The sequence below is a fragment of the Zophobas morio genome, unplaced genomic scaffold, assembly GCF_036711695.1.
Source record: "Zophobas morio isolate AGI-343-1 ecotype UQ-CSIRO unplaced genomic scaffold, CSIRO_AGI_Zmor_V1 ptg000002l, whole genome shotgun sequence".
NCBI classification, from domain to species: domain Eukaryota; kingdom Metazoa; phylum Arthropoda; class Insecta; order Coleoptera; family Tenebrionidae; genus Zophobas; species Zophobas morio.
Genome location: NW_026972107.1, coordinates 18,739,537 through 18,882,394, shown reverse-complemented (window position 1 = coordinate 18,882,394; position 142,858 = coordinate 18,739,537). Strand labels below are relative to the sequence as shown.

The following is a 142,858-nucleotide window of genomic DNA, read 5'->3' as shown; positions in this document are numbered from 1 at the left end:
AGTTTAGAAGGCTTCTCTACACCAGTAGAGTACGCAATAAAGTCACCGAAGACCCACAATTCTCATATTTTTTACCATTTGCCTTAAAATGTACTTAAAAAAAATATTATATTTGTAACCATTTGAATCTTACGAATTTAAAAATGGCATCCGATTACCTAATTTTGCACGATAAAAAAATTTTAAACGATCAAGAAGTCGAAGCTTTGGACTTTTCTTATTAACTCTTTGAGTTTTCATTTTAGAAGACATAAAATGTACAAAACAAGTCAAATTAACTAGTTTTTTAATTTTAAACTATTAATTAGGGGATCAGGGGGAAATGAGTCATTTGGATACTGTGTCGGGTAATTGTGTTGACAAAATCGTAGACGCACACTGTTTGTTTTTTAATGTGACGAAGCTTACTAGCAAGACATGACCCGGTTAAGCTGATGAGATCAGACACAATTTGCTTTCCTAGATTTATTTTTAACAATTTTTGATAACAAAAATCTAAAAGCTTTGGATTTTGTAGAATGTATTTTTGCTACGCTGATGTAATATACTTACCTTGAATGATACATTTGCATTTTTGAGGTGAATTATCACTAATGAATAAGTTTACTAGCCTACGAAATTTTCTTCACAATAATTCCAATTGAATGAATGAAATAATCTTTATTTCAAGTAAATTTTTACATGATTTTTTTAACTGAAGGCGATTTCCTCGTGTTTTTCTTATGTACCCTACCAGTATAAGGTCAAAAATATGTTTCGAGAAAACTCAAGTATTATTAATTTTAATTTGGGTTTTGAATTTAAAATGTGAGAGGCACTTTCTTTGAAAAGTTCGACAATATTTTCAATTTGGTATACAATATGTATGTATGTTTACTACTCAAAAAATTGTTTAGGTTTCATCAGCATTTCAAGAGCAAACAGAAGTTGCAACTTTTGGTTCTTATGAAGGTGTCAATACATTGTCAGAATGTAATATCTTTTATGGAAATTTCGGAACTTCGGTTTTCACCACTGTTTTCGGCTTCTTCAACACAACCTGGTTCTTAAGATTTATAGAATCTTGTAGCCGAAAACAGATATTGATGTTTAAACATACGTGATGAAAAATGTTACCAAAATTTTAAAAATAAGATTATGATAAACTGTTTTGAGACACCAAATGTTGCTCAAGAACAATTTAACATGACGTACCATGTTTGTGTACGAAGCATATTGACAACACGCTTCCTGAGAAAGTAATTACGGAGCAACATTTCCGTCAAATGAAACGGAATTAATATCTTTCACAAATAACAAGAAAATGGTGAATGAGGTGATTGTATCAAGATAATGTTACACAGAAGGAACGGTATTTTTGAACATCTGCTGTGTATGTACATATTTGTTGAGGGATTATTAACCACATCTGTGTAAAAATAAAACTAAAAAAATCAACTGCTGTTTGTTTTTTCAGTAATGCAAATTTTGCAATTTAATGACCTTGCAAACAAACTTTTTTTGTTTCGCTAGTCAAAAAGTAAACTGAAAGCCTAAAAAATTGTAGTAATTTTAGACATTCTAGGTAGTTCTAAATTTGGTTTTTGAGAAAATATCGCACACACATAAATATATATCTCAGTTTTTTTAAACCATTCAACAATGAACTAACTTTTGTCCAATTCAGTCAAAACAACATGATCACACGATGAATCACCTTTTAAAAATTAAAACTCATTTCACAGTTTATGATAATTTATTAAAAAATGTTCCGTCAATCTTTAGTTGTAAAAATATTATTGTTCATCTAGACCTGCCGCTGGTTTAGTTCATAAATTAACTAACCAATATATATGCAGGTTTTTTCACCTCATCTAATTCGCCAAAATTAACTCGGAACTACTATTTATAGAAAATAAATTTTACTGAAGAATTTAAAAAACAAAAAAACATCGTGAAACACTTCCAGTTTCACTGAGAATAGAAACAACTTTTATAATAAATGGAACTACTTTTTTACAACGCTTTTTTGGAAAGATCATTGTTTATTCAGTACCAATATTTGCATTACGTGATGAGAAACTCTGATGTCACGTTAACTAGCTACTCGTGAACAAAAAAATATAACGTCAACCATATTCGAGTAATTACGATTATTTAGCCAATGTTAAATTTTTTTAACTGGAAATTACTCGAGAAACAAAAGCTGTCTTCCGTTCCGGTGCAACTGGAAATGTTACTTTCAGTTTTATGATGTCCCTGAGCAGATATAATTTTGGAGATTTTTTATCGTATAATTTATTTCCTCTGCAGCAGTAGTTTCGATATAAAATTGACCGCTGAAATACCATGACTTAAAAAAAAAACGTAATTTATTACGTTGTATTCCTTACTTAGAACTCCTCCACTCGTTCACACTATTAAAATTTCAGCGAAAACTTATTTCGGACGATGGCCGATATCGTGATCTCAGAGGGATACGCCGCCGTGGGCTACGAGTACATAAACGTGGATGATTGTTGGTTAGAAAAAGAACGCAATAATTACGGCCAATTAGTCCCAGACCGCCAAAGATTCCCTCGAGGAATGAAATCACTCTCCGACTATGTAAGTCTTTCATGTGCGTTGCTTACCTAATTTAATTTACTCACGTCAGGTGCACTCAAAAGGCCTCAAGTTTGGTATTTATGAAGACTACGGGAATTACACTTGCGCCGGATATCCAGGAGTTTTGGGATACTTGAGGACCGACGCCCAGACTTTTGCCTCTTGGGACGTGGATTACATTAAGTTAGACGGGTGCTATGCGCATCCGAGCGAAATGGACAGAGGGTATCCCGAATTCGGGTACTACTTAAATCAAACGGGAAGAGCCATGATCTATTCCTGCAGTTGGCCCGTGTATCAAATTTACGCAGGAATGCAACCTAACTTCTCAGCCATAATAGAACATTGCAATTTGTGGAGGAATTTTGACGATATTCAAGATTCTTGGGCCAGTGTTGAAAGTATTATCGATTATTATGGGAACAATCAAGACGTGATTGTTGCTAATGCTGGACCGGGGCATTGGAATGATCCTGATATGGTAAGTTAACTTTTTCGTACCAGTTTTATGTAAGCCAATCATTAGATTTCGTGATTAGTGCAGTGATAATTAACTATAACGGTACTTGTAGGTAGTACCATTTTTAACACTTAATTATAGCTTATTACAAATCCTAGCAGATAATTCCTGCCTAGAAGGAACTGTAAAGATTTTTCCTAAAAGTACTGTTGTCATCGAGGCTATGTCTTCATGGATTTCGTGATTTTGTTTCACCGTTATTGTACAAAAACAATCATTGTGCTAGAATAATTCAGTACAGACGTGATCAACGTAATCTGCGTCTGGTGAAAACGACACAAAAAAGATCATTTTACTAACGAGATTAGAAACAAAACTTCATGTTTTTTGCATAAATCCGGTTCCTAGTCAGCTTAAGTAATATTTAGAAAGTTATTCAAATCAGTAGGTACTTGCACTAATGATGATAGATTTTCAGAATATACATGACTTTTCCATTTTCTAGAAGTAAATATATCAATGAATTTTTCCACAGGAACTTGAGAATTGAAACAGAATGTGACAATGTATTTAGTTCTGGTTTATTGCGCCATCAAACTCTTACGTTAAGAAATTTATTTATAAATTCAAAAACGCTCATTCCAAGCCATCCGTATCGTCTTTCATCACATGGTATTTTTGTGGCCACCAAAAATCCAAAGTATTTGTTTGTAATTTATCTAGTTGTCAAACCAAGGCCGTTTTTTAAGATTGTAAATTCCCAAATCGCACTTGCCATTTTAACTAACCATTCGCCGTTGATGTGAATTCCTTTTTTCGCACCATTTCCACTCCAATAAAACGCCGACCTCGCCTGATCCTGTCTAATTGCTCTGGCATTTAACAACTTACAAGAAGTGGATACGCGGATTATATAATTGTATCAAAATTTCACTACATAACGCTTAGCAGATTTCACTTCCGATAATTGAGCACAGTTTGATGGGGAGCTTTCAAGTACAATAATAACAGTGATAGTAATAGTTATAGTAAACAAAGCACACAATAATGAATACGATTACATAATAGTAGACATGTTTATGAAAAGGTGCGTGATGACCTTTAACTATTTTGGCTTCGTCATTTTTGGGTTTTGGCAAGGTGTATCGTACCAGACACAATAGTGAAAGTCTTTCCTGACTCGTCGACCACAACTTAAACAATAATTAATTACCACAACTGTGTAAATGTCAATGAATTGGTTGGTTGCGCGAAAAGCGTGCCGAACGTTTGACAAAACGTTGTTAACAGGAGATTATGTGCTACAGTTGTTAAAATAGACTCATTACCACGCACAATTTAGTTCAAATGGAAAAATGAAAGTGTTGCTATAAAACACGCATTCCCATGTTCTGTAACAAAGCGAGAAAGTAATCTCATAACTGGACAAGATAAGAAAAACAAGCCCTAGTTGTAGATACATGTAAGTACCTCGTTATCTGCATGTCTGTCGCTCCAAATTTTCAGATGGGCGGAACAAGGAACATAAACGGGATAAATGGGGAAATTAAGTTATTTATGGGTTGTAATTGTCGAAATTGCAGCATGACGTATTCCTTTGAACAAATAGAAGACAATCGGTTTCCTGTTGCTTTTGAAATTTCATCAAAGCGGATAGCAAAAAACCAGTATTTATCTATTGAATCAGTGGGAAAATTCCCGATGTCAGTGTATAGCCGGTTTGGAGATACGGAAGAACGTTTTTATAAAAGACACCGAAATGATTTCTACTAGTCTGAAAATAGAATAAATGGGTGAACCTACATCATGAATAAATTTTCCTACTTGATGTCTGTTACACTTTCTCTAGTTCCCTCATATTTATTATTGCTGCTAAATTTAAATTTCAGTTAAACTGTGTGAACACAAGACGAAAACGAAACGAATAACTGTAGTAATATGACGTTAGGAGCCAGTCCGGTCATGTTTTAATCGTGCGGTTTACAACATTTACCATAATCTGGTTCAAATAACGGACGACATACCTAATTCAGTGGCCAAAACTGTTCGGAATTTAATTGCAAAAATGTGTGCGAAGTTTAAAGAAGTTTGAAAAAATGTCTTTGAAAATATTTTAGACATGTTACTTTTACTTTTTCGTCGAGGTAAACGATCTACTCTCGTAAAAAACAACTTGCTTAATTTAAATTTTCTACTGCTAATTGTGAAAACAACTTTTTTGGTCCCTAATTAATACTTTCGAAAATTGCTTTATCTTAATTATTGATTTATTTCATGTTTCATTGAAAAATGTGACTGGGAATATTGACAAGAATTTTTATTGAGTACTGTACACATCACAAGGAGCGATAATCATTTTTTAAGTGTACTGTACTCAGCTAATGATATGCCGCTCACACAGGAACATAATATGTAAACTTCCTTTTAAAGTGATATTAAATTATCGTGAATTTAAAAAGGAGGAATGTGGTGATTAAATGCTTTAATAATAATACAAGAATTACAGAATAACTGTAATTTATCAGTTTATCGCTATTAAAGAAGCCTCCTATTAAACAACACATTGAACAATCCTTTCAACTACGAAGAAAACTCACATTGGATAGATTTCTTTAGTATTACCACCTTATCTAAATACCTAATTTTATATTATTTGTTGACACGTTTGAGAAACGAATAATTTCTAAAACTACTATATCGATTAGTCTGAAATTTTAGTAAGACACTACAGTGATCCAGAGATCTGGAATTTTAATTAAAATTTACTTATTCATCCTTTCCAAAAATTGACGACCTCGTCGCAAAAACATTAAATAAATTTTTACTGACAGGTTCCTTTTAAAATGCAATTTTACTTGTGTATCAGCGTTTTTTTTTTTTAATTAATTACTATTTAAATCGTTATTTGTATCTCATCCATTATTCCAAAAGTTGCTGACCTAAATTACTTGCAATTCTAGAAGCCCATGTGATTACTGTCCATATTAAAACTAAATGTGTTTATTCCCACTACCACTTAAAAAAAATCAAAATAAAACTTAAAAGTTTTGCCTTGAAAGGAAATATGTATACTTATCTATAGTGAACCAAGAGCTATAAGGTTATATAGCCATCATAAAAGTAGTTGACCGCAAATAAATACCCCCTTTGTGTGGTTCGCACTCAGCTTACCGGTTGGCAATAAATCATCTTCTAAACATTTCTTGCTCATATTTAACAGGGCCGGCTTTCAAAGCGAGTGGTTATTTCGGAACCCTCAGCGGCTGCAGGTAGTAAAGAAATAGTGGAGTGGTGGATTTTCATATTTAGTGAAAGCCGCCCCTGAACGAAACCACAAGAGCCGGTCGAGCTGCAATGGACACGTTATTTACGACCCTAAAACCTTTTCTATTGTAAACAACTTAACTTCGACACAATGGGATGATTTTATGATGGCCATATAACCTTATAACTCTTGGTTCACTATACATCGGTTTATTTTTCTACAAGCGACCGCTAGTGGGACCATTTCTAGACGTCTCATTCCAAGTTTTTTTTTTGGTGACATACAGCTCTAAAATACGAAAATGCGCGTTTCTGGTTTGTTAGAAATATTTTTAGAGATTCTAGGAGATTTAATTTTAATTTAATTTTTGTGCCGAGATCTCTGCGATGAATTTGTTAACACAATTATTTTTGTGTACAAATCTAGTTAATTCACGTCAAAATTTATGTTAGCAAGTTTGACAATTTTTGTAACTTTTGTTAATGGAACTATTTAAATTTTAAATTACATTAGTGAATTTAATTTTTCACATCAGAACTTTGTTTTACTCAATGCTGTACTCGAAAAAATAAGACAGCTATTTGCGAGCCTGTTTTTTTTTCCAAACACACCATAAACCCAAATACGTTTCTTTTTATCTTAAATTTAAATCCTTCGTCGTAAAATAAGGTAGTTTTTTTGTAAATCATTGAAACATACAACTGAAAAAATCGATCTTTTTTTTTTAAAGACATTTACCGTTTGAACTGCGTCGATGGCCACATGTTGTGAGATAAATTTATCAAACATGTGTCTGTCGAAGCAGTTTAATTTTTTTAACTGATCCAAATTTCAAGTCCTAACAGTTCTTAGCACCATTATTGGCGGCAATTTATCACTTTATAACTGTTTCTTTACTAAAACAGTATCAGTAATCAATTCATAGTAATCTATACAAATTTTTAAAAACTTTGAAATTTACAAAATAACTAAGAAATTCCACCAAAACAGCTCCTACTTTTCGTACCCTGTTGTATTTTTAGTGACGTTAAGTATAAACTTACTAATCCTCGCCAATAAATTAATGACGTGGTTTCAAAGAAAAAAAAAACGTAGTAAACTATATTTCAAATGCATATCGTTAACCCTACTTGTGACCCAAGATTTCACTGTTACTTTAACTTCGCCTGCTAGCCATACCTCAAAAAATTAACATTTTGTTGTGTCTGTCTGTATTTAGATATATTTCGTAAAATTATTCCTTAAATGTACATTTAAGGAATAATTTTACGAAATATATCTAAATACAGACAGACACAACAAAATGTTTTGAGAAAATATGAAATCAATTATGTTGACGATGAATCGTTGTTAAATTACATAACATCAATTGTACCGAATCGTTAAGTTTGAAGCACGCCCAATCTGCTTCAGAGACGAAGAAAATTCCCTGCAAATAACTTAACACGTTTGTTCATGCAAAATATACGGTATGGTAATTTTAAAAACTGCAACTTTCAAGTAGGTGTGTTATTAAATAATCAGCTTGTACGTCATTTTTTAGTTGGTAAATTTTTAATAACAATGCTGGTCAGTGTGACTACAATGCGTTGCTTCGCCGACAGATAATATTGAATTTTACATCTTATTATTAAGCGGTAACAATGAGTTCTGTGTGTAACCAACCGTATCAAATTGATACTTACAACAAGCGGACTATTGTTTTTTACAATTTGTAAAATATAATAAGCTGTTATCTTTATGCGTAAAAATTACATAACATTACTCAGTAATATTTTTAATTGTTTAAAGGCGTATCTCAGGATTGATCTTATTTCGGAAAGAAAACATCCTTAGTCGTAGCAGTTTTATTATTTAATGACTCTTAATTTTGCTGAGGCGGCAAATGTGAGATTTACGATTGCATCACGATTAAATCTGTCCGTGGTAGATTTTGTAGCTGCCATTTTTAGCAACTTTGCGTAGTTTTTAACATTTGACAATAGTTCACAGAAATCGGATTTTGAGCTCAAGGTTTTCGCAAAGCTGCATTTTTTTACCATAATTAGGTTATTATATCACTTAATTAAGTACAACCAGAACTCGTGTAGCCAGTAATATTAACCTTCAGAAAGTCAAACATCCTGATTTAATACATAAAGTGGAAAATAATTCATGTACGTAACAAATCATTTGATTTAATTACATAATTAAATGTGTTTATTATTCGTATAATTTATATAAGAATGGTGCTGCAGATTTTTTTTATTTGTCATTTTTGAACACGATGCAAATGAGTTAGATGCTGGATTTTGAAGTACGAATGACACTAAATGAATAAAAAAACCAGAAATGCTTAAAGCATTCACTTTTTATTGTTGACAAACTAGCGTTTTGTCTGCAAAATACAAGGCTTTCATAAATGTTTGTACATCTAGTGACCTGTGAAATTTACAAATGGTGTAAATTTGCCACTTCGTAGTAATAGTAGACACTTTTTAAGTTTTAAATAATGTCATGTGTCAGAATAATTATGACATTTGAACTTTCGTTGCCATTATATAATTACACACTCCGAAAGAAGCGGAACAAATCCATACCCACTGGATTGTGCCACAGAACAAGACTATAAAATATGACTAATTAAAGTCATCGGTAGCTGTACCTACATATTTCTTTCATTACCTATCTGATGTTTCAGTACTTCAGAGTATGATAAGTACCTAACTGTACTTAAAATTTACAGTTTTGAGTTGTTTTAAATTAAATCTTGATCAATGTACAGGTTCTAAAGGACATTAAACAACATTTTTATGCTAAGAAATAAAAAATACAAATGTCACTTCATGAAAATAAATCCGATACTTGGATAAGACTGGGAGGGGCAACATTCTACGGTTTTGAGGGAAGGGAAGCACGGCAAATATTATTTCGTACGCTAGTTCTTTTAACTTAAAAAATGAAATTTCATGAATAGGTACTATTTTTCGAAATAGTACTATAGCTCATTCGTTTTCTGCAAAAATTTCGAAATATAATGAAATCGTAAAAAATTAAAGCGAATATTAAAAAAATATGTATGTAGGGGAGACCGGGGCTAGTTGGCGCACTTTTTACTTTAGATCTTTTATTTCCGTTTTGAAACCGTTTATGGAAGGTTTATCAGTGTTAGAAGAAAGGTGGAAGATCCAGCAACATTTAGACACTGCTAAACCACGTCTACATTTATGTAAAAATTTGTTTTGATTTTTTTTAAAACGCCTTGCAATTGCGCCAAATTACCCCATTGTCGGGGCAAGTAGGCGCATGTTAAGAGGCATGTTGGCATATGACTAAATTGATAGATAATTAAGTCACAGAAAATTTATTAATAGATAAAACAAAAACCAAGGTTTATTCTTTGGTAAAAAAAGCAAAAACAGCAAAACACAAAATTTTTTCTAATTTACTGACTGAAAATGTCAATCTTCGTCAGATGTGCAATTATGGCACACATAATGATTATCACCATCGGTGCACTTTTCATGAGCCCACATATGGCATTCAGTACACTGGATCCATTTCTCTTTTGAAGCGCTGTTAGAAAACCTATCTAAACATACAAGACAGAAAGTATCTTCTTCATCGGAATCAGTTTCCTCGTCAGCAACTATATGCTTCTTAGTGTTAACGCTTTTCATTTTTTGTTTTTTTTGAAAGACATTTCTCTTTATTCCTTTTTCTTTGGCTCCACTATTGTTTTTTTTCCTTTTGTTTTTCTGCTCTTCTTCTAATGTGTCTTTAATTGGCGTATCTGTTAATATGGCTGTTACTCGTCTTTTTCTGCTAGTACTTTTTAGCTTTTCTGGTGCTGCTTTTGGTAGCGGTCGTATATTTTCTGGTGTAGGAGGTGGGGGGGGTATTCGATGGAGATCTGCGAGATGAGGGACCAGGTTGTGGCTCGCTAAAGTTTATTTCAGTTGGATCTTCTTCAATGGTCACGTTAGCTGGAACATCTTGAACATTTTCTGGGTTCGGTCTGTCTGTGACATATCCAGGCATATACTCTTCATCTTGAAACACATGCGCATTATATGGAAAAATTCCTGTTACTGCAAATCCGGCTTTTATGTTAGCAGGAGAAGCAGCAAGAGGCAAACAAGAGTTTACAATTTCAGGAATGTCATAAATAGTCATCGTATGGCCAGGGTGATTGGTCATCCATGCATCGCAAGAAGAATTCACATATTTCTTTAACGGCCCATAAACACTTCTGTCTAATGGTTGTAGTTTATGGCTACAGTGAGGTGGAAAGGATAAAACCGTGACTCCATTTTCTTTGCAATAATTTATGGCATCTATGGACAGATGTGAGTCGTGGTTATCCAGTATAAGCAGGGAAGGCCTTTCCCTAGATGTTTTTGAATGTTTAACAAAATGTTTAACAAAAGCAAAAAAATGTTCGGCGTTCATCCAGCCTGACGGATTTGCACTTCCTGCACTGCTTGGTGGTGCATTTCTTAAAAAGTGATCTCTAAAGTGTACTCGAGGGAAAATAAAAAAAGGTGGAATAGAATTTCCCGTAGCGGAAACTGCTAAAGCCAATGTCACTAACGTTCCTCGTTCAGCCGAGACAATCTTTCCAATTTGTTTATACCCACGCCGGCCAATCACTCTGTCCGGTTTTTGCACAGTCGTTATTCCCGTCTCGTCCATGTTCCATATATCCCCGGACTCAAGCTTAAGACGATCTAGCACTGTCTTTAAATTTTCGAAAAATCGGTTAACATTTGTTCTATTAAAATTTGAAGCTCTTGCCAAGCTGGTAGCCTCTGGTTTTCTTATGCTAAGCTCCACATTTCTTTTCAAATACCCGGAGAGCCAGTCTTCTCCTGCTAATTTATTTGTTTTCCAAGATTCAGGTATTTTTATTTTTAACGCAGTTGCATATTGGAAGGCAAACTGTCGAACTTCTTTTGGAGTGAGTCCATAATAAATATCCGACGCTTTTTGCAAGTATTTTTTCAAGTTATTTTCTTGTTCTAAACTGAACACCTGTAGAAGCAGAAGAGTGGGTAGGTATGTATGTATGTATATGCCTACCTAGGTGTTTAAAAAATTTCTTACCTGTCTAACTTTTTTATAACCAGGCTGAAGAACGTGACCTAGTGTGGCTTGTTTGCAGTACCTTGTTAATGTTCTAGGAGGAATATCAAAGTCTTTTGCTACACTTCTAATTGATCGTTTCTCATTTTTGATTATTTTTACGGCTTGTGCTACAATATCCGGTGGAACATTTGCTCGTTGTGTCTTTCTTTTGTAGTTACGCATGTCTGCCAATCAAAGATGTTCACTTCAACAAGGTTTTTTAAACCTGACTATGTTTTAAACCTCCTGGGGTAACTTGGCTCAATGAGTCAACTAGCCCCTTAATGACTTAGCCAACTAATCCATGGAGTATTTACTACATTGAAGACTAATTTACAGCAACAATTGAAAAATTATTGCATACTGTATCAATGTATCACATTGAGAACACTTTGAACTACTTACCTGATTAAAATTATTTAAACAAATACCGTTAGATCTTAAAATTTAGCAACTTTTCTAAGGAAGACGAAATTTACTCACTGACTACAAACACAAAGAAGTTGCTGTGTTTTCTAACTTACCGACTCTACGATGCTATAGAGTTTTATACAGTTGGAAGCAGATGTCAGCATGACACAGTGCAATTTTAAAAGAATTCTGTTACGATGTTTTTTAATTATTGCCACCGAGTCAACTTACCCCTGTAGCCAACTAGCCCCGGTCTCCCCTACTTTTTTCTTTAAAAAACTGGTGACGTCATTTTTGTATACTTTCATTTATACTTACATACTTCACATCTATGATTTGATGCTAAGATTTCTATTAATTTCAACTATTTGAATTAAAATTTTCGGGGGTGTAATGTTGTAATAAATACATAGAAATAAGTCCTTATTCTTTTAATTCACGTGTTTTTCAAAAATTTCATTAAAAACAATATACCAAAATCTGGTGGTGCCTATATAATTTAGAAGAACCCTCAATATAAATTTTCCTAGAGGTAAATCGGAAATTTATTCTATTACAGGGCGTACTTAAAAAATACCATATGTGCTAGGAGAAATATATTTTCCAAAATATTATATTAATATAACATAGTATTATATTCGATTAATATCAAGAAAAGAGTAATGAGGTAACTACAAGGCGAGTAATTAAGAATATTTTTCTAATTACATATTATATCAGAATGTCATCCTTTTTAGTTTTTAAAAATTAAGTTATAAATCGTGTTAAACTTTAAACTGAATACCACGACAAAAAGTAGTGAATTGCCGACTGAGATTTTGTCTATCTTCTTAGAATGTTATAAACAATATTCTGTGTTATTACAGCTTTACAGTTTGCTTCAGTAGGGAAAAAGCACTACCTACATATCTGATCACGTAACATATTATTATTGTTTAACATTACAAAATTCCCACACACTCAAAGTACTAATGATCTTTACAGTGTTACCGTAAAATAGATATCTCTTTGTTACTGAATGTACAGCTTTTAACACTACACGCTAGAAGACAATCTATTTAATTTAAAATGCAAATGTTTTAACGCTTTAACTCATCAAGATAATGCATTGTATAAGTTCTATTTTGAAATTCCTTCTTCGCTAATAATGTAACACGTTATCACACATGAACATGAAGTGCGAACCGAAATAAATTTCATACCTACATTTGCATATTCTCGCTTTCTGATTTCGTGCCTATATACAATAACTTGAACATATTTCGAAACCGTCTCGAATGTAAAATTAACTTTAAGTCCATTCATTGTCAACATACACATTTGAGACGCAAATCATAAACGGTTACATAATGTGTAGATCAATAGTTGTTATTGCAATCAATTTTCATTTTTTATTTTTTCAAGTTGATCATCGGGAACTTCGGTTTAAGTTATGAACAAAGCAAGACACAAATGGCCATCTGGGCCATTCTAGCCGCACCTCTCCTTATGTCAGTGGACTTGAGATCAATCAGGCCAGAGTACAAAGCTATCTTGCAAAATAAGAAAATAATAGCAGTCGACCAAGATCCGTTGGGCATTCAAGGAAGGCGTATATACAAGGTGAACAACAAACCAATTAATTCCGCTGTCTAACTGTAAATCATTTCGAAATACGGTTTTCAGCATAAAGGCATCGAAATTTGGTCGCGGCCGATCACGCCACTATATCAGAACTACTTTTCGTATGCTATAGCGTTCTTGAACAGGAGAACCGATGGAACGCCTTCAGATGTTGCAGTCACACTCAAAGAATTGGGTCTGACATCTCCTACCGGATACCGAGTGGAGGTAAGTGCAATATAAACAAGGTTAAGAATGTTTACTTGGTGTTTTTTGCATTCTTAGTAACACTGCAAACTTTGTTTATGCTAATAAGGCAGTGAGAATACTTAAGGTTACAAAAAACAATAGTTGTGACATCCAGCATACGAAACAAATACATAAGCTTCAGGGGTCAACTGCCACAAAGGTGAACTGTTTTTGTGAGCAAAAATCGGTGTCATAAGCCATGTTATGTAAAGTGTTAACCATACACTACTGATTAAGCGAGAAAGTTGACAGCAATTTCCTGCAATTATGCTGCAATTACAGTAAAAATGTGTTTTTCAGGATTTGTATGAAGACGTAGACTACGGAGTTTTGTCGCCACAAACCAAGATCAAAGTGAAAGTCAACCCATCAGGTACTTATTGTTAAAAACCCGTTTGCCATTTAAAATCACTTAATATTTCTAGGTGTCGTAATTTTGCGGGCAGATGTACAATCTGACTATAAGCGAAGAGTTCCATATTTCACCACGCAGCGAACAGTTTACAACCCACTCAACCAAGTGTTTAGAATACGAAGCAACGGATTTTAACCAATTTAATGTAAATACGACAATTTAAATTATATTTTAGGTACTGTAGGTACAGGTTTTTTATTATGCATTTTTTTTAATTTAATTTAAAAATAAAATGTAAAAAACGAATACATTTCGTTAGTCTAAAGTGTAGTAATATTTATTGTAGCCTATAGTCACAGTCACTGCTAAACCTCTTAGATTCTTTCGTAGTCTTGAACATGTTAAGCATCCCTTGATTTCTTCACCTGAAAAAGAAAACTGTAATGTACTGGACGTTAGTAAAAAGTGTGATAGATATCAACCACCATGTTTGCAATCAGTCTTTCAAGACAATGTGTTTTTTAAGAAGGATTTTGAAATCTACTTTCAAGACCGTTCCGACAGACAATGAGTTAGCGTAATTACACCTTAAGAACCAATTTAATGGTGGTTTACATTTTCTAAAATACTCGAAGTGTTATTATTGACAGGGCATGAATTTTACATTTAACGAATTGCTTTTGACTTTTTAGTACGCCGAAAGACTTCGTAACCTTTCGTTCCATCTTTTATAATAGGAAAGTACAAACAGTGCGGTTAACATTTCACAAAAGATATTAAATGTCAAGTATTATTATACGTTCTAATATACCAAAATTGCTTTAACAAAGGCTAAATATGGTATTATTGTTTCTAAAAGCTAAAATTGAAAGGAACCATTTCATAAGAAGTCATTATTTTATGCTAGGTTTGCATGACAGGCTACAATACTAGATGTATGAACCACTTACACGGGGCCGTGTGAAAGATTTACACAAAAAGAAAATTACGTGGTATATTACTACAAAAAACACCCTACATGTATGTATATTAAAAGAGTTTTATACAGCCCGTAACTGTATCCTTTGTTTTATTAATTTACAAGTGTAAGAATATTGGTGATGACAACACAGCCACGATTTCATGACTGCTGTTAAGAAAAAGTTTTTCCATTAACCACAAAATCAGAAGAAACGATTTATATTTCTATTAAAACTTGAAGCCATGCACTTCTGTTTCCCTAACTTGTCGTTTACTCTAAAAGTCAATTGGACTATAATTGCATTTTCCTAAAAGGTAAGTGTCTTACAGGTATAACCTGTTTCCTTTATGATGATGTAATAATTGTTAAGTTTAAGTCAGTAACTTTGACTTAAATTTTATTTAAAAAATATGTATGTATATATATATAGAAGAAACATATCTCAGAACGACAACATAAAACGAAAAAGTCAGCTTTCTGGCATTTGAAACAATATTTTGCTTATTGTTAGTTATGAAATATTTGTACTTAGTACGTTTTCATACTTTTAACCGTATATATAAGAGAAAAGCGATTCTCACACTTTAAAACTTTTCGTTTCAAAATATGCACCCAGTATTAGTAGATCGGCAGTGTTGGTAAATACAGCTGTAAGAGTCCAACGTTTATTGCTCCTGTGAGATGGAGAATTCCAAACAAATATTGGAATAAGGCTTTTTATCTGCATATATTTCGCTTCATTTTAAAATCGGAAAAGAAAAAAATCAGAATGCTAACAATAGCAATTGATCTCCTTATCGACATTATGCTGCACTTCAATTTAAATAGCAATGATGCAAAATAAACTCATCCTTAGAACCAAGCCTTTGAAATCGATTGAAGCAAAAACGTGTAAACTCCTTTTTCTATAAGTTATTTTTAAAGTAGACCAAATGTTAGGAGTGGCTAACTCAAAATAATGACCTTTTTTTAAAATGTTTTTTCACGTTTAACTGTTTTTTTTATCAATTTCACAAAATTAATTATCCACTTTATTTAACAGCATTATTATAGATTTCATACTACTTATCCACTTAAAACCATGACTTCCTTTAGTGTTATTAAAGAATTGAAACGTCCGAGAAAAATTTGTTCACTGCGCCAATACTTCGTGATAATTATATAAAAGTCAATTTCATCCATAAACGGGAACAGTAGTACGAAGATTTAGTCACGTAGAACCTTTCTATTCCCGTAAGCCACGTTTTTTTTTTGTAATAATTACACGTCGCACCCTTTCAAATTTGAAATTATTAAAACTTTACGTTCATGGCAACTCCTGACTATTTCGAAAACATACAATGTCTGTATTTGCAGTGTTCGTTGTATCTTCTCTTTTCCATCCGTGAGGTTATATCTCTTTGTACATTTCTAATTAACAATTAATATCAAATGTTACTTTCCGTGATCGGAATCTGTACTTTGCAAAAGATTTATTTTACACTAATTTTTGCTTTCCTTCCAAAGAAAAATGTTTGGTCGCCTAAATTAAAAAAAAATAGGTTATTCAAACTTATATAATAATAATAATGATGATGATGATTTAACGGCGAAATCTGTTATAATTTTATTAAAAAAAAAAGAAAAGAAATCTTCTAATTCGGTATAGGATCAATTGCATAAAGATAAAATTTGAAGCGTATACTTTAATAAAGAAAGGAACATTTCTATGTTTTATTTCGGCACATATACACTCTAAGTCATATTAAGAAGCGAATTTTTCAAGTTTTATTTACCTAGTTATCATAACAACAGCCACTTAGAATTTTATTGCTAATTTGAAATGATAATTTTTGTTTGGCAAAAGTAATTAGTTTATAAGCAAAAAACAGCCATGGTCATATTCTTTGTTATTCAAATTTAATGTTAGAAGCAATTTTGCGTCTTGTAAATATTTTTCTAAATAAATTAAGGATTCAGAGTTCCGAGTATACGAAACTAAAGAATACACTGGGTTTAGTTTTTTAACATGGGATTTTATATATAAAAACAGAAGTTTGAAAATATTGGCTTCCCTAATTACACTAATTTACAAATTTTAGTCAAATTTGTCCCCAGAAACGATAATCAAATTTCTTCATGTTTTTGACCTCCTGAATACATAATTCATTAAACAAAAAATTTCATCACGTCTAGTTTCCGAGAAAAAAATTATTGGTCGAAAGTTGTTTCGACAGAACTTCCCTCGCTCCTGAAGTACAACGAAACATATCCAGCATTTTCGAATGGGCGTCCGTCATCGTTTCTCTATAATAGTGAACTTTTCTACCTGCGATGGGTACCTGTCCCTGTTTAGATTAGCGCCTAATAATAACCAGTTCACTAAAGTTTATGTTTCCATGTTTGAGATTTAAAAAAATTAATTTAAAAATCACCTCCTTCTGAAGTGTGCATGTTACGCTACTGATTGACAGTCCGTTGTCAGATTCTGATGACTCACCATGTTGAACTTAAAATAATCCATCTCCAATAACCTTTATACATCGAAAGAGTGCCGGGATCCGTAAACGGGACTTCCAATTGCAATGCACACTCCACCCCCACTGAGCAAACGGCCACGCTTGCGTGCCACGTATTGATTATGTTTATCGTATGAATGATGTTTAAACAATAACAATTATAATAATAAAAATAAAAAAAAAACAAGTGTGGGAATATAATATTTTATGCAATTCAAGTTCCATTTATTGGAGAAAATTTTGAAGGGATGTCATCACGTTGGTGGGGATAATTAAAGACATTTTGGTTAACGTTTTACAATCTACATGATAACTTTAAAACATCTTCAAGATTTCAACCCATTCGATTTTGCAGTTCCTGAATAAATCAATAAAATAAATTCACGCATTTATTAATTTTTTGAGACACCCCGTATAAGCAAATCTAAAAAATATTAATGGAATGGTAAATCACAAGTGTACACTCATCATATTTTGGACATTTTAGATAGGATTTATTCGGCAAAATTTTGAGATGACATCAATTTTTTAGGGAGGATGAGCAAATACATTTTGATTAAAAATTTCACATGCTTATCATAACTGTAAACCATGTGCAAGATTTCAAAGCACTCAGTTTTGCAGATATAAAATTAAATTGCAAAACGTTGTTTCATAATTTTGATTTGTTTTCCAAAAATCTGGACGTTTCAGGGTTTTATACAATTTAAAATCCATTTACTATATACAATTTTGAAGTTACATCATCACATTATTGGTGGGGATGATTAGACAAATTTTGGTCAGCGTTTTACCATCTACATATTCCTAATATAAATACAAAATTTGACAACAATCGGCCCAGTACTTTCGGAGATTGTCTGTCTAATAAAAACCGGGACGGCAGACAGACGGAAACAGGAGACCTATTTCTTGGTACTGTAAGGGTCATGAAAGGTCGAGAAAACGTAAAAGTAGAGTCGGTCGACGGACTCGCTTACGCTCGGGAAATAAAAAGGTACAGCTACTGTACTAGCACTGATTTTTTTCTTTAATTATGTTGGATATTTTAATTCTCTACAATTTTCGTGTTTAATGTTTGTTTTTCTCTAAAATAATAATTAGCGGAGCCAAGATTTTCAAATTTCTATTTTTACATGTAAAATCCCTATACTCAAAAAACGATTCTATACCCAGTATGTTGGTGGTAGTATCCAATACCAAATAATTTACCTCCTGCAGTTACAGAAACCTGTATATGTTAAAGAAGTTAACGTTGACTTATTAAGCTATTTTATGCATAAAAATAATAAACGTCACGTTTTAAGAAATTTTAAGAATCAAAACTCCAGTTTTTAAGACACTGATGAAGCAATACGCGAAAGATACTTACCAGTTTTCATTTCAATAGGCTCCCGCAGATAAAAAACAGTCTGCTGCCAGTGTGTCTTAGGAGCTTGTGGTCCAGTAGAAAATTGAACACTAGTTGGTAAATCAAAAAATGTATCAAAATAGCCAACTACGGCCGTCAACAACCCGTCTTTGGTTGCTTTTAGTATAAAATCAGAGCTAAAGTCACATGTAGTAACAGTGCAAGTTTTCAAATCAACCTCGCTAAGAACTACTGGATTTGTGATTATGCTTGTTTCGGGTACTGTTTCTATAAATGCTTCAGTAAGTACTTCTCTTTTCATACATTTCATTGAAAAACCATAAACATCATCCCAAAAATTAATCAGTTTGTTATAGCGTTCTAAAATGGGATAGTTGTGTTATAATTAATTATAAAGTAAAAAAGTAAGTACCTGTGTCTGCGCAACCAACCAAATACAGAACACATTTGTTTGGTAAGATTAATCCTCCAGGACTTAAATAATGGTCCCTTGCATAGACAAAACTATCTAACATGCCTTCAAAGAGTAAGAAATATCCCATCCATTCAGACACAATTATATCAACTTTTTCTACAGGTAAATTTGTGTCTTCAATTCTACCCTTTATTAAATGGATTGTCTCATAATAATTATTCTCTCTGAAATAAGAAAACGTTAACATATAAAAGTAAATCTAAAACATACAAGAACCTTGTAATATCCATTGCTTTATATACAACTTCTGATTGATCAATTCCATAAATTTTGGAAGCCCCAGCTTTAGCTGAGAACATAGAAAGTATACCTGTGCCACAACCCACATCTAAAATAATTTTCCCTTTAAATAAATCTTCATTTTTGAGTATAGCATCCCTGTAACTTTCAGTTCTCACTGTATCCTAAAATGGTGGAACTAACATTTTGTTACATTATTAATTAAATCTACATACATTCAACATATCATGATGGATAGCAAAATGTGAATATGAATTGAAATAGTCACTATCACAGCCCAGAGGTAGATGACCCACAATTGAAGGTAATGAATTTTTTATTGCTGCATCCCCACCTTCTACTATAGTTCTGGTCACTTCTTTCATTTTCCCAATATCTTTTATAGCATTTTCTAACAAACTTTCTTTGTGCTTTAACTAAAAAACCGCATTTATATTAAGAAATTGTCAAATATTTTGAAATATGTACTTGTAAAGTTAATTCTTGGATTTGTCGTTGCAAATCTGAAAAATTCAGATTACTGATAGGGGTCTTGCCGTCAATAGCGTAATGTGGGGTAGATGGAGCACTTCCCAAATCATCAAAATCTAAACAAAATTGTGATAGATGCACAAACACCATTAAAAATTAATCAAAATCATACCATACATCAACCAAGATTCCATGTCTCCAGTCTTCAGATAGGCATCATCATCCCACAAAGCAACAGACGACTCTGTTAAAATTTTAGGATCTGGTTTTTGCATTCGAATATAATTGATCATCTTAATGTACGAATAACAATCCATATTATATTTATTTTTCAGTTCGAGGAGATCAAAGTTGTGCTCAGTTCGGCAGTGATCTAAGGCTACGGCTATAGTAAGAAACTGCAGAGGACAAAAAAGACATGTGGTTTGCTCTCCCGTGACTTCCATCTCATCCCATTCATCAGAATCTTCATTGTCGTTATAGCCATGAGGAGGTGCGAGATTATCTTCTAAAGGTGGTACTGTTTTGAGCTAAGTTGGTCACTGACCTGCATCATAATACTTACGGTCGTCGTCATCCATGTTTTTCTCTTTGTTAAAAATGCTTCAACTTCGTTTACAAACAAAAACACGTGCTATTTTAGAAAATTAGGTTATAACTTCGCATTAGATACTTTTACTATAAATTTCTCACAACTATTTATCACAATTTGTTCATCTTAGATCAGTCTACGAAAATAATGCTTTAAACTGTTTTTAATGATTGTAAATTGAAATTATTGATTAAATCGGCGAAGAGCAAACCACAACTGCGCCTTCTTTGACAGTTGACATCACGTTGACATCAAACTGGAACCAAATATCCCAGAAACGTTTCGAGGTTATGTCTCAAACACGTGTTTAGAAGTAAACAAATTTCTCTCAAAAAATTATTTGAAGGAGTTTCAAACAATTCCCACGTCAAATGGCACGCCAGGGTATGTATGACAAAAACTTTAATTTATATTTTAAAATTAACAATTCCACATGCCTGTACAGTTCGTAAGACGATTTACGTACCTCAACTGTCCACTAAGGAAAAATTAAAATTAATAAAAAAAGATAAGAAACAGAAACTTAAGCAAAAACGAGCACGTTTGATTGTGCGTAATTTACCATTTGAAGCAAATGAAGAAACTTTGAGAAAGCACTTTGAAAAATTTGGAGAATTAGAAGATGTGAAAATCCTGAAGAAGGAAGACGGCAAGTTAGTAGGTTGCGGTTTTATTCAGTATAAGCTGGTTCAGAAAGCAGCCAAGGCCCGGCATCATTTAAATGGCAAGCCATTCATGGGTCGTACAATAAATGTTGATTTTGCTTTAAGTAGGGAAAAGTTTGAAAATGCACAAAAAGTTAAAATTAAACAAGAAAATAAGGTAAAAATTAAAGAGGAGTTAGTTTATGCTGATGAGATCCAAGAAGCTGTGATTGAAATTAAAAGTAAAAGTGAAGATATTAAAGGTGACAAAGGTGAAGAAGACACAGAAATATCTGATGAAGAGGGTGAGTCTGAAGACAAGGATATTGAAGAATCAGACGAGGAGGAGGAAGAAGAAGAAAGCAGTGATGAACCTTCTGTAAAGAAACCTAAATTTGAATCAAATGATGTGGTTGAAGGAAGAACTGTGTTTATTAAAAATGTACCATTTTCAGCTACAAATGATGATTTAAAAGAATGTATGAAACAGTTTGGGCCAATTTATTATGCTCTTATTTGTGTTGACAAGTTTACAGAACATTCAAAGGGCACTGCTTTTGTCAAGTTTTGTAATGCAGAAGATGCTGAAAAAGCATTAACTGCTGGAACTGAGTTAACTTTATTAGGGAACGTTTTAGACTGCCAGCGTTCATTAGCAGGGAATGAAGTAAGAGAAAAAACTTCAGCTAAAAAACAAGATAAGACTGTTACAAAGGATTCGCGCAATCTTTACTTAGTCAAAGAAGGAGGTAAGTAATTTATCAAATAAATATTAGAATTATGCTAACAAATATTATTTTAGTGATTTTGGTTGGTAGTCAAGCAGCAGAAAAGGTATCAGCTAGTGACATGGCAAAACGTTTACAGTTAGAACAGTACAAAACTCAAATGTTGAGAAACTTGAACATGTTTGTGTCACGAGAACGCTTAATAGTTCATAATTTACCAGCGAGTTGGGATGACAATAAATTAAGAGATCTAATTAAAAATAATAGTCCAAAAAATTCCTTTATTAAAGAGGCGCGAGTAATGAGGGATATGAGAACCGTGGATGCCTCTGGAGTTGGTAAATCAAAAGAATTTGGTTTTGTAACATTCGCAAAGCATGAAGACGCGATTGCAACGTTAAGAGCTCTCAATAATAATCCATACATATTTTCTGCACATAGAAGGCCTATTGTTGCCTTTTCTATAGAAAACCGAGCAATGGTAAAAGCCAAACAAAAGCGCTTGGAAAAGTCGAGATTGAATAATCCTAAATGTAAAAATTTTGATATAAATGTGAAAAAAACACATGATGAAAAGAAACAGAAAAGGTAGAATGTTAACAAAACTACAATCTACTGGACGTCAGAATCAGAACCTCTGATCATTCTGTGCTGTGTGGGTACCGTGCGCAATACAGTTATAATTGAAACGATCATAGCGCAAGCCCTGTTGCCGTTAAGTACCTTGATCATAGTTGCCACATCACCAACAAATTTTTTTTATCGCATCCCGAGTCCCAGAATGACAGGTATCTTTACGAACTTTTATGATAAATTGATGTAAAACTGAAGATACTAGGGAGTACAACTTTTTTTTTTCATTTTTGTTCACATCAAGGCCTCAGCTGTTGTTTATCAAAAATAATTATATCTCATAAAATTATAACTAATTGATTTATATGTCCATCGGTACGCGTTGTATAGACTGTATTAAAATTAATTAAATTTATTTACTTTTTGTTAATCATTTCATCACTGAAATTTTTGTTTTCAATAATTGAGGTTTCACCTAATCACATAGAGAAGCATTTAAAGTGTACGGATATAATAGGACTACAACAAAAAAAATGCAAGGGATTGTGCAAATTGCACGGACAATGTAAAATATATTTAAAGTTTAAAGCACTTAACCAACGAGAAAAAATGGCCTACCAGCAGTAATAACAAGCTTTCTTCCGATATTTAAACAAGCACTTGAAATTGCTTGTTTATACATCGGAAGAATGTCACGTGAGAAATTTGATTTGATATGAATGAGTTTCGCCTCAAAACAGGGCACTAATATTTTTGATTTTGAGCCACAGTTGAACAGAATATTTATTTTAACTTATAGGGGTTCTTAAAAAATAAAATTCGCAAAATCAAATTTTATAACTTTTCAAAAAAGCCCCTGAAGTACAATAATAAAACATATTGTACTTCAGGGGCGAGAGAATAATAACGAGAGAGGGGAAAAAATAGATAATAAAATTCCTTCAGTTAACTTATTAATCACAAAAATGTTTTTTATTATATCTTGTTTATCTTATTTACGAAATAAGAATTTTAATTAAAGATAGAAACATTGTTAAAATGCAGACCCTAGAGCACGTATTAATGTGGAAACAAAAATTATATTATCAAGAATCGACAAATTGTGTAAAATTTAATTCCATACGAGTTCATCCTGACACACTATACCAGATTGGCGTTTAAATAAAGAAAAGAAAAACATGTGTTAAAGAAGCAATAATAGATGAAGTAAAATAAAAAGAATTCGATAATATTTATTATGACAGAAATTCTTGTTCAATATTCTTATTCAGTTATCAATTCTTGTATACATGAAAAGAAATGGATCACTTAGAAATTTTAAAAACCTAAGATCTACGTCATTCTAAAAATAGAGGTTAAAATGAGGCTGTATTGTTGCCGCGCAGCAAAGGCCTCTTGCACCCCACCGGCCAGTCGTTTCGTCGACCGGTGAAAAAAAAAACAGCGAACTGTATTTTACATCTAGGTAGTTTAATGAAATATTTAAAACAGACTGAGAACAGAATCAAACACTAAATAATATATAATTTAAATATTCTTGGGAAAAAAATTGAAAAAAAAGTCATTTGAAAAAATTTTTCAACATGCGCACATTAGGAAAAGAGTGCATAAAAATAAAATAAAATACTTACAAAATATTTTATGTAACAAGACGTCAAAAAAAAATTATAAAATAAAAATAAGACAAAATTACCGATTAAAATAGCCTTCGTGAAACATAAAAAAAATGTTAAAAAAAACAACACCCAATTTAAATTTATAATGCAAAATTCTAACCTTTAGGCTTCTTCTTCTGCTACAATTTAGCGAATTCCCTCATCTTCATTTACGAACCCACTGCAACAAAAAACAGATGAAATTTTTGTGTAAACAAAGAAAAATGCTATAGAAGTTAATGTCAGCTTTATACATAAGTACTTATTTTTAATAATGGTACAATTCGACATTACACAGGTTTAATAAGTAGATAAGATTTAAAAATACTAATCAGAAAAAGTTTTGAAATCAAAATATAAATTCTAAGCAAAATTTTACATTTATGTCACGCGATTCTTGGTGAAGATGAACAGATAAAAATCTATTTAACAGACTCAAAATACACCCAAAAAAAGAGCTTCCGAGAATATTGCCTAAAAATTCGCTAACAAACAAATAGACGGAAACGGAAACTCGATATTTTCACTCCATAAACTAATTGAAACAAACATATTATTTATTAGGTCGTTAAGTAACTATTTGTACAATACAGCTACTTTTCCCTTAACATCCGTATTTTTATATCAATTTAGAATTAAAAAAAAAAACAAGAAATAACGCACAATACATTGAATAGTAGACCGATATATATAAGGCCTAATAGCAATTACCCTTTAAATCCTGATTTCCTTTCCTTCTGTGCCGATCCTTGGAGATTCCTTCCTCATGGGAACATCACAACACTCAACTTTCACTTTAAGTCCGAAGCCAAATTATTTTTAACAAAAATAAACCACTTAAACTAATGTACACACGGCATACGCCTTCAACAAAGTTAAAACCGACTGCGACTGAACTCCTTTGATGCGTAACACGAAAAATGAACAAAAAATTCTCGCCGATATCATATCAGACATTTTTTTGCCGAGTTTTTATTCACCGATGCATCGCACAGTGAATGAATCTTAATTAAAATACTGCAACATAATATAATTTTTGGCGCTGTGTGGATGAATAAGAAATTACGAATTTTACCTACAATTTGCCAAAAATAAATTAGAAAACTCGATTTAAATACGTCCTTTGAAAATATTTTATTTTTCGACAGTTAATAACACACAACAAAGAATTCAAATTGTTTCACCATTTGTGCCAAAATACTCATGTAAAATAGATTCATGCGGGGTGTTCCAACGGTCAAAGGGCGGAAAATTAAACACTCTAGGAAAAATTCTTCAAGGCAATCTGATGGAGTATTAATTTAAAAGTATTTTCAAATACATAGAGTGTTCGGTGTCACTTATACAAAAAAGCTGTATGTTTACTTTCGGAGCGTAAACGATAAATACAAATGACTCCAATTATTATGAGTATTGCCGTTGTAAAATCTCCAGTCGCTTTTGAAGCTGTACCCTGTATAAAGCTGTGATAACCCAAACTTCCCGCCTTAAAAATTGACCTTGAAACAGTTTGAAAGGCCCGCGAAAAATTCAAAAATTCAAAGTTTGGCCTTGGCTGTGATCGTCTAACAAATGAGAACCTACGTTGTGTGTTTTTTTTTTGTTTTTAAAAAAATGGCGGGAAGAAGTTCTTTCATACAAGTGCATACACGGTCGAGAGCGCAAGGAATAATAGACAAATTTAGGTTGGTCAAAAGCCTTCCTAAGGAGGAAAAAGAAACGAAGAACGACAGACGCTCGAATTGCCCTTCTGGCGAGTCCGCAGGGCCAAGGTGTCATCGGTCTTCGCTCCCCAAAACCCCCTGGGGTTTTATTCACCGACATATTACATGTCAAACACCTTAAGATATGTGAAAGAAAACACTCGCGAATTGACAGACATACACATATGAAAACCGAACAAACACAAGACCTACACATATGTAAGTTGGATGGCAGAACCCGAATCATTATGAGAGTGTGGCGATCGAACAAAACATAGAACAAAATATATCAATTTCATTTACGAGCACAGCAAAATACCCAGAGGGGGCGTTGTAGCGCAAGTAGAGGTTGGGACTCCTGATCGTCACTGTTCTCCCTCACGACGGTGATTCTATCTACACCAACGCCTGCTCACACGCATCTCTCCATTACGAACGTGCCCTGCGAAACGAGGCGGTTACGATCGCAGATCCGTAGTGGGGTCCCGGCTATGGACAGAAGCCGACAGCGTTAAAAACCCGCGATCGCCCCCTGAAGCTATACAACACCCGCGGACTTGTGCAGGTGACGCGATTAATCCCGTCAGTTTGAGAAGGAGTCGCGCGCCCCACGTACACTACGAGTTATGTGTTATTTACCTTAATTTCATTTAAATGTTCAATCTCTATGACTCTAATATTAAATTACAACCGAACAAGTGTTAAAGTTTCAACCAAGAGCAATAAACAACTTTTAAATTCGCCATACACTCTTTCGAAAATTCAACAACAAATAATTCTTAATTGAGATTAAATTTGGACATCAGATAATTTGCAGGACAGAGACATTCATCAACAAAATATTTATAAAATCAAAACTTAGCAAAGATTTATAAAAACAAGATCTGGTGTGAAATAAGCTTGTACAAATTAAATATCATGTTAGGTCAGAACTGCAGAGCATGGAAATTTACGTTCACTTCAAATTATACAGCAAAGAAAATTACTGAAGCTAAAATTATGAGACAAAGACAAATTGCATGAGGTGAAAGATTGTAAAGTTAACAGATTTACCTGTGATTAATATTAATTCGTGTCCAGTCAAGTTATTGGTTAAAATTCAAAACGTGAAATTATTTAGCTGCATTGTGGGCCATTATTACACATACATTTCCCCAAACAAAACACATAAACAAACATGGCAGACAAGCGCAGTTGCAAAATGGCGTTGGACGAATTCGTCATTCCAAATAATAGGCGTCGAAAATATGCGATGCAAAAATACGATGAATCCTGTGGCGTTGTATAAACGATGTGCTAAATCCAAAGAATAAAGGCACGTCCCCCCATGACCCACAATGTTGTTATTTTGTTCAATAGATTCAGTTAAAACATGTGCTCGATTAAAAGAAACAAATGGACGCTTCAAAATGGCCGCTGCCTGAACAAAGAACGGTGAGAATAACAACTCGTTTGCCGCCATCCAAAATACAGATTTCACAAATATAGCTAAATAAAGCATGGCCCGAACTAGAAATCACTTCCTGTAAAGCCCTACTGCGATGGATTTTAAATGAAAGATAAAAAAACGAGATTAGTGGAAAAAAGCGCACGCGTCGCTGAGTCACGAGGTCAGAAGCACCGGCGGGGCTTGAAACTCGCCGCGAAACAGGTCCCAGTCGAAAACGTGTTCAAAACATACCTCTCCAAAGATGCGAAGATTTCGACACGGCTTACCGCCAAAAGGAACGCAAAAACCTCGTCGTAAGAACGATGAGAAATCAGGAACACCCAATGGCTCAACGGGGGCTGCTAGGTTTTCCAATGGAACAGATCAACACTGGAAACGCAAAAACAACAGCAAAAGGCACAGAATAACTCACAGATAAAAATACAACCTGTTGCTCGAAGCGCTCGAAGGAAGTCGACCGTTTGTTCGAAGCGATCAGAGGCATAGAAAACCCTACAACCCTAGTGAGGGTTTTCTATGATCAGAGGGAAGTGGTCGATTTTACACGAGACAAAACCACCCTAACATTTGCGCATGCCTCTCTTTCTTGGTGTGGTTGATTGCCAACCTTCTCTTCTTCTTCTTACCAACCGTTTCTTGTGCGCGCGAAATTCATTTGAAATTTAAAAATTCGAATTGGATCCTTACAAAGCTGATAATCAAAATTAGTCGCTACCCTTGTACCTATTTATCCTGGACCGTATTTGTTCTCAGGGATTTGTTCTCTTGTTCTCTAGTAAATGCATTCCTAATGCGTAATAGTTTTATTGCAGATTGCGGTCGAAAGTACTAAATACTCGTCGTAAAATAATTTATCTTTGGTCGTACAATACCATATTTTGATTTTGATCGTATTGATTTTTTTTTTTTTGTATGTGATGTGGGGTTTCGTCCACATTTTGCTCCACCAATCAAGTGAAAACATTGTAATATTTGTCCGCACTGAAATTTAAGTTGGCAACAATGAATCTTTTAAAGCAAGCTGCACATTCGATTGGTGGATTTCGTGGCTCCAAATTTAAAATGTGGGAAATTGTGCCCAGATACTCCGTCTACAGTTAACATTTAACATTCACAGTGTGACTCTTCTGACTTATACTTTTGAATTAATTAATTTTAACTACTTGTTTTTATTTATTACAGTGAATGTCATTAACAGACGGACATCTACATTTGACATCTTGCAACATTTTGAGGTTATGTGCTATGTTTCATTGATCTTGGTTTCATTGGCTATGTTTGCAACACGTGTGTAAAAATAAACAAATTTCTCTTATAAAAATTACTTGAAGGTGTTTAAACTTGTAGCACACATATTTCAATTCCCACACAAATGGCGCGCCAAGGTATGTATAACAAAAACTGTATAAAATTAACTATATCACATCACTTAACAGTTCGTAAGAAAATCAATGAACCCCAGCTGTCCACTAAGGAAAAATTAAAGTTAATCAAGAAAGAAAAGAAACAAAAACTTAAACAGAAACGAGCACGTTTGATTGTGCGTAATTTACCATTTGAAGCAACTGAGGAAACATTGAGGGAACACTTTGAAAAGTTTGGAGAGTTAGAAGATGTGAAAATCCTGAAGAAGGAAGACGGCAAGTTAGTAGGTTGCGGTTTTATTCAGTATAAGCTGGTTCAGAAAGCAGCCAAGGCCCGGCATCATTTACACGGCAAGCCATTCTTGGATCGTGAAATAAATGTTGATTTTGCTTTGGGCAAAGACAAGTTTAAAAATAAACAAAACGTTAAAATTAAACAAGAAGATGAGGTTAAAATTAAAGAGGAGCCAGTTGATCCTCCTGAGATCCAAGAAACTGTGGATGAAATAAAAAATGAAAGTGAAGGAAATGAAGACATTAAAGCTGATAAAACTGAAGAGAACACAGTAATATCTGATGAAGAAAATGAGTCTGAAGAAGGTGAGGATATTGAAGAGTCAGATCAAGAAGAAGTACAGGAAGAAGAAGAAGACATTGATGAACCACCAGTAAAGAAACCCAAATTTGAATCAAATGATGTGGTTGAAGGCAGAACTGTGTTTATAAAAAATGTACCCTTTTCAGCCACAAATGATGATTTAAAAGAATGTATGAAACAGTTTGGGCCCATTTATTATGCACTTATTTGCGTTGACAAGTTTACAGAGCATTCAAAGGGCACTGCCTTTGTTAAATTTTGTAATGTAGAAGATGCTGAAAAAGCATTAGCTGCTGGAACTGAGTTAACTTTGTTAGGGAACATCCTAGACTGTCAACGGGCATTGGCAAGGAATGAAGTAAGGGAAAAAAATTCAGCTAAAAAACAAGATAAGACTGTTATAAAAGATTCGCGCAATCTTTACTTAGTCAAAGAAGGAGGTAAGTAATTATCAAATAGGTATTAGAATTATGCTAACAAAAATTATTTTAGTGATTTTGGCGGGTAGTAAAGCAGCAGAAGGTGTGTCAGCTAGTGATATGGCAAAACGTTTACAGTTAGAACAATACAAAACTCAGATGTTGAGGAATTTGAACATGTTTGTGTCACAAGAACGCTTAGTAGTTCATAATTTACCAGCAAGTTGGGATGACAATAAATTAAGAGATTTAATTAAAAATAATAGTCCAAAAAATTCGTTTATCAAAGAGGCGCGAATAATGAGAGACATGAGAAACATGGATGCCTCTGGAGTTGGCAAATCAAAGGAATTTGGTTTTGTAACATTTGCAAGACATGAAGACGCAATTGCAGCATTGAGAAGTCTTAATAATAATCCAAAAATATTTTCTGCACACAGAAGGCCTATTGTTGCCTTTTCTATAGAAAACCGATCAATGCTTAAAGCTAAACAAAAACGCTTGGAAAAGTCGAGATTGAAGAATCCAAAATGTAAAGATTTCGATCCAAATGTAAAAAAGACAGATGAAGAAAAGAAACGGAAAAGGGAGAACACTGCAAACCTTGAAGAAGAAAGAAACTTTGTTGGTGTTGCTGCTAAACCGGGCGTGCAGAAAATGAGGAGTAGATATAATTTAAAAACGCAAGCGAAGCTACACCACGAAAATCTGAAAAAAGAAAAGAAAAAGAACAAATTTGCTAAGAAGACATTAAAAGAGAAAAAACAAGATTTCACCAAACAGCCAAAACAAAAAATGAATAATAAGAAAGAAGCTAACGACCAATTTGCCAAGTTAGTTTCAAGTTATAAGAAAAAACTTTTAACGGTTGTACCAGAGGTCAAGAAGACGAAATGGTACAATTAAATTTTGTGTTATTTTTTGTGTAAATAATGACTTCGTAGTAAATATATTTTTTTTTATTTAATTTTGTATATGTTCGATGCACGTCTAACTAAAACTGGGAATATGTGAATTCCTACCCCAACATGTCCCCTCGTACGCCGCTAATGACGTGACGTCAACGAGAATGTAGATTATAATTAGGTCGCTGCACTTATAAGTGGCGCTGCAGTCGGCGGCCACGTAAGATTGACAGTAATGACAACTAGAAATTGTGCTGAAAAGAAATTGTCCAATTTTGTTAAAACTATTAATCCAAGTACCGATATTCTTCGATGAAGCTAAAGTAAGTATTATAGAGAATAATTATTTATAGTTGACGGCATTTTTTACATTTTGTTTTGTCTAAAATTTGCGATTTTAAGCGAAATTTAGGTTCAAAGGTTGATTGGCTGTTTTAATTCAATTCGTGACAAGAAACATCCAGAAATTCTCAAAGAAACTTCCAGAAATTGGTGCGCCGTTTTAACCTACTTTTTTTAGCAAGGTATTAGTCGATCCAGTTGTGATACTTACCTTGACACTGTTCTGAATCTTGGAAATTTATTAATAATTAAAGGAACATTAGCGTTTTTTATTATTTGTAGAAATGATGATTACGCTTGAAGTAGCTTAAAATTTAAAAGTTTATTGATTTGTTCTAGATATTGAACACAACAAAAATGGCACAACAAAATTTGCCTAATGGAATGCCACCTCAGATGGTCAATTCAAGACCGCCCTTCAACACCAATATGGAAAAGCCCCCTCTTCAGTTCAATGGAATTCATTCTTCTCACTCGTCCCGTGATTCTTCGCCATCGACTCGGCCTGGACAGCAAGTGCCACCTTCACAGCTGCCTCCCATGCGTTCGACCATTCCGCCGTCACAACTGCCACCTTCCAGGTCTCCAACAAATTTAATAAATCAAAAAATGGGCCAGCTTAACGTTAGCAATTCAAATTCGAGATTTAACACCTCGACGCCAAATCAGACATTACAAAATCCAAGTGGACTAGTCAGTGCTTTTTCTCCAATAAATGTACCAAAAACTGATAACAGTGCGGGAAATCAAGTGTTTAGGCAACAGTTGCAACAACCGCCGCCGCCACAGCAACCACAAGGTAATCACAGCCCATATAACTCTCAAGGGCAAAATAGGACTCTGATAAACCATGGGGTGCCGCCTTACAACCACCAAATTCCCCAGAATCAAGTTTTGCCAAACAGCCAACAAACGCCTCACGTTAATTACAATCCGCCTTTTCAGCCTCAAACCTATCAGAGGCCGTTAGTTAACAATCACAACCAAGCACCGCCGCATTTTCAGACCATGTCTCAACCCAAACTGGTCCAAAACAATAACCCCGTTGCGCAAGGAGGGTTCAACTATAATGCGGCCCCCAACATGAATATGCCGCCACCTCCTCAAACCCAATTCAAGACCAACTTGCACTCTAACCGCTACCCTCAATCCCAACCCCAACAGCCGCAACCCAATATGAACCCTCCTCAGTTCTATCAGCAACCCCAACAACAACAGCACAGCGTGACTCAGCACGGCTTCAATAAAATGTGGGGCCAGGACCATGTAGATCTCTTGCAAACCCCAAATATTTTGCCCCGAGAAAAAGTCACGCCACCCAAGGTATACCTAGGTAACGAAGTCCTCGACTCGGCAAATTGCAGTCCTGAGGTGTTTCGTTGTACGATGACGAAAATCCCCGAATCGAACTCATTGTTGCAAAAGTCCCGTTTGCCGCTGGGCATTCTGATTCATCCATTCAAAGACCTGACTCATCTCCCGGTTATACAATGCAACGTGATCGTCAGATGTCGCGCCTGTCGCACTTACATTAACCCCTTCGTGTTTTTCGTTGATTCGAAACGCTGGAAATGCAATCTCTGCTATCGCGTCAACGAATTGCCAGAAGAGTTCCAGTTTGATCCAGTTAGCAAAACCTACGGGGATCCGTCGAGAAGACCCGAAATCAAGTCGAGCACAATCGAGTATATTGCTCCTGCTGAGTACATGCTGCGTCCGCCGCAACCTGCTGTCTATCTCTTTTTGTTTGACATTTCGCGTTTGGCAGTCGAAAGTGGGTACTTGCAGAGCGCTTGTGCCGTGCTTTTGGAAGAACTGAAGAGTTTGCCGGGAGATGCGCGCACGCAAGTGGGCATAGTCGCTTATGATTCTGCGTTGCACTTTTTCGCTTTGGGCGAAGGGTTGAGTCAACCTCATGAGATGACTGTGTTGGAAATAGACGATGTGTTTTTACCTTGTCCGGATAACCTTTTGGTAAATTTGAAGGATCGTGCGGACTTGCTTACGGACTTACTTACCCAACTTCCCACTAGATTTAACAATACTTATGATAATAGTTCGGCTCTTGGACCTGCGTTACAAGCGGCTCATAAAATGATGGCGGCTACAGGAGGGCGAGTGACCGTATTTCAAGCTTCTTTACCGAATGTTGGTCCCGGTGCGTTGACCGCTAGAGAGGACCCAAGTCAGAGAGCATCGACAGAAGTGACTCACTTAAACCCGGCCAACGATTTCTACAAACGACTAGCTTTGGAGTGCAGTGGTCAGCAAATCGCTGTGGACCTTTTCGTCGTCAATTCTCAGTATATGGACATGGCCACTATTAGTGGAATCAGTCGATTTAGTGGCGGGTGCATAAACCATTTCCCGCTGTTCAAAGCTTCCAGAGTTTTACAGAACGAAAGGTTCGAAAGATGTTTCCGGCGATATCTTACTAGGAAAATAGGATTTGAGGCTGTGATGAGGATTCGCTGCACTCGTGGCTTATCCATACATACCTTCCACGGCAATTTCTTTGTGAGGTCAACAGATTTATTGTCGCTACCTAACGTTAGCCCTGATGCTGGATTTGGCATGCAAGTGTCCATAGACGAAAGCTTATCAGATGTCCAGTCTGTTTGTTTCCAAGCTGCTTTATTGTACACCTCCAGCAAAGGCGAGAGGAGGATAAGAGTACACACGCTGTGCCTACCGATATGTGCTACCCTTACCGACGTGATCCATTCGGCCGATCAACAGTGCATTGTGGGATTGTTGGCAAAGATGGCGGTGGACCGTTCGATGCAATCTAGTCTTTCCGATGCCAGGGAAGCTTTCATTAATGTGGCCATAGACATTCTATCTAGTTACAAGTTATCCCTTAACATGGGCAACGGTTCTAGCTCGCTGAATGCCCCTCAGTGTTTGCAATTGCTGCCTTTGTACATATCGGCCTTACTGAAATCGACTGCGTTCCGGACGGGTACCAGCACTCGGTTGGATGACAGAGTTAAGGCCATGATCGACATGAAAACCAAACCTTTGAGCCAGTTGATTCAGATTATCTATCCGAATTTGTACCCCGTTCATAATTTGGAAGAGCAGCCGATTATTTTAAATTCGGAAGAAGAGCCAATCCCGCAACCGCCGCACATGCAGCTGACCGCCAGATGTCTGGATTCGAAGGGGGCGTTCCTCATGGACACCGGGGAGCATATGATTATGCTAGTGTGTCCAGGTGTTTCGACTGTTTTCTTGAACGAAGCTTTAGGCGTGAGAGATTACGTGTCGATCACAGACGAGATGTACGAGTTGCCCGTGTTAGATAACCTACATAACCAAAGACTGCATCAGTTTATAAATTATTTGAACGATGAGAAACCCTTCGTGGCAACGTTGCATGTTATTAGAGACAATAGTCCAATTAGGATAGAATTTTTCGAAAGATTAATCGAAGATAGGTTAGAGAATGCACTGAGTTATCACGAGTTTATGCAACACTTGAAAACGCAAATCAAGTGAAGGTAGAAGAGGGTGTTAAATATTTTTTATAATAAAATATAGGTAATGCAAAATTATTGCTCAATGGGACAGTGGATTTAAGCGTACTCTATAATCGCGTTCAAGGTTTATGCGGTGCGGTTTTAATGTTATTTTTAAGGTTGATTTTACTGTTTTGATATTTATATATTGTGATATGTACCTATCTCTTATCGATGCAGTTAGCAATATTTTTGCATTAATCCAATGCTTCTTTATATTATTTTTATGTCGTCAAAACTCACTGACTTTCGTGTTACATGATTGTTTATATCCATATTTACAGTTCTATTTTGATGTGTAATGTAAAAATTCATTAGTCCTTAGTTGCAAGTTATTTTACGCGTTTATCTTGTCCTATTGGTATCTATGAAATTGTCTGTTAATAAAAATATAAGTTATAAAAATAAATATGTATATAATGTAATAGCCGGTTTTATTTTAATTAATAATCCTTATCTTAAATGCAAATACCACAAGACAAACATAGTAAACAACTTGTTTTCCAAATTATATATCTGTGTGAGTAAATTATAGTTGTGAAGTCACTTAAATAGTTGAATGACAAGCTTCAAGCGTACAATCATATTTATTGAACAACCAAACATTACATGGCGATTTTTGTCAAGTGAATAGTTAAGTGATAATGAAATAGTAGCCTTGTACACACATTTCATCTTATCTTTGTGCTGATTAATTGTACCAGTTCTTCATTCTTCTGATCTTTCGCCAGATCGAGCGCACTTTTTTGCTCTACATTCTTAATATCCAGGTCAATCTCTAATGTTAACAGAAAGTCCACAATTTCTACAAATCCATTTACAACAGCTTCATGTAATGCACTATTTCCTTCATGATTGACAGCATTTAATGATGCTCCGTGTAAACATAACACCTTAACAACATCCAAATAACCTTTAGAAGCAGCTCCAATCAGTGGCGTGTTACCTGCAACAATATGATATCTTTCACTCAAAGGGTGATTTCCACTATCATCTCTAATAACACCAATATTAAGAATAGCTGGATCTACGATTGAACCGTGTTGTAGTAATTCTTCAACAATAGAAGCGTGGCCTCCAATGGCCGCTATATATATAGGTAACACAAATTCAGCGCTAGCACTATTTACATTCGCATTGTGTTTTAACAATTCTTTAACGCAGTCTAAGTTTCCTTCTTCGGTACATTCATGCAGTGCCGTCCATCCACCAGGTGCACGATAATTAACATCTGCGGCGTGTTGAATGAGGGTTTGAAGAATTGCTACGTTTCCCACAGCTGAGAACAGTGGCGTTTCACCCTCGTCGTTGACGGCATTAACCGAAGCACCTGCATTTATGAGATCTAAAGCGACAATTTCAGAATTTGAGTAAGCAGCGTTATGTAAGGAAGTCCAATCAAAATTATTCTTCGCGTGAACATCAGCGTCGTTACTTAAGAGCAATTTTACTAAGTCGTTGTTATTTGATCTAGCTGCGTTTAATAGAGGAGTTTCTTTGATCGAATCGACAGCATTCACATTAGCACCGTGATTGAGCAAAATCTGTGCTGTCTCCAAGTCACCAAGTCGACAGGAGAGGTGAAGAGGAGTTTCTTTGTGTTTGTTGGTGCAGTTCGGATTAGCTTTGTGAGTTAACAAAATGTTCACGATCTTGGTTTTTAACGCAGAAACCGCTTGTAACAAGGGCGGAGTTTCTAAATCAGTCTTGTCACTAACGTTAATATCACAGCTGTATTTAATGAGCTCGTGAATGCATTCAAGAGATTCTTGGTCGATTGCGTAATGCAAAACGAATCCCAAGTTCACATCCGATCCACTATCCATTAATAAATTAAACATTCGTACGTCATTTTTCGCCGCAGCTATAGATAAAGGAGTTCGTTGGTATTTATCTAAAGCATTCACGGATATTCCTTTTTTAATCAATAAATGAGACATGTCGTAAAAACCGTTGTAAACAGCGTGATGCAAAAGTGTCCAGCCAATCAGATCTACCACTTCCAGACAGCCAACGTCGCTTACACTTTCGATTTCTTCCAAATTGTTTGACCTGACTGAACTCAACAGGTTATTTTGTGGCCCTAAAACAAAACACACTTGACGATGTGCAAAAATAGAGAATGGATTACTTACAATCATTTATTTTTTTTGTGACGCAAGAATTTTCGGCGTTTTCAGTTTTAGCACCAAACTGTGCAAGAAGCTCACACACTTCCTTATGCCCGTTTGTTGCAGCCAAAGAAATCGGCGTTAGTCCATCAGTAATGGCTTCGCGTTCAATAAGATATGGAACGTTGTTATTAATATACGGCAGATCTATAACAGGAATATCAATAAATGATCCGTTTTCTAGCAATAGTTTGACAATCTCGAGGTGTCCATTGTATGCTGCTAAATGTAGCGGAATTATATTTTCAGCATTAACTGAATTCACATCTGCCTTCCATTGCAATAGTTCTTCTACGTACTCTAAATAACCTTCTGCAGCCGCAAAGTGTAAAGGCGTCCATCCACCTTTGGCAGGAATATTTGGGTTAGCGCCATTTTGCAAGAGGACTTTCGCACATTCAATGTATTCAATTTGCCTGTAAAACGAGACGTTGTAAAGCGGCGTCTCTTGGTATATATTCTGGGAGTTTACATTCACGCCGTGTTTAATTAATTCTAATAGCGATTCTGGATGTTCCGCGCTGTGTAAATACGTATAACCCTCTTCGTCTGGAATACTTGCTGAAGCTCCTTTTTTTAAAAGAAGTTTTACGAGGTCTGGCCGGTTTTCCTTTCGGATCAAACATATTGAAAGGGGAGTCAACCCGAATTTATCTTGGATGTCAGTATTGCATCCAACATCGATTAGAAAAGAAATTAAATCGATATTGCCACTATCGCAGGCCCAGTGGAGTGCCGTTTCTTTATCTTTATCAACAACGTGAACGTCAGCTCCATGTTCAGTTAAAACTTTTACGATTTCTAGGTCACCGTTACTCGCTGCGATCAACAAAGGGTAAGTATTTTCTTTTTCCAAATTAGTTAAAGCTCCGTTTTTGACTAAATAGTTGACAATATGAAAGTGACCTTTTTCAGAAGCGTAATGCAAAGGAAATCCTTGGTTAACGTCGGCTCCCTTACTCACTAGAAACTCCACCAGTTCTAGATTTCCCTTGGAAGCAGCCACTGATAAAGGGGTTCTGTTGCAGTCGTCGAGGATGTTTACATTTGAATCTTGGGCCAGTAATTCTTTAATGGAATTTAGGTCCTCTCGTTCTGTCATGCAATGCAAAGGGGACCAGCCAATTTCTTTCATAATTTCTATGAAAGCATTTTTTTCTAAAAAGTATGTGTGTTAATTAATATGCAAGCGATAAGCAGTATTACCTACCCTCGATACACTCGCCCATTGTGAATTTTAACAATTTATATTCACCTAATATTTCAAAAAATTGCACAACCTTTTTTTTATAATATTTTTAATATTTATTTTTTCGTTCTAAAGATGTGAGGCTGTTTTGTTTTTGTTTCAATAAAATAATATTAATTTAATACCGGGAATTTATTTTATGTGAAACCGCATTCGTGTCTTCGCGCTAACCCACATGACGACAGACTGTTCGGACGTCGAAAGTACAAACTCGTGTGAGTCACCAATTCACAATCCCGATAATGATTATTCTCAAGGTGAATCTAGTTCCCTACTGAATTAAAATAGAATGCACATCTCCCTGATTATTTTATAATAGCGCTTATTCCGAATTACAAGTGACACATTTTTCAAAAACTAACTAACCAACAAGGTCACAATTAAATCATTTGAATTCTCTCTAGCAAGGTCCAGCGCTGTCTGGCCTTTTTTGTTCTTAGCGACAACGTCAGCATCTTGTGATAATAAAAACTCAACTATATTTTCAAATCCACCTAAAACGGCCTCATGCAAAGCGGTATTTCCTTCGACGTTAGCAACATCTAAATCTGCTCCATAAGAATGCAATAACCTGACGACCTCCAAGTGACCTTTCGATGCAGCTCCAATTACAGGTGTGTTACCCGGCACTATGTGGTGACTCTTGTTCATAGGAAACATAATATGCTCGATCCTTATCACACCAATATCAAGAATGAGCGGATCTACAAACGCTCCATGTTTTAGCAACTCTTCAACAATGGCACAGCGTCCGTTAATGCTTGCCAAATATATAGGAAGAACGTTTTCCGCACTTCCTAAATTAACGTTGATATTTTTGTCTAGGAGTAGCTTAACGCATTCCAAGCTCCCATAGAAGGCACTTTCGTGTAAGATAGACCAGCCTCCGAATGCATTAAAGCGCACATCCGCGTTATAATCGAGAAGAATTTTCATCACTTTTGGATTTGAAGCCGCTAGGTATAGAGGAGATTCGACGTTGTCGTTGTAGTAGTTGACATCCGCACCTGCTTTTAGTAATTCTAGTGTACTTTTGTCTTTAGATGACGCTCGATGTAACGGAGTCCAAAGTGAATTGTCTTTCCAGTGAATGTCGCCTCCATTTTCTATCAGGATTTTGAGAAGTTCGTGACTGGAATTTGGGGCAGCACATATGAGTGGTATATCTTGGCAGTTATCTACCGCATTTATGGCAGCTCCGTGTTCCAGTAGCAACCGAACTGACTCGATATCATCAAACTGACAAGCATTATGAAGTGCGGTTTGTTCGTGTTTGCTTACATCGTTTACGTCCGCTTTATGTTCTAATAATATTTTAACAATCTTTGATTTATGTTGTGATGGGGCTTCAACTAACACGGACGATTCAAATAATGACTTATTTTTAATGTTTATGTCGCAGTTGTACTTAATAAGTTGTAAAAGTGATTCTACTGCGTTTTGATCCATGCCGTAGTGTAAAGCAAGCCCTAAATTTACGTCAGCGCCGTTATCTACAAGTAATTTTATAGTTTGAACGTCATTTAGTGCGGCAGCGAGTGATAAAGGAGTGCGTTCATAATTATCTAAGACATTAACAGGTGCGCCCTTCTTAACAAGCTCTGAAGAAATATCGTAACAACCGCTCCAAACGTAATGGTGAAGAGGGGTCCAACCTATCAGATTTGTAACAGCAGTTAACCTGGGATCATTCGGGTTTAACTTTTTTATTGTTTCAAGATCCTGGAACCCTAAAAACCAAAACGTGTTATTGTTAAAGCAAAGGAAAGTGACGTAGTAGTTACAATCAGGGGTGTTCTCGAAATTGTTTGTTTGAGACACAGAATACTTTTGTAAAAGTTGGACAATGTGGTCATGTTCAGACAACTCAGCCATCGTGCGTGGGGTACTTCCTTTACTTATGTTATACCTCCGCGAGCAACAGTTAACGTCTACTAAATCTATAACAGGAACGTCAATAAGAGAACCGTGTTCTAACAATTTTTCCACAATTTCAGAGTGACCATTTTGAATTGCTAGATGTAAAGGAATGACATTCTGGGCATTAGCTGCATTAACACAAGCCTTTCGTTTCAAGAGTTCTTTAACTAATTCCAGGTCGTTGTTGTCCACTGCAAGATGAAGGACACTACCACCTCCACTTGCGCGAATGTTTGGGTCAGCGTTATTTTCTAAAAGAACTTTTGCACACTCTGTGCGCTCCATTTCAGCAGCACAAAACAAAGGAGTTTCGTCTCTAATATCTCTAACATTAATATCAGCGCCATATTTAATCAATTCAAGTGTGGATACAGGATGACCTGAACTGTGCAAGACTCCAGTGTTTTGAACCTCTGGCATATTTACAGAGGCTCCTTTTGCTAATAAAAGTTTCACTAATTCAGGATTATTTTCTCTATGTATCAAACAAATGGAAAGAGGAGTTGTATCATATTTATCTTGTGCGTCAATATTACATCCAGAGTCGATGAGTAATGCGATAAGATCGAGATTTTCGCTAAGGCAGGCATGGTGAAGTGCTGTACTATTTGTTTCATCTGTTACCCCAGTGTCAGCTCCATTTTCAATTAAAACTTTTGCTACCTCAAAACGACCGTTAGTGGCGGCTATGATTAGCGGGTAATTATTGTCCTTTGCTAAGTTTACGTCCGCTCCATTTTTAATTAAGTATCGAACTATTTCTAAGTGCCCTTTTTCGGTTGCGTAGTGAAGGGGAAACCCATTATTGATTTCAGTACCTGCATCCAACAACCATTTTGTAAGTTCAATATTCCCTTTTGCAGCGGCTAGTGACAGAGGGGTGCGGCTAAATCGGTCACAATCATTAACATTATAACCCATGTCTACAACCACTTGTGCCCAGTGTAAGTTTTGCTTTTCAACTGCACAGTGTAAATTGTTCCACCCTACAGAGCGCGCCATTTGGTCAATATATTGTGAATCTTGAAATGAACAAAACACACTTATTATAAGTTTAATTCGTGTTTTTTTTTAATTACCTTTCATGTTGTATCATTAACCACAAAATACACCGCTACACCGAGTGATTAACACTGTGCTCTAACCTCCCTTTGTTCCAAAAACATGGAGAATGAATCATCAGCTCTTATCCATTTATCCCCACCACCTACTGTTCCACTGACCTATCACCATGATAGAGTGTTTAGATTTTTTACATATTTAGGAACGCAGCGATTGTGAGTTATTCTGATAATAGCAATACCCCGTTATCTTTAAATATTTTACTTAGTAAAAGTATAGACACATATATTATATAAACACAAAATCGGGTCTTTACGAAAGGTTTATTGTGTAACAATATCGAACATTAATTTCTTAAAACCATTAAGAAATAAATAAATAACATTACCTTCAGAAATAAATATGTCAAAATTGAACTTAACTGGTGTTATTTTATTATAAATAAATGCTAAAAATCAAATGATTGATCACGCCGATCCGTTCAAACAATAATTCTGAAGCCTTTTCCTGATTTCGTCGGGTAACTGTGTGCGCGATACTTCAACTTCAGCCCTTGAAGTGACTTCTCTCAATTTAACAACCCCCTTTTGAATTTCCGATTCTCCCAAAATAACAGCTAAAGGAATACTATACTCTTCACAGTGTTGCAACTGCGCAAGCAGTTTGGGGTTCTTCTTGTACGAGTGTTCAACCTGAGAGAAACGTCTAGTAACATTTCCAAAATTTTAACTAATTCACTCACCTTGAATCCTTCATCCCACAACTGTCGACAAAGTTTCATTCTCTCTTCCACGAGATTCTTCTGGGCTGTGGCCACATACACTTGAATATCCGTCGTCCGAATTTTTGTGTTGGTGGCTGCATATTTCGCTTCAAGGACAGCAAAAATGCGCTCGACACCAATTGAGACACCAACGCAAGGAACCTGTTTGTGCTTTGAATCAAACATGCCAACGAGATTATCGTATCGGCCACCTCCTGCTATGGATCCGACTGAAGATTCGGGGTCGCCGCTAGCATCACCTGTTGGAAATAAATGAAAATTGTGTGATTCGGTATATTTAACTATTCACCTCCAACTAAAACCGCTTCGTAAATTATTCCTGTGTAGTAGTCCAACCCTCTTGCTAAACTTAAATCAAAGGAAACCTTGTCGGAGGTTCCGTAGATGTCGCAGTAGTGTAAAATGAGCTTCATTGCTTCCAAACCTTCAACAGCTGATTTACTTTTGGTTAATCGTTCATCTTTGAGTAGTTTTTCGACGAGTTCTTCTTTTCCGTTTAATTGAACGTATTCCCCAATCTGGTCAGCGACACTTTCAGACAAACCTTTTTCTTCCACCATCTCTCTCTTTACTTCCTCCCAAGGTGACTGTCAATTGATTAATTCAGTTAATTAAGAGAGCATTTTAAATGAAAGTGCTGAATTTGAAACTTTCTATACAAACCTTATCTAATTTGTCTACGGCTGAACATATTGACCTAAATTTATCTTTTGGTACACCACAAGCTTCGAATAAACCGTCCAAGAGCAATCTGTGGTTTAATTTGATCACGAACTGATCCATCCCCAAGATTTCTAAAATTTCGTACACGATTTTAACGCATTCGGCGTCGGGTATCATCGCATCGTAAGCTCCCGCTATATCGAAGTCCTAGAATAAAAATTGTCAATTTCGTGGAAGAAATATGGGTTGAAGAACGTACACATTGGTAAAACTCACGGTAACGCCCTCTAGCTATCGAAGGGTTGTCCCTTCGGTAAACTTTAGCGATGTGGTAACGTTTTATATTGGTAATTTTATTCATTGCTAGATACCTAGCGAAAGGAACAGTTAAGTCATAGCGCAACGAAAGGATTTCGCCACCTTGATCTTTCAAATCGTAAATTAGTTTCGAATCCTCTCCATATTTTCCAGTTAATACTTCCTGATAAAGCAAAAGTAAAATCAGTACAACTGAAATTACAAAACGCCAAGAGTGTTCCGGTGTTAGTCACCGAACTAATGAATCGAATTGTGAAAGTGTCGTATTTTTGGCTATTTACATAATAAAAATTGTACAAGCGCAATAATGTAATGCAATTTACATAAATAAAATGACATAACATGTAAGAGGAACTAAAAATGTCTTGAACTGAAATTACGAGACATGACACACCTCCACAATCAAGGTCATCTGGTTAAGTTATTTGATATTGTCCTATTATACTTACTTTCAACTCAAAAATTGGAGTGTCTATTGTTTCAGCTCCGTGTTTCTTGAATACTGATATAATTTTGTTGAGAACGGAGCTTCGGACGGCCATCTGCTCCGGAGAAAAATCTCTCGTTCCCTTTGGTGTTTTGAGGGTGAACTTTTGAGAACCTGCTTGCGGGCTTTCATCCTCGTTAAGTTTGGCTTTAAGCTCTAATAACTTAGCAACTTCCTCCGCGATCTAAAAATTGTGTACTTACTTATAGCGACGGATTGCATGAGTGTTAAATGCTGAACTAGTTAAATTAATGATTATGTTCGTGTTTTAGAACAAAATTTATTGCTCTGTTTCTTGATTACATAAATGAGAAAATCGACTGTTCGGTTCAATTGCAGCAATTTTTATCTGAAAGATTTCGCAAGCAAGGTCAGGGGGGGAACATTAACTCAGTGCAACGTAAAGTTCCACTTTTTCAACAAAATGTGTTACTGTTCAGCATTTAATGGCAAAAATGTTCGTGATTATCATCGCGGGTCGAGGTCAACTGCATGCAAATTTTTCTATGGAAAAAAGAAATTAAAAATGCGAGTTGGGAAAGTTTCAACATTGGACTATCTAGTGTCTCCAAGCCGATATAAAGTAAAATAAAAATCACTGACCTGTGGTTTTCCACTTAATGTTGCGGAAGACGTGCTTAAAAATTGGGTAAACCCCACAGGCCGTGACAAGCGCCAAATAGTGCGCAACATGGTTGGAGCCAAATTTTCAGCACTTCAAAGAGAAAACTAAGCAATTACCTGCACATCCAGATAAAGAGCGATTAAATTTTTCAATTGACTATAATGGGGGGTGGGAAATTTTCGTTTTTCGTCACCGGAAAAACTCTTTATGTGATTGTACCATCGCCCGAGGTGATTGAATTTTTTTAAATTGACTTTACTGCCTGAAATTGCTTTAAATAATTCTTCGTCTCCTGTTGTAGATGCGTATCCACAAACATAACTGCGACTTGAGAAAAACTCATTTAAGAATTGGCAGTGTTTTTCAGTTACGTTTGCTTGGAAAGGTGAAAATCCGTTCTGACCCTGAAGGAATTCAAACCTTTCAGAATGCGAGGCCTATTGGTAATCGTATCGTGTATTATAATAGGATGTGGAACAAGATCCGGAATAACCTCAATCTCATCGAAACGATTTGAACAAGATTTTCAATTACATAGGAAGAGTTTTAGTTCCCGACACTTATTCCCGCATTTAATGAAGATGATGCAATGTGGGGCTTACCTTTTCTTTACTTTCTTTGGCCGCTTTGTACTTTCTCACAATTTCACCCTGTGCTTTGATTTGTTGTTCCAAGATTTGTTTGTTTGACATTGCACAAAATTCGTAATAATTTACACAAAATAATTTACTTCGGATACGTTACATTAAATCAAGATCAACTTGACAAAACTAGATAACATGTGCTTTGCTACGTCGCGTCACAAATAGTCTGATGAAATAGGACAATTTGACGTTTTTCCGTCGAATACACGAAGCACAAATGTCGAATCGTGTATAGTCGGTAGGTGATTCTTCATTGATTGGTTCTCCGGTCGTATGTAGGGCGCGGTAAAATTTGAATACAGTCATTGAAATCATTTTCATTCATCGAGAATTTAAATACACTTTTGTTTCACGTAATTAATAAGTCTTTATAATAAGTGTTAGCAACGTTGATTGGTCAATAATATAATAATTTAAAAAATTAGCAGCCTGTACCCTACTCAACATGTGACAGCGTGTGTAGGCCGAAGTGTGTTTCATTTAAATTTCAAATGGTGTTTAATGTAGTTGTTAACATGTTTGAATTCCGATTTACCGTTCTAAGAATCATATAAGTTGTGCATGTCTGATGGCATATGAGCTACAGCTGTTTTTCATTGTATACTCAAGAAATCAACACATACGGTTAATAATATTTGTAGTATTTTAATGGCACGGAAGTACAATAAAAACACATTTTTTCAGACTTTTATTATTCTAAATAAATAAACAATGTAGATCTTAATAAAATGGCTGGTTATTCTACATATCTGTGTTTATTACGGTAAATTACACACAACGTACTAAAATATCAAATGTAAGAAGATCTGTGTTAAAATAATTATAATTAGTAAGTTAAGCAACCAACATATTAATCATGGTAAAACGTTGAACATTTAGAGAAAACGGCAGTGTTGAGTACGATCCAAGCCCATCTACACAGTAGTAGTTTAAAGATTATCGATTTAATTTGGACATTTGAGCGTAAGTACCTACTACACATCACGACCTTACTTGAATCTTATTAATTTTTTCTCCACAATTTAAAATAGAAATAAATACATATGATTTAAAATATATACATTTATATGAGTATATTCTCCAACTAGCTCTATCTATAACATTACTTATAAATATGTAATATTAATGTTATATATTATCTCTTACGGTGATATAACACAGATTTCACAAGACAGTAATGTAGCACATGTAAAATTTTGATGAGATTAATGACTGACTTCATTGAACTTAAAGCTAGGATTTTAATAATTACAATGGAATCACATTTTCAACGATTATTATTTGCGTGTTCATAATCTAATTCGAGACCTTGTAAATTTTGCTTACGATTTTTTGCTCTAATTCAAAGTTGTACCGAAAAGTTGGTCATTTACTTAAAAACTAATTACTAAAAATACCGACCTTCCAAAGACAAACTTTACCCAAATTTTGTACGCAATACTTTAAAGTTTGCTGTAAATCTGAGTAAAATTCACTTTAGAAGTCCAACAGGAATAAAAAATAATGAGAACGAAATGTCGTAGGTATGCTTCAAGTCTTTTAGTTGAACGTTCAGTTATTCGGTGGTCCACAAAAATTACAAGCAGTACATCTTATAATAACTATAGAACTATTATGTGGCGGTACAAAAGTGATAAGGAAATAATATTCTGCCTGTGAAAATATAAATGTTGTTTACAGTATTATGGTAACAAATTCTCCCTTCAAACAATTCACATAAATATTCCACCAACATGGTTTGATTTTTTTTTTGTTATATACACACACATATACCAACATCTAACTAGACTACAAATTCAATATTATTAGTAGCGCTCATTTGAAATGTATATAAAAATGTTGGAATTACGTTTTTAAATTTTATAACAGTAATCACGACGCAAAAATATGACAACAGGAGATATTTTCACTTCAGGATTACCAATCAACTATTCTATGTTTACACTAAAACAGTAATCTGTAACATTGATGTATATATTGTTTTGGATGGGTCTGTTCTTTAAGTAGCAAAATGACTACAAATTCATCTAAGTACTTTGGTTTCATTACAAATATGTGCGTGTAACAAGGGTTGGCCCTTGATGAAATGAAATGATAAATTCTTTTTCCGCCGCATAGTATTATATAATGAATGGAATAGTACTGAATGTGAAATATTATGGAAGGTGAACAAAATAGATCTCAAAACTTATGTAATTAATACAACTATAACAGTGAAAAATAAATAAATATATAAAACAAATGCAAAAACAAAATTTGCTAACACAATAAACTATCAAATAAATAAAACAAAAATTTTGCTTACTTTAGATGAGCAAAACCATCAGACTTATACATTGTAAATTTTTAAGGGAGTGTGTTCGTTAGCTGACCCTTAAAAACATAAATGCTACTTCCTTAAGTACGAATTATTCAAGTCTCGCTTTATAACTAGTTTTCCAGATTTCTGCCAGTGTAACAGCTGAATGAAATCTGTGGAAAATGCAGAGCGGCAGAGTGAAGCGCTGGACTATAGCCCAGGCCAAAAACCCATAAAACTTCAACTGCACCGGATTAGCCTTCACTTTTTGCATCTCAAACGTGTAAATAATCCACATGGTAACGTTACAGATGAGCAAAAACGTGACAACCTGTCGTCCAGGTTTAGAGCGGTCGTGTTCCGGAAGGTGAACACGGCGACGCGAAACGTCGGCAATAAAAAGCAACTGTAGAATCACCTTTAACATAAAACAGTCGTTATTATGAGCTACGGCATTCGTTTTTATTCCAATACCTGCAGAACCGAAAGAATTCCGGTAATCATCACTAACAAATTGGATTCGTTGGTGAAAGCGTTCAAATGTCCTGCAATGACACTGAACACCGCATAGATGAACAAGCCGAAAGCTGAGACGCGCAGAAGGATATCATTGAGATCACTTTGTTCTTCTGTTTTAAACTTGAGTGACTGTACCCTGTAATTTAGGCGTGTTGACGTCAGGTGCATTCTTGTTTTGTGAGAAATGAGTGATGAGCGGCAAACAAAAACAAAGCATGGAATGAAGAAGCAAAATCATTAGTTGCGCCATTTTCCCATTGAATATTCCTGACCTAATTAGTGACTCACCTTATAAATCCAATAATAATCGCTATTATGCTGAGCACCATAAGAACACAATGAGACACGTCTGCAAGATAGATGGCGAGAAGTTTAAAGTTCGGATGATGGATGAGCACGAAGAACAATATCAAGCATATGAGCGACCCGACTAGGAGAAGCAAGCCGAAGAACAAGCCTTTGGAGGCTCCGACGCAGTCGACTCTGCCTTGTTGGGCTTGAGCTAGAGCGACGGCCCGTCTAGAAAGCATCACCTCTAAACGATGCTCTAAATCTTCCTGGGTCACGTATCTGTAATGCCGTACGCTAAGTGTTTAATTGTTTGAGTAGTGACGAGTACCTTGGATTCCGTCCAATGTGCTTCCACATGACATAAATAACCGCCGCTCCGATGAGTGAGTATTCAATGATGAAAGGGTATAGATAAGGGGCAGATTCTTGAACTATTGTTCCCATTATATTTACTCGGTCACAGCTCAAAGCGCTCGCGACGGAGCCATTAGTGGTATTTAAAGCTCTGAATGCTTGAGGTATTATGTCATCAATGAATTCTGAACCGTTGATGGCATTCACTGGCTCTTCTGCCACTAAAAATCGAACAAATAAATTTAAACAATCAAACTCTGACGCAAACCCACCATTAACCACACTGTTAGTATCAAAGTTATAAGGACTTCTATAATCAAAGAAATTGCGATGAGTTGTGGATGCAGTACTAGTAGTCGTTGCTAGGGTAGTTGTTATAGCTTTCCAAAGTCTGCTAGCGACTGTGGTAGTAGTAGTGGTGGTAGCAGTAGTAGTAGATGGTGTTGTAGGGATGGTACTAGGAGTGGTGTGAAATAACCGCCACAAAGTTGTTGGTACGATTCTTGTGGGAGTTGTGAACACACCTTCAGAGTTAGTAGAATGTTAGAAGCGTGAAAATATTAGTTTATAGGAAGGATTCATGCAAAAGACACTGAGTGACTTACGTCTAGAGCTGGTGGTAGTTGGCAGCGTGGTAGCTAAACTACGTAACGTAGTCGCAGCAGTGCTAGTTGTTGTTTTAAGTATACTTCTTAACGTCGAAGTGACTAGAGGTGCTGTCGTGACAGTAGCTGCTGTTGTAGTGATAACATCTGGCACTGCAACGTTGCTGCCTAACACCGTATTCGCATTACGCAAGTTGTGCATACGTACACTGTCTGCAATATGTACAAAAGCAATGACTTAGCGATAGATTTAACGTGGAAGACATTTTACCATAGAAAATTAGTATTTCTTGAAAATTTTAAACAAAAAGTAAGGCAACGAGTGTTTATTTACAAGCAAGCAGTTTGTGTAACTGTTACAAATACGAAAAACTTACCTGAAAACTCGATGGTTTGGTTAAATTCGTCTTTGTGGTAGATGGTAATCTCCTTAAGATATTCGAGTACAAGAGTCCTAATCCAGACACAAATGTTTGTGGCAACAACATGCATCAAGCCGAAACGTGCTATGACTTTAAATCGATGAATATTTAACTGCAATTATTAAAAAGTATGTTAGAAACGTATTTCTTTATTTTTTGTGGGAATAAAAAGTTTTCAATAGAAATAGTCACGGAGTTAATGAAAAGTAAGGGTTGAGTTGGCGTTGAGAAAAAATTAGCCACATTTTTAAATATTTTTGTTTGAACTTTAACTTCAAAGATCTAATAAATTTTTTGTCACGTTTATTTTATTTCCAGCTATTATACCGGATGACTATTAGCGTTTGAGATTTTATTGTCAGGTTGGCAACATATTTAATATTTTGTCATGGCACACGTGATGTCACATTCAAATTTTGAGCACCAATTCAGTAGCTCCATCTTCTCATTGCTTTTTAGGCTCGTGTCAGAATGGACAACTGTGAACTGAGATGCTACCAATAATTCAGAATCGTCAACCTAAAAATTTGCTTCAGTAATTAATAGTCACCCGATATTAATTTGGCGTGACAATTTATTTAGTTCTGTGGTGATTAATTTAAGGTTTAAATAAAAAAATTCAAATATCTTTTAAAAAGTGCACTCATAATATTACAAAATGCTGATGTTTGTAAAACAAAAACGGATGAGTACAAATATAAAGACAATAAGGTGATGTCTATTTTCTACTTGACACTCAACACAGTTTTTACCATATTTTGAAATCTTGGTTTGTAAGTAGCACGTTGTTTCGTAAATAATATAATATACTACATTAAAGGATACAAAAGGCTCATTTGTATTACATAACAAGTACAACAAAAATTTATAAAATCTTTGTAAGAAAAGTGCTAAGCGCTATGCCTGGATGACAGCGGAAGATAAATTAATAGAGTTAATATGCATATTTGTTTTTACATTATTTTAACTGAAAAATTAAAGTTTCACAGACGTCTTGGTGTCAAAACTTTCAAAATATAATCATTATCTGCAAATATGTATTTGCTAGTTTCTGACAGAATATTTATATAAGTATATATTGTTACGAAATACACCCTTACGCCGCCCCGGTACGACGCCTATGGCCGTCGATAACTCTCTGGTCTTACGCCGGTGATGATTCATCCTCAATACGACTGAGCGACGGAGCGCTAAAGAAACGCCTGGAAACGGAAGTCGCTAATGGGGATATCGGGGAAGTCTAGTTAAATACGAGTTATTACGAAATAAATTGTTGAGTTTTAACCTACGCCGATTATTCACTGTATAACGTGGGGGTGTACAGATGAACATTTCTTTGAATAATTAAACAATATTTCACCGGAACTATTTCAACAGCAAATGTTAAAATAAATATTCATTTTTTGTAAAATTTATTACTCCTATTAATTATACTGAAAACTAATTTTGACACGTCTATATTGTTACGAAATAAACCCATACGCCGCCCCGGTACGACGCCTATGAGTTCTAGTATGTACGGCGCTGATGACTCATTGTCGGTGACGCCGGCCGGAGAAAAGCCTGGAAGCGGATGTTGCGATGATGTTGATGTTTGGAATGTTTGGTTTCCAAAGCAACACCTAAGTTGAGGATGTCGTGTAATAATTTTAAATTGCGATTTAACACTCTTGTCATGAGCACAAATTTCATCGCTTTATTGCAAAATTTTCAAACTAGAAGTTATAATAATTAATGTAAATTTAATTTAATAAATAAATTTTATCCAATTGTAGAAAAATCAAACTTATATTTGTTGATAATTGTACCATTAACTACTTACTGTTCTAATACCTAATACTTAATTTCGACTTTATTATCATGATCCGGTGTCAAATTATTTTTAAATAATGAATGAAGAGTAGGTATTACTTAAAGGGGCTATTTTTCCTATTTTTTTTTATTTTTAACGTTTTTAATAAATTATACATTTTTTTTAAATACATACATTTGCATTTAAAAAGTACCGGGTGATTTTATTAATGGCTGTGACTTTTATGTCAGGTTGGCACCATATAAAATTTTAAATGGCATACTTGATTCCCTAAATAAAATTTAGGTCACCAAGTTATCTTCTCATCATATTTGTAAGGCGCGTTAGGGGCGCTTCAAAGTTAGCAACTGTGAACTGACATGTTGACATTGCTGCCAATAATTATTCAGAATTACCAACACAAAAATTTGGTTCAGTCATCAATAGTCACCTGGTATTTATCTTCCCAAATCTGGGAAGGGCATCTGTAGATTAACTATGTACATTCATTAGTGTTAACAGTAATAGTAAAAATTTTACTCCAAAATCTCATTTTAACGTCAAACTAAATAAGTTGTCTATTTTTATTTCTAAAGCAAGAAGTTGGAGTATTGGTCATTGGTGCAATAATATTCAACTTTTAAATAGTTCGTAAAAAGAACTTTTGATTTTTCTTATAGAACCTACCCACTACAAAACCCACGTCGTTTTAGTGGAAACAAAATTAAATAGCAAAATGTGTCTACTTGTGTTGTACAATACATAAGTTGTTATTAAGTTTAAAAGTTTCACCACAACTAAGAGGCACTTCTAAGCCATTGGCCATAAAAGCTCTTAGACGTATCGTCGAAGAAACTAAAGTTGAGTGGTCTAGCAGCAACAACGCAATAACCCGACAAACCGCTAAACTCTCCTTTCCGCGACATTAATAAGAAATGAATGTTATGTTCTGGATGGTTGGTGACCAATCCACAGACTCTATTCTGTTTTTTTGTAACACACTGTAAATTCTAAGCTTATCCACAATAAAATAAATTAATATGTATTCTGTGGTGATGATCTACTGTGGGTAAATCGTACAAGTCTTGCTTATCCATACTAAAAATGGCATACAAATGCAAGAAAAAGCAAGCGGTACGATTTAACAAATCAGTACGTTAAACTGTACTGAATATAAACCTTTTAAAAATTCCGCCGATAGTCACCACAGGAATTTTTCGTTGTCATCCAGTCTGTCTTTAAATATCGCTAATTCCATGACATGTAACACAAGTAACTACGAAAATGCGAAAACTTACCCGTGAGTTCATAAAAATAAAGTACATCTGCATAAAAGTGAAGATCATCTGAAGGACAGGATTGACCCCACGCAGAATCATGTAACAAGGAGAAGTGAATGGCACTTCGAAAAACGTCCCAAACTCCAGCCCGTTATAGATCATCGTACCCAGCCCGAATGCTGGAAGCAAATCATTAAGACCATATCCTGCAAACCGTTACCCATCCACTCACCAATAGCACCGATTCGCAGAAAGAAACTGCCGTGACTCTGATCGTTTTGAGTCGTCTTCCGTTTTTTCTTGCATTTGCTGACCGTCCCAGCCTCCACGTCGGTATTGTTCGCCGCCGCAGCAGGAGCGGGAGCTGGAAGGGCGGCAGGTTGTGGTGTTGTGGGTGGTGGGACAGGTACAGCAGGAGCTGTTTGTTCCTGCGAGACAACAGGGGCGTCAGATTGTGCACTGATTTCAGCCACAGGCACCGGCACTGCAGCCAAACCTGCGTCAACCACCCCTTCGGAGTTGCGCCGGTATGTGCTCTACCCCCACAAAACCAAATAAAATAATGAATAAAAGAAAGAAGTGTTGAGGTGCAACATGTTTGTGCGTGTAAGTTTCGATGGGAATTTTATTTTGTTTTATGGTTGATTCGGCGGAAAAAGGATGTGATTTAGACAGTCAACTGATGATGATGGAGAGAGAAAAGCGCATTTATTTGAGAGTCTCGGGGGAAATAAAGAGGAAAATTTACATATTTCATTTTCACTATTGTGAATTGCGGTGAATAATGGAATATTTTGTCTGCTAATTTTTTATAATTTTAGCAACGGCAACCTAATTATCATTTTATAAGGTTTCTGAGGATTATTATATAGTGATTTTGCAACATAGGTATAGACACAGATGAAATAATAATTAAGATTTCTAGATTTGCAGTATCGCAGTGTAGGTATTAGAAAACTGGAATAACATTTTTACTAAAATGCAACTAACCCTGGTAGAATTAGTGGCTTTAGCATGTTTATTTTCACATATTGTTAATTTTGGTACATCGATACTGATTGAAAGAGCCACGACAAATTAAACAACAGCTACAATTTAAAAGATTCTTGAAAGAAGTTTCAAAATGTTTGCATTTATTGTCGCTGTTTTGTAAATTGATGAGAAAATAAAATTCTTTTCACACAAAACGCCTTAAGCTTAATTTTTCGAATAGGGTTTATAAATTGATTAAAAAAAAGGACGATGTGTGTTCTAAAATTTAAATTTAATAATAATTGTACAATTGTTGAATTAAATATAATAATTCTTTAGTACTATTTCGTCTTGAGCATAACTGTAATATATGGAATATATATGGTGTCCGTTTTATATCTGATCATAATTCGTACTGGTCAGTATAGATAAATATTCATAAAATGTTTAAAATATGAAAAAATGTCGTTGAAACATATTCATTTTGATAGTGCTGATGTTATGTTTTATTTATCAGTTCATAAATAGTTTTTTGGATTTACCGAATGTTCTTTCTGGAATAAAAAATAATGCCCTTCTACGATCTAAGTTATGATATATGTTTTTTGTACAAAGTACGAAGCATAGTTATTCTGATTGTTCATCTTTGAATAGATACGTTATTTCTGTCTTTTTAAATGAGAGTATAGATGAATACCAATTTGTTAATTTTTTATTTTAAATGCTTTGCGTTAATACACCATCATTATTATTGTTACCTACTATAATTACGTTCTTAAAAAACAACTCTCCAATTGACACATTTCCTGTGTTTAAAAATAGGAAAAATATATATTTAATACTTATTTGTATATCAAAACCATAAAGAAGAACTTTTTCGGCCGATCTGATGAGAACGAAAAAGTTTTCTTTGGCCGAAAATAATTGATTATTATAAAAAAAAGTAAAATAAAAAATAAATTGGTTGAGATTCGCTGCGATGGTCGACGCGTTATTCTCACTTTCGCGTGAACTGAGCTGATTACTACACCAATTGTGTTATGAGCTGATGATACTAAATTGGCTGAATTGATTATCACAACATAACTAAGAACTATCCCGATTAAACCAGCTTTTATACACAAAATACCACACTGAAATGAGTTTATCCATTTGATGGCTATGGTGTCGCAGGCAGACAAAGGCTTCAAAGTTTATAACACCCCTTTTTTCGACTGGATTTAAAAAATGATTATGGGAGCACCGAAGGAATTGATGACACTTTATTATGTCATCGAAAATGATTCAAAGTCTAAACTATGTTACCTAATATTATAATTATTATAAACCTTCGTGTTTCGTATGTACATTATTGCTTTTTCTTCTTGCATGTGAAAATTTAGACCTATACTTTTCCTCTGTCTTCCCCACATTCTGTGGTGAAAGAGTATCTGCATTTGAAGATATTATTAGCTTTAAGAGGACTTTTTTGAAGGTGGAAAACAGTTATAGTCATTCCAGTTACCCGCGTAAATCGTAAAAGTCGTAAAACGCTAATCATTCAAGCCCTTTGGACTATTTCGACGTCTGACTCCTAGGTCTATAAAAAGACACAAAAATATTGTGATGGGCGTATTTTAGTATCAAAAGTTTTACGACACAAGGGCATTATGGTGAAATAAAGTATAGCTTAGCAAAATCTTACTTAACTAAGAGAAAAGTGAAATAAGAAACGATAAATAAGGCAATGACCAATTTATTATTATTAATCCTGTTTATATTTTCAAAGAGTGTAGCAGTGTCAAAAATTTAAATAGATAACTAACAGTTTATTAAATTTTGATAGTTTGTTTCACTGTGTTTGACTGAAATAACCCACCATGCACTGGTAAACGTCCGAATATCTGATACATAAATTAATTATTTAAATTTTAAACATGCCATTTTTCCGCAACACGGGTTATACTACCGTTTTAACACCCGTCGGAAATGACTTTGCAGTTACACTGCAGTAAAGATTAGATACACAAATAAATTGAGAAAGATGTCAATGTTGTATTCGAAACTTGTCAATTTTATTTTAATTAGTGGACAATTGTTTGGGTAGCAAGCTCCACAATAATACCAAGTTTCTATTCTAAAATTATGTGTTTTATTACGTAACTAAGTAATATTAATTCTTGAATTTCAACATGTTTTTCTTGTTTTATTTTTTGACAACTTATCTACGGACGCCACTGCTTGGGGCTTTATAGTTTGGTTTACGTGATATCCCTACAGTTAAAAACACACTATACTTCGGTAATTATAGCTATAATTTTTACAGACGTCCAAACAGTGATTTGGCACCGACCTTGCATTCACCTGTTTTTGCGTCAGGTATTTTTAATACTGCAACAGCTAAAATTTAATTCGCGTTTTTTTTGTTATGTGAGTCGCTTCAGGCGATTCCGAATTTCTTAAAATGTATATTGTATACATCAGACTAAACCAGCAGCCAATTAGGAGAGATTATTGTCAAAATTTTTGTGAGAGTGCATCCACCGTCTACAAGGCCAACTAAATTTATCGTTAACGGATTAATAGGATTAAAAATATCGAACTATATTCTTGTTTATTTATTATGTCTACTCTGGCCATCCAATTATAATTTTTTTATCGAATATAATTTTATTAAGTTAGTCGTGTGGATTAAAACTACTAGTGTTTTTCTTAACATCAGGATCTTTTGTGGTTTAGGTATTTACATATATCATATAAACAAATTAGATAATATTAAAAGTAATAATTTAAGTTTAATTTTGAACCCTTAATTTTGTCATATTAGCTTCTGTTGTCTCGAATATAACAACGCTGATTTTTACTGTAAATGCTTTATATGCAATATCAATATCAATTCGGTATCTACAAGAGAATTTGGTACAACAGGTTTTAGGATTACTAGATTCAGTAAAATTAGATTAAAATTTTCAGGCTAATAGCACTTCGGCCTAATACATGTATACATAAAGGGAAGACACCATTTCGCGAATTACGGTGCATGAAAAATTATGACATAATAAACCAAGTTTACTACTGCTAAAGTTTCGTTAACCCTCCGGTCTACTTGATTTATTATTTCTCACGTTTGCTTGAGAAAACCGCAACTGTAGAAGCGGCACTTCATTTTATTATTTAGATACTATCCCACTGTGTAAAAACTTTCGTTACGACAAATAACCTGACGGTCATAAATTACAGATACAATTAGAAAGTGTAATGAGGGGTGTTAAACGCAAAAGCCATAACTTAGTATTAATAACTGTGACTATTACACCCTTGACATGTCTTACCTCGCTTACAACTAGTTTAAAATCAGATCGAAGAAATAATAAATCTTAAGAACAGGAGAGTAGGGGTGATTTTACGTTTCGAAAACTTTTGCAACATACGTCATTGTATGATAGTATCAGCTGTTTGCAGAGAATTCATTTAACAAACATTTTCCTTTTTTTTTATTTTAGAAAGTTACTCATAGCTATATTGAAAATTGCGTTTTATGTTCATTTGAATTTTCACTATTATACGACTGATTGTTCTGTAAATTATTTAATTCTGGTGCTTAGGATCGATTTAAAACAGGTATAAATCAACTTCTGACCTTATAGATTAATTCTACTACAGTCATCCGATCATTAAGGAATATTATATCGGAAACTAAATTTAAGCCAGCAGGCTGCCTGACAACATTTACATTTTGTTAATATCATTAAATTATAACTAATAAAAAGTTATTATACCTAACTGTTTGTTCTTTATACTTATTTCATGTTACAGTATTAATTTACTGTTAGACAAATGATAGATTCAGATTATTTGCAAGAATCAAGTGTAACTTTTAGAATTCCTTTGTACTTTCTCCGCGTATATAAAGTATACGGGTTTATCGAACGATCAATATAGTACATTCTACATATCCCATAAATCATACCATAAACAATTTACAAAATAAGTTTATATAGGATCATAAAGTTCGTAGCACCGGAAACAAAAATACTTGTTTTTTGAATAAGACGCGTATAAATGTAACTTGAGCACTTTTTATTGCACACTGAAGCTTACGTTTAGTAGTTGCTACTACACATCATTGAGAGAAAACCCAAATAAACTCCAGTCCAAACCTAAATTAATATACTGGTACTACAAATCTAGTACTTTACCAACAACTATGTAATAATTTTATACCCGAATTTTTCTGCACCTATTAAGAGATTTTTTTAGTGGGAATTATTTTATCTTGGAACGGAAAAACATTTAAAAATTACAATAATCCACATCGAGTAGGTCATCGACGAGTAATAATATTTTTAGTAATTGATGTGAACTTCATTAGTTAAAAAACTATTTAAATCATGTATAATTTCTAATATTACTTTTACTTTATATTTTACAAAGCTATGATTTTTGTTTCAAAATTATGTGTGTACAAATCTGTAGATTTTTAGAAACTGGCATCAATGTGATAGGCGACTATAGCCAACAAAGTCTTACTAAAAGGCAATGAATTAACGGAAGAATGAATGAACGGACCTCTCAAATAAATTGGCTCAAATGCTCACATACTTTTTCGTACTACAATACATAGTAGAATAGAAGGGGGAGCGTAACTAAAAAGATAATTTTATTCTTTCATGCCTTCTAATAAACGACATCATAAAAAGTTCATTTAATGTCTGTTTAACTGCGCGTACAAAGATTTAACCAACTTTTTATGATGTTAGCCTAGGAGTAAGAAGCCAATTGATTGTTTGTAGGAAGAGGGAAGGACAGTTAACTAGGCACCAACCTTCGCTCACCTGGTGAGTTGGGGATGTTGCCTTCTGCTGGACCATGTCACGCATCTTACGTGGAAATCTCTCCCTCTACACGCACAACATGCTCAACAACGCAAAATAACTCAAACTTAATAAATAAAGTTAAACAGAAACATTAAGATAAATAAAGATGTTAATATGAAACAAACACAAATGAAAAGTAAATACAATTAAATACAAAAACCACCCCTTCATATTTTTTGAGTTTGTCATGGATTTAGCTTTTGCAAGTAACTTATAGAATATATTGTCACTTAAAACTGTTCAAGTCTATAATTTACTTGCTTATGAAATGTTATTAACATTTTAAAATCAGTAATGAAAAGAAAATTACCTTTTCCTGTTTTTTACTCTTCTTTTCTTTATCCTTTTCTTTTTCTTTCTCTTTTTCCTTTTCTTTCTCTTTTTCCTTTTTTTCCTTCTTTAACCTTTCCTTCTCCTCCTTCTTTTTCTTTTCTTCTTCTTTCTTTTTTTCTTTTTCTTTTTCTTTGGCTTTCTCTTTGGGTGGTTTCTTTACTTTCTCTTTTTTTTCACTCTCTGAGCAACATGTACTCTCTTGTAATAGAAAACAGAAGACGTAGAGAAGAAATAATATGCTCATACCATACAGGTATGTAAAGAAACCTTCGTAGTAATAAAGTGGTATATTATGTGTAACTACATCTGATATTACGTACGCTATACAAACAACAACCAGAAGTTTTGCATACACAAAACTCATGATTATGAACAAGGAAGTCCTGAAAAAGAAAAAAAAGTTTCAATTTTTGTTTAGTACAAGGATAAAACAATAACTCGAACTATAAGTATATTATTAGTAGGAAGTTGGCAGTCGCAGTTGTTACAAACGAAACGAGGAAGTGAACCTAAAGATATTTCGTTTGTTGAGTAAAAACCTATTTTGCGTTATCTAATACAGTCTCATACACTAAAATTTGTTCTTGCGTGCATATTAAACATAAACACGAACCATACTCATGTAATAAACTCATGGCACTAATCAATAAAGTGAGCAATTATAAAAAAAATTAGTTAGCATTTATTTATTTCTAGACAACAATGCCATTTTAAAACACAAAGACCGGTGTAACATGTACATTATTGTACATATTTCAATACTTGTAAAGGTTTGTATGTTTAAGTGCTTTTTAATGTACGTTGTTCGAAATAATTCACTCGTACTTTTGTAGTCCTCGCGAAAGTTTATTAACAAAAATACATACTCGGGTGTATCGGAAATGTACGAAAGTTCAAACATTGTGAATACACACAAACACTCTGACTAACACTACTGCACTAATTTTCTATAAATAATCTGAGAATTTTAGATTATAGTTCGCATACTGGCATAGTCAACAACACTCCCACCCTGCTTCCCAGTAGCGTAATTGAAGGCACTTTTGCTCTGTTATAAATTCCAGATGGTCTGGTCCTGCTCCCTTACAATAATATTATGATCATCACGGTTCACCGCTACGTATTCGTGAAGAGTTGAAAAATCGGTCCTTTGACTGTGCAAACATACAAGGGGGTTATAAGTTTATAAATAAAATGTTTTTGGTTGAGTATAAATAGATCCGCAAATAATACGATAATTATTTTTATTTGGCGCTATTTTAGACAATGTCGAAATAAGTTAAATATACCGCGATACTACTGAAGACCGTCATCTCTAATTGTGAATTAGATAGTGTCTTAAATTATACTATGACAACTTAGTGACACAAAGATTATAAATATAATTATCAACGAAATGTTACAGAATCATTGTACAACTACTTATTATTTATAATAAAATGATTTCGTAAGGTATCATAGATTGTATACTGGAATCTTTGGTCAAACAATTTTTCATATCTGTAATATTTTTAGATCGGTGACTGCCACCAAATGTGCATAAATTTCAGTGACTGAGACATTTACGAATGATGTCAAAATATCTGAGTTTATTTTCATAACAAATCAACGGAACTATCATTTATTATTGATTGAACTACGATTGATTGTTCTTAACTGGTTTACAATTTTAGAGAAATTAATACAATTTTTGTACTTCGAATTTAAAATTAATAAAGAGCTTATCCGAGTAACCGAAGTTGATCATTGTACTAAATTATAATTGACTTTTAATTGGACGTGAAAAGAGAACCTCGTTGTTGGGCGAAACATATTACAAAATATTTTTTTTACTAACGCAATTTTGATAAAACTGCGGCAGGTAATTAATTACTTCGCGAGTTTAAAATCTGCGTTAATTCCGTGAGCACACATTTAATCACTCCAGGGGTGGACAAAATTTACTTAATTAAAACATTTTTGCACGCAAACACATCAGGATATAATACGCAATTTTCGCTAGAATTGTCTAAATATTAATGGCATGAATTTTAGATTAAAGACATTTTAAATTTTTACTAGTTGTAGTAATAGATAGTAGCAATGTAAATGTAAATTTACTAATATTTTGACCACAAAAGTTTTATGAGTGGTAGTGCTGACTTGGGTAACCAAGGAGTAATTTTTGAATTTCCCTTATTATTTTGCTTCATTTTAATGTTATTATTTTACAAATTTTCCTTGCGGCGAATTTTTACACATAACGAATGTAGCAAAAGCCTTATAAAACAAGTTTTTTTTTTATACTTATTTTCCATTGAGGAAATTTAACATCTTTAGTAGTTTAGACAATATTAGTTACTGTCGACCCTTGGCACACCGAACTCCGACACATGTCAAATTTGACGTTAAATTAAAAAGAAATAAGATTTGTGTTGTCTATCAAATATGAATTACGCCACATGAAGCCAAGAATACCAATAAACAACAGTGCTTTAATGTAACTCTAAAATCACCGAATCAGAAAAAAAATTATAATAATTTTAACAATTTCTGTGGATGATCATTATGTAATGTTTAGCCTGAAATTCAGATTTCATTTATTTTTTAAGACATTCTTTAGTAAACCAAACGCACTGTTTTTTTTTATATGCTGTTGCTTATATTGTCCCTCATATTCCATTTTTTTTCATGTTTTTAGAATAATTACATTATTTTTATTGTTGTTAGTTTTCTCATGAATGCTACATATTTTGTACTTTAGTAAATTTTAATCAAGTATACTCATTTTTTAATCGTATGTATGCTGTATAATGCTAAAATAGATAATGAATGGACCAATCCAACTGTGTTCATTATGGGAATTATCCATTTGCAACTGTTACGAATTTCTTACAATCATTATAGGAGACGAGCAAATATTTACAAACCTCTCCGACTGATATCTACGAATGGATGTAAGAAAATTTGTTGTTTGTGTTTGCGAGCGTGTCCAGCGAAGGTAAATACAGGAATCATTTCGTTATACACCTGTAATCCTGAAGTCACTCTAACGAATGTCTACAAGGCCACTCGTGCTTGTAAACATTTGCCAAGAGGAAATGTTTTTACTTCCAAAAGAAGAGAAAAGCAGTTCTCTTTATCTATAAACCGTATTAAACTAAGCTGTCACAAATTTGGTACGGACTGTACAATTTGTAAAATTGGCATTGAAACTCCACAGAATTGTAAAATTACATAACTGTTTCAAATATTACAGCAATAAAAAATACCTAGGGTAGTTTTATAATTTTACTGAGCTCGGGTAAACAATTCTCTGCAGTGCGTGTAACTCTATTAAATTCCATGAATTATCAAACAACCATCAACAACTGATAAGGAACACAAGTTCTAATATATTTTTAATATACTAAGGGCCGTTTTATGGAAAACGAATTAAATGTTTAATGCTCGCTTAATTTAACAGAGGATTAAAATGTAGAACATGAGCTCGTGATCGGTTAAAACATGCACGTTGCATAGCAACGGACCTCAATTAAAAGTCAATCGCGGTTTTTCTTGTGTTGTTATTACGTTTAAGGGGATTACAAAGTGTTCCTTGATGTTAAATAAATTAACAATGATGGCAAAATAAAATACGAGTTCCCTTTTGGGTTATCTAATGCATGTATTATTATACAGAATGACCAGTTTGATTGCCCATTAGATTTTTAACGATATGTGGTTAATTTTGGCTTCCTCTGTTCGAGTTTCGCTACTATTCAATCACAAACGCCTTCTGCACACTTTCTACAATGAAAAAAAAATTGACACACATAGATCACGTTTGGTGGTCTATGTTGGCATCTTCCAATATACACTCCCCACAAAATTAGCGCACCACTTTTAAAATAAAAAATAAGATCGTCAATTGTTTAAATAAGTCTTTCAAATAAATGCAACGAACATAAAAAAAAATTGATAAAATACTGTTAGGATGACCGGTGATTAAAAATCGGCGTGGGTAAAACTCAACAATTTATTTCTTAGTAACTCAAATTTACACGACTAATTAATTACACATGGATTATGCATACAATAATTCCGACTGGAATGGATTTGACTTCACTGACTGCTCTGTGGTTCCCATTTCAACAGCCACGCTGTCCTTCTCGAAAGGCCTCCGTCACCGCTTCTAGGTTTGTCTAGAGCACCCATCGCAACTTCCGCTTCCAGACTCTTCTTTAGCGAACGCCGTCCAGCCGCCGTCACCGAAGATGAATCACCCATGATCGCTGCACACAATAGAAAACCCATAGGCGTGGTACCGGGGCGGCGTATGGGTTTATTTCGTAACAATACGAAAAATGTGTTAATTTTGTGGGGAAGTATACTTGGGCAAACGTGGAATTTATTTGAAATTTTTTAGCAATTTCTGTTGAGCTGTAAGTAATATTTACGTGATACATGGTTTTCATGTGCGGCGTACCAGATTGGTTCAACAGTGGGGAAAGAGAATTATAGTTGCTCTTACTAACTGAAAACAATTTCTGTTTTTTTTTTACATACAAACAATTCTAAGATAGAAAGTTCACCTATAAAAACGTAACGATACATAGATGATATTAATAAATGAACTTAAATCTTAGTGTATGAGTTTGTATGATACAGTATCTATCCCATAAGTAATACATATAAGTACACAAATTTAATATGAATGTTTGATTTTCTCGATGCTCCTGTGAAAAGAATATTTTTTGCGCCAAATGGGAATTCTTAGACGTAGGTACGATGACTAAATCGGTGAAATTCAGAATATCGAGGGGATAGAAACTGGACTGATGCACCTGATTGGTGGATATGAGATTGTGCCGCCCCGTTTTGAATTTAACCGATTTGTCCTTTGACCGTTCGACAAATTTTAAAATTTCACCCATGTAAATGTTTAAATAGTAAAAACAATTTGATGTATATACAGGGTCGCTAGAATGTATGGAAACGGTTAAATATCTTGAGAACCAATTGTACAAATCAATTGAAATTAGATATAGGGGTACAAAAACTTGTGGTCGTAAAGGCAAGGCCAACTTGACTTTTTTAAATGGCACTACAATGTAATTAATGCATTTTTGATAGAGCTTTTTTTTTCTGAATTCATTGATGTAGCAAACCATACATTCTTTTTGATTGAAGTGGCAAAATAAATTAACCAAGAACAACCGAAACCCAAATTAAACTTTCTACAAAAAATGCTCAAAATGCTTTCCATTTACTTCCTGGCACTAAAAAAGACGCTGAATAAAATTCTGTAGTGAGTTAATGAGAATTTCTGGACGAATGCTAGCAATTTCTTTATGTATACGTTCCTGTAAGTCTTCAATGTAAATCGGTCTGTTGATATGGTTACGTTTGATCGGTGAATTAAATCGGCGTGGGTAAAACTGAACAATTTATTCCTTATTAACTTGAATTTACACGACTAACTATTAGAGCGATTATGTACAAAATAAATCCGGCGCAACTTGGCTGTACTCTCGTGGACTGAACTGAATGAATCATCATCGTTCCAGACGTTGGCCTCTATTTAAACTTATTCGCTCCTCTCGAAAGTTCGAGAACATCGCTTCGAGGGTTTTCTGGGCTGCCCATCGCGACTTCTGTTTCCAGGCTTTTCGTCACCGAACGCCGCAATGAGTCATCACCGCTGTATATACTAGAAAGTTCTCGACGGCCTATAAAGGCGATTCTTCAAATAGCCTCCTAAAAAAAGTCAAGGGGTGTCAAATCCGGTGACCTGGCAGGCCACTCAATAATACCCCTTCGGCCTATCTATCTGCCAGGAAAAGTTTCATTTAAGTACTGTCGCACTTGACGTCCAAAATGGGGTGGAGCATCATCTTGTTGAAACCATATAGTTTCTGCTGGTAACTCCGGATTTTGGTAACTGGGAACCAATTCTCTAAGTCTAGGCACTATATCTTCGTTTCGCTCTTGTACCAAATAGATTTTGTGTGGGTGAAAATTTTCCTTTTTTATTATTTTTTTAATTGATTTTCTACTAACATTGTGATTCAGCGCTAGTTGTTGCACTGACGTTTTGGGATTTTCTGTTGCGTCTAAGAGGACATTAAGGGGAATTTCATCGTTTTGGCCTGCAAGATTTTGGACGTTCTTTAACACTTCGAGTTTCATTAAATCTGCGTGGGGTTTTTGAAACCGTTGACTTAGAAATGAGTTTTCGCTCAGGATGAATTTTATTGGCAAGTGTTACTGCTTGAGCAAAACTTCGTCTTTTATCACCGTAACCGATAATCCGATATTTTTTTAATCAACGTAGTCCCCTTTCAAGTCTCCACAACCTCTATTGTCTCGTTGTTTGAAAAAATGTATGTCCTTTAACGGTTTTATTAATTGAGCTAACAGACAATAATCCGAGGGAGCTAGGTCCGGAGAATAAGGAGGATGGTTAAGTGTTTTGAACCCCAAAGCATGAATTGTATTCATTGCAATGCGTGATTTGTGTGTAGGAGCATTGAACACCCTTTGGAAAATTGTTTCTCCCTCGTGTCCACAGTTTTTTCGCGTAGCATTGTTAATAGGCTTGAGTAGTATTCTCATGTTATGGATTTGCGCTTTTCTAGATAATCAACCATAATTACCTCACGAGAATCCCAAAAACCGAAGCGAGTACTTTTCCGGCAGATTTTTGCACCCGCAACTTCTTGGGCCTTGGAGAGCCAAAATGTTTCCATTCCATGGACAGTTGCTTTGTTTCTGGATCGTAGAAATACAGCCAGGTTTCATCCATGGTTTAAAAAGTCAGAGTCCTCATCAAAAAGGGTACACAAAGAGCGTGAAGTTGCCACTCTTGCTCTCTTTTGATCGGCATTAGTAGATAGTGCCTAGGATTAGTGGGGTAATAAATCATGTTGACAGGTGACGTTATCTTGACAGCTGTCAATCAAGATAACGATCTTAATGGATTTTTGACGTGTGCTGTCAATCAAGATAATGATCTTAATGGATTTTGATTACTCATAATTTAATTTTTATTCGCGAACGTAATTAAATTAATTATATCATTATTAAATTTAATTAGATCACTATGAATTTGATATCGGAATTAAATAATTTAAATTTAAATATATATTTTTAATTGTGTATTGCGGGTTGCATGCATATGTACATAAAGACGATAATGTTTTAAGATTACGCAATTGAATCAATGATTAAAATACTAATTACACCATCATTAATTCATTCTGAATATAATACGATTTGATGTGGGTTAATATCTGAAGCGTTTTGATAATTCTTTGATCGATTGCATTATTAACTAAAAATTAGATCGTAATGACCATTAGCCCGTGCCAATAGCTCAATAATGATGACGCACTCTATGCAAGCGACTCATCATCTACAAGCAGAGACTTGTTTCTGCATGTATTTTCTTGTTATACCCATTCTCCGAAGTCATTAATCACTAGCCCCACGGCAACATCTCATTATGATGTTTGTCCATTAGCTTTTTGTTATTAAAGACATACCGACGACGCACTTTTTGCAGACGAGTCATCATCTACAAGCACAGACTTGTTTCTGCATGTATTTTCTTGTTGTACTCCCTCTCCGAAGTCGTTAACCACTTTAATTTTTAATCGCGAACGTAATTGAATTAATTATACCATTATTAAAATTTAATTAGATCAGTGTTAACTTGATATAGAATTTAAATAATTTAAATTTAAATAGATATTTTTATTACCGAACAGCCGGTTTACATATTAATAATAATAATAATTATATTTATATACATACATATAGTTACACACATCACAATTCTACACCACTGTCGCCGTCGTCTTCTTCATCCGATAGTGGATAATATCGCTCTCTGACGAAGTGGGTGTAGTTGAATCTACCGCCCGTGAATCCAAGCTGTCTACCTTGGCAAACGAATCTCCGACTTGTTACAATTTGTACATTGCACCTAGCGCAATATACCTTCGCCAACGTATGGATGTGGCCTATCCACATTGGTCCTTTATGGTTTTTTGCACAAAACCGACATATAAATCTTTTGCGAAGATCATTTCTAGACGGGGCCTTCCGCCTGATGGAAAATAATATAATGCACAGATCTAGAAAAAAAGAAAAAAACTTATAAGAAATGAGAATAAATTACATTCTTAAAAACTTACTGTTGGCCATATCGTTCTCAGGAATAACACACGGTACTACGAAGCTGAATGAATAAGAGCGTCTGTATTTTCTAAAGTTTAAAGTAAAACTAATTTTTCAGAGGGATGACAAAGGGAGGGATAGGGTAACGACAGGTAGGTACGAGTCTTACAATTTTGCCGAAAGTTAAATTTTCTTTGTGAGTAACATTGGGCGCCACTATGCTAATACCTTCTCGCAGGTAATCACACAGAGAATGTTAAGTCCTCTAAGGTCTTGCAGAGACAATTACTTATGCACTTAAAGAAGTAGATGATGTAAAGTTAAGATAAGTTTTCTGTCTATACTAACAAAGAAGGCGCCAATATTGCATTACCCCTTTTAAATGCCTGAGACGTCGGTGAGTACCTTTTTCCAGATGATTTAACTAAGCCGACAATGTACATTGTTCCGTACATTTAAATATTTTTGAAGAAATGACTTTACATAGAAATGTTTCACTACCCAGCCACTTAGTCAGATCCCCAAATGATGGCACAGTGACTGTAAGTCCTGTCGCGACTTGCAAAGACGGGTATATTTGTTGTCATACAATGATAAGACAACCTTTCAGTCTAGAGTAATAGAAAAATATGCGCCGGAGTGCATTACCGCAAATAGTTTTAAGTATCTGCGATGGACAAGTCGACGTTTATGGCATCTTTCATTTTTTCGTCAATTTAAGATGACACAGTCACTGTAAGTCCTGTCGCGACTTGCAAAGACGGAAATATTTGATGTCAAGCAATGATAAGAAAACCTTTCAGTCTAGAGTAATAGAAAATAGGCGCCGGAGTGCATTACCGCAAATCTGCGAAGGGCAAGTCGACGGTTTTTGGCATCTTCGTTTTTCAGACGATTTAACTAATTCGACAGTTATTTCGGATACAGATTTCCGTGTATTGAGTCATGGGTAAACGGCGCATGTACCATTTAGCTCTCGATAAATGCCAATAGGGTTTATCTGATTCCTACCACTTTTTTTACCCCACCCTCATTGGTTTTTTCTATATATTACCTTGTTTGCCTATTGTAGAATTATATTTTTTTAGTTTTGACAAAATTGTGTCTGCCGCTACGGTTTGTGATAGTGAACGTTAATTTGTGATAGTTGTGATTGTGTCAACGCAAAATGAATACAGGATTTGAAGAATTTTTGCAAACCCTGCAGATTGTTCAAATATTTACGATGTTCGCGAGTGGTTTTTTTGAAAATTTGAAAATTCTGCGAACTGTGCGGGATCATATAAATAATCGAATTATATATAAGGATGCGGTTTTGGACAACAACGATCGAAAGTCATATGGTCTTTTGTTAGGAAGAATAAGACAATTGGGTAAGTTGATAATAGCTGATATCCTAAATTAATTAATTAATTGATTTAAGAAAAAATTCTAAATAATATTATTATTTTTTAACAGAAATTTTCGAAGCCGAGAAGGACGGGTGCATCAATAATGTCGAGATTCAACAGAAGAATAACTTGGAAAACCAATTTCGCTCATTTATAGAGCATGAATCTCGCATTGCTACTGCCCATCAATCTTCACCTGATGCTAGTTGGTCCAGCGATAAGGCTGTCGTGAATGCGACTTTTTCGAACAATAGCACCAGTAATAATAATTCATACAAAACGCAATCAACTGATGTCGATGAAGAAGAAGCTAGCGTAGTAAATGTATCGACATCGACATGGTCAAAAGGTATGTTGAAAATGAACATTTATTCATAACAGCTAATAATACGGAACGTTTTAGGGGCTACAGAAGGTGACGAAAGTGAAACATCAGATGTTCAAAGAGGTGCAGGGGAAAGAAGCGATACAGGTAATAGAATATAATAACATTAATAAATAAGTGATCATTAATAATAATAACTATTATTATTTCGCAGTAAACGGAGATCACAAATATTTCAATGAAAAAGGCGAGTGTGAGGCGTTCATACGTAAATTTGGGCTAACGGCAAGACGGATGGAATTTTCGTTTAAAGATGTGAACGATGACGAGATACCACAAAATTGGTTGAAGGTATTTTATACAAAAAAAAATAAATAAATAAATATTAAAATTTACGTTTGTTTCAGAATGCGTTTCAAGAGTTACTTGATTATATTACCCGTGGATTTCAACCCACCAGCATGATTGGAGTGGTCATCGAAAATGAAGAATTTCCAGACAAACCTGCCGGAATTTCTTTTCGAAGACTATCACAGCTGAGCGCGGACGTGGTGATGGACATCATTAGCGCTATCATTCAAAGCAACGCTAGCTTTTTCGCTAACGATAAGATGACTATCCGCATAGATGTGATTGATATGCCACTAGGTAGAGGATTTTCCGCACTGGATGGTAAGTGCGTGAATTTTAAAGAATTTTGTATCGCAAAAAACAGCATTTTTGTTGTGGATGTGAACAATTTTTGCCTAGCGGCGTCTCTAATTGTTGCTATTGAGTATACGGCTAACGGTTGCAATAGAAAGGTGCTACAGAAATTTAAAACAAAAAAGGGTAAAATAGATTTGCTAAATCTAGCTCAGGCACTTTGTCAAAGAGTAAATGTTGATATAACACATGGGGGCGGACACGCTGAAATTCAGCGGTTTCAAAATTACTTTAAAGAAGATTATATAATAGTTGTTTATAATAAACGCGACGGAACGTCGGTATATTTTAAAGGGGATTATAATATCAACAAGCCGAGGATTAACCTTTTATTGGAAGATCAACATTATAATGTAATTTTAAGTTTGACTGGTGCATTCGCAACGCGATTTTTCTGCGAATATTGTCTGACGAAGTATTCCCAGCAAGAACGCCATAAAAATTGTCCGTTTAAATGCCCGTGTTGCCTAACGTCGCCTCCATGTAACGACGACCCAAATGTAATAAGTTGTAATATGTGTAACAGGGTTTTTAAAGGGGAGATTTGTTTAAATAAACATAAAAAAGCCAAGACTTGCGATCGTATAAAGCGTTGTAGTACTTGTCACGCCGAGATTACACCAAAAAACAAAAAAAAAAGAGTACTCACAAGTGTGGAAAAAAATTTTGTAACACATGCAAAGAGGATAAGGATATTAGGCACGATTGCTACATGCACCCTTGCAAAGTTACGCGTAACAACAATGAAGCACATTTTGGTAGAAATAATAATTTTCTTTTCATCTTTTTTGATTTTGAAACGAGACAAGAGAAAAAAATTGGTGAAAAATTGTTTCTGCATGAACCAAATCTATGTGTAACGCAGCAAATATGTAAAAAGTGCTTGTCGAACGATGATATGAGCGAAAATTGTGGTGTATGTGGTCAACGCCAATACATTTTTAATAATGAGCCTGTATCACAGCTCATGGAACACATTGCCAAAATGTCAAAGATTTTCGCTGTGACAGCCATTGCACACAACATGAAAAATTTCGACGGAGCTTTTATACTACAACACATTTTTTCGAATATATCACGCTGGCAGCCAAAAGTTATAAAGCAAGGTATGAAAATATTATCGATAACATGCGGTGGTTCGATACGGTTCATAGACAGTTTGAATTTTATTCAGCTACCACTGGCGTCATTTCCTAAAACTTTTAAATTAGAAGGTGGTAAAGGATATTTTCCTCATTATTTCAACACGTTAGAGAATCAAAATTACACCGGAGACATACCATCAGTCGAGTATTACGGTTGTGATGTCATGAAAAAGAACGAACGCAGAGATTTCATGGACTGGCATCGTCGGCAAGTTGCCGATAATTATGTATTCACCATGAAAAATGAGATAATAAAATATTGTGTATCCGATGTTGATATTTTGAGGAGAGGGTGTTTGAAATTTCGCGAATGTTTTACGGAGAGCTGTAATGTAGACCCTTTGTTAGAGTGTATAACTATTGCGTCATCATGTAATCTCGTATTTAGGAGAAACTTTTTAAAACCCAACACAATAGGTATTATACCTACAGGGGGTTATAGAGGTAGGGATCGGCATAGTAAGATAGCGATAGCTTGGTTACTATGGCAAGAGTATACATTGCAATGCCGAATTAAGCACGCTGGAAATGGTCCAGAGGTTCGTTTGCGAGAAAATATCGTGGTCGACGGATTTTGCAGCGAAACAAACACCGTTTTTGAATTTTCCGGATGCTTCTGGCATGGGTGCCCTAGATGCTTTCCCGATTTTGATTCTGAATTGGCCGACAGAAATGAGCTGATGGTTACGCGGTATGAACGAACTATATTTAAAAACGAACGCATCAAAAATAACGGCTATAATTTGAATGTAATATGGGAGTGTGATTTTCGTAAACAAATAACGGAAAACCGGGAACTAAAGCAGTTTGTAGATAATCATTTATTTTCAAAAAACACACCCCTCAATCCGCGCGACAGTTTTTACGGTGGTCGTACGAACGCGTCACAGTTATATTACAAATGTCAACCAGGCGAGAGAATACTGTATTTCGATGTTTGCTCGTTGTACCCGTACGTAAACAAGTACGGTCGGTACCCTGTCGGTCATCCTACAGCCATTCATGTCGGCCATCCAGAATGCGTAAAAGTCGATCTAAACAAAGTCCATGGTTTTATTAAATGTATTGTTTTACCACCTGTTTCGTTGTATCACCCTGTTCTGCCGTACAAATGTAATGGTAAATTAACTTTTCCTCTTTGCAAAACGTGTGTTGAAACCCTGTATGAACAAGATTGCCCGCACAACGACGGACAGCGTCAGTTTACGGGTACTTTCGTTGCAGACGAGTTGCGTAAGGCTTTGGAGTTAAAGTACAGAATTATCGAAATTTTTGAAATATGGGAATACGACACCGTAAAATACGACCCAGAAACTAAAACAGGTGGGTTGTTTTCGGAGTACGTAAACACGTTTTTAAAAATAAAGCAAGAGTGTAGCGGGTGGCCTACATGGTGTAATACAGAACACGAGAAAGACAACTACATTCGCGAGTATTACGATCGTGAGGGGGTTAAATTAGAAAAAAACAAAATATGCAAGAATCCAGGGTTACGTTTCTTGGCCAAATTAATGCTCAATTCATTTTGGGGCAAATTCGGGCAGAGACAAAATCTGCAGCAGACTGCTATCATTGATCAGCCTTACAAGCTGTTCGAAATGTTTGCATCACCCGGTCGTTGCGTCAATAACTTAACCGTTATCAACCCTGAAGTACTCCTAGTAAATTGGGAGCGCGTGGAGGAGGATATATTGGCTTCTAGCACCACTAATGTAGCTATCGCTAGTTATACTACTGCTTCGGCACGATTAGTTCTTTATCATTTTTTGGAAAAGTTGGGACGACGAGTATTATATTACGACACTGACAGTGTTTTCTTCACTGCCAAACCAGACGAATGGGTACCTGATACCGGCGACTTTTTAGGCCAGCTAACCGACGAATTAGCTGATTATGGTCCAGGTAGTTACATTACGGAATTTGTGAGCGGCGGACCTAAAAATTACGCCTATGAATTCTTGAATGCTAACAAAGGGATAATTGAGCCAGTGTGTAAGGTGAAGGGTATAACTCTACACTACTCCAATAATCAAAAAGTTAATTTTAACGTATTAAAATCGATGATTCTGGATAAAGAGGCTCCAAACGTGGTCGAAGTAATCGATAAACAAATTTTTAAAGATAAATTTTTTAATATATTAACGAAAGACGCAACAAAAAAGTATAGAGTAAACTATACTAAACGTCGTAGGTTAAGCAATTCGTACGATACGCTCCCGTACGGGTACAAAGGAGCGCTTTAGTATTTTAGCAATAATAATATGTACATCCCTGGAATAATGTTTTTTTAATTATATGTGTATACATTTTTCTTTTTTTTTTTTTGTACCGTTAAATGTAAGTTTGGATGTTTATTTGTACGTAGTTATTTGCGAAATGATGTATTTACTAAAAATTGTGAAATAAATATTGTTTTTCATTCATACACTTTTTTTTTCGCCGCCGTCCGCGCCCCCCGCCGTCCGCGCCCCGACCGCGCCCGCGCCCGCGCCCGCGCCCCGCCGTCCGCGCCCCGCCCGCGCCCGCGCCCCGCCGCCCGCCGCCCGCCCTCCTCGCCGCGCCTCACGCAGCCCGTGTTTTCTTTGTGTTTGGTGTGTGAATAAAATAAAAGACAATTTTAGAGAAAGGCTAAAATTTATTTAAAATACTGTTTAAAAAGTTTTGCACAAATAACATCGTTTTTTTTGTAACTACTGCTAAACATATTTATAAATTGATCTACATTATTACCAAGGGCGTAATTTAAAAGGAACAATATACAATACTTTCCACAAACATCCGACATCAGATGTTGAATTTGTTTAGTGTTGTAAGTGTACATAAGACTATTCCTCAGTATAAAATTTAAAATAGTCCCCTTAGGATTCCGTCCAAACGAATCAAAAAAATATGAATATCCGTATTTATCTATATAAATACCCACCCAGTGACTGCCTGGCATGAAGTCGGGATCTTCGTTCACAACGATGAATGATGGTTTGCTAACATAAAATGGAAGCGTATTGCTAGCAGAAACAAGAACATGACACCTCTTCAACTTCTGTATCTTCGATAGACAAGACTTGATTTGCATAGTATTCATTGTATATTTCTTTTAGGGTTTGTACGTTTTGTACAGCACAGTTAAAGTTGGTTAAATCACGATGATAGTCACAAACTTTTGGTTCGGGTAACTTTTTCACCGTTGGTATACAGTCAAGTTCGTCCTCTATGTTTACGATAACATTCTTCGGTAACAGTTTAGAAATATACCGTTTTTTCTCTAATCCTTTTACATAAACACAACAATCTATCTCCGACAATTTTGTTAAAATATTAGGTATTTCTTCATATGCGACGCCACCCGCACACCATGAAATACCGTGGCAGTGTTTTGTTACCCAATCTGCTTGCTTCTGATAACTATGCGGTAAAGTTGAAATGTCTTCGGGTGGTTTAAACAGGTAATGTTCTGGTTCTGATTTACGAAAATCAAGAATTGCCAATTCTTTAATGAAGAAACTCTTTCTTTCAATCAAGAAGCCTTGGTAATCAAGAAACAACACACACATTTTTCGATGCTAACAGGTCAACAGCTACACAACAAATAACCATACAGTCCTTCGACGGCACATTTTAACTTCCGTAGTCGATTATGATGTTACGCTTTTTGTCAATTTCTATAACGCTATCAAACTCGCCGTACACTAAACAGTTGATTGTCTCCGTTAAAGCAGTATTAAATCGTACTTCTAAACGTAAGCTACCGGTTTTAATCAGATTCCAATGTAATGGTGACGCTCCAGATAGATCGGGTGTTAGGTCGTACACAGTGATACAATAACCGTTGGGGTAGTCTTCTCTGCGAAGTCCGTTGCCCTCGTTCATAAAATGAATTCCGGTACCAGAAAATAACGTATGATACATGTTGATAAATTTCTTGCTATGTCCGTTAAAGGTGGGTTGTAAAGGTTTGCTGGGTATTTGCTGACCGTCAACACATAACGATAAATAATTCATATCAAAATGTTGAAAGTTAAAGGGGTTTAGTGTAAAGTCCCCATTAAAAGCTCTATTGGAAACGAACGCTACAGTACATCGTTTAGGTAACTGCCCCAAGTAAATGTTGTCAAGTGTTTTACTTTGGACCCCTTGCGGTATTGTTAAAACTTTTATTTCGGTTCTCGTTATAGGGTATTTGGCAGTTGTCATCTCCAAAGCTCTGGCATGAGCTAACGTGACAGTTGGATTTATTTTATTACGTCTTACCAACAGTGTTGCATCCACAATATTCACTTTACCCGTAGTACCATCAGCTCCAATCAAAGCAAAACTGTTCCGAGACCTTACAAACTTTACACGTAGCTCGACACCGTTGATCAGAAATTTTTCTTGATTAAATATATCACAATTTAAGTGACCAATTAAATCAATTTGCTGACTTTTCTTTGTGAAATGATTCCTAGCTTTAAAGCCGATATTTTTTGTTCCATCGGCCGTGTCCATATCTCCTGGTGTATCGATGTACCATAATCCACATGTTAAATGTGATTTTTTGGCTGCTGGTCCGTAATTTAGAAGTGTTTCTAAGTAACATTTATACGCATATGTATTGTTAGGCGGCGAAATTAGTTTTTGATTTAGGTAAACATCGACTTGACTAAACATAGAGTGTAAAATATTATTTACGGGCGCAATGTTAACGTCGTCGGGTAGATTTGTACCATCCTCTTTAGTTATTTTCACAGTAAGCGATATCAACGTTTGGGATAAATCAATATATTCATCGCCGCTGCTGATCATAAATTCTAAAGGTGCATCGTCTGAAATACTTGACAATGTTTTGTACTCGATCCATTGCCCACTCTCGATACTGGTTTGTGTTGAAGGTAAAGCAAATAAATCCAATTCTGTTTTAATGCACTCACAACTTCGCGGATGTAGAAAAGCCATTGCTCGTAATATTAAAAAAATTAATCAATCAAAAATATCTGACGATCGCGACGACTTCTTTACTCTGCGGACTGGCAAACGCATCTGACGTGATTGTTTGCGGCGACGTCTTTTTGTAACACCTGAACCGACGAGATCGTCGATTTTTGTTTCTGCTTTGCGTTTCAAATTACCCACACTCTCTGATACACGTGAATTGAATGCCTCTTTCGGTGGTACGTTGTTTACAACGTCGTTGATGAAGTATGATCCAGAACGAAGTGCTTCTTTACCAATAGTTTTCAAACCACTTTTTACTAACGGGAAAACTGTTCGAAATAATCCTCTTAAAAAACTACCAAAACCTCGACCTTTTTGGTAAACAGCGCCTTTATAAATGGATCCTACACCTGAGCCGGCCTGACCTATGTAGTAATCGTGGTAATGACAGGTCATTATAATATTCTTTTAAAATGAAGTTTCACGCACACAGTCCCAAACTGAAATGGCGTGCGCTCTCCAGTAGCTGTCCTTATATCAATTTCGATATGTTCAAATTCTCTTTTTAGCACAGGAGTATAATGAGGCTGCGAAAAGAACTGTACTCGATGCGTACCATACGTATACTTGTTGTTATCCACTACTACAATCCGCAAAACTTTTGCAAAAACATCACCAATCAGTTGAGGTTCTATAATATCACTGTATATAAACAGTTGCGATGGTAAACCCAATAATATATTACTAGGGTATGTAGAGATTTTATTCAGAATGTTAACATCGGGCTCGAACCCCAATTGTAAACTTAGTTTCGACGATAACCTTAAAGAAGTCATCTCAGTGCTAGAGCTCGCTACATGTATACGTTTACTACCATTGTTTAGTCGAAATTCAACACAATCTTTTTGCAAAATATTAACCTCATTTAGCGCCTTTAAGATTCCCTCTACTGACTCGTAGTTACCCGCATCTATCTTAGTCTTATAGTGAGCGTGTATTTCAATTGGTTTATTCAGATTTTCAAATTTTGATAACAATTTTTCTAATGTATACCCTCGCGATACGTTACTATCTATCCAGGCCGATAGTCTCTCATCGTTAAAATAACCAGCCAAGACAGCTTTGTTTGATTTCTTTTTAATGATAATTTTATATTCACAATATATAACATTTTCACCATCGTTGACAGTGAAAAATGAACACGGTAACTGTATTTCTGATAAACCAACACACCACTCTCCTTCTAAATGTATAGTTTTTGGAAGTTGCGTACAAAAATTGGCCGATGTATTTTTTGGAAAATAGTTCAGGGAACTATTAGACAAGAGCGTAAGATAAAACTCGTCTGAATTATTCATATTTGCGTTAGAGTTTCAATCGGGATCCAGCTGTTGAATTTTTTCGGGTAATTTTTCCACTGCACGAATACTTCACAGCGACCGTTTTTATAACGCTTTTTCAAAACCTTGTCAACTTGAAACACGTCGTCCGGGTTGTACTTTATTCTTTGAAGTTCGGGATGATAGAAAACACCCTCTATAGGCTCGTTCATAATATCACTGATTTTATATACTACAGGGTCTCGATTTATTACATCCGTAATTTTAAAAATCTCCCCACTCCAATTTGTCTCATAACCTTTCTCAAACGCATGCTTATATTTACCGATTCTAACGTAATCACCAATTTTATATTTCTTCGTACGACTTCTTTTGCTAACAGTCGACGTGGAATTTTTAATATTGTGATAAACTTCCAAGATATTATCGGAATTTACGTCAACAGGAGCCATTTTTATAGTTTGGTGAAAGGTATTGTTGTAAGAAACGACAAAATTTTGTAAAACATCTATGTATTTAAAAGTATTTGCATGAGTAAAGTATTTGTACATTTTTGATTTTAATGTTCTGTTAAAACGTTCAATAACGGCTGCCTTTACGTCGGGATTTTTCGCAACGTAAAAGTTTATATCGTTCTTCTTAAACAGTTTTTGAACATTTTTAGCTAAAAACTCTTTTCCTTTATCGGTCTGTACATTGCCCGGGATTTGTTCGGTAAAAATTTCTTCAAAAGCTGCAGCTACATCAGAACCAGATTTACTGTATAACGGTATGACATAAGCGAACTTAGAGAACACGTCAATGACAGTCAATAGATACTTCACACCATCATTATACGATGCTAATTTTCTCATGTCAATCAAATCAGCCTGAAATAAGTCATTGATATTCGTCACTAAATACCTATTTCTCTTAAACTTGCGACGAATTTGCTTATGTAAGGTGTATGCGTCTTGTTTTTCGAGCCAATCCTGAATGCGTTGATGCGGCAAGTTTGTGGCTTTACGAATTTTATTTATTCCGGAAAAACTGATAGGGTCCGTTGTTGTATAATACCGTCTATTAAGCATATCCGGTATACTCATGGCGTATAAGGTGACCACTTAATCTTTCGTCGATTCTTAGATTTCGTTGTATTATTCCCAATTGAACTTGATACGGGTGTTACAGCATCTGATATGCGGCTATTTTTTTTTTTAACATCTGGGACCACTTCTGTCGACGTTGGCTCTTCAGCGTCTAACCTCTGTTCTCTTGATAAAATCTTATTAAGTTGTTGTAATCGCTTCTGATTTGCAATTAAAACACGTGGAACGTTTACTTGTTTGAGCACGTTTACAAATTCCTCCCAACCTTTGGGTTCCGTTGTTGATCTACTACTCCGTACAAGGTCATACACTAGATCGATTATATTCGAATCTTCTATACTGCGTCCTTCAAAACTGACGACGCCGTTGTCACTCCACGTCACTCCGCCGTCTTTTAACTTATGAAGTAAGAGCAAAGCTTTACTTGAACACGATTTAGGTAAAACTGATACAATATTTTGGAAACCGTCATCAGAGTCAACTATTTCTTTCTTTTGTTTTACCGAATCTTCTATCATGGGTAGTTCGACAGGCCTTCGAGTGTGATTCAATACATTTAAATATTTTTGAAGAATTTGATTGTACAACAACCACTTCTCACGGTCGTCGTTTCTTTTATTTAATATTAATTGCATTTCTTGATCGAAGCGCGATATCGGATCGGGTGCGTTTTTTTGAAATTGGCTCATTTTCTCCAGTAACGACGGATCTACCAATACCATTTTCTTAGCGTGTTCCATTGTTAAACGAATGTATCTATCTGTTTATTTATTCAAAAGTCCTCCCAAAACTCCAGAGATAATTGGAGCAAGTAGCAATGGTAGGAATGCTCCGCCTTTTTGTACTAACAATTTTTTCTTTTCCCCTCTGGAAATTCGTCGCTTAACCAGTTGACGCAAAGTTTTTTTATATTTCCCTAACTTAGCTTTCTGCGTTTTCGATAAAGGAACTTTCCCTAATAAAGTATTGTGCGCACACTCACATATGCAATGTATTAACTCCTTGTCTGCACACGCTAAAACTGCTTTTCTATATTGAGGTTTTGTTTTGTGAAGAAATTTTAAAAGCGGAGCGTTATTGTGTAACGTGCGCGACATCTCACAGCCAAATGATTTTTTTTATCGCAACTTGCTATTTTTATGTGTTTTTTGCAAATAGACAAAAGTTGGTTCTTCGTCAGGTAAAATATTCGTCCGAATGCGGTAATCATCTGGTGTGTCCTGCTTTAAGTCAATTAGTAAATACGTATGAGGTTTCGATGTTGCATCTTTATAAACCTCTTGTATAAATTTTACGTTTTCGGGAAATATCTGTCTAGCCAAATAAGTGATCTGAGCGCGATCTCTTGGGTTCTTGAAATATATTATGTAATTGGCGTTAAGAGATATATCTCTTTGGCCTCTGCCTTGGTGAAATAAATTTTGCGTTATGTAAAATACACTAATTTGACGATGATGACTACCTTTTGTAAAAATATCCACAATGCTTGCATTCGTCTCACGCATTAGGTCGTCTAATATCATAAGCACCGGTTCGGATCCATCAAATGTGGACATATCCGGTATTCCTTGATGATACTCGATAAAAAGTTGCGATTCTTGATATAATGGCTGCCATTCGTCGTAACACCAAATCACTTTTTTGAAAACGGTATCACACAAATAATTTAAGTGCTTTAAAAATCTGTGAACAAAGTGAGATTTACCACAACTTGTTGGACCAGCTATTATTGCTGTGAAAGGTGCTTTGAATTGATAATCCATTTTAACTTGTTTTCTGTATCAGGTAAAAGAGTTGTTCTCTCCAACAGGTTAAAGAGTAAAATGCGAATTTCACTGAGACGTACAACTTCATATAGAGATACACCTTTTGTGCACAAGTGATATAACAATAATAATAAGAAAAACTAGATTGCTCATTTTATTTATTTATTTATTTATTTATTTATTTATTTTACACAACAGAGGGGCAATTAAAATCATTATGTAGAGTGAAATAGCTTAACTTCTTTTCTATGTGAGATTTTATAGTATAAGGTGTCTTCATCCACATGTCGTATAACATCGGATCATGTTCATAGGTGTCCTGGATGATTGTGATGATAGCCTTGTCCACTCCTTTATCAGAATCACTATTTCCATGTTCCATCAGATGTAAAGCAACGTTTGTTACAAATTGGTCGTAATCAGGTAGTAACTTCTGTTTAAATGCACGCTGTCTCAAATGCCCCAAGAAATATTCTTTTAGAGCCAACAGAGTTCCAATCGTAGCGTGTTGTAGAAAAAGAGATTGATATACATCTTCTTCACTTGTTGATTTGAACTGCAATACCATCCCCTTCTTTAGAATAACGTCATACTTCCTTGTTTCGAACAGCATCACATCTTTCGGAATATCACGAATTTTGTCCTCTGTGAGCTCCAGCTTCTCCAGAAATTCGATAAATTCTTGATGATTAAAAACGGCTGCAGCTGTGAGGCTCGGATTGTACATCTTGATTACTGGTTCGTAATCCTTGAATGGTTGCATACCGATACTTATAAATTTGCTACCGGATCTAGTCAATGGTAAAATTGTTTCATCAACCAATCGATACTTTTCATTTGTTACTTTTCTTCGTAGCTTCTCTTTCTCCAAAGCTTTCGCCGCTGCATCGATTGACTGCTCGACATTGTTCCATTCATCAACAGTTATCATAGATTCACCCTCCATTGCACGCGGTGGCTCGGGAGAAGATGGGAGACTGATTTCAGATGTTTCCATTTTCAGAGGAGGATTGCTCTTCATCATGTTTTGGTGTTTGGTATGTACAGCGTCTTCGACGTTAACCAAGGAACGTTCTTCTTGTGCGTGAAGATCCACACCTGCACTGGTGTTTTTCTTTCTCCTTTTGATGACTTGTGACAACTCTTCGGGAATATCACCAGAACGTTTAAATCCGTACATGTTTATCTACACAAACAAACAAAAAAAATTACTAACCTTTAATAAATAAAACAGAGTTATTATAACTTACCTTATTATTATTTACACAGACACTAGCACTGCAACAACTAATAATAATAACAAACAATCAGACACAACTGACACTTGGTAGAATTGCAAAACGAAACACCAGCTGAAGCGACACAACAACTAAGAGTAAAATGTGTATTCATCACCCTTCTTCTATTTATATACAGTGGTTAACGACTTCGGAGAGGGAGTACAACAAGAAAATACATGCAGAAACAAGTCTGTGCTTGTAGATGATGACTCGTCTGCAAAAAGTGCGTCGTCGGTATGTCTTTAATAACAAAAAGCTAATGGACAAACATCATAATGAGATGTTGCCGTGGGGCTAGTGATTAATGACTTCGGAGAATGGGTATAACAAGAAAATACATGCAGAAACAAGTCTCTGCTTGTAGATGATGAGTCGCTTGCATAGAGTGCGTCATCATTATTGAGCTATTGGCACGGGCTAATGGTCATTACGATCTAATTTTTAGTTAATAATGCAATCGATCAAAGAATTATCAAAACGCTTCAGATATTAACCCACATCAAATCGTATTATATTCAGAATGAATTAATGATGGTGTAATTAGTATTTTAATCATTGATTCAATTGCGTAATCTTAAAACATTATCGTCTTTATGTACATATGCATGCAACCCGCAATACACAATTAAAAATATATATTTAAATTTAAATTATTTAATTCCGATATCAAATTCATAGTGATCTAATTAAATTTAATAATGATATAATTAATTTAATTACGTTCGCGAATAAAAATTAAATTATGAGTAATCAAAATCCATTAAGATCATTATCTTGATTGACAGCACACGTCAAAAATCCATTAAGATCGTTATCTTGATTGACAGCTGTCAAGATAACGTCACCTGTCAACATGATTTATTACCCCACTAATCCTAGGCACTATCTACTGGCATTCATTTTGCGGAAATTTTTTTCATGTCCAAATCGGCATGAATAATGACAGAAAATCTTTAGTGTCTCAGATATCTGTTTTATGGAAATTCGACGATCTGACAAAATCATATTATGCACTGCGTCAATATTTTCAGAAATGGATCCGAAATCGGTCTTCCTGGTCTATCGTCATCTTCAACCGAAACTTTTCCCCTTTTGAAAGAAACAACCCGTTAACCCCTTTAAACACTGGTATAGTTAATAGTCGATCTATATTCAATTTTACTGATATCCACATTTTCACTAGATATGACTTACTCAAAATTCTCGTGCACAGCAATGCTTGAACTTTTCGAAGTCAAATTTAACAGTGACATTTCTAATAAGTTGTTGTTTGGTACCATAGTAATAAAAATTTGTTTTGTGCAGTGGCAAGTACTTAGGCTAACAATTTATCAAATTACCCTCGTATGTCATTTTTCTTTTTTTATTTATTCTTATTTAAAATAATTTATTTTGCCATTTCACCCATAAAGAAAGTATGATTGTGCCGTATCAATGAATTCAGAAAAAAAAGCTCCATTCAAAAATACCGTAGGGCTATTTAAAAAAAATCAAGTTGACCTTGCATCTCGAAAACAAATGAAGCAAAAAAAATTGTTTGACGAATTCGTACCCCTTTTTGTACCCCTATACCTAATTTCAGGTGATTTGTACAATTGATTTTCAAAATATTTAACCGTTTCCATACATTCTAGCGACCTGTATAAACGACACTAGACTGATTCACTAAATTAGTAGAAGTTTCAACAGTGAGATTTTGGGAGTTCGTGGAACCACTGTACTGTACATTTCAAATCTTACCAAATAAGTTATAAGAATTTTGACAACTATCTTGTAATATACTGTTGCTAGAATGTTAAGGACGTGTGTGAAAAAACACCAGTCCATATAGTGAATTTTGTTTCTTAAACCTTAACTTAAATAAATAAACAGACAAAAATAGCAATTTTACTTTTGTTTTCTTTTGTACGTTGTTTGTATGTATCTGCGTTTTTACAGATTCCATTTCATTATTAAACCCATATTTTCATAGATACATTTTAATATAGGGAACTATATAAAATATGAAATATTGTGTGTACAGAAAAACCTTGATATTATAGATGCTTGACGGATGTCTGGCGGTTAGTATGTACATCAGACGGAACACATCAAAGGAACTATTAAATTCTGTAAAAAAATAATTCAACCCAGTGAAACTTCATATTGCCAAAAAAAAAATAAATTCAGTGTAAATGTACACTGCATATCTTACCACCGCTAAAACTGAAATTGACTTAATTTAAATTCATTGCTACATTTACTCGTAGTTAACAACGTTTACAATGATTTCGTATAAACTTTGCATTGTGTACATTCCTATTTAAATTGTCGCAAATCCGTCAATTTGAGGATTTTACGCACGCCAGACTTTATCGAGAATAAATTTGATTTCCTGTTGGTTCGTTAAGGCTTGTTTCCACTGTCCGCGTAGCACGAAAGCGCGGGGCTTTCAGCGTCACGTCGGAATCTAATCGGATTTTATTATTTAACGAAGCTCGCGGCATTTCTTTACGAATTCACATCCCGCCTTTTCAAGAACCGCGGCAAAACACCATAAAACGTCTAGTAAATGAGTCATTTGTCTGAACACTATACCTTTTGTCTGGCTTGGGTTGGACCTTTTTCAGCTCCATTTCTTTGTTTGCGGCATTGTTTTTTTCAGCAACAGAATCGCTTCCGCCGTGGGCCCGTGATACCGGAAGTGTCGCCATATTGTCGACAGACTCCACCTCAACAGTGGCAACCTTGAGTTCACCACCGCCCACCATTTTAATTCAAATAAATCCAATAACAATTTTCAAAAATACCCAATTTTGAATTCGTTGCGTTGGTAGATGGATCACATTGTTTGTGTTGGTGAACTATCGATGTCTTTTAGGCCGGATCAACTTTGGTTTTATTGTTACTATTGTGTTTGTTTTAACAATTACATCTTCGAGTTTAAATTTAGGGATGAAACATTGATTTGGGTTTGAATGGGTTTATCTTTAATTCACATGTTGACGAGGACGCTTATTTACCCGTTTCCGTAACACTAGCACCAATTAATGACAATTCACCGCGTTTTTTTATTTTAATAATGAAAGCTCGGCGTTAGACGCCTCGATACCGTGAACTAGAAAGCTCGCGAGAGCCGATAAAGGAAGGGATGCTGCAGGAGAGTCACGTGTTGTTCTAGACTTGTTGGGATTGGTCCATGAGAAAAGCTGGCCCGGGATTTCGACCCAGTGACCTCCGTGACCTCACCCAAAACAATACCAAAATCAACAACATTTACACTAAACCATCAACAAAACGCTTCATAGCATCATTAACCATAAAAAAAAATCTTATGGCTCGATTTAGCGGCAGCTTTATTAAAACGCCAAAAAAAAATGTGCTTGAAGGAGATCCGCTGGATGGTCGAGCTTTGCCTCATCGCATCGATATGTACTATAGTCCGTTCCTTCAAAACATTTACAATATGACGTTCATTGTAGAAAAAAGGGATGCTGCGTGGTCTCTTATTGATCAATACCACCCCCACTCCTATTTATGAGGGCGTAGCAGCACTTCAGCCACTGTAGATGAGCAAATGGAGCTTATTATGTTGCTCTCTAGTACACGCAACATGATCTCTTTACGTCAAAACTTGGAGAAGGATCACCCATCGGCTCGGAAAAATTTAAGGCCTGATTACACCTCACGTAAAAAGGGTCGACCTTTTGAAAATTAACTGACATTATAATATGTGCACTTTACTAGTGAGTGGGGTTTTTACGCGCTTTAATTATTTTCGTACGCTACCCTCGTTTTTAACCCGTAATGTCATCCAGTTAGGGATTGGTTTATTCAAAGCCTGGGTTTTTTTGAAGGAACGTGACTTCTTTTTGTCGATTTAGTGTTAGAGTAAATCCTCTGATCTTTTCGCCGCTGATTTGTGAGAGATAAAGAAATAAGGTTTGGGGTACTTACTTGGCATTTTTTGGAATAACTGTTGTTTCTACACAATGAAAGTCGTCTTCTGGTTCTTTAGGCATCAAAGGTGTTCGGTCGGCCCTATGATGAGTCGGTGATGTATGAGAACCGTAACCATCTGCATTAAGCTATAACAAGAAAATAAGGAAAATGTATACACATCTGGAAGAGTATATGTTTTCTGAAAGGAAATAGAAAGATTAAAAGGTCAAGGGAAAGTGTATTAATATAATGGAAATACCCCGGGTAAAACTTTTACTCTTTCTATCTTATGCAACTTGTGTGAGACAAAAAATTACAAAATATTGAGTATGTCGTAGAAATTTTATGTTAAATTTTGAAATCTGTCATTAGAATTATTTGTTAAACAGAATCTTTGGTTTATTTGACATTTTACTGTTCTACTTACAAAATTAAACCAACCCTTTTTCTGGATGAAACATGGATATTTAGTAAAGGTAGTACCTAGGTATATGTAAAAAAACACAGCAAGACGGTTCAGCACAAACTGCAATTAAAAAAACGGGAAAACGATGTAGATATGTTGTAGTTTACGCTGGTAGGGTAAATGTGTACAAGAGTGCGAATATGTATAAGAGTACGCACTGATGATTTCTGCTTATTAGTGCCATCTGGGTAAGATGAAGTTATACCATTCAAAATTTAATGCTAAACCTGAGATAAAGGTGCAAAAGTGACCTGAATACAGTTTATAGTTTGGTCGTACTGACGATTTTATGTTCACACGTTGTGTGGATGTAATTTTTACCGCTCATAGTTTTAGTTTTTTGTAAGGTACGTACCAGTTCTTTTATTTTACAGTAATAATTGTCATTAGTTGTAACTTTTAAGGTGTCGTTGTACACTAACAGTTTTACACTTTCTGTCAATCAAAAGCTTTTAACTTTGAAAACATTAGGTTATGTACAAATGTACAAGAGTGCGCAGCGAGGTATTGTATAAGAGTGCGCATTGCTTGCAATACGTAGTCTAATAGTCTTGGAGATACATATCATACGATACTGCATTATTTAACTCTACTACTTTGTACTGCTTCTCAAGTTGTGTGGTGGTGGTTATGGTGATTTTTTTTTTATTTTTACTTCCTGAGCGTGTTGTAATCGAGTCCGTCGACCGACTCTCTATTTTTACGTTTTCTCGTCTTTTCAAGACCCCTAGAGTACGAAGAAATAGGTCCCCCGTTTTATGTGTAGTCTGTAGTCACTTATTCCCATTTATTTTCACCTTAGAAACAAATATTTTTTCATAAAATGTAATGCGTACTCATAAGCGTTGAAATGCGCACTCTTGTGCAATGAACTGTCTAAGAGCGCGCATTTACACATCTTGACAAAAATTGAAATTACTCTTAAAATATAGTGGTGTTGGGACGTACAATTAAATATATCTGATCTCTAAACATGTATATAACGAACCTATATCATAAAATTTGTCTATCCAAAAAAATTAAAAAGTTGTTGACAGTTTTCCACTAAGTGCGTACTCTTGTACACATTTACCCTAATAGATACGGATTAACTGAAGGAGCGTCTTTAATTTTTAAGGCAAAAATAAATTCTAACAATTATCATGATAATATGAACTAGGAAAATTTTGAAAAGTGGTTTAAAGAGCAATTAATATTCAGTCTTCCGAAACCGTCTCTTATTATAATGGATAATGCAACTTAGCACAGTATTTTAGTTTTGATAAGTATACGCTATTAAGTATAGTGTACTTATAAAAAATACAAAGAAAAAAATGGTGGCATGGTTAAACACAAAAAAGATAGATTATCCTGAAGAAACTGTAGATAAGCGAAGAAAAATGTTGCTTCTCCGGTGGGAATCGAACCGCACGTTTACTGCTTGCCGGGCGGGTGCCCTTACCACTAGACTCCGGAGGAGCTTATCGCTTACTAAGCGATGAAAGATCCGATTTGGAAAATTGTACGCAACAGACTGCCCGAAAAATTTAGATTTAGATCACTATGCTCAAGATCATGAACATTGTTTCCTAAGACTTCCGACATACCACTGTCATTTTAATGCAATAGAAATGGTATGGTCGGAATGTAAACAAAAGTACGATCAAACTATTCAAAAAACTAATGCTTCTTCTTTTGATGTACTTACTGAAAACTTGGGAAAATTAAGCACCCGGAAAAAATCATAGATTCGGCATAGCAAAAGGAAAAGTTTCTGGAAAATTGTGAAAGAAATCAAGTAATTGTCAATGTTAATTCCGTTTTAGATGATAGTCATAATGAACATGACGACAATAGTGCTGATGATTTATAGTTGTGTTAAAAATTATTATCTAATTAAAGAGTAAAATGTATTCAATTAATTTTGAAATTTTGCAATTTGCATTGATATGTTACCATAGCAAGTTATCCGTAACATAAAAAAAGCACATACTTTTGGTTACTAAAAAAAAAGTGATTTGAACAGGGATATTTCCACGACGTTACCTATATTTTATTCGTAAAATAATAAATTTAACAAACACATTTATGTGTTAGCAAATTATTGACTTAAATAATGTTAGTGATAAATTTTAGGTCAAATGACAAATAATCCGCGAAAGCTCATCATTTCGCATGTCGTCGAATAAGAGTACAACAGGTGGTTTTATTTTAAAAATAGAGACGGTTTTATGACTAGTGATTTGTAGATGAAATTACGTGTAATGAAGTTATTACAGTCGAGAAAGGGCAACCACAGAGCAGCCGGAGCCAAAACCCTATTATTCTTTAACACAAAAAGTAATAAATTTCAAGATTAGTATTATCAACAGAACTTATTATAAATATTTTTTGATAAAATATCTTCGTTCACGGTATCTTTTCTTTCGAAATCTAACGACGTACATAAAGCAAATATTAGATTGAATACCTACTATATCCCCTTAAAATAATGATGATGTCATCATCTTAAATAGATTTCAATAGAATTATATAGTGTGACATACTCTTTAATATCCTACACCTTTTTCAATACCATTCGTTCTAAAAAAAAACAAGTTTGGGTTTTGAGTAGAACAATCAGCCTCTGGAAAATTGAAAACAGTTGCGATTTTCGCACAAAACGTTTCCAATTCGTCCGTAAAGTAATCTCTACTTTGATGTGTTTAATTGGGTGTGATGCACATAAACAGTAGCTAATTATTCCCATGTGTGCCACCAGAAAATAAACATTTTTGTAAGAGATTTGAAAATGATTTGTGGTACTGATACATCTTCAGTTAAACTGCCATGAACATGCCAGCTTTTCAATCAAAGAGTTCATCGTAAATAAACAGAGTCGTTTACGACCAATAAAACGGTTAGAATCTTAATAGGGTAGCAGAGGATGTAAATTAACGGTGCTAAAACCCCTGTAATAATTTCTTTTTAAAAATAATTTGCTATTTTTAGATGTACTTTATGAATGTTGTCTGTTCAGCTCAAAGTTGGAATAACAACATTAACATATTTTCGTACTATGACATCCCGTCCCATAATTTTTCATTTTAAGCCTAGCATCAGGTGTTTGTAATATTATTTTAAGAATAAAATTGATCTACTGAGAGTCTGGAAGTAATTTAATATTTGTTGAAAATAATTCTACATGTGTATCTACACAGATTAATAACAAACAGAAACAAAAAATATTTTTTAAGGAACAGTTGTTTAAGGTAGATTTTATTTCATATATAAATTTTTACATAAACGAAGTAATAGCGTAAAACTGAAAAAACAAACAAAAAAACGTAAACCTTTCGGACAGTTTCTACACACATACAACAAACAACGAAGTAATTTGAAGCTAGCAGAAACAATGATTCATCGAAATCATAACAAATTTTCCAGATTTTAGAGCCACTGCTGGTTGCTCTGTAATAACAACATTAAAAATATACTACAAAATACATTTAAAACTGAAACTTGCTTGAAATACATGTTCACAGAGAAAATTATCGTTCTTCAAGACGAACGGTCAGATTGTGTAATTTTTGGCGTTTTTTGGAAGTATAACTTTAGAAGCATTAAATAGCAAAGGAAAAGAAAACAGAATGGCACGGCAAAGTAATCCAGTCAATAAACAACAGACTGGTAAAAATTTGCACATCAGATTTTATATTAATATAAGTAGTCCTATTATACTTAATTTAAAAATATGTGCAAGGTTTTCTAAGTATTGAAACAGATCTGACGAATCCAAGACTAAACAATCCATATAATTCCTTTTTTTCGCATTTAAGGAAAATATTTACAATGACGAGACGGCGGAATCCTAATATTAGATTCTTTAAATGTCTCAAAGCTCTTTAGGCTCAGAGCGAACTGGAAATCACGAGTTTGCCGAATCTAAGAGATGTTTTTTATTAATGATACAAAGCCATGTATTTGATCACGAGATATTTATTCCAGCGCATCTTTTATTGCAGTCAGTATCATTAATTTCTCTTATCAGCTGCGGCACAATGATCAGGGGAGTATTCCATTATATGTCGTAAATGCCGTTTAATTTGAGTACAAAGTAAATTATCTGTTTTATAAATTCGAATATTTTGCGCAGTTAAAAAATGTAGGGTGAAAAGTTTTGTGTAGAATTTGCTAAATAACCCTCGCCTGTGATCGCAGTATGGAAAAAATATGTTTTTACTATTTAGCTAATTGTTCTTGTTCACGTACCCGACGCATTCACCAACTGTCATTTATGATTGTAAGTGATAATTGACATAAAATCATACACCTGTCCATTTTTACCTATGTTGTTTTAGTCTTTGCACGTTATAACCTTAATATTTTTATAACTGTTTCTACGGATAATTATTTCTATATTATTTGTATCAGGAACCGTAACTAAATTATTTATGTTATTATAGCGTTAATACTTATCTAGCTTTTACTCGCGGCTTCGCTCGCTATATTCTATATTTTATTGCTTGGCTGGGATAGTAAAAAATACATTTTTTTTAATAAAAAGTATCCTATGTTACTTCTAGTACCTCCAAAAATATGTGTACAAAGTTTCATGATGATCGGTTAAGTAGTTGTTAGTGAAAACGTAACAAACAAACTCACATTCACATTTATAATATTAGTAGGGATAGTGATATATCAATAATTGCAAAACTGAATGCTTTGAAATCTTGCAGACGTTTTAAAGTCATTGTAAGCACGGTAAATTGTTAATCAAAATAAATCGGTTTATTCCCCCCAAAAAATTAATGACGTAATTTCAAAATTTTTCCGAATAAATTCTATCCAAAATGTGCGAAATATGATGAGTTTTTACTTATGATTCTTCATTGCTTTCATAGTTTTTATTGATCAAATTAAGAACGAGTAACCCCATTTTCCCGAAAATGTGAAAATACAAAAGTCTTTATTTTATAAGAATTATAATAATGATATTCAGAACACTTTGTCGATTGTAGCTTACTACTTAATAGTTTTGATTATCTGTTTTGAGGAGAAGAACTCATTCGAATCAAACTAATTTCTTATTTTCATATTTTCTCGATATTTCATAACTCCTAGACAAGGCCGTAGTTAGGGGGAGGCTAGGGGATGCTGAACCTTCCCTAGATCTAGACAAGTTATAATTAATCAAATGTGAATTACAATATCGAAAATCAAAATAAAATGTAGTGTTTTATTCAATAAGCGGAGGTCAGAGCAATAAAAAAGTCTGGACCGTCGGCATTGTGATCCGGTTATTGCAATTCGTAGAAAACATCTTTTAGTTTAGTTTCTGTTTCACTCTCACGTCTACAGCTTGATAAGTATTATCGCTATTTGTCTTAAAGTACGAGTATCATAAATTGTTTCGTTATTTTATTGATTATAAATTACTATTCTAGAATAACAGTAATACAATACTTTTATTATTAGTATTGCAATGCATCTATCCAAACTGATATATGCATCCTTGCAAAAATGTGGATGACATCAACACAAAATTTTATAATAGGAAAACTCACTTGTAGCAAACGGTTAGCACGTTTCTTTACCTTTACACACTTTACTTTTATTTTAGCTTATAATGGTTGCCATAAAAAACAATAAAATTTCTAAAGAGCTGGATTTGACAAGCTGTACTTTATAGGCGAGGGAAGTTCCGTCGAAGTAATCGTCGACCATTTTTTTTTATTATCAAACTAAAACCGTTATTATGTTATTTCTAAATTGAAATACAGTCGAACAAATCTAGCTGCTTTGAAAACTTATAAAATTTGATTTTATTAAATTTTGATTAATTTCATGATGACCCCTATACGTCAAAAAAATTATATATAACATCCTAAGGAAAAAAATGACGAATGAGGAACTCGAACTTGCGACCTTCGCGGACTCATAAGCCGCAAGTACAGGAGTAGAGAGAGAGAGAGAGGAGTTTAGACAAATTTTGGTTAGCGTTGTATAATTTAACAGTCGGTCCAATAGTTTCGGAAATTATCTGTCTAATAAATATCGACACAGACGACTAACAGACAGATGGAAACGTGAGACTCTAGGGGTCATGAAATGTCGAGAAATATGAAATTAATTTTCCGGATGGATTACAATACTTCCTTTGCTTACATTCGGGAAGTAGAAATGTTTTGGATACATTTCCGGATAAAACAGAAGTGTAAAAAAATTAGAAATGTCATCTGTAAATTGTGTCATTCTAACCACATGTGCACCTTAAATAAAAAAAAATGCTTATCAAACAACGAAAAACATTGAATTTTTGGCCGCTTGTGTGGTATGTAGATAGGTATATTTGTCTGTTTGTATTCCCATGACTTTGCTTAATGTTTCCCTCGAGGGCATACTTATAAGTAATATTTCACTGCATAATCAAAAACATCTGTTTATGTAGGTTCGCATTATAATATCCCAGTTTTTCTAAATTAAATGCAATATTTTATGTACTTATGTCAGAAGTTGACATCTCTAATCGCTGCACTTGAAGAAGTCATGCATAAATCATGCGAATTGTTCATCATTTTTAAAAACAGACATTAACTACAACCGGTTTCGACGCAGCTATTTTTGCAATATGAACTTTTGTAAAAAAAGTCAGCACCTGTTGCCTACCTGATTTAATTTTCATTTTAAACAATATACTTTTCATAAATGAAAAAATATCACAGTCAGCGTGTGGATACATAAATATATTAAAATTAGTCCTATCAAATATCATAACATAACAGTGTGTCGTGTACACCTGTCTTTTACTAATGCGCTGTTATATCAGGTGCATGCAACTATGTATAAATGCGATTTTAATGCTTCTGAAATTAATTATAGATACGTTTCTGTCACTACTACTTGCTTCTAGGTAATGATAACCATTTTATTACTTCCAACGGTATATGCACATTCTCTTGTCAACAAAGTCCATAAAATGTAAATTTTACTAATAAATAATAAGACACCATTTTCCAGACATAATAGCCGCTATATCTAGAAATCGGCAACAAAACCAAAAAAGATAATTAATAATAAAATAATTAAGATTCAAATACCAAACCGGTCATCGCCATCGAACTATACTACAGAATACCAGTCATCAAACTAGCCGTGCAGCTGTTCAAAAAATTCGTTTGATTTTATTCATAAAAACTGATAACTCCGAGATTTAGATGATGCTTACTGATTGTAAGGTTTATTCCGGTTAAAATCACAAAGTCTATGGTCGTGGTGTGCACCGGACTTGATAACAGACATCTATTGTAACATTGTGTTCATGACACGGATGAGATATTCCCTATCGGAGGATTGTATTTGACATTTGGACGTCCAGAAGCACCCTTACCCTAACAATGGTGGCTACTGGTTGTTGATGATGCTGTTGGTCCATTGCGAAAGGCGGCGGTGTTGGTATTTTCTTCGGAAGCGGTTCCATCGGTATCTGCTCCCCCAGGAGGCGCTCTTTCATCTCGTGAATATACGGACACCGTTGCATGTTCGTGATTTTATACTGAAACAAAAAAATGTGTTTTACGGTTGGCGTTTTAAAACTTCTTTAAAATAAAAAAACTAAAATAAAATAAGATGTACTCTTCGGATTCGAACAAATTAACCACAAGTTAAACAACTTTGAGAAAGACAATCAAAATACTGAAAATATGTAGGTGTGGGTATCCATTTAAAAAGTTCTACATATATTGTGAAAATTTATCCGTAATTTTTTGTATGCAGTTTTTTGCGAAGTTTTTCCATTATTTTTTTATATTAATTGTTAAATATTCACCAGGAACATACTGAATTTATTACCGCTTGCACAATATGCACAAGATAGTAGTTAATAAAAAAAAATGAAAATGAGGTATAGTTTCAAATTTCGTAGAAATATCATGTGATGGCGCCAGTTTCATTTTAACATGTGTCTTAACAAAAATCACTCTATCCCCATCTTTATCCGTCCGTTTCACGTCACGAGTTTAGTAATTACCCAATTATTTTTAACGACTTTAATAAAATGAAATAAAATATGTTAGATAAATTATAATAAAATGTTTCAAACTGAATAAAAAATATGTTTCGGGAATATGAGAACATTAGTAATAATTAGACTACTAAAAAAAGTATAATATAGGTAATGTTAGATTCTTATAAATCATACATTTGACAGTAAAAATTTCTATATGCTTTTTACCAGAGTGAACGCGCTACCTATTGAAATTACGTATTTAGATATGTTTACTTTCCCAACGAAAGCTAAGAAAAATTTGTACTAGATTAAATTTAACATTATATTTCTTAAAATATAGAAATGTAGGTTACTCGGTTTTATTTTGTACGCCTTTCGTCTCTTTGGCGGAAATTTATTAGGCAAGTCATTTCCGAAATTACCAAATCGATTAATTTGGAATTTTAAGTGCACCTAATTTGCTAAAAAAACGCTCTCTCTCAAGATAATTTAAAATACGCAGATACGTAGCAGATCATGCTCTCTTACCTATGGTTTAATAACCTCTCAAAAAACTGCTAAGGTAAATAAATTACTAAATTATTCTATACCGAAAAATTATAAATACTGTTACGATGAACGGGTATTTAAAATCGATGTGCGTAAAATTCAACAATTATTATTTTTTCTTAGTATGTACCTCGAATTTACACGCCTAATTACACAGCGGTTATGTACAAAATAATTCCGGCGCAACTTGACTGGCTTCTCTCAACATTCGCTGGACTCGACTCGATTGAATAATAATCATTCCCGAAAGTGGCCACTATTTAAACCCTTTGTTCTTTTCTAGATCTTTCGTGGTTGAGGTTTTTCTAGAGTACCCATCGCGACTTCCGCTTCCAGGGTTTTCTTTAGGGAACGCCGCCCGGCCGCTGTCACCGATGATGAGTCACCCATCCTCGCTGCACATACTAGAAAATCCATAGGCGTCGTACCGGGCAGGGTATAGGTTTATTTCGTAACAATACATTACAACATCATTGCATCTATTTCTTCTCTATTTTTCTCTCTTTTTTTGGTTCATCACGGTTTTTCATCATACGACCTACGGTTGATAGGTAATTTCGACACATTCTGCGTACTCTCTTTTCGTTACTCACACAAAATTTATTTCCTTTCTCTTCGTTTCCGTATGTAAAGTGGATCATGATCTCTTTGTTTTTGGTTGTTAGGTATTGTGGCTCTACTTCGTCTATTTTCTTTAAATATCTATTGTTGTACCTAGAATGTCTTATCTCCCTTTTTCTCTCCTACTTCTGTACATGAAAATCTCTTCTATAGAACTCCTGCCTCATTTGTTTTCCTTGATTAATCACTCTTTCTACTTCCTTCCAATCATAACCACTCCACTTACAGTATTTTGCCCTCGCTTTCCAAAGTTCTTGCCCGTAATTGTTCATTTTTTTTTCATGCATTCTTGGAATATCTGACAGTGTGGTTTGGTCGTTTCTACTCGCAGTTTTACCCCTCTTCGTTTCTTCTCTCACTATATGGCCCAGTGTTTCTTTATCACAACTCAGTGTCCATTTTAAATATCTTTCTTGGATTTTCTCTACCTCTTCAAACTCTGTCCACCCCAGATCTCCACCATACATTGGAACACTTTTAACCAAATTTTCAAACAGCATCATACCATTGTTCCCCTCCCTTCTCTGAACCCTACTGGCATATCTGGCACCAATCCTTCTCTCTTCATTTCCTTTTCTTAGTTTCACTAGGTGCCTTCTTACTTTTTTCTTTGTCATTGGCTCCACTGTGTAATTCAAGCCTTTCCCTTATATTTCAATCGTTTCTTGTCTTTCTGTACTCCTTGGCGTTTTCTTGCCGCTCCCAGCAATTCCATGAAATGTTTTTTCCATCGCTGCATCCCAATTTTTTGTTTATAGTTTCTTTCCTTTTTCTATTTTCATGAATGTATCTCCATTCTCCATACTTCTTTCTCTAATTTAATTTCCTTTATCTTTTATGCTTCTTTGCATTTACTTCTATATGTTTCTCTGACTTTGATAAACTCTTCTGCTATTATCTTTTGGTTTTCCCATGTTTTTAACGCCTTCCTTGTATTTTTTAAGACGTAAAAATCCTCATTTCACCAGCCAGTTTTTCTCCCTCCATTAGAAGTTAGTGCTTCTACTTTCATTTCTGCATTCTTTATCAGTTGCTCAAATTTTTTTTTGCTTGTGTATTAGCTTCAACGAAAGTGTGCGTACTTAATTTCTCATCATATGCCCCACTAGCCCTCTCATCCCACATTATGGTCACATATTTTCTTGCTTCCTCCTCTTTTTTTCCTGTTTTTTGTCATATTTCAACCTCCAGTGGGATATGTTCGGAATCTATGCTTTCTCCTACTTTGAACTGCGAAATTTTTTCATTTTCATTCACTATTGCATAATGTATTACCGATTGTCCTCTGGGTCCTGCATAGATTAATTCGTCTAATTTCAATGGTTCTTTTCCTTCCTTATTTTCACTTTTGTATTTGGATATTCTTTTCTTTCTACTTTTTATTCCTCTTTTTTTCTCGTATTCTTGCATTGAAACCTCCACCCAAAATTACATGGTCCTTATCATTTATTTCTATTTATCCTTTATTTTTTCTTTCGTTGTTGTCATATCCTTACTTATATTGTTCCAATAATGTACCATTTGTTTCCTTTTATTATGATGGTCCATATCATTAATCCTTCTTCTTCCCAACAGTTTATCTTCCCTTTCTTGTTTTACCCCCAATATTAATCCCCAAGCTCTTCCTTTCTTCGTTTCGGCTTCTACCCCCTGACATATCCACTTAAATTCCCTTGGTTTTTCTTTTTCTCTTTTTTACTTGTATCTGTTTCTACTAAACCTACAATATCAAAATTCGCTTTCTTCCTTTGGTCTTTTATTTTTTCCTTATAATTTTTATAATCTTTGTGAATAATCTCAATTTCCTTCATTTGCTTCAGGCTATATTCTTCCCCATTTATATCCAGCTTATTGTACATCATCTTTGCACCATGTCCTTTTTGCTTCGCTTCTTTCTTCACCAATTTCTTACACTTCTCATGTATGTCTTTGCTGTAGTCTTCCTTAATGTATATTCTTGTTTCCTTTAGCTTTTTTTGCCGCTTGAAAGATGTCCATTCTCTTATTTTTAACTCTTACCTCCTATTCTTCTTGTTTCCGTCATTCCTCCTTTATATTCTTCTGTACTTCTATTTTACCCAAATCTTCTTCCAATTTAGGTACTTTTAATTTGCATTTCATTCTCGTTTGCTTCCTGTATTCTATGTATCACAATATTGTTCTTTGTTATCATTCTTTTGAGCGTTTCTATTTTCTCCTCTTCTCCTCTCTAAATTAAGAAGAAAAAAAATGATCAAAGATCCAACAAATTCCGCTTCTTTGAAAAATTATAAAAAAAATTTCTTTCAAATTCAAAGGAGATGCCGTTCGCAGACATACCGACAATATGTTAATATATTTAAAGCAAATAATTATGTTTATACATCGAAAGAATGTCACGTCGAAATTTGTTTAATTTGAATGAGTTGTTTCCTCAGAACAAACAATAATAAATTGATCGAAGACTACAAGTATAATCCGACAAATCCAGCTCTTTAAAAAAATATAAAATTTGATTGCACGATTTTCGTTTTGTGATAACCGCTATAAAGTAAAAACCAGCGACATAAATAAGACCCCCGCAGCCCCTGCACCATACGGACAATAATGTAAAATATGGTTAAAGCACATAACTAACGGAATAAAATGTTCTTTAGCTCTAGGTAATAGCAATCTGAAGCTCAAGTGTTTATTTATGTTTATACATCGAAAGAATGTCACGTAGAAATTAGTTTGATTTGAATGAGTTTGTCTTCCCAAAACATAGGACTAAATGATTCATAAGAAAAAACGTATTAGTCTACTAAAAATAATGGACCATCCCAAGACTTGAGTAAATATAATTTATCTAATTAATTTCAACAATCGTTTCTCAGATAAATTGTAAATTTTGAGATGACCTGACCATCTTTTGGGGAACATGACAATTTTGATTAGCGTTTAGATTTCAAATACACCGAAGAGTGACCAGTCTGAACCGCTTAAACTATGCAAAAATTGTAAATAAGAAAATAAATAATGATGATGATACTTAATAATAAATAATACAAATATTTTATTTTACGTTAAATATTAAATAGAATTTAAACTTGAATGAAATAAGAAAGCGTAGGCATACATTTTAATTTCTATGACGAAGAAAATGTATGGCCATGGAGTATCAAATTAATTAGGAATTCTAAATTCAATACCTAGAGATATATTTTTTAAATTACCGCGAATGTAACGTGACGACATAAAACAAATTGCTAACAACATTTTTCTGCCTAAAAATAGGAAACAACCATAACCACATATTCAAAATATTAACTTAATAACTAGTTTCTAACCTACTATTAGAATTTACTATAATGTATAATTTTGGAAACAATATAACTACTGGCATGTAAATAACAAATTAGTACGTGTGTGCTTTAAAACGCAATTCATACTGAACGAAAATGTTTAATGACGGATAATAATGTTCATAAATAGTAATAGTTCACTAACTTACTTCCTGAACAATCTATAGAATACTAACAACTAGTAGCGTAAAGTCGACTTGAATGCAGTTATAAAAAATTGACGTTCTTCTACTCTCATCACTAAATGCAATACTGAACATCTTGGAAATAGTGGAACTAGGCAATTACAGTAATGGACGTAACAACAAGTAAAGGCTTGGTCAATTGATTAGGTTGTTGGGTTAGTTTGAAACCATTAGTGCTACGTTGCCGCGAATCACTTAAGAGTTTTAATTTTTCGATAAGTAACAACAAGGCCGTAAAATTAATAAATCGCCGACACATATTACAGAACAAGAGAATAAATAAATGTTAAACTTATGAATGAACGATGCATAAATAATAGCTTCGGGCGTGAAAATTTGATGCAGTATTATGAATGGTACGCTGGTAATTGTGATGAGTTAAAATAGCACGTTGAACAAATAAGGAACTAAGTATATACCGGAAATATGCCAGGAAGTTATTTGGTTTGCATAGCAAATATTTAGAAGAATTTTTTGCTAACAGATGTTTGGATGTGTTTATTATTATTTGTTATAATTATAATATGTAATTTTTCATCAATGGAATATATATCGAAAGAGTAATAAAAAAGACGATCAAAGACGGCCACAGATTTTTGAAATTTTACGTGAATTATTTTACAAATTACATCCGTTCTCTTACAAGATCTAGATTTTAAAGCGAATAAAAAAAATTGAATTTTTTCGAAAATATTCATTTATTTCAACGTCTGAAAGTGATGATAAATAAATTTTAGTTAAAGTGTTGTAATTTCAAATATTGCTGTTCAAATTTCAAAAAGCGCGTCATGTGTTTTCTGAAATAATTGTAGAATTTCGTTCTACGTTCTAAATTTGATCATTTCTTTTAAATTTTAGGAAATAAAAACCGATATCAAGTTTAAATAATGTCATCTTAACAGGATCTAATACCCGTTGATTTTCTTCGTTTGCGAATGTTCCCACAAGAATTTTGTAATTGGGAATCAGTATTTTACAACTACGATCATAAATTTGCATTAACGACTTAGTTATTAAACCAATTACACCAGAAAAATACTTAAGTCAATTAAAACTGCAACAGTAATGAGCCTTATATAGGAGGATGTATGGATAATTAATAACGTCGATTACTATAAACAAGTCTCAAAAATTCCGTTATGTACAAAATAATCGACCAAAATTTGTTATCATGTAGGATTTATGATAAAAAATCGTGAGGGTCTATAGACCTGTCATCACGTTTATTTTTTATTTAGTATAAAAATCTCAGTGAAATATAGATAGCTTACTACACTTTATATAAGTAGTTTTAACACTTCTATCAATTCTTGAGAACTGACATTTTATATTAGAGATGATAAAAGCTTTGATAACACTCGAAAACAAAATTACAGGATCTGTGTGCTACCGATTACCATGTTTATGTGTAGAGTATGAATGTTTAGAAACCAGTGTCGATGTTAAGTGATAAATCCTGATGTTTATTTACGTGACAGTTCATTATGATAATGACATCGACGGCTGCATTGTTACCGATTAGAAATACGTTTTCCACGAACACCCTTAGTTTAAAATTTGTCGAATGATACATTATTACTCCACACCCGAATTCCTTCAATTGCCCTCACGTCCTCAGTAATAAGTTGGAGAATCTAACAATACACTAGTGTATTTCAAAGGGTTCACAAATATAATGATGTCGCACCCTTGTATCACCCTTTATATGTACAGTATTTCCATTAATCTTGACAAACTTCCCTTTGTAGTTATTAACGGAAGTTGAGTGACTCTTGTCACTGATTCCCGGAAATTTTATCAAATTCTAATTTTTCACCTCTGTCTGAATTTCATTGTTGTTATATCTTTATGACCCTATTGACTCGAGAAGCGATGGATAAAAATATATAAAGCAAAACAATCAAACAACTTCAAGAAAAGTAAATCTTTAATCTTCACAAAGTCTCGTTCCCAACTTTTAAATTTAGATTTTTCTGCTAAAAATTAACAGGGTTTTTTTATTTGTTACGCCATGACACAGTTCTCTTTAGAAAATAACTTAATATGCTGCGATACCAGTTTATATCTGAGAAATCCACAACTGTTTTGTATACAATGGTTACTAAGTAGGTAATTCGTAAAATTTCTACATTTGAATGCGTAACGATAAAAAACATCTTTGTAAAACAAATTATGCTAATTATAGTAAAAATCACTTGATACATCTTTCGTTGGTGTTGCAAATTGCTTGGGTGTTTAGGAATCGTAAAATATTGAGTATTACGCTATAGAGTCATTAGTGATATATATTTTTACAAAATGTTGCAGTGTTTTTTTTAACTTATCTTCCTCATATTTCTTTAAAATGTTATACAATTTAGATTTTTTGCGAAAATCAGGATATCTAGAATCAAAAGTTAAGACGGATTCATAAACCACAAGGACTTCCAAGAGTATATTACTTTGTAAAATTTATATAGCATTTACCAAGTAAAATTGTGAGGTGATGTCATCAAATTGCTGGTGGGGATGATTAGAAAAATTTTAGTTAATACTTTATCATCAACATAGCATTCCTAAAATACATATTAAATTTGGCAACAATCGGTCCGATAAATCTGAAGATTATGTGTTTAATAGAATCGACACAGACGACAGACAGACAGACAGACAGACAGAAACGGGGAACCTATTTTTCATACTCTAGAGTTTCGCTCAGGAAGTAAAAAAACAAGTGATCGTAATAATTCTAAATGTTAAGTGTCTTATCATTAACGTTGGAAAAATTATGCATGAATTAGTGATTGCTTTAATCAACAGTTATATTATTGTTAGTTAATTTTATATTAAAAAGAGAGAAAAGTAGCTTAAAGTACCCTAATTAAACTATTATTAAAATAAAAAAAGTTTTCAAATAAAATTTATTACATTTTGTCGCATTAATAACTGTATTATTGGTTTGTACGAAATAATACAATCTGTGTTTCCTCGTGAATTTCACCGCTGACAAACAAGAACATATCCTATACATTTCTCGCAATGTTAATGTCAGTACCATTCACAACAAATATGCACTTCATCTGGAATTAATGTGACAAAGTACATGCCAGAATCATAAGTTCCTGCAGGCGTCTCTCGATAACGCCTGCATTCAATTAAACCATATTTCATGGTAATCATAAATGACTTTACCTTATACTTGATTTAAATTTATGTGCGCTTAGAGGCCATTAACACCTACCTTCTGTATTACTTTACTCAGAGCAATTAAATCACATCACTCATTTAATTATGCCTTGTGTCTAAACTCAGCATCCCCGGAACTGTTACGTATCATTAACAAAACAAAGCAGTTGTGGCACCTTTTATTTACATATCATCCCCTAAACGTCAAAACAAATAGCCGTGCTTGACCTGAAAATTTGCGCGCGAAATAATGATCACTCAATTTCTGAATACGTAATTGCGGAATCGAATTAATTTTCGGTGATGGATGATGTGTTCTCAATCAGGAATAGATAATGAATTGAAAATGAGATGAAAATTTATTGAAATGAATGTCACCTTCGTTGTAGGAATGACGCTTTTTAATTTAGAGATATAGGTCACACCCTATCCTATATCGATCAAAACAAAAAGCGCAAAAGCTCGCCTCAACATATTTTTGACCCGGCTGTTCGCATAATGTTAAATTTACTCTTTTTCTTACTCTGCCAACATACTAAAAACGTGTGTTCTCGATTTTTGATTTTTTGATATCATCGCCGACAAAAGAACTAAATAAATTGGCGGCTATTTTTGGCACTTACCTAGAAGTTAGCAGGAACAGGCGCCTCCGAAATACTTGGTGCATCAAAGGTGCATGGTGCAAGGACAACAAAAACAAATGCCTGCGTCATCCTGAGACCGCGTCAGCAACGAAAAGTTTCCCCGGAAATGTCATCGGAAGGGTAGCAGACGTGACTCGGCGGTTAACATAAACAAACCGGAAACAAGTCCGTCTATATTCACAAAATAAAGCAACAAAAGTGCGTCGTGCGTACAACTAGTCTACTGCGATTAGGTCGACGGACTCGGGGCCAACTTGATGGTAGCTTTGCCACTGCGCCGCGCATTTGTCCCGGATTCCCCGCTCTCGACGATTACCTACTGACAATTTTCGCTAATTCGGGGTTCATAGGTTATATAAGGGATGAAGGCCGCGTGCTCTTCACACGCCCCGCGTGGGCAGACGTAGGCGGCCGTGGATGTCAATACCTACACATTTTTTCCAAAATTCCGCCAACTATGAAACACACTGTATGAATAACAGCGTGTAGCTATCCCGGAACATTCAACGACCGATAAATAAGCGGCCGTGTCAACTATTATGTCTTTTGCAAAATTTTGACTTTGGACGCAAACTGGTGAGACATACTGTACATGTAGTGTTTTTTAAAAATTTCGCAAAATTGAGTGTGACACAGTGTACAAACTCCGGAAGCCTTAACGACTAATGAAACACAGATACATGCACAAATGTTTAGATTAAGAGCTATAATTATTGTGCGGCAGCATGACCCTATTCTACGGCAAGCACTTTCCAAAAATAATAGCAATTAGAAGCTCACGCAACCCACAACAAAATCAAAATGTTACAAAAACGAAAATCAGAGCAAAAGCTCACTTACAATTTTAACTTTACATTTGATGGCTTTCTGGTATCTGTCATCGTTTAAGCTCCCGCTGTCGCTCTTAATAGAACTGCTCATGTTTTGTTTTTTTCATTATCGTTTAAAAATTATAAACTGGCTACAAGTGCATGATGATAGGAGAATGCACTTATACTAACATCTGAAATCGTTATGCGCGAATGTGTGTTGGTGGTGTTGACTAGAGCGTCCACCGTCAGTCGTCGTGGAGGCGCCACTGTCTAACAGCGTCAAGCAGTCTGCTTATAACTAGGACTCGTCCTGGAGGAGCTCTTAGAATCAGGTCACCGGGAAATACACTCCTGATTATTAATTTCGTAATAAATTACCAATTTGTCTCCATTTCAGGAAGTTAAAGGGTAATGGAACATAAATTGCACGACGTATCGAAATTCGATTACACTAAAATGACGCTTCTAAAATAGAGCGATCTTCGGAGATGACTCACTTGATAGTTAATCAAGTTGACTGTTCCGCTAAAAAATAACACAAATATACAGTGAGCTTCTCGGAAATGCGTAGCGTTATATATAGAGCCGCCCAAAATTAGGTCAACGCACAGGTGCCTCCTAAAGGATCTCTTTCGCGTATACTACACAGAAATCTTTTGATTTTTAGTCACGTATTACACGCTTGAGCCTGTCGTGCGAGAGGGTGGCTATTTCTGTCCCTCATGCCTCGGCACCCCTCGTAGTCCACGCACAAATTATTACGCATCAAGTGCTTCAGATATAGCCCTCCGTCTAATAATTAGATTTTCGTGGCAAATGGTCCAAAAATAGACACAACTTAGTACCTAGTGGTATTTTTAGTAGACAACAACAACTTGGTACGAGAATCGATTTTTTAACAAGATACAAAATCGAAGTTAATGGACCAAGTTTAAAAGTAATAACACATTTCAACTTCGAAAATGACGCAATAAATGCGGAAATGCATTTAATGCGGCAACCTTAGGGGTCGTTTATCCCCTCCAAACACCTGTTTCTATAAGTGAACAAAGAAGCATCGGGACGCCACCAACGCCGATCGAACGCCACTACTACCCTTGCGGAAAAAGTTCGATCCAAAACAAAAATTTTAGAGGGAAAAATTACAACAAAGAAATTGTGCGCAAATACATTTATATTTCCTCTTTCGCACTTCAGAACTCAAATCTCGTTCCAATTTCTTATACATTTGTACTAATTTAGCTTAAACATTGACGCGCATTATTAATAAAATGTCGAAACATGTACCTAATTTTAGCACTTGCTTCGTGTGTTAAATGCAAATTAAAAAAGCTACTTACCACCCCATATTTCCCTTGTTAATTCGAACTTCCATCCATCAGAACACTCTGTCTGTTGTTTCCGATTTTATTTCCTTTATTTTCTTCGTGACAATACGATATGAAAAGCTGATATGTGATTGGTATTTTCAGTTAAATTTGTAACATTTTAAAATGAAATCGTTCACTGCGTCTTGTAAAATGAAAAGCTCGCGTGTTACCGCACCTAACTCTGAAATTACTATACTCAACGTTGCATTGCGTTGGTGACTGTAGAATGCGTTTTAGTGTTTTGGTTTCCCCCTACTACTGTTTGTATCACGTGACTTGGGTTAGGGGTTCTGAAATGAGGACCCTTGCGTATAATATACCATCGGGTCTGGACCACCCCCTCGAAGTCATCTTGCCGTTTCCGATGTAAATTTTTTAATAGGGTGCAGTATAGTTTTTTCATTTTAGGGTTCACATGTTCTCATGTCAAGAACTGAAGTGCTGTAACCTTATATATTTTCTTACGAGTTCTGGCTTTTAGCTTTAAGTGTCAAGAGACATTAAAATAAACTACACTACACTCTCTAAGTGTTAAAAGTACCCGTATGTTTGTATGTTGTTTGACATTATGGCCAAAACACAATTATTTGTTTTATTTTTGTACCATTTTCACAGGGAATTTCACCCTCTTTTTTCTTTTTAAATTCATTTTTACGTACGATAATGCTAAAGATAGTTCTCTTGTTGGTACGCATTGTACTGTTTGATTATTACAAATATAAACATTGCTGTCAAGGCGCCGCCATCTAAGATGGTGATAGCATCTATTTCCTTTTGTTCTTCCTGTCAGTGTCAATCACCTCGCTCACTGTCACATTTCGGTCCACCTATAGCTTTATATAGGAAGGAATCGGAAACGCTTCTGTACTATAAAACCCGGAAACTATCAACTCTGAATGGTATGCTTCTACTAAATGATGCAGGCTTTTCTTTACAGTAGTCCTCCCCTTTCACCCTATTCTAATCAAAATTCTCCTCCGACCCCTTTAAACCTTCTGGCTTGTATCTCCCTTTTACTCATTTATTAGGACCGTGTTTGTATACATTTTTATTTCTTCATTTTCGTGCCAAATCGAAATTGCTAAATCTAGTGGATTAAACCAAGAAGGGAAATGGAGCACAGAAATAGATTAACTTTATATTATACTTAAACGAAAATTTTTTACGCGTTTTATGCACTTGATCAGAACTCAATAATAATAATAGTACAATAATCTGTAAGCTTTAGTAATCAGAGACAACACAATAGAATGATTGTTCCTTTAAATTCAATTTAGTATGTACCACATTAGCATTCATTTGAAAGTCCACGGTCAATTAACTTCGTTATAAATTTAACTACATACATATAATATAGGTACACAAGAAAAAAATGACATATGTATTGTTTATTTGTATTTTAATAAAATCGATTACGCAGGCGCAATTTACAGTTGTTAAAAATATGTGCATGCCATTTTTTATCAAATGTTGTTTACGATATTATTCCCACGAAAACGGATGCTGCATATCTAAAGAAGTACCACCGGTTATAAGTAATAAGAACTCATGTATAATTCGTTGTTGCAAATTTGAATAGCTAGAAACACTAAAATTAGATTTAGTGGTTAACCTTCCATTATGTGGCTAATGGTAAAACAAATGCGTTGATGGCTTCAGGTAGTGAAAGTAACCTTCTTTGCAATATAAATCTAGGATCATTTTTAAAGTAGGTGTAGTAGTTCTATTTGTGCGGCTGTATTTAAAATTGGCATTTGTAGATTTTTACATCGCTTAATTTATTTGTCGATAATTATATAAGAAGCTTCACTTTTTTTCATTGTGCTCGAGGCGTACAAATTCTAATGAGTTTATAAAAGATAAATGAAATTACTAAACAATGAAGTGTTAAATGAATCAAGTTTACACAGCATATTAAATACGTATGTGACATTAAACAGTGAGTAAATTTGAAATGACTATAATCAGGATCAAAGAAACCTGACATTTTAATACTTATATAAAGTTTTTTCATCAGTGCGAAATGTTAAATAATAATAATAGATACTTTGCCCTGAATAATGTTAAAATATTTTTCATGTTCAACATCATAGTCGATAAGTTCTTTTACGTTTTGCATGCTATGTCGTGTCCCAGATCAATATCAAATTATTGACAAGCTAATTTTAACTGAAATAAATGTTAAGTTAATTTGACAACAAGATATACGTTCAACGGCACGGAGCCTACGGAAAACATGGTACTTATCGAACACTGTTTGGATGCATGTTAAGTCTTTAAAAAATGAACGAAATTTAAAATTAAATTTAAATAATACGCCTATAAGTATTATAAAAAATACTTACCAATGATATTTAATCAGTTTTTTCATCATTTTAAAGTCAAGCGGCAACAGTATTTTATTCGAAATTTTAAAGCAAATAAATAAGAAGTAAAAATCTCCAGTCACAATGTAGTTCATAATCAAAACTGACACTCTTACAAGAATTGGTTTTCTAACAAATAAATTTAACTTTGCACGGATTTTATAAGATTACTTTTGTTTTTCCATGAGAGACGACATTCGTTTTGCGCCAGGAGAAAGATAAAACTTCGGTACAGAACTTTTTATTAGCACTTTGCGAAATTGGAAGAGTGAGTAAATCTAAGGGCAAGATAAAACGTCGTAAGTAGGGTGGAATAAATTTGACTCAGTTTTAAATTGCGTAATACTTTATTACCATACATTCAGTAAACTTGCAATTAAAATTAACATTTAAATAAATAAAATAAGATCTATATACAATAAAATTGTAAATTCATAACAAATAATTTATGAATAAATTATTTACATTCTCAAATAATCTTAAACTAATATGGCACAGAACAAAATTTAAAAGCATTCTGATTGGCACCATTTTTTTTTTTTTTGGTAAAACAAATACACAAATTTAACATTTAAAACTACCGATTAACCTCATAGATAGATATACCTTATCAAAATCGTTAAGACGCATCTAGTATTATAAACTACAAAATATTGTTCCCCAAAATTTGTACATAACAAAAGATTATTATATTACTTTCAACGAGATCAACAACAGAAAATTATAACAAAAATCTCGTTGTCCCGAGAGGTAAAAGTTTGCTGTACTACTACATCGATAAGCAGTTGAGCAAAGTGGAGGTTGGATTGGTGACATTCTTGTGTAAAGATTAATAAATTTTAAATAGGCTGATCGTGGTGTTTGGACAGTGCGAATAATTAGGAATTATTTATTTAATGCGAATTTGTACTTTTCGTGGCTATGTCATAGGAAGACGGACTTGTAAATTGTTATAAAAACGTGTAAATTGTGTGTAAAAAGGTCAAAGCGATGATATGAAGGAGGGTTACTCTATATCAGTCTACAAACACTAACACGAAAATATGTTTTGGATTATTTGATGTTATTAATCGTTATTGTTATTTGAATATTATTAACCCTGTTCGAATCGATCAAACTTCTGTTTCTAGACTACAAAGTAAATTATTTACCTACTGTTTTACATTCCACGGCCTTTGTATCGAACACAGTGAACTATTTCTCTTGACGTAAACCCATTAATATGATTTATGACTATAAAGGTGGATGTTACGCAACTCATCACTTCAACAGTCAAATAGGACATTATTATTCAGCCATTACTACATTAGGCGAATTTATTTCGTCTGCGGAAGGAAATCTTAATACAGGCCGTATCATGTCAGGGTTTAACTACGGATAAATCCCTCCAAAAATATGACCAAGCCTTTTGCAAAAATACTGCAACTGGTTAAAAAAAAATCAATGCAACTTGAACAGAAAAAGCTTGATTTTTGAGCATTCCTAAGGGAGTATCAGTCTTGATAACCAACCATGTAAACACTTAATTACGTACTTACAAAATTTACATATAAGTTGAAGAGGATAATATGAGAACTACTTAGGTTAGAATGGCTCGCTTGGGGGATATGTAGCAAAAAATCCTTGAAAATATGCATTGGATTTTGCATATCCAATTTCCCTGAAGTCTTGCAACTACCAAGTTATGTAATATATACTCGTAATACAGTGTCATAAAATACAAGATTTAATTAAAGACGACTTACACGTTATTCGAACCTGGATAAGATTTTCCTGATCGATAAATAACATTTGTTTCGTCTAAGATAAGCAAAAATAAATCAGAATTGCCCTAACACACGCACACACAAACGGTTCGTAGCATCATTCTTGGAATACTTCAGTCTTAAAAAAAAATCCAAAAATCGAATACTTGTATTAAAAAAGACTAGATAATTTCCGACCGCTACATGTAGGTCGGTTTGATTTTATATGCACGTTTCCAAATTTCACATAAGCAAACAGTCGAATGAAATCTGTAGAAAATCGCCAACGGCATCGATACATGCGTGATTATAGTCCAAGCCCATAAGCCATAAAAGTGTAATTGTATGGGATGGGATTCAGCCCGCGACTTCTCCAAAGTGTTGATCGCCCACATCGCTAAATTTGTGACTAAGAGAAAAGTTACGATTTGCCTTCCGGGTTTCCTTCGGATTTGCTCTGGCGTAACGCAACTCCTTCTCGAAGCGTCCAGTATAAAAATGGTTTGACAAGTGGTTTGCAGGAGTGACGCTAACGCGGTCACCAGTACTAAAACTGTATTTCTCTGTATGGTGAACTGTCCTCCGATTATAGTAAAAGTACTATAAATAAACATTCCAGTTTGGGCACCGATTAGGAGGATGTTATCTAATTGTAAATTCTTGCTGCCGTCGTATTTGAGTTGGCGAACCTGCCACATACCGAGTATGGCAGCTAGAGTGGTCAAGGCGTACAGCGTCAACTCGCAAATGTTCACTTCTATAACCGCCAGGCCGACAAATTCTGACCGCGAGATCAACACGAAGAACAAAATGAGAGAGATTATCGTGAGGACTAGAAGCAATATTCCGACGAAGAGACCCTTGTGGGCTCTGGCACAATCGACGGAGTAGTGATGCGGACTCCTTTTGTAGGCTGCAAGGTCGGTTCTTGCTTTAGAATTGCTGCTAAGCGGCAGTTTTGATATGTTCTTCCACATCACGTACAAAATGGCCGCACATATCAAACTGTACTCTATCGTGCAAGGGAAAAGGAACGGCGAGGCGTCTTGTACTAAGGAACCTATTATGTTAGTACGTCTACACTCGTAAAGATGATGCGGACCCTTGAGACCCCTAGCCACGATGTGGTGGCCGTGCGCTTCCGGAGGATGATCCACTGGGACAGCCGGAAGCCCCAGTATATTGTTCTTGAACGGTATCCTATGGGATATTCGCAAGGAGTTGTTTTCCGGGTTGTAGAACGTCAAGATTTCGTGTTTGGTTTCTTGCACCAACACGTTCAACCAGACGGAAAGATTCGTTCCAATCATGTGCATCAAACCGAATCTAGCTGCAACTTTGTGTCTGTACACCCTCATTTGCTGCAACAAACAACAACTAGATGGAGCCGACGTCCAAAATCAATAAAGTGAGTGGGAACGGACGTCAGAGAGGTCGCGGTTTGGAAGAAGTGGGTCGATACAACCGCAGCCAACAGGTAAATGAGCAATTTGCGGATGGAAATGTTCGGTAGACACGCAATGGTCATGCTTACCTCGTTATTTAAGAAGATGAAATACATTTGTATAAAAATAAACGCCATTCGAGTCGCTGGCGTTAATGCTAATAGGACGTTATGGCATTTGGTGTCTCTTTCTAACTCAAAATATTGTCCAAATTCCAGTCCTGAATATATCATGCTTCCAATTCCGAAAGCTGCAATAAAAGGGGTTTATGGGAGTTGGTAATTGAAAAGCGCACGGTTGTAAAAGGGAGTCACAGTTTTAGGATGGTCTTGAATATACAAATTGCTTACAGTCACGAAACAACTGACGGAAAATTGAGATTTACTATTTCAAATATGACACAAATTTGAACTGCTTTAATTTAATTAGTGGAGCTGTTTACTTAATTTCAAAGATTCTGAGCTATGAGACTACGTGTGTGAATCTTTCCTACTAGTGTGACTCCCCTTTTATGTTAGAGTGGTCTAAACGATCAAGTTTTATTACCGACAGCCCCCATGCGCAGATAAAAACTTCCATAATGGTTCTGTTTGGTCACCGATGGTAAGGAAGCTCGCCTCGGTCTATTGTATATTTGCGAACTGGCCGTATCTGCACTAGTCTCCCCTGTATCATTATCGGATTCTTCGTCCGTAATACTCTCCTCCTTCCCACTTTTAGGACTTTCTGAAAGTAAAAGAGTGACTGTTTTTTACGAACCATTTACATTCAACTATCGTGGGGGACCGTTCCTGCAACATTGCAAGCAACTTTAGCCCACAACAAGCAGTTGATTTACGACACCGATTTGCTTGCGAGTGCATAAATCAAACATGTGTAAAATTAAGCGTCACCAACATGAAACTGGAACCATCGTCAAGCAGAATTTGTAATCTGAATAAACAGAACGAACTGGTTATGAGAGAGGAAAGATTCTTACTATTGCTTGCTTCCACTTCTCGTTTTCTTTTTCTTTTATCTCTGAGCAGCACCGTGTACATGTAGAGGAGAAAGAACATGCTCCCGATGTAGAGATAGAGATAGTAAGCTTCGTAAAATGATGGAGGAATGTATGTTGAAATAACTTCCGCCATCGGAAACGCTGTTCCCATCACCACCAATAATTTCCCGTACAGAGCCGACAAAGTCGTCGCCAAAGCGTCTCTGTAATAGAGCAATCAACGTAGCAATTAAAAGCGTAATTAAAACGAGAATTTTGTGCGTTTTTGTACACTCTTCGCTCAACGAAAATAAAATTTCATTTTCTTGGTGTTTCGGGCGTAGCCATAAAAAGCGACAGGCGGAATATATTGCACAGTAAATTTTATTGATGCAATATGTTCCCCCCCGACTTCGTGTTTTGGCATGCACTTCGAGATGATCGAAATTATTATGGACACACTCAATAACACGCCAGAAGTGTAATTCTTCTCCCCTTAAGAAGAATGGGATAAATCGGAACCGCCGATTGAAAAATCAATACCGATACGTGCGAAAGACAAGTGCCTAATAAGCCACTCGAGAACAGTCTGTTTAAAGCTTTCGAAAAAGTTTTCACAATGGCCACGAAACAATGAAAGTTTATCTCTTAATTCGCCAAACTGTCGTGAATAATTAAACTTACGCTCCGAGTTGCCTCCACTCTATCTGCTTCTCGGCACGTGAAAGTCGTCTCATCACTGGAAACTGCTGATGGTAGCCTAATGGGGCGACGGCTAAGGGGCCAGGTGATAAAATTCTGAAAGCAGAGAATTTGTGGAGACTTCTGCATTGCAAGAATTCCGCCTTACTTGGGGGGCGAGGCAATGTGAACATGTGCGGTTTGTTTCGTTGATTTTGACGGAGAAGAATGATGACTCAACGTTTCTGGTGATACTATAACGGCGGAAGGGGATGCCGGAGACGGCAGCAGAGGGTCGCCGCCCCCAAGTGCACTGCTTCGACTGCCACCGCTCATGTTTTGGGGTGGTATCGTGGGCCAGCTACAAATAAAATCGCAATTAATGCTCGGTTTTAAAATGGGACCCTTTTTAGTCGTGCTTGTTTCCGTTATGTCACACCCTAGTGCCTATCTTGATTTATGGTGAATAGAAACATTTATTTCCCTTGTACCCACACGTTTCGTGCGATCATTTAAACGCGCTTTTGTGGATGACAGTATCAAAACGACAATACCAGCTAAATTACAATTTGATCAATAGTGGAAGTTCTAAACTACACACTGTGTTCTATTTTAGGCGCCATTTCAGTAAACGTATCACTTAAAGCAGATAAACATCCCCTATTTGTTCCCAGAGTCTTTGCTACAAGAGACAGAGGATCAAGCTGTTAATTGGTCGAGAAGCTCTCCTGGTTTATAATAGCAAAAACTTATCTCGTAGTCAGCACACATGCCAGTACTCGCCTCTTCTTTAACAAGAAACTAAATTTAAATGAAAGCATTCTTAAAATAAGCCACATGTGTCCAACAAATTACGAACGTGACAAAAATAGTAGAATCAAATAAAAGCTCGTTTAAAGTTTGTTAGTATGGGACGGAAATTTTACTGTTACCTTTAATGGCCTTCACTTCTGCGGGTTAGCCGTATCGTTCCACCATCATTGCCCCTGCTAGACAAACTAAAGGGTAAGCGAAGCTGATGGGGCAATTATTCCATTGAGCTAAATCAAATCATTAAAAGAGAGCGAATTGTTTCCCACATGCGGTGGCGAATAATGGAAGCTTTCTGTTCTCGGCCACGTGTAAATTATGTTGCTTTTGGTACTGAAAGCTTTTCAGTACACTCGACGCATGCAATTATATTCTTTCCACTGAAAAACTCGCTGCTCGAGATTCAAGTGGTCATGTGTGGAAAATCCTACTCACAGTTGCGATTATAGGGTCAGCGAACTTTAACATAATTCATTGAACACAGAAGTAACTAAAGGGTAAGTTTCTAAAGTAGGAAACAAACAGGTTTCGTTCGTAGACAGTGAAAAGTTTATCCAATTAAAGGGGATTTTAAAATGTTTCACAACATTCGTTGGCGAACAAAGCCCAATTTCGATTTTCTTCCTCAGTGAACACCTCGAAACAAATATTTCTATTGAGTTTCGGATGAAAAATAAGGTGATCAATAGCTCAAAAACTGAATGGAACATAGGGGGAATAAGGGGAGAATGTTCCACTTTCCGCCTGATCCACATACGTCGGGCTCAATAATTTAATACACGTTTTATTCAGATGGTGTTAATATACATACACAAAGTTATGCTACTTCTAGTATCATTAACTTTAATTTTGATATCGTTTGCATTTTAATGTCCCACAGTTGATATTAAGAGCAAATAACGATCAATAAAAGTTTATGCGATATCATAAACGATTTTCAGTAGGGTATAACTTTTTAAAGCGCACCAAGACAACCTTTTGATTGTGATTTATAATCTGAGCTCAGTCCAAATTAAAGTAATCTAAAAGTCGGTATTGGCTTTCGCTAAAACGTGAAATAGGTGGAGCGAATTTAAAATGGAACAAAATCCTGAGTCCCAGCTGAATGAAGTTCAGTGAAAATTTTATCACACGGGAGATATTAACCGTCATTTTTTCACAAATGAATGATAAAACTACTCTAACCAAAAAATGAGGAGAATTTTTTAAACATTAATTGATTTTGATTAATCACAAATGGCCCTGGCATTTACCAACTCCCTATATATTACAGTTTTAACACAAGGGAAGGTTATTAAAATGTTTACACATTTTTTTAATATATTTTGAATTTAAACTAACTTAACTTTTACTAAAACACGAAATATAACTTGTTTCTGTGCAAGATAATGATATCACGCACGCTCAGATTTCAATTATCTACACCTACCAAACATAAATATAAAGTCTTACTCAAGATTCTAGATTTTTGGGCTTTGTCATAATTATACGTAAATGCCTAAGGCTTAAATTAATAGCATTTGAATTTTACATTAACCCCTGGGATTTGATGTACTCCCCTACTAAAGCATTAATTTTAAATTTAAACAGGCTTTCATTAGCTCAACAAGGCGTATCAAGCAGTGAAGAATTTTTTATATCAAAAATCTGTGCTGATAAAACAAGAATAATTTTTACCTGATATTATCATCCAGTTATGACGACGATGTAATTTCGTATTTTAATTAATACGTAATTGTAAATTAGTGATAATGATTAATAATAATGAATAATTTAATTCTGCCTATAAAATTGAAATGGCGTTTCCTAAAAAAATTTAAGGGGACGTTTTTACAAAATTTGACAACAGTTGGTCCAGTAGTTTCTGTCTAACAAAAATCGACAGCGACAGACGACAAACAGGCGGAAACAGGAGACCTATTTTTTAGTACTTATCTCGTAGTCATGAAACGTAGTAGGTCATGAAACGTCAAGAACTACCCATTCGTCGGATGGACCCTACTACAATAATTCCTTGGCTTACTCTGCAGAAGTAAAAATGGAACTGATTATTACTATCAAACCAAAACTAAAGTATCATTTTTTCACTTTAAATCCGGCATATTACACCGGACATTTCAAGTGGTATTCACTTGTCAATATTTCTACAAACATTAGAAAGGAACATTTTTTTATATTTTACTGTCTTCATAATGAAGTAAATCAAAATGTTTCATATTTTTTATTTTTAAACATTGGAAAACCAAAACAACAAGAAATTGGTCAAAACAACCTTAGTTATCGCCTTGGAAGTAAAAATGATTCTGAAAAGAAGCATTTCATTTAAAATTATTTCTGAGAAGTCATATTTCAAAACATCATCATTTTCAACGCAAATAAAGCATGCCAACATAAATAAAGGGTATATGTGTATTCAACAGCACTTCAGCGTCTGTTGTGACCCGAATAAAGTGACAAAAATCGGATTTTACAGTGCTGACTTAATCTTCTCACAGTAATATCATAAAACTTTAACACATAAAGTTGTTCACAGCTTATGGCCTGTATCGTAACTGCCACCTTTTTCTTATCGTACGGATATGGAAAAAGAAACTTGAATGATGACGCTAATAACGAAGAAAAAGTTATCGCGAACATAACGGAAGTGATTTTCGCAATCGCAAATTTAAAATTTACTAATACATCCTGTCTTTGGCTATTATTTTTAATAATTATTTTATGCGTTAGAAAAAGTGTCAATTTTCCCGTAGATTAGAAGTGATGGGACAGTCCCTACTATACAAATGCAGATATTTCGGAACCCCAGATCAACGTGTGTTGCCCTTGGGGCTAACTGTATCCTGCCCAACAGTGATCTCATATATTTTTAACATAAATCGAAAAGGCTTCCTAAGGAAAGAAGCGGGCCATTCACCCCTTGTGATGCAAAAAGCCACTTTAATTTTTTAAACAGCATTTAACATTTTATTTTCTTGAATAGTATTCTAAAAATTCTGTAGTTGCTTCAAAACTTATTATGAAAAACATTCTTTAAAAGTATGTATCCGAACTTTTTGAAAATGGAAAACGATCATGTGATTTATTTTGCTTATCATCAACTAAATGTCACTGTAACCAGAAAAATAGTCCATCGAAAACCACACGATCATAAATCTTTTCGTGGAAGCAATATTTTTGTTTTTATCTCTTACTAAAACAAAGCGCCAAATCATTGGTTTTCAAACAGAAATCGTAAAAATGGTCTCACATATCTCAATGGAACAACTTTCAGGTTGTGAAGCGATAAGAAAAGCAGTAAACTGTTATCTCGGGTAATGTGACAAATTAAAAGACAAAATTTTAACAAATCACGTTAGATAATGAAAACCATGAAAATCACCGTAAATTGTGATAGTAACTAGTTGTCATTCTGGATATGTACGCCACCATTCGTTTTATCTTCTAAAATATTTCTGACGTAGACTTTTTAATTAATAAAAGTTGAGGTGAGTTAATAATCCAATCCCTCTATGAATTTAAAATTTCTGCAGAAACATCAAAGCCCAAAAAGCAAAAGCTTCCATGAATATTTAAAATTTCGCCAAAGATGCGTACACGTTTTTTAAAACAGAAATGATCCAATTTTCTTTATCAGCTACGCCGCTATAACCTCGTGATATTTATTTTTGTACCAGGCTATATGTTCCTCTTTTTGTCGCCTCCCTCATTTACTTAAATGTGTAAAAACCAAGCGAGTCGTAAGTTATCGGGTTTCTTTTTCCAAGAGCTTCTTGCTGCTTATTTTGGTTTTTGTGGGAAAGCCTTTGTAAAATATGCATGCACGACAAGTAGCATGTTACAAAAACACAGCCCCCTCCCACCTTTGGTAATGGAAATACACCTACACCATAGTTTATGGGGCACTTATTTTCCACTCTGAGAACATGTAAACTGTTATTGACGTGTCAGAATCGAGCGCTCACAAACGTGTAATTTTAAACTTTGTCACTTTAATCATTATCTGATATTTACGCTCCAGAACTGACATGATAGATGACCGTTTATAAATCAAATCATCTACCGTTACAATTTTTCCGCTCGCGAGTTACAGAATTAATTGCCGGCGTTCCCATCAAAGAAACCTCAGGGTATGTTAAACCTGTAGCCTTATTTGGAAGAAATTGAGAGTCAACTATTCAAAATGAACTACTCGTTATAATTCCACTATGTTTGAAAGATATATAAATAATTACATGAGTTTGCTGCTCTTATGCGACAATGTGTTACAGTAGGTTAACACATTCAAGTGATTCATTACAAGGAATAGCTACCTAGAAAGTGGGATGTCAGTTCCTTCGAATTTCAGGTCAGTAAAATTTGTGAATAATATTGCAGAAGGCATAGAAAACAGACAACTTATTGGTAGATATTTCCAAAAAGTGTTCGATTATACTTTACATACAATTTTAATCAATAAATTAAAAAAAAAATCTATAATTTTGATAATATAGAAACATAGAGACATCAAAAATAGAGTTAAGTGTGTATTACAAAACGACAAACAATCAGAATTAAAGTGTATCACCGCGATCGGTTCTGACTCCTACACTGTTTTTCATCTACATAATCATCTCTGTAATAATATTCACGAGGCTGACACTTTTTGCTGATGATGCTACTCTGGCCAATTGTAACTCAACATATGTATTAGGAATTACAGAAAAATGTGTGTGTTTCTATTACTGAAAACATAACATGTCATAACGATCAAACAATTTTGAAAATCTAGAATATAATTAAAGTAAAATTAGTTGTTAGAAAGGTACTGAAAGCCGCTTATTATGCATTGACTTAATACTTCATGACGTATGGTCTGATATGCTGGGGACAAGCTCCGGAAGCAAAGCAGATCTTTATGTTACAACCTAAAGTGATAAGTGCTATTGCTAATGTTGGTTACAGAGATCACGTTCGTTCTAAATTCATTGAATTAAAGCCATTCAAATTTCCATGTCTTCTGTCTAATAAAATCACTAAGAGATGTCGACAGATGGACGAAAACGGGAGACGAATTTTTTCGTATTCTGCGAGCTGTGAAGCATCAAAAAGACATAAATTTAGACTTTTGTGCAAGTATGCATTTCATTTACAATACTGTCTTAGCTGAGGCTAGGGAAATAAAAATAAGAGTTAATTATTTTAAGTAATGTCATCAACTTTTTGAAGAGGAAAAATCGACAACCAATGAAAGACAGAAAATGTGAGCTTTTGTATTCTCACAATGCGGAATATCAAAATTTATTAAATTAGGTATTTTATTGAACTGTATTTTTAATGGATTGAATTGAACCCATGTTAACGGTTCATTTCGTAACAAAAAAGGTGGCTTAAAATTTTCTCGGGGAATAAAGGCTGGGGTATCGACACTGAGGTCTGATTTGTTTACAGACGCGTCCAGGTTACACTTAAGATTAATGACCGTCGTGAGCGAGCACGGAAAAAGCTCTTAATTCTGCGGTAAAGCGTAATTCGTAATTTTTATATTAAAGCACAGCGTGAGAATCGACAGGCTGTGCTGAAAGTGTCGCAGCTCTCACGTTTCAGGAGCGCTTTCTTTCAAGAAAACATTCAATAAATCACGTACCTTTCGCCTTCGGTTTTGCCGTGCCCTAAAGCGGTGGGGGTTGCTGTGGTGTCAGCAGTAGTATCCCCGAGGTCAGCAGCGGAAGTGGTTGCCATCTCTTCAATATCGGAATCAATGCCTTTATCGAAATCCATATAAAAAGAGTCCCTCGAATCGCTGGACCCCCGTCTCAGCTTAAGACTCAAATCCGGCGAACTATCATCCATTGTTATTGTTTTCTATCGATTTGTTATTCCAGCATTAACACACACTTCCGCTTACATTCTTAGTTTTTTCGAAGGCATTGTTTTTGGCTGCGTGACGTAGTACCAAATGGTACTACAGTCGGAACCTGTTACCACTCTACTCACATCACGATTCCTTCGGACAATAATAATAACAAACAAATTTTGTATTTTTGCTCGGAGATGATTCTTCGAGAACCATAAAAGACTACATCACACGATTTGTACTTTCATCTCACTCATGTTGCAAATTCGCGATGTTTTACATCGTAGCGCTTCCAACGCGATCGTGCGGTCTTTCTATTCCACACACCACTGATGCTCGGTTCTCTTTTATGTTGGAGCGGTAGCTGCAGCGGAGTCAACGACATAGCTATACATCCTACGTAGAGTAGGGGGTGTGTACCACCAGAGGGTAGATAATGCGGGGTGAGGTCGTGCGTTCAGAGTTAAAAGGGTGCGACATCGATTTTGCTCCTTGTTGGAGTTGCGTCACCTTTTTCCTACTTTGTGGAAATCCTGATCCTACTACTACACCGTTCATTCATGGATCCATGTTTTTGTTGCGGAATTGCTAATAAGCTGAGGCGGTGGAATTAAGCTCTGTACTGTTCTCACGGAAAGGGGTAATTATAACTCTCAACGTTGAATATCAGTCTTAGATTTTCTAATATTCGGAAACTAAATAATGGGTCCCCATTTCCAAGGATTACAGATACTACAAAAAAGTAACACTATGTACAAAGATCAATTTAAAAGCAAGCAAAACTCTTAGTTTTTTCAGTTTATAAAAGTATTATGGGATGGCTTTGTTTTATTAGCACTTATTACAATGAAAAATTGAAAAAATATTTGTAGTTGCGATTAAGGCAGAAGAAAGGGAGGAGTGTGTCTACATTGTGTGTGTTTAGCGGTCAGATTATAAAAAAAAAGAAATAACTAAAAGATCATTTCGACCATTTTCGACTTACCTTCATCACCTTAAATTTTTCGAATAAAATTACCTATTTATGGTCCCTCATTTGAAAGATTTCTTTTTGTCAATAACGTGAATTCATGCAGTTTTTTAAAGATTATGCGTACGTACTTGAATGACCCCCCAGAAGCTCAGAACACCAACTAACATCTATTAAATAATAATAAAATATAATAAAATGAAAAAAAAACACTAAAATGTATAAATACATTTCGAATTTTTAGAAGTAGATCAGGCCACTCGACAAAATAAAATTCAATTTCCATCTAGTCAGATAAGCTAATAAAATTCAAAAGCGGAGGTGGATAGGGTTAGTTTTAGCCTTGGCCCCTTTGAATTTTTGTAAGTCTAGTTCGCCATTTAATATAGTAAAATTCAGTCTTCATCCAGTCAAAAAATCCAAAAGCAGAGGTGAATTGGGTTAGTTTTACCTTTTCGTCGAAATTCGAATGTTTATCAATATAAAACCCCCTTTTTGTTCAATAAAATGAGTGAATGTACTTGCTAAACTAAGACTGATTTTGGCAAATGACATACCCTCCAAGAAAACAGAGGGTGGGTGCGCGGGGCTAATACTTGCTAATAAGATAAGACTGATTTTTGACAAATATAGTGGGTGGGCGGGGTTAGTATTGATAAGATAAGACTGATTTTGGCACTTTTGACAGTTTTAATCATTCTTCAACCATTTCTGAAAATTAGTTGAAAACATTTTCTTGTGGATTTCGATATACAGAAGTCATTTTCGACTTTGTTTTTTCGGAAATTCCTACCGTTTTCTCAAAATCGCTAATTGAAATATGGCAGTTTTTACAGTTTCGTCAAAATAGCTCGGTATAAAAATTTTGTGTGTGCATAAAAAAGGAAATTATTATTAATTTTTGTTTCACAAAAAACAATTATTTTAAGAATGTGCTTTGTGGTTTTTATATATTCACAGAGATGTTTAAAATTTGTTTATTGGGGACAATAGAGAAGTCCAGACAAGTCAGATGAATAGATCTATTCATCCCCACCAAAAATGTGATAACGTCATCTCAAAATTTTGATATCCCCCTTCAAATTGATGTTCCTTGAATTGTGAATTGATAATATGTCGGTATTTTTATTAATTTTACACATCCGGATTAAAGCAAAAATAAAACAAAAATTGTAGACCGACATTTGTTTAACGAACTTATTTAAAGTTTCGGTAATAATAATAATAATACACTAATAACATTAATTCAATAATTCAGTGCTCCTAATAAACAAATCAATTGTTTTTCACATTTTCTGGTTTGAATGTGAAAAGTTCCCAGTTTGATCCCAACATTTGCATTTAATGGGACAGAGAAACATGATATTGTTATAGTGTATCTATTAAAATGAATGTGTTATTCTAACTAAAAGTTATTAAATAAATATTTTAAAAAATACAGTAACAAGGAGAACTGCCTGAATAATTTTAGGCCAGTTTTTTTAATTTTGTTATAGAAATATCGTTACGCGGAATTTTCCCTATAACAGAATTTTGTGTGACAACATTACACAGCTCAGAAAAATTCCTACAAATTATATAACGTCTGCATAAAAAAAGTAAAAAACATGAGATTCCATATTTTCTTAAAAGTAGATTGATAGATGGGGAATATGATATTTCATTAAAAAATAATGCTAGTGTCTACACATTGATGCTAAAGAGAGCTTTCAAATAAGTTTCACAAGATAAGCAACCCCAACTGAAAAATTTAAGATACACTGTTTCGTTTTAATTTTTAATAAATAAATCATAAAATTAATACTGAATGGAAAAGCATGAAGCAGATTTTTTTCTAAACATTTCGTTAAAATACTAAAAAAAATTCTTGTATATTGTATCGTTTTTTCCTTTTCTTATAACGAATCTAAATCTGTAAAATTATACTTGGAGCATAATAGAATGTAAATGAAGCACGTTGTATATTTGAAAATAATAATAAATTGCAGCCTTAAATGAGTATTATTAAAGTGCGTCGAAAAATATTTTCAAAATCTAAGATAAATGCGTAATATTCTACTACCAGATCATTGGACATCCTGTATATCAAATTAAAACGACTAGAATATAATTTTGAAATTGCAAAACCGAATGGTGTGAAATCTTATAAACGTTGTAAGATTTAATAATCTTATCGTAAGAATGGTAAGTCGTTAATCAAAAATTATTGGTTTATTCCCGCTAAAAAATTGATGGCAACATCTCAAAATTTTGCCGAATAAATTATATCTAAAATATGTAAAATATTATCAGTCTATACATGTGGATTATCAATGCATTAAAATTTTTTTTAGAATTATCAAATCAAGAACGGCTCACCCTAATTTCTCGAAAATTTAAATATACAGTTGTGGTAGCTCAGCGGTTTATTGATAATAAGCAAACAATACAAATCAAAATGTGGGGTATGGGTTCTCGAAGTGGTGGCAATTCTCGTCGGGGATGGTGGCGGCTCCTGGGACTCAGAGCGTCGTAGGGGATGACGGCGGTGATGTATGTAGCACAGGGCACCTGGACAGTGTGACCCTGGAGATGACGACGTCGGCGATGCGGCACAGGGGACCTAGAAAGTGCGACCCTGGAGATGACGTCGTTGGAGCGGCGCAGGGGGACTGTAAAACAGTGCAGCCCTGGTGAATATCTCGAAGCGGCGCAGGGGACCGTAACACAGTGCAGCCCTGGTCATGATCTCGAAGCAGCGCAGGGGACCGTAACACAGTGCAGCCCTGGTGATAATATCGAAGCGGCGCAGGGGACCGTAACACAGTGCAGCCCTGGTGATGATCTCAAAGCAGCGCAGGGGACCGTAACACAGTGCAGCCCTGGTGATAATATCGAAGCAGCGCAGGGGACCGTAACACAGTGCAGCCCTGGTGATCACCAGAAGGGGACCGAGACAGTGCAGCCCTTAAGGTGGAGATGGTGGAGTTCCATCTGCCTGGAAAGCGTCCGAGTTGCCCTTTTATAGGCAGGGTTGAGATGCGTGGGAGTACCTGCACAATGAAGTAACTTCAGGTGGGGTGCGTTCCAGTGGGGGTGAGCTTGGTGGGGTTGATATCGGCGCTGCCGAGGACAGCGCCCTCGAAAGGGTACTAGCGGAGCGCTTTGAAAGCTCCGCTACACAGTGCTATTATTATTAGTATTATACTGCCCTTATTTTATTCAAACTGATCTACGTGTCCTTGTTGTTGATGACGTCATCACAAAATTTTATAACGAAAAAGCTCGCTATATATACGCATAGTATGCTTCACATTCTATTTCTTTTTTAACTTACAAGGGTTATCATAAAAAAATAGCTAAATTAAATTTTATACTTTTTCGAAGAATCTGTGTTTGTTCAGCTGTCCTACAGAGGCGAGGGAAGTTCTCTTTAAATAACTTTAGATCAACATTTTTGTTATAAGCTACTTAAGTTATAAGTGAATTTTGATGATGATCAACTAAAACAAATAGAGTGATTAAAAGAATAGATAATAATGTAATGAAGGAACAAAATAAATAAAATTAATAACAAAAGAAACAGTATATATAACCACAGAAATTGTAGCCACAGAGCTAGGACCTATTAACTTATTTGTTATTGTCATCAACTGTAAAATACTAGGAATGAAGCAAATAAAATAAAGTAAAATTCGTTCCCTACGTTAAATATCTAGCTACAAAATAACCTCAGTTAGAGGAAGCTCGATATTATAAAAAAGTACCTACCAAGTGATAACAATTTGATAGGAAAACTGTAAAGAAAAATCTTAGAGTAGTTCTCAAAAAGATAGGAAGACAAGGAAAAAGGTATAATGTGTCTCAGCTCAGTTTTACTGAGTGAAAATTAAGACTAGGTAACAGAAAGTGTAAAAACAGATAAAACAAGAGGGACAAAAAAATAATTGAAACCAATCCAAAAAATGTTCGACAAAGCAACACGGCTTGGATTGGAACTCTCTGTTAATTGCTGGGTAAAGAAAAACACATGTTTTAAACATATGATGTGAGAACAAAAGAATGCCTTCGTCGAATTTCATGTTTGGTTTCACTAATCGGGATAAATTGTGTTAGTAACACTTTATAATGAAATTTAGTAATAATAGAGTATTGATTTCAGTGTCCAAACTCATAAAAAATGCAATCTAGAATATATTACTTACCTACTCATTTGTAATTTATGAATTATTTATTTTCCCTGCGCCATTTCTTGTCATCTTTCCATTTTGAATACACAAGAAGACAATTCTGTGAACAATTTGTTTACTTCAATCCCGTTTGTTAAACATTAACAGAGGTCATAAAAACATACATACTTAAGTATGTTACGTCCCTTAAAATCTTGACGTGTTTCTGTAACATCTGTTAATTTTAAAGAAGTTGATGTTATATGCACAAATTATACATATCTATAGTTACGCTACAGAGTCGATTCTAATCCCAAAAAAAGTTAGGTGGTGTTAAGGTATATGGTGAAAATACGGTTCTATAATAAATTTTGACTAATTGTAGTTAACAGATGCGTCTGATCATTTATTCTCGCATTTTAAAATAATCTTGTTTTTGATAGTAATTATTGAACGAAGGCCCACCTATTCATGGGGTAATTTTCCGCCGCCCAGCGTAACTAATTCACCCAGTGTGTTCTTAGATCGATGAATTTGCTTAATTTTACGGCCACGACTTTGTTAACCTGATTTATAATTCATATATGTAAGGACCTACTTCGCCTGAAGTACATACAGGGTGACTGCGAAATATGTGCAAATATTTTAACCACGGCATCCCCCACCCCAGTAGAGCCGAAATATAGAAAAAACAAATTAAAAATCGAATGGGGCAAAACCCCCATGAACCACCCTCGACACGAAGGCACTGAGCCACCTTGTAAACAGAGTTGGAAAAACGTTCGACTAAAAACGACCCAAACACTTTCAGTTTCAATTAAAAGTAAAACCGACTTTTTGCTGCTTATCATTCGTTCATTCATTTACTCATTCATCGTTAAAGGTCAGTGTGAAAGTTTTTTGGTAATTTTGATTCTGACGGATGTTTGGTCCTTGTCACAACGATTTTACATTGTTTATTGGAACAGAAATAAGAGCAACTTAGAATGCTACTACCTTTTTACAAGAAATGTTGAAAATGTTGTCCTTGACTAGCAATACAGGCGTCAGAGCGTCGCAAGAGGTTTGTTGATAGGCAAAAAAACACCGGAGTAGCGGCTGCCACTTTCACTTGTTGAAGCTCTTCAATAATTTCTGGACACTGTTGATTTCCACAAACGAATTGTTTCATCCAACCAATACACCTTTCTCAAAAACCGTCTCTTGAAATCGTACTTGTTGACGACTATGTGGAGTTCCATTGGACAAAAAGTGAGTTACATAACGTGGACAATCAGTGGACTCCAAACCGTGCACTTTGTCAACATGGTATGGATGTGGCCGTGTTCTTTTAATGTAGGATGCACTACAAACTGCGAAAATCCAAATTCTCCTTTCTGCCCCATCACGACCACGATCGTAAATTTGAGGTTGAAGGTAACATGATCTCGGAGATGCTGTACCACCATATCGACACACTCTGCATTGGAAAACTGGACCATACACCGATTTCAACGACCGCTCGATAATGACTGGCCCTTTTCGTGTTTTTCACGTTGCGATTAAAAAAGTGCCTGATAAAGTTACTTTTTTGGTTCTTACTCCGAGTCCCCTACCCATTCATTGCAGTAATTATGTAGGTCACGAAACATCACCAGCGCGTATAACAATTTACATTTAATTTCAAATAATTTTTTCTAGACACTGCTACCACTTAGGACCGTGAATTTTTGCCAGTGACATAATCATATTGTGAGCTATTGCCCATTTTTTTTTTTGCATGTATTTCGCAGTCAGCCTGTATATTCCGTCAAAAATTTTGACAAACTATTTCCCTATTGAGCACTGAGTGTGTATATTGTACATTGTTTTAGGACTTCAAAATTATTTAAAGTGGGTCACTGGTTTAGTCGAAATATGAAAAATTTTATTGGCGTAAAAAGCAGTAAGCAGGTACCTAACTGCAAACGCGTGCGCAACCGACAAAACAACACATTTGTAAAATCTACGATAGTTTCCTATTAAAAGAGTCAGTTTTAACAAAAGTAAAATTGTATTAAGCATTAAGCGATAGAAAATCGTGCAGTAAGCAGCAGTGATATGCGATAACAAAAACTGTACAAACTGTACATGTTACACCTGCGTCAAGATAAGTTTGCAAAATATTTATTTATTTATTCAAGGGATACCCCTTATGATAAATTAAATGGCATTTGAAAGAAAAAGACCCAGAAGGACATGAAAATTAACAATAAACACAAAAATATTGCATAGGTACATTTTTTGAAAGTTTTTAATGATCACTATACAGTCCTAAATTTGGCAACATTCGTATTCAGATAATTTTCTAACTAAAAGCCGTTCTCAATCAACCGAAAACTGTTACCAATTGTTAGATTTTCAGCAAAATCAACAGGTAGTGTTTTAAAAATGACAAAGGCAATATAGGTACGTGTAGCCAACTGTATAACTCTTCTACAATTTATGATGAGCTATAAATTGGGTTGTTCAAGAAAAATGTAGTGTTTGGTGGTGTTAAACGAAATTAATAACCCACACATACGTGTGTATGAACAGAAGAAGGGCATAGAGAGTGACGCTTTTCATTTTGTAGAGATATGCAAGTGGTGCTTATTTAACAAAATGTCTGTAGATAGATTTATGTGACAACGTTGCAAAAACTTTTGGCAACATTTTCAGCCAACTTTACAGATTTGCTGTTTGCTACTTGCTACTTTAGTTGGAATAGGGTTAGAACTGTTTGTCTTGAAAGCTTGCATTCTTGTGCTACTTAACATTCTTTAGGGTTGAACATCAGAAAAAAGATTCGTGAAGGCTAGGCTAATCAATGAACTCGTGAAAATTTCATAAAACGTATATTAAATACAATCTTTCTCGCAACAAATGATGACAAAAACTTGTTGAAGCAGTTTCGTGAAAAAAACTAAATACACTGTAGATATTTATTTATGTAACAATACTTTGGCTACTTACAAAATTATAAATTAACGTGAATAATAACAGCCTACTTTACATAAAAATAACATCTTTAATATGGGTGGAATTATATACATTACAAGAATGATAAAAATATTAAAATGTTGAAGTGTTAAAATAAAATATTTATTAGTTTTACTTCTTAGCAACACAACCTTGCCAGAGAAGACCTCCACAAGCCATGCAAACAATAAAATAAACGATCACAGTAATCACCACGCCAATTATAACATAGATTTTCACATTTTTCCAAAACATAGATCGAGCCAAGTTTCGACTGGTTTTCCTGAATGTTACAGACTTAAAAAAAAGAATAATTAAACAAAATTTAAAAATGACATTTTTATACTTACGCCACTGTTCAAATTTTCTGCTTTGTTTACCAACAGTTCAAGTCTTTCTCCTCTCATTGCCACATTATCTACCGAACGATAAGTAAACATAATTAGTAGGTCAAGTACAAATTCACTTTATTACCTATATTCTTAACCATAATATTCTTTAACTCATCTAATTCCCCGTGAACTTTTGAAATAGTATCAACATCATGGGATTCCGAATAATGTTTCATTTCATTAGCCAAAACTCTGGAAAATTCCGAGTTCATGGCATATGCAATTGCGTTATTAGATGCCTCTCCATATAGGGTTTTAAATCTTCGTTTGATTTCATTAAGGAACAGAAAAGCTCGTGATCGCTCGAACTCCTAAAACTCAATAATCAATAAACTGTACACTTACACTAGTCAATTTCGTACATCATCCGTGATACACATATAAATAATTTGACTTTCACAGATATAATGAAACAGGTAATTGCCATGTGAGTAGGTAAGTTTATCATCATGAGGAGGAATTTTCCCAATTATTTGTTCTGTTACTTCGGCAAAGTTACCAGCACATGAGGCATATCTAACAAGGACAGTGTTTCCCCGAGAAATTACACTGTATAGAATTGGCATCTAAAATTCATTAATGTTTTTAATGTAACACACACAAAGCAATGACTAATCGCACTGTATTTGTTTATATTTACCTTGACAACTTTACATATATTTCCGAAAAAATGCGCACTTTATTATTAACGAACCACGATTAAGATTACCCACGAATATATTTTTAATATCTTATTATCATCAAAATACTATTTTAGATTTGTCAGAACAATAACAAAACGTCATTCTGTTTGATCCCCACTCTATTTTATGGTCATATGGTGTCATAATGACATTTTGACTTCAAATACGCATGCGTCAACTGCCACAACTCGCACCAGTGGCATAGACGTAGATATTTCCATAGGCTTATTATTATAAAACGTAATTTTAAAATTTGTTTACTGATTTCTTCATAAATTTCTCTTCCATTTTATCGGTACTTACATCTGCATTTTTGCTGTTTAAAAATAACTGAAAGAATGTGTTACTTTTCACAATTAATAATTTTCAAATGTGGTTTTACTAAAATAGGGGACTTAATTCTGTAACTTTTTGCTTAATAATTCGTTAAAGGTTTCTACATTATTAAATATTTACGGAGTTTAGATTTAGTTCGATTTCGTTCAATTTAGTAGGCGACAGTTCACTATCCAAGGCTCTTAAAATATCAACAAATACAATATTCTTTCAATCTAGTGGCTGAAAGTCAAGTTCACTGGAAAATGTTGACGTGAAAAAAGTACACTGCATGGCGCAAATTATGGAATTTCTTTTAAATTTATTGTTATTACGAGGAAAATTTCTAACTACGACGGCAGCTGAGACGTTACACGAGGCAATTAGAAAATGTTTGCAGTTCAAGCGAAAAATTGCAATAGAATATAACACCACGCAGGTCATCATGCCATTCGAAAATATGCTCGAAGTTATCAATTACAATTCAAGTCAATACACGTGCGAAGGAAGAAACCTTGTAATCACAACTCAAGAAGAATATGACTTGTACGAAAAACTAAGAAATAATCGAAATCAATGTCAACAAATTCAGCAGTCAACTAGTGCGCCTGCAGAAGATGCAGCTGCCGGACCTTCCGAAACACCTTCTTCGAAAATAGAACAAATGAATGCAATTCCCGAATGGTTACGGCAGGAGTCCCTTAAATCCAAAAAAGAAAATTCTGTGAGTGAAGACTACATAATTGACAACTTACATGCAATTCTTAAATCGCAGGAATATCTATTTAAAAACGTCATCAAATTAGTGAAGCTTCTTGAAAAAAATGAAGTATTGACGGGAAGGAATCAGAAGCTGGAGAAAGTTAAAAAGAAGTTAGTTGCGTGTACAGATATTTTGTCTAACAATGCTCAAACGCCAAAATTTTCGAGCATCATCAACAATATCATCGAAGAAGAAATAACACGCTGCAGATTCAGGCACGGTGAAAGCAAGACTAGTGCTGAAATAAATCTGAAGGCCCCTCGAGTAGAAGGAATTGAAGTCGCACTTGACACTTCACATATCAAAAAACTGCAAAACGTGTACAAAGAGAAAGACACAAAACACGTAAAGGTATCAAAGAAACAAGAAGAGAAACAAGTAACAAAAATAGTCAAACAGGAAGATAAACGACTAGTACTTGTAACAAAACCTGAGGCACCCAAAATAAATGTAAAAGACGACAAAATCAAGGAAAATAAAAGCGACGCCAAAATAAAGTTAAATACGCCAGAAGCTTTGAGACGAACCAAGTCTGACTCACTTGTACATGCAAACAAACCCGAAGGCATACACAAATTAAATAGGAACACTCAGACGTTCATAGAAGAAACACTCATGGATTTAGAAAATTCGAAGAAACTCATACAGGAAAACGAAAGACATTTTAATAGGTTTGAAAAAGCGTTATGGCACTCTTTAACAACGGTTAAATTCATGGCTCTAAAAGATGAACACATGAATATGTGTAAATGTGCGTTTTATAATAAAAGACACTTTATAGCAACGGAAAACGATATACTGAAAAAATTTAAACAGGAAGCAGAAAGCGAAAACTTTAACAAATTTAAGGAGATCAATAATAAAATGTTCCAGATGGTGGAACGGAAATTGATGTTTGAGTCAGTGCGTGAAGAACTGAACAACAGTGGTCACTTTTTACCACCTGAAGAGAACGGAATTCCACTGTCAGGAGGGGACAAAAAAAGCAAAACTCAGAAACATGTTACAAAAACCGAAATAGTAAAAAGTCAAAAAGCGGAAGATCAACATGCAATCAAGGAACTCACAACAGAAAGAAACCAATTTCAGAACATCGTAAAAGAAAATATAGCAGTAAAAAGTCCAAAACCGGAAGATATCGTGAGTGAAGATAATCCCTTTATGAAGTTACGGGAAGAACTGCCACAAAATAACCTAGAACTGCGAAATCAAGTGAATGTCAAAACACATTTTCAACAAATAGGGTTCCCTCAGAAGTCACAAACAAAACTTCAACTGCAACACAGTGAATCAAAACGGACAAAAGAAGATAAAATAGGTAAGTCAAATGTTAGTGTTAATCCTTTCACTGAGAGATAATTTTCAGGAGAAAAACCAACAGATACGACGAAAAACTCAGGCACTATTTTACAAAAGAAATATAGCAGTACAGTTATGAGTGGTGATAATAAACATCCCTCATGTTCTGAAGATATAGCCATTCCGATTGAAAGTCTCCAAAAAATTCGTAACGAGCAAGAAACAAATACTATTATTAACAGCTTCAAGTCAATAAAAAGCAAGGATGCTAATTTAAGCGCAACACAGGATGAAAATATTTCAAAAACTACAAAAAAAAATGAGACTGATAACACACCAATAGCAAGGAAGAGCTCAGAAGAATATAAAACAAGTAATACGAAAGACGAAAAATATGTAGGTTTTAATATCAACCCTATGGACAAGGATTCTGTTAATATAATTAGAAGTAATTCTGAACCGACTTATAACAATGTGAAGATTCAACGAGTAATTAGCTTCTCGCGCATTAAAAAACTACGATACCCTCTCAAAATGGCAGAAGTCGACAGATTGAGAAGTATTGACAGAAATGAAGTTCTGGAACAAAAACATTCAGAAATGTTTCCAAAATCTTCTCAAAAAACCAGATCGCGTAAAAAGAAACTATATTTGAACCAACTTTTGAAAAAAGGTAATGTTGTAAAAAAGAAACAATGTGTAGAAGAAAAACCTACACGTGTTCACTCTAGTCCTTCACTGTTAAAAGGGGCAAGTGTCCCAGTTACGCAAAAAATTGAACTTTCTCAAAATTTGCCAGAAAAATTGGCTTCCGAGGAAAAACAACTTTCAGATAACGTAAATATCAAAGAAAATGCCGAAGAAAAGCCTCTAGATAATCCCTTACAACTAAACACGAAAATAATTTCAAACGTGGAAAACATAAACATTAATGTAGAAAAAAATGCAGAAACTTTACCTCTCCTTTGTGAAGAAGAAACATTAAAAACGCAGAACTTATCAGAAAGAACTATTTTGAAAAATGAAGAAGCAAAAGAAAACCTAGAAGAAAAGTTTTCTGAACATTCTCTAGAGAAATTAACATTGCAGCAAAACCTTCCGAATAGTATTACAATTCCTACAGATGTCTGCGGAAACGAAAAATTGCCAGATGATTTATTAGGCAACGCCTCAAGAGCACCAAAACCAGAACGCCATTTAGTACAAAGTGAAAGTCTTGATAAAGAACAGATACCAGAACAAAAACAGATTGTAGATAACCGCGGTCTCGATAAAAAAACAATTATAACGCAAAAATTAATACTTCCTCAAAACATGCTGGAAAATAAAGGATTGAAAAATCTAGAAAAAAAGATTGCCGACCTGTGCGCAACATCACAAGAAAAAAAGTTTGTTATGCCTGAATTACATACTATGCCATCACGGAAAATTCCAGCAGCAGTAACAACACCATTTAAAAGTGAACTACGACCAAAATATGCGAAAGAACAAAGAAAAGCTCCAACAACTAAGTCCGCAGTAAGGGGCGAAGTGATGAAAACACAATTTCCAAAACACCATGCTTTAACACCACAAGCTGTTTCTGCTTCAGTTGCCTCTGTAAACAAACAAAAATTGTGGAATAACCAAAATTTCACCAATGCAACAAGGTTGGTTCCAGACAAACCACAGAAAAGGCCACCAAACTGGAAAGTTACGATGGAAACGGTTTCGTCGGTAGGTGAAATGAATAACTTCGCAGACATTCCAAATTTTCAAAGCCATCAAGAAAAAGTATCCCCTAGAAGTGCTGCAAGCACTTCAGCAAAAGCGCAAAAAGTGTCTCACGAAAAGCGTGTAGAGATTGTGGAAAAATATTCACAAAGGACATCGCCACAGCCACTTCCTAATTTCAAATCTCTTGATAATAATGTAGTCCAAAAGAAGAAAACTACTCGAAAATCGCCAGAAATTTTTGTATCAATTAAGGAAAATACGTTTGCCAACATTAAAAGAGATATTCTCATGCAAGTAAATGCAAAAAAATTTAACAAAACTAAAACTGACGAAAAAATATTAGCAAATGCTCCTTCCCAACAAATTACAGTACAAAAAGGCAATAAAAAGCAACAAGAATCACACAAAGAAGTGTTACCAAATGTTCCTTCTCAACAAATTACAATTCAAAAAGGGGGTAAAAAGGAACAAGAATCACACTCTGTTCTGAAATTTTCTTCTCAAAAAACTGCGGCACAAAAGGAAAAAATATCACAGAAATCTAAATTGAAAACTGCTGATACTAAAATGGGAAAATTGCTTACTCCTTCTGGCGATGCGCAAAAAAAGAAGGAAGAGAAGAAACCCATGTACACGGTGGAACCGAAAAGCGAAACTGATAAAGCAAAAAAAGAAAAAATGTTTAAAGAACTCGAAGCCACAATACGGAGTGTTAAAATTTTCGTCGATAACACTCCTAAAAGACCTACCAGGTTCTCAAAGGCAACAAATGAAAGGAACAAACGTAAATTGAATGAACCAGTTAGTAAATGTATGTCCACGAAACAACTGGCAACTATTCTCAAACAACAATCTGGCAGCTCTAAAATAAAACAAGAAATCAAGTATAGCAACACTTCTGAACAAATTAGTAATGACATTATACTAAGCAAACATCGTCCATTCAAAGAAAGTAGAAAGCCAACTAGCAAATATTCACTACCCAGCGAAAAAACGTTCTTAAAAAAATCGAAAAATATCCACACGCAAGAAAAAGAAAACAAAGAATCGCAGACGAAGATAGCTGAAAATTGTCGACCGAACGTGCAAATGCTGCGTACTACGAAAAATGCTATGAAGAGACAACAAGCATCAGTAATGACACCGAAACTTTCCAAAAATAATGAAGACAAAAAAAAGTCGCAAACCAATGTGCCTGCAGTTAAAGATACGTATGTCCCAAAATCGGGTCAAAAGAAGCAGCCCGTTGAAAAGAAAGGCTTGGTGACTGATCACGTTACCAAAACGGAAACTCATGTTGGTGCCATTGCCAGAACTGTTACTCCTCGAAGTGCGTTCAACAGCTCGATCGTAAACAAGAATGTCAATAAAGCGCCGTGTGGAAAAATTTATTGTGTTAAATGGAAAACAGAAAAAGTTACTGAAACTCTCGATACTCCTAAAACTTAGTGTGTTGCACGCGTTACAAGATTGTAAAATGTCTAAAAATGCAGTAAAAATGCTACTTTATGTGAGACAAAAAAGTTTTAATCTCCAAGCAAGCGTGGTGGCCACAGTAGAAATGTGTGTCATTTTTTGTCTAATTCTCAGGTCATGTCTCAAAAATATACATTACGTTGGAATCTACTGGCTTTCTTTTTAAAAAATTGACAAATTCCCACTTCATTATTATTGACATAAAACAAAAAACCTGAAAAGCAAGCATCATGTTTAAAAAAAGAGTTAAATCACAGATAAAATTTAGCGAGAAAGAAATGTCATTTGTGCCCAGTAAAAATTTTCAGGAGATTCGTTTATTATAAATTATAAGCTGTGTTGTTAAATAGCTAACTACAAGTAGTTAAAAATATAGTTCAACTACTGTCGGTGAAGTTATATAACTACATTTTTCGTTTTTGTAGTTGAAATGTATTTCAACTACAATTCTGATAAATTTTTAACTACAATTTAACTACATTTTTAATTACATTCTTGAACAGTCTTTTCTAAATTTTATTGGGTTTTAGAAAAGGAACAGGTAATTTGTTGTTGCAAAAGTAACAGGTAACAAGGACGTGTATATAAAATAATTTGCCACCTATCTTTAAATCAGAGTTTTTTAAAAGAATTGAAGTCAATGGTGACAAAATCAAAGCGAAGTGCCAATAAACGGTTGCAATAAATCAACCACCAACTTTTTAACACATATAAGGGTAAGTCAAGTCCAATTTTGATTTTTTAACATTTCAAAACATCAGCTTAATTTATTTATTTATTTTAATTTTCAGAGAAAACATCCAAATAAAGTGGACTTTTTGAACAACTTAATTATTCATTAGCCTATTCGACTAGAAAATCAATTTCTTCTGATCAGGTAAAGAATTACCTCTATATTTGATTTGCGATACAAATTAAGATCAATTAGAAATACCTGGATACTATATTATGATTTTTTTTAGTTCAATGCAGCAGTTTTACAGTGTACATATTAGAAGAAATGCTGCCAATTTCTACAGTTGATAAACCAAGCTTCAAAAATATGTTACATGTCGTCTCTAACGGTGCATTTAAACCTGGTTGCCGTTAAACTTTGTCAAAACAAATTTCAAATCACATGGAGAACTGTAAGCGTAATCTAAGGAGTATTATGGAAACTCAAGATTTGCTGTGCACCACTGCAGATATTTGGTCAAAAAACAATAAAAGCTTTTTCGGGATTAGGGTCCATATTATGGATACCGAATCTCTTGAAAGGAAATCTTTTGTTTTAGCTTGTAGCAAAATTAAATATTCTTACACTCACGATCGAATTGGTAATATTCTGCACAACATACACCAAGAATTTATTAGCGATATTTATAAAATTAGCGGTACTGTAACTGATAATGCTAAACATTTTTGTAAAGCTTTTAAAATTTTTTTAAACGAAAATACAAATGAAAATGAGCCTAGCTCATCTCAAATACATAGAAGTAGGAAATGAAAGAGGAAAAGATGACGTTCAGGTTCATGATTTGAATTTCAATTTATTAAATAGCGACGACGATTTGGATGATATATGTCCATTTATTTAAACAATTTAAATGTTGCTCACACAGGTTAAATAAAATATGGATAGTTGATATACAAAAAACCGCATCTAATAGTTCTAGCAATCTTGAAAAAATTTATCATAGTGTTTTTGGCAAACTATCAGCGATTTGAAATGCTGACAGTAGATCGACTAAAGCTTCTGATGAAACTGAAAATATGTATGTCACAGAAAATTGACTGTCCCTTGTGCTACAAGGTGGAACTCTTTGTTCCATTCTGTGGGGGTGATTTTACAGATTTCAATCCATTTAGATAAAGTATGTGAAGCTTTGGGAAAGCCAAAATAAAAAAATATTGAAATTGAATTTCTAATTTACTACGTCGATGTAATGCGACCATTAGCATCCGCGATTGATGTATTACAAGGTGAAAATCAATGTTATTTAGATACGTCCTCTCTAGTATTTTACAAATTCTGTATAGTGAAAACAAATCTAAAGATCTATTATGATTTTGTGGGCCATTGAGGAGTACTATAGTAGAAAATATTCAGCCACGCTTTCAACATACATATACTTGACTTTAAAAATATCTTGACTGAAGGTCTTACACAACTATCTCATTATCTTATAATTGGATTGATAAAAACCAAGAATTTGATAAATATACTAAGTGCAAAAAAAATCCGAACACTTGGATAGAATAATCATTTTTTGAAAATCTTTTGGGTTTACAGTCTACTACTTACTACTAGTAAATGATGAAAAATTCAAATGGAAATATTAACACCTAAGCTAGTAATGGGTTGGAGCAGCCCTGTTATTGAGGCATTCGTTTACACGTCTTGGCATGGACCTAATGAGTCGATCAATGTCATCCTGATTTAATTCATCCCGAGCAGCTTATACTTCACGCTTCAGGTCGTTTAAAGTTTGTGGTGGCCGCTGAAGATGAGTTAAACGTCGTCCTATCATATCCCATACATGTTCTGTGGGTGAGAGGTTAGGAGATCTAGGAGGCCATGGCAATAACTCCACTTCATATTCTTCAAAAAAGTTAAAAGTGTTTCTAGCGATGTGTGGACGCGCATTGTCTTGTTCAAAACCAAGCCCAAGTTGCGTTCTTAAGAAGTGAAGCAGATGTGGTTCTACCACTTCTTCCACATATCGCGGAGAGGTCGTACACCCCCTAATAAACACTAACGTAGATCTACTACCGTAAGCAATGCACCCCCACACCATTAATTCTACTGTGCGGTGTACATGTCTTTCCATAGCAAATTGAGGATTTCGTCTTTCTCCACGTCTTCTTCTCACTAACATACGGCCATCATGCATGGATAAACAAAAGCGCAATTCGTCACTGAATGCAACAGTGTTCCATTCCTTGTCCCATCCACTACGTTCCCTGCACCATTCGAGTCGTTAACGCTTATGTGCAGGTGTTAAAGGTAAAACAAAGTGTGGGTGGTAAGTTTTAAGGACAAAAGATCTAATACGGTAGTATACGGAACGCATGTTTATAGGTCTAACAACATCAGCAAACCATTCGTTGGCAATTGCCCGAGTTGTAGACTTTCGGTTTCTTAGAGCTAACAAACGCAGACGATGGTCTTGCCGCCCAGTGGTAGCTCTTAGTCGCCCGGATCCTTCAGCTCTGTGCTCTGTGTCTTCTACCGTCTTGACTTCACGCCTGCCAACATTCCGTCACTGTAGACACAACTCTGTTAACACGAAGTGCAATTTCTCTAAAGGACAATATTGCTTCATGCATGCCTATTATTCGACCCTTATCAAAGTCACCTAATTGTGAATACTGAAGACGTCTTCGCACTGGGGGCATGTTAACGGCTTTTTAAGGAATTTAAATTGTCGAAATCGAATACCGAAAAACGTCAAAATTTTACAGAACAGCCCCATATTGCTAGACCTCAAATCAGGACAATAAAAATTAAAATGACGTAAAAGTTCTTCAATTGTCTTCATATGTTCATCATTTCTTACTTATACAACAACCAATGTGTGTATAAAATTTCATTTAAAAATATTGACGTTTTCAAGGTGTTCGGATTTTTTTTGCACTTATATCACATCATCAAAGACTAATTTTTAGAGGAATTGTATAAATAATATAATAATGTTGAAGTTAAGGCTCCTCCTTACAGTCATTAAAATATGCTGAAATACGGCAAAACGCCACTTCCAATATCATCCTTCCTATAGCACTTGAAGACTTGTGGGACATATCTACTTGTTCGTAATACGAAAATCTTCATGGAAATAGTTTTTATATTGCATTAAAGGCTTTCGTTTTTTTAATTAAAAATAAAAACAGAAAAACCTCTTTTTCTCTTTGAGCCAAAGCTATAACGTATTTTGGCTTAAAAAAATCTGACAGTGCAGATAATATATTGCGCACCTGGGAATAGAAATTATTTTTTCGTTAAACTATCCATTTTTTAGTTATTGTTGATTAAAGCAAGACCTAAGAAGGACATTTTTTGTAAATGTAGGCAACCAAACATCTTCTTTCGTCAAGAAAGAGCCAAGAAAGTGTATGATTTACGATGGGGGTTGGCCACTACTGATAGATTAGACGGATTTAAAACCCTTGTTGAGAAAGTATGCAAATGAGGTGACCGTAGTGTGTTCTACCTATTTCACATGGTAATTTCGTTTACGAGGAATAAAAAAAATCATCAGAATTGAGATAGGGTGGGTGGGCGGGGCTTATATTTTGCTTTTTTTTCTTAATATACATAACCATCTTTTCACAACAAAAAACGTAAAACATGATTAAAATAGTACATTTTTGCAAGGAAGTATGGATTTTGCAACCATGAGGCGGAGCCTAATTGCAAAATCGATATTTCCTTAAACAAATTTTCCATTTTAAACATGTTTTAAGTTTCAAGTTTCATTATCAAAACAAAAAGGCATAAAGTAGGCCCGCCCACCTGCCCTATCTCAATTGTGATGATTTTTTTTAATCACCGTAAACCAAGAGCTTAACTGCAAAATTCTTATTTCTTTACAAGAAATTAAAAACATGTTTTTGAGTATCGTGTTGTTCAAAGAATACTATGTATATTAAGAAAAAAAAAGCAAAAAAATAAACCCCGCCCATCCACTCCATTTCAATTGTGATGATTTTTTTATTCTTACAAACTTAAAGGACGTTTAAAATAGTAAATTTTTGTAGGGAAATATGGATTTTGCAATTAGGATCCGCCCCTAGGTCTGGCAACAAATGAAAACTTCATTACTACATATTTAGATCAGGGCAGGTACATCTTTGGCTTTAATTTTTTCTTAATATGTATACATAGTATTGTGGTGACCAAATTTGAATCAAATTTTCGCGCTGAAATTAATTAACAGCGGCGCGAAATCACATTTGAATAATTTGAATTTGAAAAAAAAACAACCAAAAAAATCGTTAAACACAGGCGCCCAGTTTTCCCCAACACGTGTAGCTAATTCTTGCGGCTTTCTAATCGAAAAAAGTGCTAATTTTCGACCGACGTTACACGTACTCTAAATTTGTTTTGTTTGTAAATTCACCGATCAGGTTAGGATTTTAATCGTTAACTGGTTCTAACACAATTTAAAAGACATAAGATTCGTTTAGACAGACACTTTCTAGGAGATTTCATGAAATTCACTTAGTCAGGAGCAGTGGCGGCTCGTGGTGATTTTTGATGGGTGGGCAAAGCATTATAGGTAGGTTATGACATGTATGAAAAAAAATATATACATATATCTAATTAACCATTTTTGTGAGAACGTGTTTTTGTTTTGGTGCTGCATGTCAATCAATATAATATAACAAATATTTTATGTATATTACATATATATTATTTTACAAATGTTACTTACAATGTCGGTCAGCAAGAACCAACGAGAACGTCGAAGACTCTTGCTAGAAGAGGAAAGAGGAGCAAAAAAAAGGTTCAGCACATAAATAGATTTGTTAGGAGTTTATAGAACTGTAAACTCAAATAATGATCCCAACATGTAAAGATTTTGAAATAACATGACGAGAAAATATTAAATTTTAAAGCTTTGAGATAAGCTACACTTAGAAAAAGCAGCAGTTTGGAAAATTATTGTAAAAGCAAAATTAAAAATGCCAAATCAAACAAAACATAAATTCTCAAAATACTAACAAAGTTAACAATAACAAATAAAATAAAAATAATTCCAAAATAATCGTTCTGAAGACCACTAATTACCAAAGACTCCTCCAAAAAACTTTTTAAATTTATCATCGAATTTACTTTAAGAGAAATTTGCGATTCATCTTGTCCCCGAAATGTATGTTTTTGTGTAGTCAAGAAAATTATCATATCGAATAAACGCCGAATTTAAGAGAATTTTCTATAGTTTCACTTCGTTTTCCAAGTAATTTTCGTTTATTCAGATTGGTCATGTTTTTGTAAAGCAGTAGCGATATATTTTATATCGCTCTTCTTGTGGAATTCTAAAGTGTTCGTAATTTAATTTTATGTTAAATAGCAGATAATTCCAACAGTTTTGTTTGTTGTTTCACTACCGATCAACCAATAGGTAGGTAATATTTATTGTCCGAACTTTGATTAAAGCCTTTATTACTGCCACGAGAGTTTGTGATGACCAATTGTTTCATTTCGGGACATGATCTTAATTTATAAACAAATAATTCATAAATATCAAGTTCCATACTACTGAATTTATTTATTAAAAACAAAAACTCAATGTCTTTAATGCCTTCTTTACCACCTCTCTAATATTATTTGCACAGGTTACAGTAGGATTTGCCATTAAAAAAAATTGCTAGAAAGTACCTACTTTGGTACCCGCCTAACTATTTAGTAATTTGAATAAGCTACATTTTATAATTAAATGTACTCTCCACACTGCAGTTTCTGATCTGACTGAATTCAATTGAGTCGTGTCTCCGACGAGGACGAACCATGCCGAGTGCTTCCGATTTTCAGGGTGGATTTGCCCACCCATGCTAGAACGAACGCGTAACAAACCTGTGCGGACAGTCTGAATTAAATAATTGACCCTTTTCCTGTAAGATCGTAAAACTTCCATAGTGACTTTCCGTGCGCACGCATCTTCAAAACCACGTATGCGGCACTCCGGCAGCAGAGCAAAGGCCTGTGACAACAAACCGCTTTGACAGAATGCAACCAGCTACACATGCGTAATCTATCGCTCATTGGTTAATTTTAACTTGGCGCTTCAAAAATCTGACTTCGCCTGCGCGATGTTATCTCACTCTGTATCATTGGAATTTATATAATGTCTACTCACTTTGCTTACAGGAAAAGGGTCAATAAATTAAGCGTATATTTAACTTTTGTTGACTCTGCTACAGTTATATTTATGAAACAAAAATGCATATGTAATAATAAAAAAATACACATGTCAGATACGTACTGCAATAATAAATGTATTACTTATTCTTATCATTGGTTATTCGGATTTTTAAATTTATAATTCATTATAAAGTTTACACGGTGTCATAATACAAGAATATGGTTATTACAAATTTTCATTTGATATGAAAAAGTATTTATTAATTATTATGGTGTTACTCTTTTCTATAACAATAGTATTCAAGAATTTTCGCATAACATTATTTTCCTTACTACCTTACCCATATTTCAATAGAGTAATAAAAATAATTACCTCTATACTTTTACAATACAGAAGAATTAAAAAAATCGAAATTAATTTATTGAATCCTTGAAGCGAATATTGAGAGATCCGATTCTGCAGCGTTTGAGATATACGTTGAGGCCAGGGCGTCCTGCCCCGCTTGAGGCAAGAAAACACGGATATGCAAAGACGCGCGTTTCGAATTCTTTACTCTCAATTACGTACATAGAAAACCGAACGTATGTCGTTGCTTATAATCAAGAGGGTGGACCAGGGTGGACTAGCCCATCCTCACATGAACCGTATAACGCCGAGATCTGACGCACTTTTTTACAACTGCAATTTCTCAGTTGCGGAAACTGAGGGATGTAATGAAGAAAATCCGTTGGCTTAAATGATGTTTACGACGATAATTATTTGTGTATACATATAAAATATTTTAAAAAAGAAAAAAAATCAATATTTTACTTCGTATCATAAACAATCAAATAGGGTGGGCATTGCCCACCCTGCCCACCCCGGGGAGCCGCCACTGGTCAGGAGTCGTTTGATTTTGTTTGTCTAATTATGAATAAGTTTCTGGATACTAATACGTAAGTGTTACTTAATTCTTCACACAAGATTGCTAATAGTTCATTAACGGCAGTTAAATTAACAAAATTCAAAATATCGTGAACTGGGGAATAATTTCTTCCCTTAGGCAATTATCATCGTTATCATCATTACATCGCCGAGGCATTTCCTCGCAACGTTAAAAATTACATCACCGAGGCGTTTCCTCGCTGCGTTAAAAATTACATCACCGAGAGGCTTTTTCCTCGCAACGATGACTGGATATTTTTGTGTTTATTTACTATGTGTTTTGTTTGAGGCAACACCTTCTAGAGACATGTCTAGAAGGTGTTGTAGAAGAAAAAAAAAATGTAGAGACATGTCTAGAAGGTGTTGTTTGAGGTAAGCAGTTCACGATATTATGAACTCTCAAAGCTAATTGTTTTAAGTAACCAATCAGTTGGATCAAGACATAATTTAACATAATGTAAATTCTATGTTTGATTTGTTGATAAAGTATGGAAAATATTAATCTCATATAAATTTGTTAGCTTTGCAATTTTTCACCTCAGACAATATTTCTCTACCTCACAATTTTAACTTCAGTAATTTTCTTGGTTGTAGTTATAATTTTAATTGATCGTAAATTTCCATGCTCTACAATTTTAACCTCACGTAATATTTTTATTTGCACAAGTTTATTTCACACCAAATCTTTCGTTAACATAAATCTTTGCTAGTTTTTTTTATGTAAATATTTTGTTGATGAATGCTCAATCATATCAATTATTTGATGTCCAATCTTAATTTCAAATAAGAATTATTTGTTGCTTAAAATTTCACAATATTGTATGGCGAATTTAAATGTTGTTTATTGCTCTTTTTGCAACTTTAACACTTGTTCAGTTGCAGGGCCGGCTCTAAGGGACCAGGCGCCCCGATGCAACTTATTGTTCAACGCCCTTTAAAAACGGTTTGTAAAAAAAAACAAACAAAATTTTATAATCACATATGTTTGTAGAGAGATACTTTTAATTAACAAACATACGTAAGATTATGATGAATCAATCTTAATATATAAAAGTGTTTGTCCTGACTAACCTATTCATCAACGCAAAGCCTGAACTACTGAAACTACAAACATGAAATTTGGACAGTAGGTTTCTTTTGTGTCATAAGCACCCATTGAGAAAGAATTTTTGGAAATTCCGCCCCAATGGGACAAGATTCTTATTAGATTAGAGATTAGTATTAGAAATCTTTACATTACAAACATTTTTCAATTTTTAATATTGTAAAATTGATACGATTTCAAAGTTATTTTTAATTTAGACTTTCCTCAATGTTAATCGAAATTTAAATTTAAAATTAGTGATGACAAACAGCCACGGAATGAAACACAAAACCAAATTCGACTACTAATCGGAACAGTGAAAAATATAACAAAACTGTTTGAACAACCACCACAACCAGCCGACTAAACTTGGAAAATAAAATTTTTAAGTTTCTGCCGACAAGGAGTTTTATGGTAAAAACAAACGTCACAAATGTTAGAAAAACATCTGGTTTTGGTCATACCGCTGTCTTGTCAAATTGTTACCCAGATAATGCAATCATAAATCTGGTATTTTTTGTCGGTATTGATCTAAAGGTCCAATCACCCAACCCAAAGGCGCACTCTTTTTCAATTACTTATTATAGTCAGAAAGTGCCAGGAATTGACTTTTTATGACCTATTTTGGTGAACCACTTCCCATAGCGGAATGTTAAAATGTAGCTTTTTCTGAAAAGTTTTCGATGGGCGCCTTGGTCCGTTCCTGCTATTATATTTTGTACGTAGTGATTCAATACAAATCTAATATTAATTTATTTCTATGGAGTTAACACAAAAGCATAGGCGCCGCCCGCCGCTCGGCGCCCCTTGTCATGGGCGCCCCGATGCGGTGCATCTTTCGCTTACCGTGTTAAGCCGGCCCTGTTCAGTTGTCGTCAATATCAGAGTCATAGAAATGGAACATTTAAAATGGAACTGAGGTAAATAACACCGAAATACGCGGCAGAAGCGGAGTGCGCGGTTCCTAGTCGACCTGGCGAGATTTTTAGTGCCGTCTGTAAAAAAGATGAAGATTAGAATAGAATTCAGGGACGGTCGAGATGACGTAACGCTGTCGGTTTCTGTACTTAGCCGGGACCCAACTGCGAGTTTGCGACCGTAACGGCCTGCACGTACGGCTTATCCGTAATAGAGAATTGCTTTGCGATAGATAGAATCACCGTCACGGGGGAGAATAGCCACGACCGGTAGCCCTAAACTCCGCTTGTGCTAGGTATTTTTGTTGTGCTCTTGTTGACTGCCATAATTTTAAATTTACCACCACACGTCTGTAATAACTTGTATATTTGCATCCAGTTACTTTAATTCAGATTTTTATTTCCTTTTATTATATGTGCGATATTCAAATATTTGCATTGATTTAGAACGTTTAATTTGATTTCATTCCAAGTCATTCAAAGTTTTTTTTTTTTTTGGAGCTGAATAGCGATTGCGTTTGGCCTCCTCTGGGCAGCCTGAGGGCAAGTTACGAGTCACCCTCGCACGCAGCTTTTTTTTCTTTTTTGTCAGTGGAAGAATAAATAATTTTGTGTTTTATTTAGCGGTACTTTCCCAACCTTGGGGTCACCATTTGCATCTGAACGCATCCCGCCATTTTTCAAAAACACAACATAGGGTTCCATTTTGTTAGGCCAAATTTTGAATTTTTAAAATTTTTCGCGGGCATATCACAGTATTCTTTGAACAACACGATACTCAAAAACATGTTTTAAATTTCTCGTATAGAAATAAGGATTTTGCAGTTAAGCTCCTCCTCCTTGGCTTACGACGAATAAAAAAAAAATCATCACAATCGAAATAGGGCGAGTGGGCGGGGCTACATTTTGCATTTTTATCTTAATATGTAAACTTATTTTGACAACAAGTGACTTAAAACATGTTTAAGATGATAAATTTTTGTAGTAATCAACTTGTGGCAGCACAATAACACGTTGGTGAGCGGAGAAAGATAAGCAGCCTCGTGGTCCAGTGGTCAGGATACCTGCCCGGCAAGCGGGGGGTGTGTGGTTCGATTCCCACCGAGGCACCAACATCTTTCTTCGCTTACCTTCAAACTTAAATCCGCCACTTTTCTTCTACAACCCCTTTAAATACGGCAA

The 142,858-nt window shown here is 34.8% G+C and overlaps 15 protein-coding genes across 32 annotated transcripts in view; 6 read left to right on the top strand and 9 right to left on the bottom strand.

Annotated features, from left to right (window-relative positions):
- LOC135129858 (alpha-N-acetylgalactosaminidase) overlaps positions 1 to 14,359 on the top strand; it is a 15,655-nt gene extending 1,296 nt beyond the window's left edge. For both annotated transcript variants that reach the window (XM_064057134.1, XM_064057129.1), the window contains 6 exons: positions 2,412 to 2,586; positions 2,636 to 3,067; positions 13,233 to 13,430; positions 13,494 to 13,658; positions 13,980 to 14,052; positions 14,105 to 14,359. In XM_064057134.1, the coding sequence (XP_063913204.1) occupies positions 2,412 to 2,586; positions 2,636 to 3,067; positions 13,233 to 13,430; positions 13,494 to 13,658; positions 13,980 to 14,052; positions 14,105 to 14,229 (1,168 nt within the window). In that variant the 3' untranslated portion in view covers positions 14,230 to 14,359. The remainder of the gene's footprint in view (positions 1 to 2,411; positions 2,587 to 2,635; positions 3,068 to 13,232; positions 13,431 to 13,493; positions 13,659 to 13,979; positions 14,053 to 14,104) is intronic.
- On the bottom strand, positions 14,234 to 20,870 carry LOC135129833 (protein arginine N-methyltransferase 1). Of its 2 annotated transcripts, none has more exons than XM_064057105.1 (8): positions 20,617 to 20,870; positions 20,224 to 20,571; positions 20,049 to 20,167; positions 19,796 to 19,996; positions 19,557 to 19,744; positions 19,278 to 19,504; positions 18,866 to 19,225; positions 14,234 to 14,459 (listed from the first exon to the last, which is right to left on the bottom strand). In XM_064057105.1, the coding sequence occupies exons 1-8, from the start codon at positions 20,630 to 20,632 to the stop codon at positions 14,350 to 14,352; spliced, it is 1,569 nt and encodes a 522-aa protein (XP_063913175.1). In that variant the 5' UTR covers positions 20,633 to 20,870; the 3' UTR covers positions 14,234 to 14,349. The 2 variants fall into 2 exon arrangements, with proteins under 2 accessions (XP_063913175.1, XP_063913181.1); XM_064057111.1 differs by having other exon boundaries at positions 20,224 to 20,559.
- A 51-nt stretch (positions 20,871 to 20,921) lies between these two features.
- LOC135129850 (RNA-binding protein 28-like) lies at positions 20,922 to 23,003 on the top strand. Its single transcript, XM_064057122.1, has 3 exons — positions 20,922 to 21,027; positions 21,089 to 22,036; positions 22,090 to 23,003. Exons 1-3 carry the CDS (start codon positions 21,015 to 21,017, stop codon positions 22,605 to 22,607), a joined length of 1,479 nt encoding a protein of 492 aa, XP_063913192.1. The 5' UTR covers positions 20,922 to 21,014; the 3' UTR covers positions 22,608 to 23,003.
- A 5,624-nt stretch (positions 23,004 to 28,627) lies between these two features.
- LOC135129826 (RNA-binding protein 28-like) lies at positions 28,628 to 30,744 on the top strand. Its single transcript, XM_064057093.1, has 3 exons — positions 28,628 to 28,781; positions 28,833 to 29,798; positions 29,851 to 30,744. The coding sequence occupies exons 1-3, from the start codon at positions 28,769 to 28,771 to the stop codon at positions 30,681 to 30,683; spliced, it is 1,812 nt and encodes a 603-aa protein (XP_063913163.1). The 5' UTR covers positions 28,628 to 28,768; the 3' UTR covers positions 30,684 to 30,744.
- Positions 30,745 to 30,896: 152 nt separating this feature from the next.
- On the top strand, positions 30,897 to 34,970 carry LOC135129775 (protein transport protein Sec24A). Its single transcript, XM_064057028.1, has 2 exons — positions 30,897 to 31,005; positions 31,364 to 34,970. The coding sequence occupies exon 2, from the start codon at positions 31,382 to 31,384 to the stop codon at positions 34,523 to 34,525; it is 3,144 nt and encodes a 1,047-aa protein (XP_063913098.1). The 5' UTR covers positions 30,897 to 31,005; positions 31,364 to 31,381; the 3' UTR covers positions 34,526 to 34,970.
- Positions 34,971 to 35,113: 143 nt separating this feature from the next.
- On the bottom strand, positions 35,114 to 38,173 carry LOC135129785 (serine/threonine-protein phosphatase 6 regulatory ankyrin repeat subunit B-like). The gene is made up of 3 exons (XM_064057037.1): positions 37,927 to 38,173; positions 36,681 to 37,874; positions 35,114 to 36,628 (listed from the first exon to the last, which is right to left on the bottom strand). Exons 1-3 carry the CDS (start codon positions 37,943 to 37,945, stop codon positions 35,217 to 35,219), a joined length of 2,625 nt encoding a protein of 874 aa, XP_063913107.1. The 5' UTR covers positions 37,946 to 38,173; the 3' UTR covers positions 35,114 to 35,216.
- Positions 38,174 to 38,270: 97 nt separating this feature from the next.
- LOC135129796 (ankyrin-3-like) lies at positions 38,271 to 41,130 on the bottom strand. Its single transcript, XM_064057047.1, has 3 exons — positions 40,965 to 41,130; positions 39,750 to 40,907; positions 38,271 to 39,695 (listed from the first exon to the last, which is right to left on the bottom strand). Exons 1-3 carry the CDS (start codon positions 40,969 to 40,971, stop codon positions 38,323 to 38,325), a joined length of 2,538 nt encoding a protein of 845 aa, XP_063913117.1. The 5' UTR covers positions 40,972 to 41,130; the 3' UTR covers positions 38,271 to 38,322.
- Positions 41,131 to 41,251: 121 nt separating this feature from the next.
- On the bottom strand, positions 41,252 to 44,651 carry LOC135129807 (histidine--tRNA ligase). 4 transcript variants are annotated; one of them, XM_064057058.1, is made up of 8 exons: positions 44,427 to 44,651; positions 43,941 to 44,228; positions 43,162 to 43,383; positions 42,654 to 42,875; positions 42,395 to 42,601; positions 42,021 to 42,318; positions 41,690 to 41,970; positions 41,252 to 41,639 (listed from the first exon to the last, which is right to left on the bottom strand). In XM_064057058.1, the coding sequence occupies exons 1-8, from the start codon at positions 44,514 to 44,516 to the stop codon at positions 41,415 to 41,417; spliced, it is 1,833 nt and encodes a 610-aa protein (XP_063913128.1). In that variant the 5' UTR covers positions 44,517 to 44,651; the 3' UTR covers positions 41,252 to 41,414. The 4 variants fall into 4 exon arrangements, with proteins under 4 accessions (XP_063913128.1, XP_063913145.1, XP_063913152.1 ...); XM_064057075.1 differs by lacking the exon at positions 43,941 to 44,228 and adding an exon at positions 43,803 to 43,914 and having other exon boundaries at positions 44,427 to 44,515; XM_064057082.1 differs by lacking the exon at positions 43,941 to 44,228 and adding an exon at positions 43,803 to 43,940 and having other exon boundaries at positions 44,427 to 44,500.
- A 442-nt stretch (positions 44,652 to 45,093) lies between these two features.
- LOC135129708 (proton channel OtopLc-like) lies at positions 45,094 to 103,532 on the bottom strand. Of its 11 annotated transcripts, none has more exons than XM_064056976.1 (14): positions 103,277 to 103,532; positions 92,020 to 92,184; positions 84,221 to 84,351; positions 58,169 to 58,574; positions 57,817 to 57,882; positions 52,263 to 52,566; positions 52,049 to 52,209; positions 48,914 to 49,070; positions 48,537 to 48,749; positions 48,204 to 48,455; positions 47,906 to 48,152; positions 47,575 to 47,856; positions 47,242 to 47,455; positions 45,094 to 47,185 (listed from the first exon to the last, which is right to left on the bottom strand). In XM_064056976.1, exons 2-14 carry the CDS (start codon positions 92,167 to 92,169, stop codon positions 46,877 to 46,879), a joined length of 2,892 nt encoding a protein of 963 aa, XP_063913046.1. In that variant the 5' UTR covers positions 92,170 to 92,184; positions 103,277 to 103,532; the 3' UTR covers positions 45,094 to 46,876. The 11 variants fall into 11 exon arrangements, with proteins under 11 accessions (XP_063913046.1, XP_063913027.1, XP_063913059.1 ...); XM_064056957.1 differs by lacking the exon at positions 103,277 to 103,532 and adding an exon at positions 101,965 to 102,121; XM_064056989.1 differs by lacking the exon at positions 103,277 to 103,532 and adding an exon at positions 101,965 to 102,121 and having other exon boundaries at positions 52,263 to 52,458.
- LOC135129697 (uncharacterized) lies at positions 65,893 to 67,561 on the bottom strand. The gene is made up of 2 exons (XM_064056949.1): positions 66,351 to 67,561; positions 65,893 to 66,290 (listed from the first exon to the last, which is right to left on the bottom strand). Exons 1-2 carry the CDS (start codon positions 66,358 to 66,360, stop codon positions 65,983 to 65,985), a joined length of 318 nt encoding a protein of 105 aa, XP_063913019.1. The 5' UTR covers positions 66,361 to 67,561; the 3' UTR covers positions 65,893 to 65,982.
- On the top strand, positions 67,497 to 69,614 carry LOC135132699 (uncharacterized). Its single transcript, XM_064060876.1, has 5 exons — positions 67,497 to 67,706; positions 67,792 to 68,073; positions 68,128 to 68,196; positions 68,264 to 68,400; positions 68,457 to 69,614. Exons 1-5 carry the CDS (start codon positions 67,502 to 67,504, stop codon positions 69,612 to 69,614), a joined length of 1,851 nt encoding a protein of 616 aa, XP_063916946.1. The 5' UTR covers positions 67,497 to 67,501.
- LOC135132690 (uncharacterized) lies at positions 79,192 to 80,798 on the bottom strand. The gene is made up of 2 exons (XM_064060865.1): positions 80,255 to 80,798; positions 79,192 to 80,190 (listed from the first exon to the last, which is right to left on the bottom strand). Exon 2 carries the CDS (start codon positions 80,182 to 80,184, stop codon positions 79,192 to 79,194), a length of 993 nt encoding a protein of 330 aa, XP_063916935.1. The 5' UTR covers positions 80,185 to 80,190; positions 80,255 to 80,798.
- Positions 103,533 to 106,044: 2,512 nt separating the features above from the next.
- LOC135129684 (proton channel OtopLc-like) lies at positions 106,045 to 117,482 on the bottom strand. 2 transcript variants are annotated; one of them, XM_064056930.1, is made up of 7 exons: positions 116,956 to 117,482; positions 110,692 to 110,883; positions 110,526 to 110,639; positions 109,842 to 110,065; positions 109,409 to 109,588; positions 108,952 to 109,112; positions 106,045 to 108,778 (listed from the first exon to the last, which is right to left on the bottom strand). In XM_064056930.1, the coding sequence occupies exons 1-7, from the start codon at positions 117,159 to 117,161 to the stop codon at positions 107,618 to 107,620; spliced, it is 2,238 nt and encodes a 745-aa protein (XP_063913000.1). In that variant the 5' UTR covers positions 117,162 to 117,482; the 3' UTR covers positions 106,045 to 107,617. The 2 variants fall into 2 exon arrangements, with proteins under 2 accessions (XP_063913000.1, XP_063913009.1); XM_064056939.1 differs by lacking the exon at positions 116,956 to 117,482 and adding an exon at positions 111,455 to 111,511 and having other exon boundaries at positions 106,046 to 108,778.
- A 7,729-nt stretch (positions 117,483 to 125,211) lies between these two features.
- Vamp7 (Vesicle-associated membrane protein 7) lies at positions 125,212 to 126,474 on the bottom strand. The gene is made up of 5 exons (XM_064045638.1): positions 126,295 to 126,474; positions 126,017 to 126,220; positions 125,737 to 125,965; positions 125,613 to 125,680; positions 125,212 to 125,559 (listed from the first exon to the last, which is right to left on the bottom strand). Exons 2-5 carry the CDS (start codon positions 126,218 to 126,220, stop codon positions 125,395 to 125,397), a joined length of 666 nt encoding a protein of 221 aa, XP_063901708.1. The 5' UTR covers positions 126,295 to 126,474; the 3' UTR covers positions 125,212 to 125,394.
- A 433-nt stretch (positions 126,475 to 126,907) lies between these two features.
- Positions 126,908 to 132,052, top strand: LOC135129673 (uncharacterized). 2 transcript variants are annotated; one of them, XM_064056917.1, is made up of 3 exons: positions 126,908 to 127,376; positions 127,428 to 128,733; positions 128,782 to 132,052. In XM_064056917.1, the coding sequence occupies exons 1-3, from the start codon at positions 126,945 to 126,947 to the stop codon at positions 131,877 to 131,879; spliced, it is 4,836 nt and encodes a 1,611-aa protein (XP_063912987.1). In that variant the 5' UTR covers positions 126,908 to 126,944; the 3' UTR covers positions 131,880 to 132,052. The 2 variants fall into 2 exon arrangements, with proteins under 2 accessions (XP_063912987.1, XP_063912979.1); XM_064056909.1 differs by having other exon boundaries at positions 126,908 to 128,733.
- The last annotated feature ends 10,806 nt before the right edge of the window (positions 132,053 to 142,858 follow it).

What these genes read in the sequence shown, in the direction of transcription:
- LOC135129833 (XM_064057105.1), bottom strand. An exon ending in GGAATCTTGGTTGATGTATG is followed by an intron (nt 20,168 to 20,223) that starts GTATGATTTTGA and finishes AATTTTGTTTAG; the next exon opens with ATTTTGATGATTTGGGAAGT. An exon ending in TCCATCATGATATGTTGAAT is followed by an intron (nt 19,745 to 19,795) that starts GTATGTAGATTT and finishes CCACCATTTTAG; the next exon opens with GATACAGTGAGAACTGAAAG.
- LOC135129850 (XM_064057122.1), top strand. An exon ending in TTACTTAGTCAAAGAAGGAG is followed by an intron (nt 22,037 to 22,089) that starts GTAAGTAATTTA and finishes ATATTATTTTAG; the next exon opens with TGATTTTGGTTGGTAGTCAA.
- LOC135129826 (XM_064057093.1), top strand. An exon ending in TTACTTAGTCAAAGAAGGAG is followed by an intron (nt 29,799 to 29,850) that starts GTAAGTAATTAT and finishes AAATTATTTTAG; the next exon opens with TGATTTTGGCGGGTAGTAAA.
- LOC135129775 (XM_064057028.1), top strand. Translation starts at nt 31,382, where the DNA reads ATGGCACAACAAAATTTGCCTAATGGAATGCCACCTCAGATGGTCAAT.
- LOC135129785 (XM_064057037.1), bottom strand. An exon ending in CACAAAAAAAATAAATGATT is followed by an intron (nt 36,629 to 36,680) that starts GTAAGTAATCCA and finishes GTTTTGTTTTAG; the next exon opens with GGCCACAAAATAACCTGTTG.
- LOC135129796 (XM_064057047.1), bottom strand. An exon ending in TTTCGAGAACACCCCTGATT is followed by an intron (nt 39,696 to 39,749) that starts GTAACTACTACG and finishes TTTGGTTTTTAG; the next exon opens with GGTTCCAGGATCTTGAAACA.
- LOC135129807 (XM_064057058.1), bottom strand. Translation starts at nt 44,516, where the DNA reads ATGTCAAACAAACAAATCTTGGAACAACAAATCAAAGCACAGGGTGAA. An exon ending in CCAAAGAAAGTAAAGAAAAG is followed by an intron (nt 44,229 to 44,426) that starts GTAAGCCCCACA and finishes GAATTCCTTCAG; the next exon opens with GGTCAGAACGGATTTTCACC. An exon ending in ACCGTGAGTTTTACCAATGT is followed by an intron (nt 42,602 to 42,653) that starts GTACGTTCTTCA and finishes TTTTTATTCTAG; the next exon opens with GACTTCGATATAGCGGGAGC.
- LOC135132699 (XM_064060876.1), top strand. Translation starts at nt 67,502, where the DNA reads ATGAATACAGGATTTGAAGAATTTTTGCAAACCCTGCAGATTGTTCAA. An exon ending in AGGAAGAATAAGACAATTGG is followed by an intron (nt 67,707 to 67,791) that starts GTAAGTTGATAA and finishes ATTTTTTAACAG; the next exon opens with AAATTTTCGAAGCCGAGAAG. An exon ending in AGGGGAAAGAAGCGATACAG is followed by an intron (nt 68,197 to 68,263) that starts GTAATAGAATAT and finishes ATTATTTCGCAG; the next exon opens with TAAACGGAGATCACAAATAT.
- LOC135132690 (XM_064060865.1), bottom strand. Translation starts at nt 80,184, where the DNA reads ATGTACGGATTTAAACGTTCTGGTGATATTCCCGAAGAGTTGTCACAA.
- LOC135129708 (XM_064056957.1), bottom strand. Translation starts at nt 102,045, where the DNA reads ATGAGCAGTTCTATTAAGAGCGACAGCGGGAGCTTAAACGATGACAGA. An exon ending in CAGTAGCCACCATTGTTAGG is followed by an intron (nt 84,352 to 92,019) that starts GTAAGGGTGCTT and finishes TTCTTGTTATAG; the next exon opens with CTTAATGCAGATGGTTACGG. An exon ending in AGAGTAAAAAACAGGAAAAG is followed by an intron (nt 57,883 to 58,168) that starts GTAATTTTCTTT and finishes TTGTGCGTGTAG; the next exon opens with AGGGAGAGATTTCCACGTAA.
- LOC135129684 (XM_064056930.1), bottom strand. Translation starts at nt 117,161, where the DNA reads ATGGATGATAGTTCGCCGGATTTGAGTCTTAAGCTGAGACGGGGGTCC. An exon ending in AGAAGTGGAAGCAAGCAATA is followed by an intron (nt 109,589 to 109,841) that starts GTAAGAATCTTT and finishes TTTTACTTTCAG; the next exon opens with AAAGTCCTAAAAGTGGGAAG. An exon ending in TCTGCGCATGGGGGCTGTCG is followed by an intron (nt 109,113 to 109,408) that starts GTAATAAAACTT and finishes CTTTTATTGCAG; the next exon opens with CTTTCGGAATTGGAAGCATG.
- Vamp7 (XM_064045638.1), bottom strand. Translation starts at nt 126,220, where the DNA reads ATGCCAATTCTATACAGTGTAATTTCTCGGGGAAACACTGTCCTTGTT. An exon ending in ATATGTGTATCACGGATGAT is followed by an intron (nt 125,966 to 126,016) that starts GTACGAAATTGA and finishes ATTGAGTTTTAG; the next exon opens with GAGTTCGAGCGATCACGAGC. An exon ending in TATTATGGTTAAGAATATAG is followed by an intron (nt 125,681 to 125,736) that starts GTAATAAAGTGA and finishes ATCGTTCGGTAG; the next exon opens with ATAATGTGGCAATGAGAGGA.
- LOC135129673 (XM_064056909.1), top strand. Translation starts at nt 126,945, where the DNA reads ATGGCGCAAATTATGGAATTTCTTTTAAATTTATTGTTATTACGAGGA. An exon ending in GACAAAAGAAGATAAAATAG is followed by an intron (nt 128,734 to 128,781) that starts GTAAGTCAAATG and finishes GATAATTTTCAG; the next exon opens with GAGAAAAACCAACAGATACG.